We start from the raw sequence: 126,901 nt of genomic DNA on the forward strand, positions 1-126,901 counted from the left end.
TTGTTTGCGTAAATAATGATAAAATACAAAATGATAATGGCCTTAATTGATAGTTGCAGTAGTGTTAATATTATAAGCGACACCCTCTACAAGCAATTGGGGGAACCGAGCCAGATCAGAATGTGCAATAAAAAAATAATCGCTGCCAATAACGGGAAAATGCCTATAATGGGGTCAACAATATTCAAGTTCAAGTTCAGAAATTTACATGTGAAATAACAGTTAAATTTCTAGTGACCAGAATTGAGATAACGCCTTGTTTATTAGGCATGGAAATCTTGTACAATTTTGACTGTACTTTAAATCTCAGAAAGAACGAACTTTTTTGCGGGGCAATTGAGAAAACATTACAATTGTCCCCATCCCAACGAAGTAATAAAAATCTGTTTTTAATTGCTGCTGAGGAGCACGAGATACCTCGTTGCTGCGAGGGTTTCATTAAATGCAAAATTATCGATGAAGAAGGTAACATAACACAGCAAACAGAAATTATAGTCGAACCCATGAAAGGGTTTGAAGACAAATCACATTTAATAATAGCGAGATCGCTGAATGACATGGTTGATGATGTCGTTTGGGTTCGAGCTCTGAACCCTACATTAGAATCAAAGAAAGTTTACAAAAATGCGAGAATCGCATGTGTGGAAAACATTGAAAAAATTTCAAGAACACAACAAAATAACCCTGACAATAATAAAAAGCATAGGGACAATTTTGTTTTCGAGAAACACGTGAACTCAAGTTCAATGAGCTTGTCTTGTGAGGAAATGACAAAAGTGAGGTCACTTTGCACAAAATATGAAGTGATAATTTCGCGAAACTCAAATGATATGGGATTTGGCGACCGAATTTATTATAAAATAAAATTAAAAAAAGATGCTGTGCCATTCAGACGTACATACGGCAGCATGAGTTTTGAGAAAAGAAATGCCATGAAGAAAATTGTCGAAGACTTGAAACGAGATGACTTAGTCGAACCACCACACTCTGATTGGGCAGCACCATCATTACTGGTACCAAAAAAAGACGGAACCTACCGCTTAGTTGTAGACTACCGTGGTCTAAACCAACAAATAGAGAAAACATGCTGGCCTTTACCACGAATTAATGAGGTTATTGATTCACTGGAGGGAAATATGTACTTCTCAAACATTGATCTTCTGTCGGGATACTTTCAAATGGCGCTGGAAGAAGAGAGTCAAAAAGTAACAGCTTTTATTACACCTTTGGGCCTATATAAGTGGAAGAGGCTCCCTATGGGACTAGCTTCTGCACCAGGAGCTTTTCAAAAACCTAATGGAATTAATTTTTGCTGGTCTCTTTTACGAAGTAGCTTTAGTTTATCTAGACGACGTTATTGTTTTCGGAAGAAATTTCGAAGAACATCTTAAATGGTTAGAGCTGGTTTTCCAACGTTTATCGGAGAATGGATTAAAGATTAAAAGATCAAAATGCAATTTCTTCCAAAAGCGCGTCAGTTTTTTTGGACATATTATATCTGAGAGTGGTGTCGAGGTCGAACCAGAGAAAGTAAGAGCGGTAGAAAAAATGAAAGAACCATCATCCCTAAAAGACGTCAGGGCTTTTCTGGTCCTTGTGGGCTATTATCGAAAATTCATTCCGGGTTTCGGAAAAACAGCAGAACCTCCTTACAGGTTACTAAATAAATCAATTGAATTTGAATGTAGTACAGAGTGCACAAGTGCGGTAGCAGAGTTGAAGAAAAAGCTTTTGGAAGCCCCAGTTTTAGAATATCCAAACGATAGGGATCAATATAAATTATCTACCGATGCATCGTTGACAGGAAACGGAGCAATTCTTACACAAAAACAAGGAACTGAGGATAGAGATATTGCATATGCTAGCAAAACTTTGAGTAAAAGTCAACGAAACTACTCATCAACTAAGCGGGAATTATTGGCAATAGTTCATTTTAACCATTACTTTAAAAACTATTTACATGGTCAACATTTTTTAATTATAACCGAACACAGGGCTCTCGTGTGGATCTATGGTTTTAAAGAACCAGACGGTATGGTCGCAAGATGGATAGAGAAACTTGGGCCATTTAATTTTGACATCAAGCATAGAGCAGGAAAGAAAATCCCACACGCTGACTGTCTTTCGCGCATAAACACAGAAGATGAGGAACAAACAGCTTTCGTTAACGCTATTGCGCTAGACGTAGAGCAAGACGATACCAACTATATTAGTCGAGTTTGACAATTACATAAACTGCAGAGACTAAAACTGCGAGATTCGCAGCAAAATGACAATATAATCAAAGAAGTATATTCATGGGTCATAAACAAAAAAACCCGAACCACGGCAAATGAGAAACGGAGTTTCAAAGGAGTTATGGAAATACTGGGTTCAGTATAAAATCTTTTTCTCATAGAAGGGATTTTGTATCAAAAACACCAAGCAGAACCTAACTTTGAAACTGTTTAACAACTGCTGGTACCCTGGGGTAGAGTGTCCAACGTTCTTGAGCTGTTGCATGATTTGCCTAGCGCAGGACACTTTGGTATAGAGAAAACGTACAAAAGAGCTTGCGAAAGGTTTTATTGGCCGTGCATGAGAAGGGCGTAAGAAACTGGATGGAAAACTGTGACGTTTGCCTAAAAAGGAAAGGCACTAAGCAGAAACATCGGCGTTCACTCACAAAATGGAAACCTAGTCATCCATTTTGGCAAGTATCTCTTGATATAAAGGGTCCACTTCCCGAGTCTCAGGGAAACAAGTACATTTTGCTTATCGGTGTCAATTCAGTAAGTGGTACGAAGCCGTAGCGTTACCCAATCAAGAGGCAAAAACTGTGGCAAAAGCGTTTGTTGAACACCGGATAGTAAGATTCGGCTGTCCTGTCAATCTACACAATGACCAAGGGTCAAACTTTATGTCTAAATTGTTTCGTAGTCTTTGCAGTGAACTAGGAATTCAGAGGACATCAACCACATCCTACCAACCAAAAGGGAACGCGATGATTGAACAAACAAATCGAACAATAGAAGAATGCCTTTCCAAATATATAGGTCAATACCAACACGAGTGGACTAATTTCTACCTTTAGCGATGATGGCATATCGATCATCAATTCATAGTGTAACAAGATACAGCCCAGCGTTTGTGGTACTGGGTTTTCCATAGTCGCTACCTATAGACTGCATCTATAGCACACCACAGACCACAATATATGCAACACCATTGTGACTATGTTTTCACGATGAAACAGAAACTACAGGAAACGCACCAGTTGATACGAGAGTATATGGATGTTGAACAAGAACGCCAGAAGTTGTATTATGATCGCAGTAAGTATAGGCCGCGCTATAAAGTTGGCGAAGAAGTGTTAGACTTCAACCCAACGGTTAAAAAAGGAGAAACAAGAAAATTTACTTCTTTCTATGGAGGACCATACATAATTGCTGAAATTATAAACGATTTGAGTTTCATGGTAGAAGATAAAAAGACGAGGAAAGCTATCAAGGTTCATTATGACCGACTGAAAAAATATAAAACACGAGAAAAACCATTCACGCCTGAGCTTCAGGCGAAACGAAAAACAACCAGTAAGGAGCAGAAGAATAGCAATTTGAACAGCTCAGACGATGGCGATATAATTGAAATAGAATCATCAACAGACAGTGAAAGCAATCTAAACACAGAAAATCAATCCGAAGCTGAGGATGCTAACGATTCACTAAAATTTACAAATGGAACGTCTGAGAATGAAGCTAAAGAGTCAGAGCAAGAAACCTCTAAAGGGCAAGAGAAGGCAGAAAATGTTCCCGGGGGAGGAAGTTCAACTTAATCAAAAACTACCTAGTACACTGAAAAAAAAACCAGCAGAAACAAAAATTCCAAAACCAGAATAAAAGCAACAGGAATCTAGTAGTAAAGCAAAAGTACTGAAGAAAAGATCAATAGTAATCCCAAGGCACCAAAATCGGCTACAAGGTCTAGCAGTTGATTAAAATCGGTGCCTGAGAGATTAAAAAATTACTTTACTGAGCAAGATGAGGAGTACTTTGGCAGCCAGGAAACTGATGATGTTTTTGTTTCAGGAAAATCCAGAAAGAAATAATGGAATCGAAAAGAAAGACGAGTTCGTCTGGAGCATTGTGTGATGGAATATCACTATGTTTGTATCTGGCATTGCTAGCCATTTTTGCTTCTCATTCACTTTGTATTAAATTATACGGCTATGATTTTGACAATATCGTATCAACAAAAATATATTCTTTGGATCAGAGTACAAGCTGTGATAACAAAATTCGAGTATCGAAAACAATAGAAGAAAGTAGTTTGATATATGCTGAGGTTCAGCCCGAGATAATATTAAGATTTTGCATGTATGAAGCGGCTTATACTGTATCCGCACTTAAAAAGAGCAATGTATATGACGATGTTGTCTTTATTACCAAAAACTCAAGACTCTTAAAACCCATATATCCATAAAACCAAGGAACCTGTAGGAGCATTTGGCAAAACAGGCAAACTTTGCTTTACATTTGGCACATTTGGCAAACTTTGCTTTACCTGGTTTTGGAGATAAAACCTTTAAAGTCAACAGTTCAGTAACGGAAAAGATTTTACAACGAGCAAGTGAAACTACTTATGCCGAGGAGCATAGCCAGAGCTTCATGAAAAAAAAATAATCGTGAAGGTGCTATGTATGCTGAGTCTGTAGATTGGGTTTCACCTACAGGAGTAAAACTTATTGGAAATGTGATGATCAATGCAAAACTTTACATCGGAATAATTTGGGGAAAGCTGATACAAAGAAACCTCTTAAGCTTTAAGGATCCCCTAGGTTTCTCGAAAACTGTTTTTATCAAAACCACATATTTTGAAGACGATTTAGTAAACAATTGTTTTGAAAATCAAGGTAAGCAAACATGTCAAACGATCAAACACTTTAATAAGGAGGACCCTGTAAAAATTTTTGGTAACAACAAGACCACTTTTATCAGCGAAAAAATATTACACAAAAACAAATATGAAGATTTTGCATTAGAAATCTTAGAGGAAAAAGCAATTAGTTTGTTTGGACAGCAGGTGAAAACAACCGGAGTTCCAGGTGTTTTTTACTCCAAGGAAAGTTCAGAACTGAAAACTGGTAATCTTAAAATTACCATGGAAATGTTTCTTCAAGCGTTGTTGACGCCTTGAATTTCGAAATTCTCAAGGAGAGAGAAATTTTTTTAATGAAAATTAGAACGCTCCAATGCGAGATTCAACGACTAAAAATTCAAACTATGATTGAAATATCAAAAAACATTGTTAGTCCGTCGGTAACGCTCTTCGAGAAAGGAACTCACGTCGAAAGAGCAGGATCTGTGTTATATGTTCATGAATGTGTAAAGATTGTAGCAACAATAACTAAACTTCTTTTTGCACAGAAGAAGTTCCTGTGTTAGTAGAGGGTCAGAATTTTTCTTCTATTAGATATATGGACCCTATTACAAAAATTTTGTATCATAATTACACAATCGCTGCATGCAATCCGCTGTACCCAAATGTTGTGAACTTAGAAGAGGGCAGTTTTCAACAATATAAAGAACCGCTGAAGAAATTCAATCGTGAGATATATCAGTGGTCGATGAATAATAACTTAAATGTAAGTGATGAAAATCTGCATCGCAGCCTTTTCTCCACATCAGACAAAAAACAGAGTCAAATTGCACGAACAATTCGCCATAATAGTAAAGGAATTTTTAGTCGGAAAGCATTCCAAGATTCGGATGAAAAATACACTCATGAAAATTTTATTCATTGGAACGCTCAGTTGCAAAAACAATTTTTTCTAACAAATGAAATAATAACTTTTCGTAACCTAAAAACTGAAAGCGTATACGTTTGGTTAAAAGCTAAGGACATTGCTGTGTCAGTCTTAACAGTCTACCTCATATTCTAAGTTGTGAAAAATTTTCCTAAATTGTTCATCTATTTAGGATTAGTCATTAATGGAGCCTCCTGGCAACAAGTGTTGCGGAATCTCGACCCTGTAACGGGAACACGTATGTATAATCAACTTTTCAAATTAATTAATGAGCACCGAGAACAAAAGAAAATGATTGAAGAGAAAGAGTCCTTGAAAGAGTCGGTTGTGTAAAAAAAATAAAATTGAGTTGTCTAGAGTTTAAGGCCCAAAAAAATGAAAATGAGTTGTCTTGAGTTCAAGATCCCAAAAAAAGGAAAATGAGTTGTCTTGAAATCAAGACCCAAAAAAATGAAAATGATTTGTCTTGAGTTCAGGACCAAAAAAATGAATGAAAATGACTTGTCTTGAGTTCAGGACGAAAAAAAATTGAAAATGACTTGTCTTGAGTTCAAGACCAAAAAAAATTGAAAAAGAGTTGTCTTGAGGTCAAGACCATTAAAAATAAGGGAAAAGTTTTGAGATCAAGACTGAAAATATTGAGAAACTTTAGAAGCAAAAATGGTTTCTAATAAACATAGCAGGCAGTGGGACCCCACAAATTGGTGAATATGTGTACTATATGCCAGAGTTGTGGAAAGTTATTTCGGATATTTCCCCGGGAGTGTACCGAGTGGAATCTTGTCTGTCACGGACTCGGAAGGTGTCTACACTAGAACTTCTGGCAACCGCCAATATTCGGTCCCGAGCTCTGCAGACTGAAGTGGAACTGCAAAACCAGTGCGCGCAGTTAGAGGAATTGAAGAATACAAACTCTTTACTCCAAAAGGATCTTGTCGAGCTTCAACAAAAACTAGACAAACATTGCGACAAAGCCAAAGAGGCAACAAGAGAAGCATTGGGAAAACTGAGCGCCGAGTGTGAGGCGCTAAGAGATAATCTAAAGGCGGCGGCAGCTAGAAAAGCCGAACCAGGGCAGTCAATCGACTTACTTAAGCAGGAGTTGGCCGATCTAAAAGTCAATACTGATAAAAAGAGCGAAGCCATGGAGAAAATGGAGAAGGAGAATGACCAATTGACGTCAGAGCTTCAGCAGTTGGAAAACTATAACCAGTACTTGGCGAGTGAGTGCCGAAGGAAAGACACTATACTTGATAGACAAAAGCATTCTTTGAAGAACGAGAAAGCCAAAACGAAGGCCACAGAAAAGTGTTTATTCGAGATTCGGAATAAAAATGTATTGAATCGGCCTGCGACATTGTACGAGATTTTGTTGGTAAAAAGTTCTGCTTCAAAAGATCAGATCAAAAAACATTATCACAAAATGAGCTTGTTGACGCACCCTGATGCTGGTGGAGATCAGGAGTTTTTCAAGACCATTAATCGAGCATACCAAATACTGATGAACGATGGGGCGCGAGAAGCGTACAACAATTTTGGGCTGGACGAGGCAGAGAAATTCATGAATGACGAAAACTGATTCCTAAACTTTTTTTATGAAAAGTACAAACTTTTTGTATTTTAAAACGTTCATGCATCAAGAGCTATAAAATTTGCTTGATTTTATTTGAGTGGGTGGCAGACTCTATTCTTATTGAGAGGGGGGCAGTGTGAGTGTCACACGTATGTAAAAAAGGGTGTACTAAAAACCTTGGGTTTCAAGGTCAAAGATTTAGTTTAAATTTTAATTTATTACTTGATTAATGACTGACACAATCTTGAAAGGTGTCGACAGATTAAAATAGACAAAGCTCGGGCTTCGAGCAATACTAACAATTTTGACATATTAGTATTTACTTGGTTAATTTACCGCGGTGATAGAACCGATAATGGGTACGGGCAAAACTGAGGATAAAACTCATTCATTGAATAATAAACCTACTTTCAGTGTTAATCACTCAATTAGATCTTCATTTATTTGAAACCATTCTATTCTGCTTTTATCTACTTATTAATTAAACTTCAATCCTTTTATTTTAAACAAGTACCACGCTCAATTACAAAAGATAATACATATTGCGCACGGGCGGCTGCTATAACTAGAATTTCGGAGCATCAAAAGAAGGATTCCCCGGTAGGACGACCCTCGTTGATTGTTGTGGTAGTTGTGGTAATATTGAATGGGAGAATCTTGATACATATCGCGGGGTTGAAAAACTAATGAAAATAGAAGCCATCTACCTCAAAAAGCTGAAACCGCAATTAAATACGCGCGATGGGTACCGGGGGCGGGAATTGACATTGAAGTATTAGTTCAAATGCAAAAAATTTGACTTTTGAAATTCAAAAGTTATCCTGGTACATGTTAATTCGAACAGGAGAAAAATAAAAACAGATAGAGAAGAATGAAAGTAAAAATCCTTTTTCAGGAATAGAAAGCATTATACCGGGATTTCCAAAAACACCGGAATAAAAATTCAATTGATTTTAGTGTTATAGTGTAAATAAAATGTTATAAATTTGATTTTAACAGTAAATAGTTTCAAAAATTCGATGTTATTTCAACTCATTTCTTAGATTTATAGTCAAAGACAAGTTTATATACTTTGTAAATGATTTCAATGAATTTTTAAACCTGACGAAGAACGAAGTGTTCGAAAACGTTCGTTTTTTAATCAATTTCAGTTTTGATTGACAATTACTTCTTCTCTACATTTTATTACATTTGTTGTTAGAGTTCTCGCACAGAGCTGCAATTTGGGTGTAATTTTGGTTGAATAACCTCACTTATAGCTGTTCTTAACTGGTTCCCTAGTTGCATCTGTATAATAAAAAAAAGTAAGATATAGTAGTAAGGTGAAGGGGTACCTCGATGGCACCTTAAGTCCCAAAAAGGTCCAGTAGTCCAGTTCTCAAGATCTTGGTATAATGGTCCGTGGAAATCTGAAGTGGACTGGCAACTCCAAAAAAAGATCCACCAAGGCGCTCTTTCTTACTAATCAAACGGAGCCTGTCCAAAAACTGCAAAACTGTAGTCAACGAACCCCGTACCGGGAGACTATTCTACAGACGCAACAAACGTAAACCCAACAAAAAGCGTACATCAACCAATAAAATCTTCAAATTAAACTCAAACTGTTCAGAGTGAAAACCCTTGAGTAAACTCTAAACCCTATTGTACTACTCCCACCGCCTATCCACAATTTGCTTGTGGTGCCGCAACTGTTTTGCATCTAAGCCATGTTGGGTGACAAGCGCTTCCCGAGTTAGGGGGGAACAGGAGGCGCATAGAGAACATCGGGGGAAAGGGACCAGGAAGGTGCATCTTTTTGTGCAATGCTGTTGTGTTTGACTAATTGAACTATATCCAGCCAGTTAGCAAACTCTAGTAGTCTTTCCCACAAGTGAATCACCTTTCGGTCAGAGATGTTCCTACTGTAATTTAATATGGGATTTACGTCACGCGGTGTTATATGACAATTGAGACATAGGTTATCACTATTGCCACAAATCCTACTCATATAAGAGTTCAGTATGGCGGTCCGGTTTTAGGTTGTGCTAATTGGTGCAATTTGTGCAACTCGTGGAAGTGCTTGCTCTTCTAGTGCCATATTTTGTGGAGTTGTACCAAGTTTTTTGCAAGTTTTGTTCAACAGAGTAAGGACGGCTTCGGTGAACGCTTTTGGGTGCATCCTTGTGTTCATTGAGATTTTATTGCTTTTTTCCTGTGATTGTCATTTCGTCTCGGTCTCATTAGACTGGTCACAGAGGTTGTTTGGGGATTGGCACAGTGTCTCCAATAACTAGGGGCAAGAAATTGTTGTCCAAAGTTTTTCGTGTGAGCTTTAGCAGGCCGCTCTTCACGCTCATTGTGTAAGTCAATTATGTCATCTACTATACACAGTTGTTGAATGTGGGTAGAACAATGTTTCCATTTTCAGCTCAAATTTTCATATATTACTCAAAATATGCTCTAATTTTTTTTATATATATTCTACAGAAGTTTACTCCGAGTATCAAACCTGCCCTTTGATGTTAATGCAAAAAGGCGACTTCACAGCTGCAGATAAACGAGAAGCTTTCAAAACACGAAAACCCGTAGCTTTAAAATTCACCGCAAGAACGCACTTTTTTAGGCCACCGAGGCACTAGAAGCCGTGTCAAAGTGTCATATTTAAAATGTAACAATTATGTGTCTAGAGAAATTTCTCAAGTATCTACAGTAACCGCTAGGAGAGCATGGGAAAATGAAAGTCCTGGGAGTCTACATAGCAGACAAGCTAAACTGGAGTACGCGCATCGAGAAAGCAAGTAAAGTATTCTACTGCTTGAGAAGGAACGTTGCCTTCAACATCAAATTCTCGGTGAAAATAGGACTATACAAGTCAGTCATACTACCCGTTTCACTCTACGGGCTGAATTGCGCGTATCAATCTAGAACAGATCAATGGAAGCTCAAAAATTTTTAAAGGCGGGTAATGAAATAGGTGTGAGGACTCTATTGTGGTGACTACAAAGCTCAGTTGAGACTATTGAATGTCCTACCTCTACCCTTCTTCATTCAATTGAATGACCTTCTGCTCCATTTGAAACTTTACATGGACATTGAGGAGCACAAAATCAACCTGCCCATTCAATCATGGAACAAAAGAGGGCAAGTAACGCTGAAGCTAAATAAAACACAAACTGAACAAAGAAGGACTGAATTTGTTTACAGAACTGCTAGAGTAGTAAACAGAATACATGAGAAAATCGACTTCAATTGCAAAGTTGGACTAAAGAACAGAATCATCAATCTTATGTGGTTGTACGTGGAAAATCGGTTTTCCGAAAACAACGTCTGCACGTGGCAGCTACATGTCCAGTTGCAGAAACAACTGGGCATATTTCTGAACGGGCATCTCCCGGCCAACTGGGAATCCAAAACAACAACAACAACAACAGCAACAACAACAACAACAACAACAACAAGAACAGCTATAGGTGCCTGCAGTTATCCTTAAGCTCACGATTTAATACCACGACTATGGCAGCCTTTGACACAGATAATGGCACTGCGTATGAGTGTTAAACTTATCAAATTGCGATAGCATATTATTGCCTCTGAGTGTAAGTCCTCTTTATGTTTGTTCCAAGTTGCTTTATTGTGCGTGTTGTAGACATCACTTTTCCCTCATGCTGGAAAAAAAACTGTTTCTTTGATCTTCCAAAATGTGGTAATGATATTTAAGGATTTTGTTCGCCTCAATAATTTAGGCTTCTTTAGCTTCTTTTGGGCATGATCAGGCCAATTCATCAAAATTTTTCACGTGGAAGAACGTTCCGCTGAATCTATAACCCCATAAGTCATTTGTTTTAATGACAAGTCAAGAGTTTTTAGCAATTCCGGTAGATTTGTGGTAAAAGTTTTGTCTTCTAATATCTCAAGAGCTGATTCAACTTGACTTCATAGCATACGTATGCATTATTGTTTGAATTCGTCTCAAAATTTGGTGCGCCGCATGTGGATATAATTACCCTTTGCACAGTGGACAGCATAGTTTTTTGTGAATTTTCCACAATGGCAGTCGTTAATTGTTTTTTCGGTTCGTTCTCATTATAGCCGCCCCGCTGAGTAAAAATAAAACTCATAGCCCATTTTATGGTAATCATACCATAATGAGAGGCTATGAGTTCATGAGAGACTACAATAGGAACGACCCGTGGTGAACAACACAGAGGGGTGAAAAGGATTCAAACAAAAAGCGTGAGGGTCAACAAAAGAGTTTGGGTTGGCATGAGATGGTTGTAGTTGTTTCTCAAGGATAAGTTCATTTGCAGTTTTCCTATTGTGTTGTTCGGGGAGCCGATCCCTGATGAGAAATCTCGTGTTAGACACCTTATTGTTAGACAATTAACCTGTATAAATATGTTTCAGGTAATCCTGTTTTCCGCTAGGGTTCCATTTACAAATTTTCCTTGCTGAACTTTGGCTTCAAGAAATAGATCGTCGAGATGATTTTTACGTCACTGATTATGACGCTTAGTTAGCGTCTCGTTCACAGTTTCATCATTTTCAGTTTTCCAGCATGGGAGAATAAAATGTGGAAAAACGCTGAACCTTAAGCGATAAGCCTGCAATATTGCCTTTTCAGTAAAGAGCTTCAAAAATTGGTCAAACCAATAGACAGATTTCTGTGTTTTTTTGTGTTTAATCAGCACTATGAAGTTTTCTCGCCGACGCAAGAATTCTTTTTAATTTTGCTCAATCGCTTTTTTGCTGTTGGAAAAGAAATGACCGATATTATTGGATATCTTTCCGTTGCACTGCGGGATGCCGTTCTAGTTGCAGCGTGAGATTCGTCAATATGAAGTGCTTGTCGGACATTTAAAGCCGGCGAAATTTGAGGAAGGGTATGCTCACTTTCCCCGTCAGTTTCGTGATGCAGAGGTTGAGCAGCTTACGTCAAGCCATCGTCAATCGCACACCGCCGATGCGAAGCTGTTTCCCCACGCACTATGATCTGTCTGATCTCAGTATTTGTCATGTGCAGAATCAGACACATATACTGAGGAGATTGCGAGAGGGGAAGCAGAGAGATATAGTAACAGAGAGGTAAAGTAATCAATTAAAAAAGTCAACAATTGTGCAAAAGATTAGTTGCCTTTATACGTTTAACGAACACAGTCCTCAGAAATCAATTTGAAGTAATAAATATGATGATAAGATTAATATCACCAACAGAGGGGAGGAAACTAAACAGAAAGGAAGAATGATTACCGCAACACGATTATTGAACACCATCTTCAAGAAACAGTTTGAAGTCTTAAATTTGATAAAAGCTAATGTCACCAACAGACGCGAGGAAATTTAAAAGAATACAATTTAAAGCAGAAATAAGATAGATCGAAGATTGTCAAAACCTAGCTGAATTAGCTTTGTAGATTCGCCATCTCAAATAAATAATAAAAAGACAGACCTAAAACAGAAATTTCATTTTTTTTGCTGTAAGAAAATCTACCCACGAGATAGCGGGCTACGAGTCAAATTTGGATTTCTTAAATTTAACGTCGATATAATGATATGAAACTAGAGGCAATTGAAAACCAACAGAAACAGAAAAAATCTTGTAATCTCAAAACTGTGAACTATTTCATTATTAGAAGAATGAAATTCAAGACGTAATTAGTCTCAGAAAGAAACAGGACACTTTTCCGGGAGCAAACAAGTACAATGGCGGAAGATAAATTTTAAGTTCCCACAAAGCGCTTTTATCTGTCATATAGGCTGCCGCGGTCTTCAATGTGTAACTGAGTTTGATGTTACCTGTTGCGCGTTGTTATGTAAAGAATGCTGCATCTAATTAGTATATTGTTAGTTAAACGCATTGACATCGCTCCTAGAGCCTACAATATTGCTTTTCCTTTAACATGCAAGGCAATTTTTGGTAAGTTTATATACGCCGCTGCAATGTTTCATAGATGTGGCATTTTTTATTCACTTACAGAAATTGGTTACAAAATGGACTGACTTTTAACGAAGGACTTTTAGGAATATGAACAATGGGTGGGTGACAAATCATTACCCAGTAAGGTTGCTTTTAAAAATTGAGAATGAGTCTGCGACAATCAATGCGATGAGGCCACTAAACATCACTGCTAATATCTATAGTGATTTTGTAGGTGCTTTAGATTTTTTCATTTATAAAATCCTCTTTATTTTTTTTAAAAAACTTTGGAAGCTTTGAAGTGAAAGGCACATTGAGTTTCGCAAGAGTCATAATAAGATCAAAAAAGAAAATTTTGAGTGAAACAAAATTATATATGAAATGTAACAAAAAATACTTTAGAGTGCCCAAAAGAGTTGTTCTTAAATGCTTACGAAAAAATTTTCTAAGCTAAAATTTTTTTCTTACTACAAAATTTTGCTGTTAAATTTCCGTTTCGTATTCGTCGCACATTTTGCTTGCGCAGACGTATGTGCGGGGATTTTCAGGTCACTCCCGTCTCCACACAATGGCCTGTGCTTTTAAAATAATTTTCAGAGGTCACAGCAGTCAGCCAAATAAAAACCACGGGTTGACCATTTTTTTAATTGCTCTTAGATTCTCGTGGTTAGATGTCAGCAAGTTTTTTTAATACCAATGGATTCATAAATCAGCTCGGATTTTAGATCCTTATCAAAGAGAGACTAAGAATAATAAACATGAACAAGTTTTTCTTTTATCAAAGACAGAGCAATAGAATAAAACCATTGATTTAGTTTGCTTATTTTGTTGGCTAACATACATTCTCTAACGTACAAAAAAAACCTTGCCGTATAGCTCAATTGGCTGTACACTTTTTATTACCTAATATAAATGTTCTTTATTTGCGATGGCTTTACCTCCCAGGTTTAGGTGTGCGACCATAGACTGCTCTTATCAGACCATTTGGGTCGCATACTGGTGGCGTGGTGCGACCCAAAGTACATGGTCTGGGAAACGCTTGAGTCGCACGATGGTCTGGGCAATAGTCGCACTACGGACTGATCAGAGGGCAAAGTCGCACTATAGTCTGATCATAGGTCGCAGGAAAGTCTGGACAATGGTCGCACTACGGTCTGATCAGAGACCAAGGTCTGGACAAAAATTGCCCCAAAATCTGACCACAGAGCATTAACAGACCATATTTATTTGACTTCAGTTTTTTTACCATCGTTTTTGTTGCCCAAAAAAGTTGCGAGCACTTTAATATGACTTTCTAATTATATTTTTATCATTCAAGTTTGTCCTAACCTTAACAAGATATACTAATTTATTCGATTTTAAGTCGAGTAGTATACAGGTTTGCATTGAATAACTTAAACAAATAACAACGGATTATGACATATATTCAAGAATGGTCTGATCAGAGGGAGCGTCGGTCGCACTAAAGTCGCACAAGTTTTTTGGGTTGCACTATGTTCTGACCAATTCTTGGATCGCACTACGGTCTGATCGTCGCACAGTGGTCTGATCAGAGGGCTTTGGGTCGCACGATGGTCTGATCAGAGGTCATTTGGGTCGCACCATGGTCGCACGATTTCTTGGGTCGCATTACGGTCTGATCAGAGGGCCTCGGATCGCACAATGGTCTGATCAGAGGGCAAAGTCTGGGAAAGGGTCTCATCAGAGCGGTCTAGGGTCGCGCACCTAAACCTGGGCTTTCTTTCCAATTTTTCAGTGAAAAGTTTTGTGACTTTCCAAGTATAATCTCAACGCCTTAATGGTCATTCTTGTACCTCATAAATCTGAAATCACAGTGTTTGTTACCATTATGGAGCGGCTATTTTTTGTAGGAGCTATAACGGCAAATGACTCGATTTTTTGGAGCCCAAACCACAGCGTAACGACCCTATGAACAAATTTCCTGATTTTTTTCCTAAATGTCTCATTGATACAAACAGAGAGCCTCGAAGTTAACAATAATAAAGGCATGAAGCAGGCCAAAAAACAGTAGGGATTAGATGAAATTGCTTTTGTTTGAAACAATACGAATTTTTTCAGCAAAAGTAATAGTTGAGTGACTCCAATTGTCTTAACAAAACCTGTTGAAAAAAAGCAAAAAAGTTGCCAGAAATCGGAAACTCAGGTGCTAAACAGATTAAATGTAGCGGATGCAATGGCATCTATATTAGCAAAAAACGACATGTTGTTAATAGGATTTCAAAACATCTAGTATTAGAAATTGTTGTAAAGCAGCACTTAATTGAAAATGGTAGCGCAACACAAATTTTTGAATAGTACAAATTTGTTTCTTGTCGCAGTGGTGATAAAACAATGATTATTGAGGCTTTTTAGGATTATTAAAGCAGAAAAAAGAATGAAAGAGCTTTGGAAAAGCACTGATATTTATATATGAGTTCACCCTAAACCCCAAAATTTCACCCCTAAAATCCATTTTTGCTATCATTAAAATGAGAATGTATTCTCTAAAAGCAGCTACAAAATTGCGGTTACCCTTTAGTTTATAAGAGGTATGTCTACTAGAAAAGTTTCCAGCATAACAAAAAAACGGTCTCTGACGGGTTTGTTGGCATTTTTTTGCATTTTTCCATGAACAAGGTTTTTTTGCCCCCTAACGATTACGCACAGCATGCGGAATAGAAAACAACTTTGCGCATGGTCGGAGCAAAGACTCTTAGTCATTAAAGACGGCATTTTTATGTTGTAACTCAGCATGAGTTCGGCTTCTATGCACAACAGCTAAACGGACTTGTACCCATAGCAAAATTAAGTAGAAGTAAAGGTGGATGAAGGGATATGCAGTCCGAAGGAATATTCAGTTGACGGGATACAACGGATACGGGACACAGGATACAACTGATAGCAAAAATAAGAACAGCATTAAATTCAGATTTTTCCGACGAGTGATTAGATTTCTTAACAGCCTTCACAATTGTTTGTGTGGATTATCTTGATCCTTTTACAGCTGGAATTGGGCAAATGTGGTAAAATTGACGATGTTGTCTGTTCTCTTCTCTATCTGCGAAAACGGTTTATAGAGAAGTTGTTTTAGGGTTTGATAATTACAGTTGTGTCACCAAATTGATGCAATTTATTGCACAATGAGGCAAATCAAAGTTAGTAATCAGCGACAACGGGGGAAACTTTATCAAGTCTGAACAAAAATTTGCAGAGTACTTTTCGCTATGAAGCAATGAAGGGATCGATAAACCTCCAATTCAGCAAAGATATAGACGGAAGTTCAACCCGCCCGCAGCACCTCACTTCGGATGGTTATAGGGCAGAAATTGATTAGAAATTTTAAGAAAGCAGTGTATGTAGTGTTGTGGAACAGATCAAGGGCCGAGGATGTCCTCTGACTTGCAATGTGCATATTGGAACAAACATTGAACGCAAAACTGTTGACAATGGTCAGTTCAGATCTTGATGGTTTGGAAGCATTGCCTCACAGTCAGTGCCTGCCTCATAACAAAAAAAAATTGCTTACCCTACCTGCCATGCGCAGAAGTATTTGCCGTTTATAAAAGGTTCTTTTAAGAATTCAATCTTATACATACTTCATATGGGACCATTTTTGTAACAAGTATTTGCCATCATTGAATAATCAGAAAAAATGGCAATCTCCGACGAACAAGAGTCTCAAAAAAGCGAGCTCGTTCGGTTGATCGCAGATAACAATAATAATCGATAATATAATTTGGTTTAAATTTTGGAGACCATTGATAAGTTTGACGGTAGATTTGATCAAAGAGAAAGAGAGAGAGAGAGAGAGAGAGAGAGAGAGAGAGTTCGAACAACCAACGGAGTCTACAGGAGACCAGTAGCGAAGCTAACTCCTGTACTAGCAAACAGAAATAGTGTTTTAATGATGGAGAACTGGACCAGCCATGTCAAAGCCGAGCTTCACAGATGAACATACAAACGAAGTCAAGACCGATTGAAGCAGTTAATTTAGAATAACCTGAACAACTATTGTTAATGCTGGGTTCGATTGATTTGTTCAATTTGTCAACATCTGCATTTAGTGACTGTTATCACAACTTTTTTTTATCTCACAAGAAGTGAAATTAAAACTCAAGAACCAATTTCTTTGTCGTTATATTGGTGTAACGATGCATGAGCGGATCGGACAATTAATCACTAGACATTATCAGATTTTTTACGATTGGTTGGTGAAACAACTTGTTGTTCATACAGAACATTCAACAAAATTCTACCTGGTTAACAATCATCCTATGACATCATTCTTTCGCAAAAAAATGACGTTTCGAAAAAATGTTCACCTTCGGTCGACATCCGTATCTGCAAACAATTGGAGATAACTTTTTGACATGTGAAAAGCATGGGAATAAAAGAAGCTTTAAAATACCACCAAACCGTCAAAATCCGTTGATTTTGCCATATTAAACTGATATACAATAGTGCGTATTGAACCAAATATCTTGAGCGGTAAATCACTTCTTTTCGCGTCTTGTGGCTGTAAATGAACTTATTGATTGTACAGTTTAATTTGTTAATAATAGAAATACTTTTAGCTTCTCGATCTTTTCTCGGAGGATGAAAATTCCGAATTAAAGAAAAATAAGTGCGGAGCATAAAATCAGTTTATCTAACTGGCTTTAACAAAGCCTAGAATCGTTTTGATATCGGTTGCTACTGAGGCCAATCGGGCTTGTAGATTTGCAGATTTGTTTTTTTAGTAGAGTCAGATTTACAAAAGGTATGCTATTCTAGGTTTGCTGAAGTTTGCAAGAAAAACGAAGTTGTGTTCCTGAGTTTTTTTAAAGCCATGCTTATTATTTTTTAAAGCAATGCTTAATGTTCCAAGACGGGATTTTTCATAAGAAAGATGATTACAGATGTCCCAACCTCTATCTACCACGTAAACTAAAGGGGGGGTGAAAGTTAGATACCTAATAAGCCGAGGAGCCGAAACTTCATTTCAACCATTTTTTTTCAATATGGCTGCAAAATATTTCAGGTTATTAACTTTCTAATTTTCTCGAACTAATCCACTCGTACAATTTATTCTTTTAATGTCCCCGTGTTCCGCTTATTTTTGCAGCAATCAATTTCAGTCCCGTCAATTACTATTTTAATTCTGAACAGATGTGAGTAGAAAATTGAAATCTCCCTTGAAGGCCAAATTGAAATCTCCCTTGAAGGCACTATTAAACTTTGGCCTCTGATCAGACCTTAGTGGGACCATTGTCCAGACCATCGTGCGACTCCAGCGTTTCCCAGACCATGTATTTTGGGTCGCACCGCGCCACCAGTGTGCGACCCAAATGGTCTGATCAGAGCGGTCTAGGGTCGCAAACCCAAACCTAGGCATCACCCATTATGACATTTTCACATTAGTTACGGAAAGGGGTTCGCACACGGCATCCCCCCCCCCTCAACCGGGCGCGGGGATTGAGGGGAGCTATGAAGGAGAAAAATCCAAATACTCAATCAACTCGGTAACCTGTTTATGATACCTTGAAAGGCATTTTTGACGTTATTTGTATTTAACCATTATGTTGATTTCTGTGATTTTGATTTAACACAGAGAACGTGAGCAATTAATCCGCAAAAATTCAATTCATAAAAGTGTGCCGTAAATGCTAAAAACGCACGTGATGATTTTGTGTGTGAACATATACGTTTCAATTTTTATAATATATTAGAGCTTTCTCTATATTACATAAAATCCAACTATTTTATTTCGCTGTTTCGAAGAAGTCGCTTGGTATCTATTTACGGGAAAACAATTTGAAAAACAAAAATTTAAAAGACACACTTTTTTCTTGTATACATAAAAGCAAAACAAGAAACGTATCAGTGTTATGATGCGTGAAAAAAAACTTTTTCAATCATATTTTTAAATATTAAAATCCTCGAAATTTGTTATTTGAACCTTTAATTAATTTCTGTCCTGCACTGTAACATTGGGTCAACTTCAAAACAGTCGCATTTACTAATTTGCTTCCAGAATGAAATATTCGATCCAAGTTCAATCGAGCTCTGATGCAATTGCAGTGACAAATCTGGACGACTCTGGAGGGGATATTGCCTCTCTGAATGACACCAATCGAGATTATTTTGAAGGTAGTGACAAGAAGGCTATTTCATAAATCCACCGTAATTCTTCCGACCCGCAGTTTAGTGGGGGAGAAAATATACGCTCATCTGTTCTTTTGTTCAGTCAACTGTCGCCGATCGATATATATTCATCGTACAGGGTTGTGAATGGTATCATTAGAAAGCTTGTGAAGCGTAGAATTTCAAATTACATTTTTTTATTTTCGCTTTTTCCGAGGAGTTACGAGGTTCAAAATTTTGTGAATGTTAGCTTTTCGTTGTTTTTTTTTGTGAGACGTTTCGTAAATTTTTCTTAATTTTTGATCAACTTTCACTTAAAAAATGATAAAATTGTTGAAGATAGTGTCGTTGGTTTTGCGCTTAAAGACAAAGGGGATAGTTGCGAAGTATTTGAACCAGCTTTTTTATTATATTTTGCTAAATTTTTTGAAAATTCTGCATTTTTTGTCTTTTTTATTAAAAAATTTGGCATCAAATTGGCATTAAAAAATTGGCATTGCAGACCTAAAAAACAGCTGACAAAATCTTCGTTTTCTCAGGTACGGACCTACGGTACCTCCGGTTCCTCAAAAAGTTTTCTGGAAATAAAATCTATGCGGTCTTCCGTTATTCAAACTATTTTGATCTTTTATATCTTTTAACAAACTTGTCATCCACAGTGAAGAAAATTTTGGCAATAACAAACAAGTTTGCGTAAAATTGTTTTTGAAATTCTGAGTTCTATCTGTATTCGTTGTTATTTTGTAGTATTTTAACTTAGTCTAACTAAAATGTTCATTTCGCTTCCTAAGCAGTAAAACGTTAATCTATTTACCATTTTTATTTGAAATGTCACGGTTTTCATGTCTTAGGTTTTGAAAAATTTGTTTTGAAAAAATAATGTCTTTTTGAGATTATCCTCTTTATGTCTAACTAACCGAAGTGTGTTTTCTACAAATTTATAAATTCACTGAGGCAAATTATTGTCATATGCTGAAAACTTTTTTGCATGGATATTTGATTGCGAATTTAATGCGAGAATCATTTATCAAAAAACGTTCTGAAATTTTTTCGTCGCTATTTTCATGGTCACTAATAGTGACAAAACTGATTTTGTCCTCTCAATTCCCAGAAAATCAAAAAAAATATCAGAAAACGGACAAATAGTAAGTCACAATTTTCCCCAAAAAATATGAAAACATGACGTGCCATAGATATATTTCTGCTAGTCTTCCCAACGAAATCTTTAAAAATAAGAAATAATGAGAATTTTCAGCGCAAATAGAGCTAGTTGAGCTCTTTTCGGAGTTTTTCAGCGCAGATCAGTCTTTTTTTTGACTTCGTCGCCAACGACTCGGCATTTCCTACAGCTCTTTTCAGTATTATTTCACATTCCGTTATTCTGAAGATATTTTTTTGCAAAAAAGAATCAAGAATCTGAATATGTGTTAATTTGAGATTGATTTCCTATTTTTTTAGGCCAGAGGGAGCGTCTTCTACTTGAACAGGCATACGAGACTGGCTACATCCGGGATGTCTCTCGACAGTTGATTGTGGACCAGACGGGAGACGCCACCACGGATGACGTCACAGCTCTCACTCTCAATAATCTCAATCTGAGAAGCATCGGTGGGTTGTCTTTACAGGTGTTCATTTGACTGAATATTTGAATTAATTCTTTTCAATTCTTTTTCAGACATTCGTTGAGATGATTGCAACTAAATTTCGTACTTAGTTTAGAGGAAGATGGAAAAATACATAATCGCTGAATAACTAATCACAGGAATAAATCAATACCAATTCAATTTCACATTTAAAAGTGTGAAGAACTTAAAAAGTAGGTTTCTGTGATGGCTCAATAGAGTTTTCAAAAGTTTTTTAAAGAAAACAAGAAGCAAGCTGTAAAATTGAATAATGACATCTCAAAGTGGGAAACAATAAAGCATGTTTTACCCAAAGGAGCTGTGCTTAGACCTCTAATTTGTATACTAAACAACAATGATATTAAAAGGAAGGTAAGTTACCCTTAACAAAATAACACAGCCAATTTTCATAATCAATATCCAAGGAACTGCATCCATGATACTTGCTAGAGCCCAACGAGATCCCTGATTGTACTGATAGAAACTCAACCAAAGAAAGGGGAGTTTTGGGTCCAAATCTGGTTAACGATGAAATGAAAATGTAATCAGTATTTTCAATAACTTGTCTCACCCAATGAGCGGAGAGACTGAAACTAAACACCAAACTACAACATCAGGCTAGTCATGGGAATTATACTGCAGCAAATCAAACTCGAATGTGTTGGTTGCAAGGTCAAAATGTTCCGAAAAGACAATTTGATCTGCTCATAACTTGAGCTGATCATATCTTTGCGATTAAATAAGATTCATAAAGAGAAGTTTAACTAAGAGGTTAATTTTAGATCATATGATATAAAAGAAAAAACCAAGGTATCTTTGAAATAGTTCATTATGAAGATGATCGTTGCAAAATAACTGGCGGTAGAGAAACATAAAAATCTGAAAAAAAACGCCAAACAAATTGTGAGTAACTTTGACAAACACAAACAAATATTGGGATACATTATTTAATTTCAATTTGATATCAAGTTTGGGACACATTTAATCAAAGTGAAAATAAGTTATAAATATCGCTAATGAATAATATTCTGACCGTTTCAGCTCACATTATTCAATCTTTTGCCCAGTTAGATAATCAGTCCCGCTAAGCATATAAACAAAGAAAACTTTTAGAAAAAAACGCTGTTTTAAGTATCATTCAAATAGACTACATTTGTTGTCTTCTGCGTTACATGAGCAATAATTCGAAAGGCTCAACAGGCAAATAAATTGGAGAACAAAAGCTTGTCTCATTAACAAAAACAAATAATTCGAGCTGAGAATTGTTTTACATATACAGAAACACAAAGTTACCACAATACCAACATTTTAAATGATACTGACGAACGTATTTTTGACAAATTTTTAAGATATAGAGCACTGGAAAACTTTTGTTTGTCCTACTGAAATAGTGGAAAGCTGAATTACACAATCGCTTTTAAGAATAATTTTCAATTTTGTAATTAGTTACTACTAAAACTGTGAGTAATAGGCAAAAAGCAAATCAAGAAAATAATGAAATGAAGCTTTGATAGGAATATCAGAAAGAGTACCGTATCAAAAATACTGTTGTCTGTTTTAAAAATATTTTTGTAATTAATTTTGTTTTAAATTGATGTCGATCATCTCAAACTTCGAAATAATGATAGTTGTAACACTAATTATGATTCGTAACCTTTATCGAACCTGTTTAACAACTACCAATTGTTTATATTTTCATCAAATTCTGATTTTAAAAAAATTTAACATATTCAAAAAAATTACTGATAGTTTCCCACGATAACTCTCCCAAGGAAAACTCAAGCGAATACGCCAGACTCAAAATCGATCATTACGATAAAAAAGGCCGAAAGAATTTGGAACACACGAAACATTACGACACAGGGGTATGCCCAAATCGTCACGGGCAGATATGCCCGATGCGTGTATCTCGTGTTCATTTTTACTATGTTAATACATTGAAAATGGAACAATATTGCGGCAAATAGCTACTTTAGCAGAAAACGACAAAATGGAAAGAAAATTAGCAACCCATCATCGCAAAAGTGTCCTAATCTTAGCCGCGAAATACAAGTGCAAACTTTATAATCCATTTTTCGCACGGCTTGTATCATGCATCTGCTCCATTTATGTATCGATTTTTCGCATGCAATGTAGCTTAATTTTGCATATAATCCGCAATTAAGCCTAACTTAATTACTACTTATTTAATTAAGCCTAACTTCTTACTATTAGTAGTACTTTATTACTACTTTACTACTACTTATAGTGTATTACTACTTATTACTACTTATTACTACTTATTAGTACTATTTATTGCATGTATTTGAAGCACATTAATGCTTTGAAAGCTTCAATTAAATCTTCATTAAAGTGCTTATTGCATGCTCAAAATGCGCGTGAATAAAAGATACCTATATTGAGCGGAAACGTGCTACAAGACTTGTAACCTACTTTTCGTTTCGAATGTTCTTTTATTTCGCAAAATTGGCGAAACCCCTTTTGCGAAAAGTAAGATACAAAGGATGTCTCCTAATTTCGCTCACTGTATGTATCTAATTTTCGAGCCAATTTTACAAAGGCGGAAATTTTGGGGTATACCTTTGCGTCGTAATGAAGACTCAACACGAACGCACACTTAAGCTCACAAGCACACACAAACACACAATTCGGGAAATAATCACTTTCGTCTGGGACAGTCCCAACGCTCCATTCTGATTTTGAGTCTGAGACCTAACCCAGTATAGATTCGGTTTTTCACTTATAATAAAACGAACAGCAACGAGATAGTAATTTAATAATGTAAATTATTATCAGAGTAAAAATACAAATTATAGTTAGTTCACACAAGTTCATAGAGAAATTCTTAGCATAACGTATTGGGGGGGAGCATAACGTACTGGGGGGGGGGGGGCATAACGTACTGGGGGGGGGGGGCACAAACGGAAAAGATCCGATATTTGTATTGTGTTCAGGAGCAGTGCAGTTGTGTTTCCGAATGCGAGTGGTGAATTTGAGTGGAAACTTCATAGCAGACATCTCTCCTCTGGCCTCGTGTCCACATCTATCCAAAATAGACCTCAGTCACAACCACATATCACAATTTCCCTATCCAGGTTACTCTTTCGTCACCCTACAGTTGTTTAAGTTGTCGTTCACAATTACCAACGTTAAAGCACTGCTGGTTCAAAATCTACCCATTCTAATTGGAAATTTAGGGAGCAATATTTTAACTGTTCCCAAGTGAATGGGAATCTTGCACGAATATGGCAGCAAATTCTGTCACATGATACATTATCCAATCAAAATCAAGGAAAGTATTGGATCGTTCTAGTATCTCCAGGGTTCCCTAGTCGAGACCTGGAATTTATGAAATGACCTATTAACTCCAGGTGGTGGTGTTGGTGGTGGTGGTGGTGGGGAGGGGGGGGGGGGGGGTAAATATTGAATCATGTCTCCAAAACAACATGAGCTAGCAAATTCCAGAACAAGTGATATCGATCCAGCCAAATTCCAGAACACGTTTTTTTCAGAACACGAAGTCAAATTCTAGGACGGTTGTTTTAGTTCCAGCCAAAGTCCAGGACATCACATTAGGTCCAGACAAATCATTTTCATACCTTAAATCTGTCGAGGACGGTCTTTTAATAACTCTAGGTACCGACTAGGGTTATGTTTCATCGGTTCTGCGCCTTTAAATAAACGGGTTGATAAAAATTAGCACAAGCAGCAGTGCTTTGTTATAGATTTCTGGTCATCATTTATCAACCTGCAAAGTCTTCTCCTGCACGACAATGGAATTGGGAAGTTATCTTGCATCCAGTCTCTTGCAATGGCTCCTGCAATTCAATTTCTCACATTGTACGACACACCTTTGAGTTTACGACCCAGTTACAGACATCACACTGTCAATTCTATCATCACTTTGAAAGGTAGGTGCGGTGCGGTCCGAGGTGACTAGATTGACTAAACCGGGCCGAGATGTCACCCCTAATCCCTCTCCCATTACCAGGTTTGAGGGTGTATTGATCGTTCCAATCCTATTTACAAGAGAAAAGCGTGTACTTTTCCCCGTTGTTTTTGGGGGGAACATTTCCCTGTTATTTTTAGGGAAACTATTCCCCGTTATTTTTGTGGAAACTTTTCCCCGTTATTTTTGGGTGAAACTTTTCCTCGTTATTTTTGGGGGAAACTTTTCCCCGTTGTTTTTGGGGGAAAACATTTCCCCGTTATTTTTGGGAAATCTATTCCCCGTTATTTTTGTGAAAACTTTTCCCCGTTATTTTTGGGGAAACTTTTCCCCGTTGTTTTTGGGGACACTTTTCCCCATTATTTTTGGGGAAACTTTTCCCCGTTATTTTTGGGGGAAACTTTTCCCCGTTGTTCTTGGGGGAAAACATTTCCCCGTTATTTTTGGGAAATCTATTCCCCGTTATTTTTGTGAAAACTTTTACCCATTATTTTTTGGGGAAACTTTTCCCCGTTGTTTTTGGGGGGAAACATTTCCCTGTTATTTTTAGGGAAACTATTCCCCGTTATTTTTGGGTGAAACTTTTCCCCGTTATTTTTGGGAAATCTATTCCCCATTATTTTTGTGAAAACTTTTACCCATTATTTTTTGGGTGAAACTTTTCCCCGTTATTTTTGGGGAAAACTTTTCCCCGTTGTGTTTGGGGGAAAACCTTTCCCCGTTATTTTTGGGAAATCTATTCCCCGTTATTTTGTGAAAACTTTTCCCCGTTATTTTTGGGGAAACTTTCCCCCGTTGTTTTTGGGGACACTTTTCCCCATTATTTTTGGGGAAACTTTTCCCCGTTATTTTGTGAAAACTTTTCCCCGTTATTTTTGGGGAAACTTTCCCCCGTTGTTTTTGGGGACACTTTTCCCCATTATTTTTGGGGAAACTTTTCCCCGTTATTTTTGGGGGAAACTTTTCCCCGTTGTTTTTGGGGGAAAACATTTCCCCGTTATTTTTGGGAAATCTATTCCCCGTTATTTTTGTGAAAACTTTTACCCATTATTTTTTGGGTGAAACTTTTCCCCGTTATTTTTGGGGAAAACTTTTCCCCGTTGTGTTTGGGGGAAAACCTTTCCCCGTTATTTTTGGGAAATCTATTCCCCGTTATTTTGTGAAAACTTTTCCCCGTTATTTTTGGGGAAACTTTTCCCCGTTGTTTTTGGGGACACTTTTCCCCATTATTTTTGGGGAAACTTTTCCCATTGTTTTTGGGGACACTTTTCCCCGTTTTTTTGCTCTAAGATCATACCTTCGATTCTAGACGTTGCCTCTGCTCAGAAAATTTTGAAAATTCAAATTCCGAACCGGCTCTAAAGACTTTGACATTCAACAGGAAATTTTTTCTGAAAATTTGCATTCTGATAAGACTGATAATATTATTGTAATGGGTTCAAATTGACTAAATATGTCTAAAATTTAGAACACTAGAAATTTTAAATGTGTGAAATATCGTTTTGAGGGAAAAATAGGTAATTGACTTCATCACTTTCGTACTAGCCAAGGATAAAAAAGCAACCAATCAACGCGACTCGAGAGAAAAAATTTGCCGACAAACTCTTTGAAATAAAGCTTGTTCATTGTTAAGATTTTTCTTTCCGATAATTTTTTTATCGACCTTTAATTTCCAAATTTTGCTATTATATTGCAGAACAATATCATGAGCTAGACCCTTTAAGAGTTTAGCTTTCTGTAATTAATATGTTCACGTCTTTGTCTTTTTACCAGAGCTGATGCAACCAATCTGTCCAAATTTGGCCCAACAAAGTTTCAACTCATTGTTACAATTGGATTGCGTTTAATTCCAGAGAGCAAACGAAATTGGCCAGCAAAGATAGCAAAGTATAGAAAATCTATTTCAGGGCAGCACTAAATCAAATAAAAAAAGGAGAAAGAGCTATGTGCGCCCGCTCGAACTTATCATCAATTAATAAACAACTGTTATAGATTTGATAGAAAATGTTGTAAGAAAATGGATTTGAAAGAGAAGTTAAGAGTTAAACCTCACCATGATAGGCCACTAAAGGGTAAATTAGAGACGTAGAACTTTCAACACCAATTTTCGAAAAGGAGACGAAAGCAAAGCTACAATTATACTGCTGAAATTGCTCATTTTTCTTTAAATTATTGGTTCAAACATTTATTTTCCATTTTCCGACTTTGCACAGGCAATTGATTGTTAATATACGAAATTCATTAAAAAATTTTTTGCTATCTGTAAAAACACACAACAGAGGAACAATAATCATTTAAAACAATAGTTTCCTATTTAATACCACAAATGGTAAAGCTTGATAAAAATTACGATATTTGTGCGAATTCAAACATTTTTGCGGGTATATACAGTTTGATCCTGAATTTTTTTTCGCTTTTTGTTGGTTTTAAAACTAACTTATTTTGATTTATTTGAATTAGCTGATGAGCACCTATAATCATATCCTTTTTACTCGTACCTGACCGTATTTGAAAATTGAAAAGGCGATAAAAGTAAACAAGGCGGCTCGGTAATGTGCGATCGCACATAAAGTTCCGACCCCGCTCATCCACAATTTTGGCATAATTGTCTACCAAATGAGGAACAGATGGAAAAACACAAAAAATCAAGTATTTTTCGAAAAAAAATGGTGTATGAACTAGAAGATAGCTTCCAAAGCAAGTAACTCAGTGGAGTAAAAAATGATGCGTTAGATTGATGAGATATGCCGATATTAAGAGAGCGAGCGAAGACGAACGGCAAAATTAAACAACAACAACAAACATTAATTACATTAAAAAATTTAAAAAAAAAACAAAACATTTAAAAAAAACTTAATAACAAAGTCAAAATAGCGTCACAAAAAACTGAAAATAAACAAAATAACTTGTAATTCACCAGAAAAAAATGATTATTCACCAGTTCATAATAAAGCTTGGTAACAATTAGACAAAAAAGAACAGAAATTTTAAAGTTAGAAAATTCGCTGAATTTTAAAAAAAAACAATTAATTTCGAAGTAATGAAAACCATTAGGAGTCAACTAAAAAATCCCATAGGTTTACAATTACCAATGCTTCTATACAAGGGAATAAAGAACTCTTGGTATTCAATTTTTTATGCAGTTACAAAAAGAACAACAAATAGACAACAAAATAAAAATCAATTAAAACTTGCCAAAAAATGCTTTGGAAGCCGTAAAGCCATACTTTGGCCCCCAAAATATGTTCGGTTGCACCTTTTTCGAACACCGATACAGTATTGTCTGGCCCCTCATTAATGAAAATAAGCAACAATTAGACAAAAAAGAAAAAATGCAAAATTATGTAATACTTGTATGTAATACAAAATGAAAAAGTTGAATAGGTTCATCTATTCTTCCCAAGGAAGCCCTCGAGGTCTGCAATTAACCAGAACAAGTCTTACGTCTACAAAAGAACGTCAAATATGACAAAAATCAAAATTAATCTACTCTTTTTTGGTGAAAAATTCGTGTGGAAGCCAGTGAAATCATAACGAATTCTCTTAAAAAACAGATTTTGTGACACCAATCCCATTTGACACTTTCCCTTGAAATGTATCATGTGAACTCTCAATAATGAAACTAGGTAACAATTAGAGCAAAAAGAAAAAGAGCAAGTTTATGTAAAATTTGTTTTTATCGAAAAAAATTTATTTCCAAAGACATGAAAGCCATTAATTACAAAATGAAAAAAAATGATGAGAATCCTTTATTCTTCCAAAGGAAGCCCTCGAGGTCTGCAATTAACCAGAACAAGTCTTACGTCTACAAAAAGAACGTCAAATATGACAAAAATCAAAATTAATCTATTCTTTTTTGGTGAAAAACTCGTGTGGAAGCCAGTAAAATCATAACGAATTCTCTTAAAAAATAGATTTTGTGACACCAATCCCATTTAACACTTTCCCTTGAAATGTATCATGTGAACTCTCAATAATGAAACTAGGTAACAATTAGACCAAAAAGAAAAAAAGCAATTTATGTAAAATTTGTTTTTATCGAAAAAAATTTATTTCCAAAGACATGAAAGCCATTAATTACAAAATGAAAAAAATGATGAGGATCCTTTATGCTTCCAAAGGAAGCCCTCTAGACCTGCAATTAACCAGAACATGTCCTACGTCTACAAAAAGAACGTCAAATATGACAAAAATCAAAAATTAATTTACTTTTTTTTGTGAAAAACCAGTGTCAAAACCAGTAAATTCATAACGAATTCTTTAAAAACATTAGATTTTGTGACACCAATCCCATTTGACACCTTCCCTTGACAAAAAATGTCATCTTAAACCTTTAATTAACGAGACCAGGTAACAAACAGACAATAAAAGGAACAAAATTGCGAAGTTGAAGTGTTTTTTTTCTTTTTGGAAAACAATTGTTTTCAAAGTCATGAAAGCCATTATCTATCTTCCAATATCAGAAGGTCAGCTCATCCACTCTTCCAGGAAAAGCAAATCAAACTGGGTCATTGAACAAGAATTTAAATACGAATAAAAGACAAAGTAAAAACGACACTTAAAGACAAAATTAAAAAATTCAATTAAACTCTTCGAGAAAGTACTGTCGAAGCGGTAAAGAACCACTATCTATATCTTAAAGGATTTGAATATTATCAATTGTGCGTTATTTTGAGCGCGAAAATGTGATATATGAACTGAAAATAAGGTGATAATTTGACAAAATTAGAAAACATGAAAAATGGGCAAATACCTAAAAATTTTTAAAAAATTTTGTGAAAAGTTTGTGAAATCTAGTAGTATCAAAGCCAGAACATCATAATTTAAGGCGTAAAACCATAATAAAGACTAAATTTGAATTCAGCAGAAAGAAGGAGCACTCTTTGATTGCTGTCATTAAGCTACAAAGTGACCAAAGTAAGAGAAAAATGGAGGCAAAGTTCAATAAGCCATTTTTTGATTAAAAATGAAATATTTTAAAAGTCAAAACGACCACAAGCTTTCAAGCAATCAACTAGATAAAGGAATTTCAAGCTAATTAGAAAGCCAATATGACCTATCACTAGTGAGATTTGATTTCAAATGTTCTGTTATTTAATTAATATAAAAAATATAAATCGAACTGATGAAAAATTATCGAACTTATAAAAAAGCGACTGATGAAAATCCAAATTATTTTTGGATTGTAACGATCCACGATTGGTACAGAACTAGTCCTGCTAGTGTTGATTGTCCAATAGGAATTTTTAATTTTTGGAATGTCATTGATATAGATATTTTGTTTGTTAAAAAATCAAAAGTAAATGCTGCGTTTTTGATAATCAACGAATAAAGTTAGCAAAAAACAGCAAATTTTTAATTACAGAGCTTTCTCAACGGAAGTTGGAGTGGAATTAGCCCCCTTTTCAGTATACAAAAATTTGTGTTAGTGGCGTTTGGGTGTGCACTTCCTGCAAATTTAATCAGAGTGGACTAAAGAAACTTATTTCGTGCTGTTTTTGTTGAAAGTCTGAACTTTACGAAATTTTTAGCCGGAATTTGTGACAAAAAAATCAATGAAAATAGCCGACAATGTATTTTGTCTTTTAATTTAAAATCAACAACATTTTTATGAAAAATTTTATTAAATTTTATCAAAATTGGCGAAAACTTGGTCAAAAATTCCGAAAAAAGGTGAATGAAATCAACGGAATTCACTCTATTTTCTCGACAGTTTAAACCTCGATATCTCCATGTCAAAAACGAAAATCAACAAAATCTTTTTATTTCCATTTTCTACGCTGGACAAGCTTTCTAATGATACCAGTCTCAACTCTCTACGATGAATATATCGATCGGCCAAAATTGACTGAACAAAAAAAAACCCAGTTGAGTATATAGTTCCACCCCCCTCAAGAGGGGTCGGAACAAAAATGTCTCAAATTTTTTGAACGTTAAAATTGCCTCTAGAATCAGAAAAATAAAAAAAAATCTCTTCAACAATGTATTTAAATTGTTAAGAGCTTTCCAGTGACACCAATTTTGCATCTTTCCGCTAAAAATATTGGTCGTCCTAAAATGGTTTAACTCAAAAAAAAATTACGGCTGGTAAAAAATTTCTAACTAAATAAATTTGGAGCCTTATCAAAAAATTTTGGAATGGAAACCATTACATAGTGAAGCATTATGCATAAAACATGAGCGGTTTTGGGTTGCACGATATTTTCACCAAGTAATTTGAGGTCCGGAAACAGAAAATATCCAGAGTTTAATTACAGAAAAAGCTTTTATTGCTATTTTCAATCACATTTCAGTGCTCGACTTTCACGTTGTGGCCGATGAAGAAGTTATCGAAGATGCAATTTTCCCTCTCAAGTTCAAATCACTCTCTCCCAATCTCTCTCTGCCATTGTCAGAAATGCTTTCTCAGACTAGTCCTGCGTCGTGCCAGAATGACGCATCAGATGACATCCGGGAGGTTTCAACTATGAGGAGAAAGTCAACGAGAGCCAATATGACAATAGTCGAAGAGTTGGAATGTATTAATGAAGTAGTAAGACGGCAAGTGACTTTTTTACAAAAAAAATTTCATGTTTTCAAGCTTCAGTCATCTAATTGGCCAATTTTTCCAAAACTTTTTAGCTTCACACTTGGATCTTTTCTGTTTGTGACACCCCATTCCCCCCCCCCCCCCCCCCCGGTACGTTATGCGTCCCCCAGTTCCAGAGCGCGTGCCATTACATATAGTGAATCATTATGTAAAAATATGTCACGTCCGTCTGGGGGTGCAACTAATTTGCGCCCACTAAGCTTTGGGGGGGGGGGGGGGGCACAAACGGAAAAGATCCCCACACTTTCGTTCTTTTTACACCAAAAAGTTCAACTAGAATAATTATATGTTTTTGCTTCAGAACCAATCAAATCATGGCCAAATTTTCCCCCGTAATTTTGATCCAGAAAACAGTGCGAGGATTCTTCGCAAGGAAGTTCAGAAGATACTTAATAGACAACAGGATATGGATTACGAAAGAACTATTGGCTGCTGAAGATGACCAATCACAATTCAGAGAGGTATGAGTTCCTCCGTTAGGCCAATCAGAATTCTTTTTTTTTCATTACATTAAAAATCAAAAAACGTTTAAATAGTTTGACTATTTTATTAGCTATTTCGAGGGCCGTGCAATTAAATTGAGATTTACAAACAAAGTGATGATTTTCTTTCTGAGAAAGTTTATTTTTTCACATTTTTGAAGTTGGCACGGTCGATTTTTCCAAAAGACCAAATTTTCTGTAATATCCAAGAACACATACTAAATGATCTTAGTTTTAAAAATTTAGGAACTCCACCGGGACTTATTGAAGGTACTCGAGGGCGCTTACTCTGATCTGAGGCTAGTTGTATTTGTGTGGAAGCCAAGCGTTAACTTCTTAAGATAATCAAATGATTAAAATTACCCCGGGTAAACATTTAAAAGCGTATTTCTAAAAGCATTTTTTTTTATTTTTGGGTTTGGGTTTACTCCTATAACACGCAGAGCGCAATGATTTAGGCGCTAAGCTCCCACTAGCTCAAACTATTTTTTCCGTTTGTGCCCCCCCCCCCCCCCCCGCTTAGTGGGTGCATATTATTTGCACCCCCCGACGCAAGTGCCATATTTTTACATAAGGATTTACTATGTAATGACACGTGCTCTGTAACTGGGGGGGCATAACGTACTGGGGGAGGGGCACAAGCGGGAAAGATCCAAATTTCTTCTACCAACTAAGCAAAAAAATAGCCGCTAGAAAGCAGAAAATGACTCAAAGAGTTATTCAGTTTGAACACTAAACTCTTCACAAACCTTGCCTAATTGAAAACTATCGAAAATAAAGGAATAACAGATATTCAAAAATAAATTGATATATAGAAATTAATTTTAAAAATGCGAACTCATTTTTACTTTAGGGAATGTATAGGAGAGGGTGGGGATGGAGGATGGCGTTGTTGGGGCAGGTGGGGTACGGGACGTAGGTAGGTAAGTGAGAGTGGGCTAAGGGGTAGGTGGTTTTAATTGGCGGGGGCGGAAGGTAGCCGCTATGGATGGGCGTAGGTACATGGGAGGTGGGGGGGGGGGGTTAGTCTGCTAGACGGATTTAGTCGGCTAGACGGATTTAGCTAGGGAGGAGAAAATGTTATTTATAGGGATGAAACCAGCAGTTCTATTCAAAAACAGACATCGTCATAACAATCTCGTAGATAAACGTAGGGATGAACGTATAACATTTTCCAAAAGAAGAAAAAAGATTTCAGAGGAAAAAAGATTTCTTTTTTCGAACTATGTTTTAATTTCTCTGAATTAAAACTGGGCTGTCTAAAATGTTACCATGATTTATGACTTCGCATTTTATGAAAAGTCCGGCTCGAAATAGATTGACTTCGTATTTTAACGGGTCTCTTTAACCGGTCGCTACCGGAAGTCACTGGGGCTTCCTGTCACCTCTGAGTAGGGTCACAACAAAGGAACCTTTAAAGGAGCCAAACTAAAATTTACGGACCAAATAGGACTGCCTCCATTTAATTGCTGATTTCTTACAGATGGTTCTAGGCAATCCAAAATTTAACGTCATTTTAATGGTGCCACATTAAGGAAGTGTCATCAACAGTTCACCCACTGGAATTTAAAACAGATTAGGGTCTTCCAAACATGTGATTTAACATTGCTTTTTTCAGATCATCTTCTACTTTTTTCTTCACACTCTGCAGCATTATTTTGGAGGAGTCTTCTCTATGAAAATTGATTCAACTCAAACTCCGCTCTTCCAATTAATTGAGAGACAAAATTTTAGCTAAAGATGACGTGCATGCGATAGTTAAAGTTAAAATAGTCTTTTAATTTGTTCAGCTTGAAAGTTCAAAAAGTTCAAAATTTTTTAAGAAAAGTTATAATATCTTAAATTTAATCGATTAAAATGTTTAAAGACTTTTAGATTAGACTCGTGAGAAACAAGTAACCTGTTATGAAGCTTGGCAACTTCTTTTTTCATTACTATCAGCATCAATTTTAGACTCAATCATCAACCCAGCGGTCATGTCATGCAAAATTCAAAATCTGCTAAGTTTCGAGCTCTAGAAGAATTCAAAGTTAAGGCATCAAAAATTACATCTTCTAGATGTACGGAAATATTTTTCAAAATAGCAAAGGGTGCAAGAAGAATGTTGTGTTGTTCTTCAGGTTCAAATAAAATCCTGCAATATGCAAATTGTTATCTGTGAAAACGGGGCACAAATTTTAAGCAGTGGCACAAATTTGGACACTGAATGATGAAAAAACATCATAAAACGGACAATTCTTCAAAAAATGCAATTGTTATGCAATTGACTACAACAACAAATTTTCTGATTCAAATGCCCATTCTTCAATTTCAATAGTGAAAATGAAGATGGGGAGAAATGTCCGTTGACCTAAAATAAAAAATGGCCCTTTTCTTATTTTGCTAAAAACAGCAACATTTTGAAGCACATTTGAAAATATTTTAAAGAATTCATGCAATAGAGATATGAAAACTTCTGGCAACTTTGAGTTTTGCTGTCAAAATATTCCTGAAATTTTATTGCAAAATTGTTATCATCAGCATGAAAAATACTTCTGAATTCAGGAATAGTTTTCTTTGAGAGCAATTGGAAAAATGCGTAAACGCAAATAAATGAGCAGCTTTTTAAAAAACAATTATATCTAAAACACTAGAGTTTCAAGCAAACTATAGTAATAGTTTCTAGACCAGAGTGCTTTGAATTAATTCAAAATGAATTGTACAGAATGATTTGTACTTTTTCTAAAATGGGAAACATTTATCTTAGGTTAACGTAAACTTATATTTTTATAGCAATTACATTTGTCCACTCATTTCAGTTCGCTGTTTGCTCTTTCAAAAAATCAACTGATTTTAAGCATTCAAAAACAGTATTCTGTTTTGGCTAATAGCATCAAATTTATTGGCAAGCAACTCCAACTTTTATCAAAAATTTGATACTTCTATCATCAATACACTTTGACGTGTAAAAACTGTTTCATTTTCTTTAATTTATTATTTCAATATAATATCGTTAACCTTTTTGAGGAATATTTGAATAAACTATTCCATTTTTTTCCATTTATTATACCTTTTTTTATAACAAAAATTATTTTCTGACTAGGTTTCCGATGAAATTGACACTTCATCTATTGCAACGAAACCTTCAAACGAAGTAGAATTGATGGAACAACAACAAGAACAACAAAAACAACAACAATTTTCAGCAGATAGTAATAAAGATGAGTCAACATCAGTGAAATACAAACAATCACAACACGTCAGATTTCAAGATTATCAACAGCAGCATTCAAAACAACAACAGGCCGGATCAGGTTAAATAAATTGAAACGTTTGTCATGTCAACACGCCCCCCACCCCTCCTGCCCTCCTCCTCTTGTTCATAGGATAAAGTTGTTAATAGGATTCATTACAATTTATAAGTAATGATAAGAGCAGTTTTGTCCATGGAGGGGGGGGGGGGGTGTTGTTTTGAAAAATTCCACTTTTTTCAATTCCAAGAGACAAGGGAAACAGTTCCACTCGAGGAGCAATGCATCATTTCAAAAACACTTTCTGGAAACTATTAGCCGAAAGATGGAATGAAATAGACTTAAAACTTTATTCATAAAACATGGGTCATGAAAAAACTCGACAAAATCGAGTATTAATAATCGATCTTTCGGACGGCCACGTAAACAGTGATCACGTTATCTTTTGTTTTCAACACTGTTAAGTTTTGTGTTTTAATTATGAATGATTTGAAGGTTTTTTAATTGTTCTTGAACGAAGTTCATAGCAATTAATGTAAACGTGTTGGTCTTTTTTATGCAAATTTTTCGCTTGACCATTTTACGCTTTTCGTCTAGAACATTCTTTGACTTCTCAAGTGACTTTTTCACGCTTTCGTTCTTCATTTTTGAGTGATCTCTATTGCTCTCACTCCGAAGTAAAGCTTGTTGCTAATATAAAGTCGGTTACAGCAAAACAATGATAATGGCCAGATAGCCGAGTTTTCCGTTCATCTGGAAATGGATGGTGAGGTCTGTGGTTCGAATCCCGGCGGGATCAAATGTTTTTCTACCCACCTGTCGCTTTATAGCAATTCCTCCGACTTTAGTCGGTTTATGTTCGTTAAGGGTAAACAAATAAGTTGTTTTAGGTACAAAAGAAGGCAAGAAAACAAATAACAAGAAAATACCCAGAGATACCCTGCCTGCCAATAGTTCTACAACCACATTAATGGGAAAAGAGTTAAAAGGGAAAAAGTATGGTCCTGGATTTTCCCACCAAAGAGATGGAAGTCTGGTCATACCAGAGGCGCCACTGCCCACCCCAAAAATCAATGCTAAGGTTTGTGTTGGAACATATTGCCATTATCATTCAGCTGAAATCCCGGGTTGAGCCCATAATTCAAAAAGATATAAAATTACAATTTCATATTATGGCGTCTATGAAAACTTGTACTCATTAAGTTTCATTGCATGAAAATTTTAAAAATTTAAATTTAAAATTTAATCTGAAAGAGGGCAAAATCAAAACACAAAAAATGTATTACAACAAAATAGAGGAAAAAATTCGGAAAACTTTTTTAGGGATCGGGTAATTAAGAAAAATTTGCAAACAAAGAACTTCCATTTATAGACAAAAAATTAGTCGTAGAACTTTCCTATATGTCAAAGTTGTAGTTTCACTGGTCTTTTAAAACTTTTTTGATTTATGAAGTCAATGGTCCATAATATGAAAGTTCTATGGCTAATATTTTTTGTCAACCCGGGGTTCCAAATAAAAAAAAGAAATTATTTCTAGGACATGATTGAATATGTACAGCTATTAGATATATTTATCATGACACAGCTGGACTTGCACGGATTCCTGCTGATTATCTATTGCAGCAAGCCCCATAGTCCCAAACCCCACTCACCCACACCCCTAAATTAGAAGCTGTTTTGCCGATTTTCACAACATTTATTGTTGGATCTTTTCTTGTTGCGTCCCCCGCTTAGGGGGTGCATATTATTGGCACAAGCCCTACCAGACGTACGCACGTCATTTCTAACGTTATTTATTTACGATGTACTGACACGTGCTCTGTAACGGTGGGGGGGGGGGGGGGGGGGGTTGGTTGGGAGTCACAAGTGGAAAAGATCCCACTTTTTGCTCTCAAGCTTCAATGAAACGCATTTCTAGTAAGTAACCCCCCCCCCCCCCTGGTAAGGTAAGGTTCCGACAATTAAATTGTTCAGTCTCTTTTATTGGAGAGTCGGTGATTTTTCAACAGTTAAGACGAACAGTCAAGTTGCCGCTCTTTCGGCGGCTATAGTTAGTGTTACAAAAATTGCTGTCGGCCATCTTGAATTGATGTATCATCAACACTTATCAACAGTGACAAAAATATTTTTTACAGGAGATCAAATGCAGTTCTCTAAATAGATTTTTTTTTAATTTAAGTCAATACTCAAGGAAAAATTATAGGACCAATAATTGACATATTATTATTGTCTGTCCTTATTATACTAATTCGTTCTATCAAAGAAGACAGCATGTCTCTAGTACCGTTTAATTTAAAGATTTTAATTAATACGAACAATAATGGCTATCACATTTTATTAACAAAAACGAATCAAAATTAAGTTTTTTGATTTGAAGCATTTTTGTTAGACTTGCTCACTACCAATATGTTCTGATGAAATTGGTTACAAATAGGCATACCCGAGTCATCTGAAAGTTGCCTTTTGTATAATAATTTTTGGCTTTTTTGTGAGAAATTTGGAATTCTGCCAACCGAAAAAAAAACTATTACGCAATCCATTGATAGGAGTCTTTTACAAAATAATATCTACTAAAAACGTACAACATAACATTTGAAATAAAAGAGAATAAAAATTTTGATGATGTTTTCTTTAAAGAATCTGGTTTTTATAGAAATGAAACATTGGAAGAAATTAACCAATCACAGTTTTCTAATTTTTAGCTCCTATCTTTACGAAACGACTTTGTTCAAATGAATGTTTTTTGATTGGACAGAAATTTGAAAATGCGTAAGGCTTTTATAGAAGAATTATTTCTGATTACAATTTGTAATTAAAGTTACAAAGCGAAAAGTGTCATGTATACTTTTGAATAAAATTACTATTTATTACTATACATTGAATCATAGTCGATTTAGATCAAATCATATGCTCAAAACTTCGGACATTAGCGCGGTAAAAAAATGCGGGTTCTATGAACCGAAATAGAGCGTTAATAAAACAATGGATCTATTCTGTCCCCCCCCCCCTGCCTCCAGATTTTTCACGCCTCCAGTTACAATTTTTATATTGTTATATAGCACCCTACTATGTAAAAATAGCATGTGCGCGTTGTGGCGTAAAAGATATGAGCCCACTAAGATGGGGGGGGGCAAAACAGATTAGATCCCAAATGTTTTACAACGGCAACATTGTAAATCGTTTATTCTTAAATCTCTCCCCGAGGGGAGGATTTTCCCGGAAAATAACGGGGAAAAGAGTGTAAAAATAAAAAAAATTACCCCCTATTTCTCCGCTTAATTAGCGGTGTAAGACTGTAATTTTAAATAATAAGAGTGTAAATTCAAATAATAATTCCACTTTTAATTTTCTTTTACACTCTTTCTTTTACACCTTTAAATTATTTTTACACTCTTTATGGTGATCACCAGATTTTGTATTCCAGAAGCCCCTGCCCGAAATTGCTTCTCCTGACCAAACAAAACACCAATTTGCCCCTTCAGCTCCAAGTGGACCAACCAGTCTACCAATTGACGAGAAGAGTCTGGAGAGACTTCAGTTTCTGCTGAAAAACGTGAACCCTGAAGACGTCAGACCCTATCTTCTCAACAACATGAAGAAAATCACTGACCAGGTTTGATCTAGTTTCTTGGAAAACTTAGTCATTATAATTTTCGATGTCAAAAGAGGATTATTTAGTTGTATATTTAGTGTAGAATTTTGTATTTTTGTCGTTAGAAGGCTTCTAGCTGGGGACTGACTCGCGCCCAAAACCCTATCAAAATTCCGAAAGATTTATTTAGTACTTCCTCTTGTTGTAGGGAAAGTACTGTGTTGTCATCAAAAATGTTGCTCTCTCGGCTGCTTGAAAATTTCACTCTGGATAATAGAATTAATAATCAAAATATGTAATACCATCAACTAGTAATGTTATAGCCATAGACAGTTATTTAAGTAAATTCAACAATCAAAAGGAATTTGTCTATCAAAACTAATTAAAGTTCCACACTGAATCAAACCAATTCAGTCACTCTCTCCGCAAGTATCCACAAACCTGTCCCTTTGCTTCCTTTCCGAGATAACTAAAATAAGTTCTGCCTCCCAGTAGCTATAATAGTGGCCAGCAACTTATAATATTTGCAACCAACAATTTTGAATAGCTGCAGTTCACTGACTGCAACTGCGAAATTATGTTCTTTCGCAAAGAACTCATTGAACAACTACAATTTTCTCACTCTGAGAACAAACTGCTCCACTTGAGCTCTCTCTCACACATTTGGTTGACGAACCACTGTTCTTCAGCCTCATAAATCTCTTTCTCAGAATCGCTCTCTCTCTCTCTCTCTCTCTCTCCCTCTCTCTCTTCTCTCTCTCTCTCTCTCTCTCTCGCGTCTGATGGTTTCTCTTGTGCTTAAGGGTGCTCAAAATTTTCAATTTTTATCAGTAAAACGTAACATGTCGTTCCTAGAACAGTTTGACCTAACGTATGAGTGCAATCGTGTGTGTAGACGTTCAATCACAAGATGCAGTTTATCTTAGGTAAGTGTCTGCTCAAGATGACGGGAATTTCGTGAACAATTCGCTTTGATAAGTTCAGGATCCAAAAAAATTTATGTTTCATGTTCAACTGTTCTTATACAAGTACACGCATTCTGTTTTTATCCTTTTCCAATGGTTACTGATTATTCTCTGATTTAGCCCATGAATACGTTTGCTCCCCTTGTGGATCCAGCAATGTCTGTTTCAGTCAACTACTATCTATTTTCTTATAATCACAGTGACGAAAAAATCAGTGAAAACTAAGATCATGCTGCCTTTATTTTTATAGAACATTCGTTAGCGGTAATACCACGAAACTGACCTGTAACTAGTTTGCGTTCTTCTTTTTTGAATGCGGTTTTCAAGTGGATAATTGACTCTAGTAAATGTGTTGCTTCTTTCATGAAAGCGCATAAAAAATTCAGTTATCGCCTCATGTTTTGTTGGTTTTAAAAGCTAAAATGAACGGTTTCAGTTATCGGAAAAAGACCGTTGTTCTTCTCATTCCATAGAGTCATCAGTGACAATTTGAGGGAAAGGACTAGAGGAAGCATGGTTTCGGGGACTTGCGGTGGGCGTGGTGAACTTATGGACGCATGGTTTTGGAGCATTTTAACTTTTCTCTATCAGAATTTCTTTCAAACAGCCATTCTGTTCTTCTATTCGCTTCAAATTATTCTCAAAAAGACTTCAAAGCAATGTTTAGTCCTCCCTCAGACATTAAACTCACTTCATTAATCGTTTTTTCCACTAAAAACTCTCTTTTGCAATCTTTTTGACCTTTTGAACATCCAATACTTTAGTTACTGCTTTTTCTTCACAATAATGATTTCCTCCACTGGATAATTACCAAAACCATAGAAAAATTTTTATATTTTAGCTCTGATGTCAATAAAGTCTGTAAATTTCCCAAATTTTACCTTATATACTCAATTGTATGACAATTTGAAAATCAGAACACCATCAATTTTTGCCTTATCGACTCAGTATTGTTCCGCATCGGCCCCTTAATCACAAATTCACTCCACTGGATGTTCCTTAGGATTGCCTAACAAAATTTCATCTAAACTACAACTATATAAACAAACAAACAAATGTTCGATTCAATCTCTTTTTTTAGCTTCAATTCTTCAGTCATTTTCTTTTAACAGACCTTCTGGTCTATTTAATTGCGTTTCGATATCGCAGCCGTATAGTTATTCCACAAAAAATACGAAAAACCTGCCGAACTACACCATAAAAGATTTACACCATAAGAAATTACACCATTTTTAGTAATCAAAATTCTTTTTTCCTACCATTTGCAAAATAAAAACAATTGCAAAGTGTAATATTTACCATACCGTACGCTTTACTTTTTCACACAACAAAAATAGTGACAAATACTTTTATTTTTTTTGTAGTCTAATTTTTATGCTACCGGTAATCTTTATGGGCTAATAAACATCTTTTTTCTGGGAAAATTGCAATAAATTTGGCCGACAAATCCTTCCAAAACATATCTTTTGTTTTTCTCACTTTTTTAAGCTTTAGTTTTTTGTAGTTAACATATCCCTAACATCCTTCCTGAAAACACTAACCGCTAACCCCAAACCTGTAATTGCTTATAGGGAATAAAAACTCACCTTTATTACACCAAAATAGATTTTAGAGGGTGCATTTTTGGGGTTTATGGGAAATTCATAAGTAAATATCATTGCTTCTCCCAAGGTCTTTCACTATTTCTTGTTCTGTAATCAATTTTTGTTCTTTTCGTTTAATGACCTCTGAGATTCATTCTGACTTTTCTGGCAACTTGATCACTTTGCAAAGCTGGTCTCCCTTTTGTTTACTTAACAAACACTTAATCAATTCGCTACAACTTACATCGCTCAAGTTCGTTCCTTTTGATTACGTAGTCAATATGCTCACGATTAGCTCCATAACTCTGCAAACTACTTAATCAACCAAAATCGACGCTTCAATTTCAGGTAAGTTCAACGATCTGAAGTAGAAACACCACACTTAGTTCTGTATTAGTAGCGAATTTGGGAAGTAATGTGATGTCGCAATCCTTGTTGAGCCCATATTGGTATCATACAAGTTACTGTAGTGGTGTGCAGCTTTTAGGTACTACACCTAAAACTTAATTAGCATTAGCCTTGTGGTTAGCACTCGCTACGCAAATTAAATGTCAAAAGCAACAGCGGGAGTTCAACTTATATATAAAAGAAATCTTGTGTGCGTGAGTGAAGGTTAACTTATTAGGTTTAAACTACTCACAAAGCTGGACCTGCCATTGTTAGTTGGGATATTACCAGAGTACACGCCGTCCTCGTGAAATTAACAGTGTATTTGAAAATACTGACAGTTATATGAGGCAGAATATGCGAATTTTATACCGAGATAAAACAGAAAATGTGGTTTTTCAATAAAAGGTGAATCAAAAAGTAAAAAATTGCATTATAATGGAGTTTTCATAGATCCAAAAACCAGTTGTCGTCATTTAGGTACAATGATTGATAAGAATCTAACTTTTGACATACAGCTAAACAAAACGTTAACAAAAATGGCAAATGCTATTAGGTCAATTTACTTAGCAAGTCATCCTCTACCATTAAAAGCAAGAATCAGATTTTTTAAATCAATTGTTTTGTCCCATCTCAATTTCAGTGCAGTTTTTTTCCAATCGTTGTCGGTTATGTCACTTCAGAGAGTTAATCGACTAATAAACTGGGGAATAAAGGTTTGCCACCTGCGCAAAAAGTTTGACACTGCAAGAGATCTATTATTGAAAGACAAAATTTTACCAGCAGACCTTTTCATTAAAAAAAAGTTTGTCTTCTTAAATTGTTTGACCTCTTCTCACAATATAAAGAGAACAGTCGAGAAACCAAAAACTCCTCTTTCAGGATTTTTGGAAAGTACGAATTGACCAAAAACTTCAGAACTGTCCAGTTTTTTCCAAGGAATAAGTGCCAATCCAAATGGAGTGACAGGTCCCTGATCCGAAATTGTTCTAGGAAGTGGAATAATTTGTGTTTTTAACTATTTTTTTTACAGTTTAGTTGGTTTTTCAAGAGCCTTATCATTTGCCTGTGTGTAATCGAAAAAATACGATTTTTTTGTTGAAAATTGCAAATTGCGAATTTTTAGATTTATAAAATATAGTCATGTGGCCATGAGCCGCAATTGAAATCATTTTTCGCTATTTATTAATTATCCAATATTGTAATTTTAGGTCAGTATATAGTTATATTTTTTAATCAATTTTGATGAAAACTTAATTAACATCTGGGAACACAAGAACTACGATTATCAAATCAAAGTAACGTTATCCACTTAGTAAATCATGTTAGTTTTACATAAATTTTGTGTCTGCTACCAAATAACGTGTCTGGTGAACTTTACATTAATAATTCCATTTCAGGAAAATCTTATTTCTACGATTTTCCGGAATAACAAAAAACGGATCATCCACGCAACAGAAAACGGATCATCCACCCCCCCCCCCCCCGCTTAGTGGGCGTTATTTTTTACATAGCAACGAGCTCATTAAAAAAAACTGGGGGAGGGCAGGAAAGATCTCAAAAAGCTTAAAATTAAGCACTTGAAAACTTAAAAAAACTAAGTCCCGTAATTAAGCACAATTCCTTGTATAAATTTCGTATAGTGACGATCATATTTAGAAATTAATTATTTCGTGTCAGTGGTGTGTTCATTATAGTTTTAGTGGAGTTTCCTAACATTTTTTCAGGCGGGAGAGGACGTGAGCAAATTAGAGGAAGGAATTGATTGGCTTCAAATCGCATCAGGTGCTCATTTTATCAGTGTGGGAAAGAGAGAACGAGAGCTGAACAAAGTCGGCAATAGCTCAACTTTGAGTCAAGTTAAGGTATAAATTGATATTTCCTGGTTTAGTTTTCAGGGCAATAGGACGCGTGAAGTGTTCTGATTTTTCAGTATTTTGTTAAGTGATCGCTAATAACAAAAATATTATCTTCTGTTATTATTGTCTAACGCCATTTTTGACTAATTTAACCCATGGTCGACGAATTATTTTAGAAATGCTCTAAAAAGCTAAATTATTGGAAAAGGTGATCAGCATGTTTTCGTAATTACGCTGAAAAAAGCTGAAAAGCAGTGGAACTCAATTTTGTGATTATTCGGTTTTTTAAATAAAACTTAACAGAATTGGAATAAAACTTTTCAAATTTTTCTTGGAATAACACAATTAGCAATAAGCCGTTTGTTTCAGGATTCTAAACCAACAACAGACAAAGCGTCAAAACTCGGGCAAAAGGCAATATTTACTGACGAAAACAAGGAGGAAGGAGCGGACGAATCTGAGGAACTGAAAATGTCGGGATATCGAGTACCACTTGTGAAAAACGAGCCCTTGAAAGAGTATCTGCTGAGAATCATGGAATCAGTCAATGACGTCAGAGTTCAACATGAGAAGTACCACAAAGAAAATGACGACAAGACAGGAATGTTGTTGGTTAAAAAATTGAAAAATAAAACCAAAATTTACGAAAAAAAAATTGAGCGTCAAAACTTCGAATGGGTTACAATTCTATCATCGCAACTATTTTCGCAACTCACGTTCAAGCTAAATACAAAATAAAGAATTAGTTTCAACAGTGGTCAAAGTTTTTGAAATTTTTGAACAAGTTGTCGATCAAAATGACGGCTTTCACATCATGACTCAAAGACTATTTGGTATTTGGTCTTTAGCAACAAGTTTCAATATTTGCTAAATTAGTATTTAGTCTAATTGAGATGTTCCTTTGGAGTATAAGTCGTCCTCTGACCAGAAATTTGGTTACTCTGATTCTGAAGTTTACTAGTGACAATAACCGTGGAAAATAAAGACGAAATATCGTCACTAGATTTCAAGTTGTTACAAAATTTTTTAATTGTGAGGCAACTGGGCACACTTTAACTAATTCTCTCCATCAATTTACAACCCTAATCTTAAAACATATGAACAAAAAACAGTGACAAGTGAGAGTCTATAAGTTCGTTAAAAACAGATATTTGCAAAACTATGAAAGCAGCTACGTTTTTTATCATTAATTACCCGGGATTCAATTTTTTTCCACCATACTATAAACCGTAAAAGGGGCTATATATGAAAATTTACTAACCATAAAACAGACCGTATATGGAAACTTACTTACCATAAAACGGAAATATATGGCAGGGCCCGCTGTTTCATTCATATATTACCATGGTAGAAAAAAATAATGCTCTCCTAGAAAAACTTATTATTCATAAAACGGACCATATATGGAAGCTTACTAACCATAGCAAGATCATAAAACGGCAATGCCTAACATAATAGTCTATAAATCAAATAATTATCAACATTCCTGATGTGTTGACCAACTACAGTTCCGAAGGCGCCCAAATACGCCTTCACAACTCTGGATCAGTTGGTGTATGCGAAACACAAGGGGGTCATGTCACTGGCTACCTTTCTGGCAGTTGACAAAGCTTACCAGGCTAAAGAAAAGGAGGAACAACTTCAGGTCTGTTTCAATATTATTTCAGATTATCAACCATTGGAGCATAATAAAAGATAACGAAAGTCATGAGATCAAACAATTTCAGACTTTTTATCAAAACATTCTTTTAAGATTTAAACTTGAAAGAATTGATTGAATTTGTATACAACCAGGAGGCTCGGTAATGTGCGATCGCACATAAGGTTCTGACCAGGCTCATCCAACAGAAGAACAGATAAAGCCCTCTAGCTCTGTTTATTCCTCCAATCACAAGTTTTTGTTCTTACCTGACATAAAGTGGGGAGAACAAAAGCAAATCGTAATAGAGGCCTATTTCTTGTTGTGAAGAAAAGAAACGGACTGCTGATATTAGATTAATTAAACTGCTAATCTGTTATGTTGATGACTAAAGTCAAGATGACCAAGTTAATTGTTAATTCAAGAATTTTGTTGGAACATAAAAGATAACCAAAGCCTTGAAATTAAAATTTTATATCAAAACATTTTCTTAGGGTTTAACTTAATAGAATTAGGTGAATTTTTATAAAAACAAGGCGGCTCGTTAATGTGCGTTCGCACATGATGTTCCGACCCGAGCTCATCTGCAATTTTGACTTAATTGACAACCAAATGAAGAGATAATCAAAAATAGATGTTTGAGTTTAAAACAACCGTTACACAACGTACTACTAATTCTACTAATTGAATTACATAATGCCATGCCTCTTATTACAGCGCCAATGAGATCTCACCTTAAAGAGACTACGAGAAAAAACAACCAAAAAAATTAGCAAAAACAAAAACTTCACGGCAAAAACTAAATATCTAAATTTAAAAGCACATAGTAACAACGTCAAAATGCAGTCAGATAAAACTTTAACTACTCAAATTTAATTTCTCCTAACTATACAGTGGACGGAAAGCTTTCTGAATGAGACTATGTTGCAAGTCAACAAAGAGAACAACCAATGAGGCGAATTTCAAAAATTAATCAACATTTTTTATACCAAGAAATTTCAAAAGTCTTAAAATTCATTAGCTTTTAACTGAATAATCCCTGATAAATTACTAACAAGTTACTACAAAACCAAAGGCCTTGTCTTTGGGTAGTTTAAGCCAAAGAAACGAGCCAAAGAACAACCTAAAAAATTAGAAACGATTTGCGAAAACACAAACTATTGCTACCATTAAAATCATTAGCTATTATCTGGAAATTAGGTATTTTTAATTCAATTATCGTTTCTACTAATTCAGCTGCAGTAATTATTCTGAGATATATATTAAGATTATTTGGGCCACATTTGTAAACCATTGGGATCTGTTACTACGCGATTTTTCTGAAAGTAGAGAAAAAGAAGCGCAAAAAATGACCACTCAAAAATCGTCTAGAAAAACGCTTATTGTCCAACAAACAAATCATCGGTGACAACTAACATCAGAAAATATGTTTTTTAGAATACAAGAAATTCGATGTTACCTCTCATTGATGGAAAAAATTACAAATTGACGAAAAAAACAACAAAAACTAAAAAGTTTGAAAAAAGATTGAAAATGTATATCATAAACTTTAAGACTACAGGCCGTAAACTGACTAAACAATTTGAGTAGGATCATTAGTTCAATGCTAAATTACAAGCCTAAGAGACTTGTCAGCAATTTACGGCTACCTAAAGAACAAAAACAGGCAAAAACAGCAATTTCAGGAAAAAAGTGTCGAAGGCATTAAAAAATGAAATTTTCACTTAAAAATTTTCGATATTCAATTAATTTTTAAGAGCAATGGGATTTTTCCATTTTTTATCAATATAGTTTCAAAATATCAAATATGAAGAAAAAATTAGAACCACGAAATTAGTATCAATGCCATTAATTTCATTAGCTTTCAATGGAATACACTAAATATGCTAAATGACGCCTCCATGGGACAATAATTATGTTGTCCATTCATATTTGCTCAATAGGACCTTAAAATAAGTTATTGAAGATGACAACAACAACAAAGACAGGCAACAACCAAAAATTCAGTAGAAAAGTGCCAGAAGAAAGTGTCGAAGCAATTCGAATCATAAGTTCTTCTCTGAAAACTTTATATATGATCCATTGAACGTCTTCCTTAAACCAATGGGAACTATCATTATTAAGGTAAAGTGATAAGATTTCAAATCGATCCTAAATAAGAAAAAGTACCCGAAAATTTAAAAAAAATATATGAAAAAACTAGCGGCATTGAAGTTTTGAATCTAATAGGTAGAAGATAAAACCGCTAACCAGATTAATTTTGGCTGCATTAGAAATAAAAAGGGATCCTGTAAGTACTAAGACTGACAAACAGTCCACGAAAAAAAGGTTTAGGATCGGTTAATGTTCAAAAAAAAATTTCGAAATTTTTTTTAAAAGTCTTAACAGCCATTAAACTCAATAGTTTTTAACGGAGGTCATTAACTACGCTCAGAAATAACACGATGGTGGGAAACAAATGTTTGTCATGCACAGATAATCAATAAGAGATCACAACAAGTCTTATGACTATGAAAACAACAACAAAATCAGGCAAAATCCAAAAATTCAGTAGAGAAGTGCGAGAAGAAAAATTCGAAGCCATTTGAACCATTGGCTTTTCTCTGAAACTTTTATCTCTGATCAACTGAATGTCTTTTCCAAGCCAATGGGATTAGAATAATTTTGGGATAATATGTATAATATTTGGATATTGTGATAAGAGTTCAAAAGTGACCAATAATACGAAAATATCTAAAAAAAATTTTTTTAAAAAAATTTGAATTCTTGTGTTATTGAAGTCATATAATCAATAGTTAAAAGCTAAAATCGACAACGAAATTTATTTTAGTTTCAGTAGAAAGCAGTGGGTTTTATTTTTAGTTTTTAATTTTTTTGAAATCTTGTGTCATTGAAATCATATTACTAAAAGTTAGAAGATAAAACCGCCAACCAGATCAAATTTTAACATAGATTTGTTAAATTTGCCAAAAAACTGCAATTTATTGTTCCGTGTGGGTGTTTGGGGTGGTACTCTGCAATATTTCAAAAAAATTCCGACTGTTGGCTTCCCTACAAATATTTTGTGTGAAAAAACTAAGAGAAAGAAAATCAAAGTAATTTCGTCGTTTATTGAGTAAATTTAATTTAAAAAGGAAGAATTTGTGTACCCGAGAAGAAAAATGTAATTTGAATTCAAAATCTTGCAAGAAAATTGCAAAATTTGAATTTGCTCCATCACTAGCGGGTAGCTGTTTCTTCGTTGAATCCTGACTCTCTAGTCAAGATTCGATGTTAATCTTGCAAGATGAGACCCTAAGTAGTTTTCAATTTTCTTCTCAAAGTTACTAAAAAAAATCGATCTAATATTTTTGAGCTGTTTACTCTTTGATAAAATGTTTGAAATTTTTTAGGATCGTCAGGATAAAGTTTACGACATGCGAGTGCAGAAGAAGAAAGCAAAACAGAGACAGTTGATGGATTCGAAACAGAGGGCGAAACAATTTTCAAACCTACAAGACTATGACACAACAGTCACCAGGGCTGCTATTAGGGAGAGAGATGACTACTACAATCACGTCAGGGACAAATACAGGTCAGGGGTTTTCAAATTCAAAAAATATTATGTGGTCTATCCTATTATAACACCCCCCCCCCCCATTAGTAGTCATCCCTAGTAATGAGCGGATTCAAGTCTTGCAAAAAACCTGCAAGATGATTCAAACTTGCAAGATTCTTGCAAGAATCTTGCAAGATATCAATCAAGGCAAAAAAATAAATCAGGGTAGAAATGTTTTAGAAAACATCTTTGAAGCAAATTATTGATTTCTAAACAAGATACAAATGGGAAATCAATGAAAAATTTTTTGGCCGGATACAAAATCTGGCAAGAGCTTGTACTCTGGAAAACTTATTTGAGTATTGTTGGAAGTTACAACTAGCAGAAAAACAAATGAATTGGCTGTAACAAGGATTTTGATTAGCAGAACTGATTGAAATTGACTTTTTCCTAAATACCTTTTGAATGTGAAATCTTTCAAGAATTTCTAAAATTCGTATGTTTCGGTGGCTTTAATGGTGAAAAACCGAAAAGGAGCTAACTTCTGTTTCAAAAAGAGCGCTTGAAAATCGGGAACATTTTTTTTCTTACAAAAATTAAACTCTTTCCCGTACCGAACTCCAAGTGTAAATCAGAACTGGGCAAGTCTAAGTGCAAGTCTCCCATGTAACATAATTTACTCGCTTTCTCGATTGAATTTTGCTTCTTTCAAGTGTGTATTAACGGCACAAAGACAATCTTACAACAGTCATGGTCGAGCAGAAATAAGAACAAACATCTAAAGAGCGGGAGATCGTGTGTTTGATTCCATACAGAATTTATTTTGCACCTGGCCCAAGTCTGACCATTGTAAAATCAGACTGAACGTTTGAAAGTCTGACAAGTTAAAAAAGTGACATGAATCAGTCTGTGATTCAGTAATGATGAGGAATTGGATTTATACTGGCCCAGTACTGAAACACACTTGGAGTTAGGTACGGGTTATAATTCGGTTTGATTTTGTTTTCATTCTTTTGTGCTATAAGAATCTATTTTTATCGTCGCTCTGAAAAAATTAATTGTTTTCACACACCCGTTTTAGCAATGGATTGCATTATTGCTTGTGAAACTAAACAACCACAGTATTCATAAACCTTAGTGCAAAAATAAACAAAGCCGAAAGAGAAGACGAAATGAAGACGTTATAGTTGTCATGTCTGAATGCAATAGGCTTAAACATTTTTTTCTAACTTTTAACTTCTGCAAAACAAAATTTAACTTGGAAGTTAAGTCTCAAGTTTTAAGCTCCGCACATCAGAGTAGCGTAATTGCGCGTTTTTGCAGCTTAGCATTTGAAAACCATTGAAAGGGTCCCAAAATATAAGTAATGGTAAAGTGACTCTGCTTGAAGTCACTGAGAACTTCTGGCGTTTACCGAGAACCGCGAAGCGCTTCGAGATATTAAGTCAGAATTTCGAAGTGATTTCTGCAGAGTCACTTAACCATGCTTAAAACACGATACGCGCACGTTTTAAAATGACGAAAGTCAACGAATTTCAACTTCTGGCTAAGTAGCAACTTCTGGCATTTTGACTTCTGGCACTGCAGACTTTCGGCATTTTAAAATGTGCAAGTGAGTGTTTTAAGTTACAGTGAATCACAATCCACGGAGTAGACAAAACACTGGTTCTGGTTATTTTTCAGAGAACGCGGCGAGCTGCGAGAGAAACAGCACTCGAAAAAGAAAGAAGACTTCAAGTTTGCGCAGGAATTCGCTTCGCACTGTTCCTCAATTGGAAATGCGTTGAGAAAACACGATTTGAAAGTGAGGCGAGAAGACAGAGCGTTGATAATGTCCAGAAGAGTGAGGGATATGCAGGTTCGTTTCTAGACTCTGGACTCCCCTTGCATTACGATGCAGTGGTATACCCCAAAATTTCCGCCTTAGTAAAATTGACTCGGAAATGAGTTACATAAAATGAAAGAAATTAGATGACATCCTTTGTATCTTACTTTTCGCAAAAGGGGTTCCGCCAATTTTGCGAAATAAAAGAACATTCGGTGCGAAAAGTAGGTAACAAATCTTGTAGCACGTTTCCGCTCAACTTAGGTATCTATTATTCGCGCGCATTTTGAGCATGCAATAAGCACTTTAATAAAGATTTAATTTAAGCTTTCAATGCTTTAAAGGGTGCTAGGAAAATTGGCCGACAGGGCGTTAAGCCGACAAGGAAAAAATGGGAAATTTAGCCGACAGTTTTATCATAATTGGTCATAAATTTTACTTCAATTGGTCATAAAAGTCTCATTGGTCCATAAATCAGTAGTTCGGTTGTGATAGATTCATATCAAGTCCCACGGGCCGCTGAGGCATGGCATGGCCGCGAGGCAGGGCCAGATGCGGTAAAATACCTTTGCTACGCTAGTTGATAGACATTCGTTACACTAGTCGATGAAAAAACTGCGGTATATTTGTCCGCTTACGAAATAGTGTTTTAAATTGGCCAATCACAGCTTCAGAATAAGTTTTATTGCTCATTTTACTTAAATTGTCGGCTAAATTTCTCATTTTTTGGTTGTCGGCTAAACGCCCTGTCGGCCAATACGGCGGTCACCGCTTTAATGTGCTTTAAATACATGCAACTACAAAACCTGATTTTTTTCCGAAATTGTATTAACATAGTAAAAACAAACACGAGATACACGCATCGGGCAGATCTGCCCGTGACGATTTGGGTATACCTCTGCACTGTAATGTGGTAGGAGGGGGGGAGGGGGGTGGGCTCGGAAATTGAACAATTGCAGCTTTATTTCAGGTTTTTTTTTCGTTTGAGTTTAAGGCTCTGCTAAATAAATGAAACCTTTTTCACCGATCTTCCCTATTTTAAGATTTCTTGAAGGCTGCTTTTAAATTTTTTTTATTTTAGAAACGTTCTTGTCTTTGGTATTTTTACTTCTATTTTTTTTACTAATGCCAATATCATATAAATAGTTTCTGCTATATCGAACAATTTTCGCTTTTCTGCTAACTGCCCAATTTGTATTATAGGACCAGCGTGACGAGCAACGCAATGTTATACGTAACTACGTAGCTCAGAGGCAGAAAGTGCTCCAAGCAGAATCAAATGCAGAGAGAACTGAAGTGGAGTTGAAAATTATGCAGGAGAATAAAGCGCGTAGAGAACAAGTTAGTGATGAATCTCTAAATTTTCGATATCTCAAAATCAATTCGATAAAAGTTTGTTCATAAAAACGTTGGAAATTTTTCCCTTTTGCCCTTTAGATTATCATTATATCCATAATTGTTGTTTCATTTTTATAACTATATTTTTCTCATTTTGAATATTGCCCGATACAGTACATAAAACCCCAACACAAGGAAAGTTGCCATTCCGAAAGTGGCCATTCCAGATTAGTGACTACCTTCAATTGCAAACCCGCGTGTATGGATTTATGGGCACAAATTGATGACACGATTGTCTTTATTCTTCGAGAGATGAACTGTTGTTGGTTGAAACTATAACCTCATTTAATTATGAATGATAAAAGTAATTTTATCACCAAGTAATTTAAATACATTTTTTTAAAAAGTCATAATTAAATTTAATAAATGTAATGAATAGTCTCACCTCGTATTTAGCTATGAAAACTTCAATCAATGAAAAACTATTGTGAAAACAAAAATTTTGCTCACGTCCTGTTGCGAAAAAAAACCTAGAGAAATTTTTTGTCCGAAATTTTAACAAGCGGCGAAAGGAGGCAGTTACAAATACTTTTTAAATCTGACAATTTAAGTTCATCAAATTTTTTCACTTTTTTGAAAAATAAACAACAACTGAAAAGGGCCTCGGAACTAACTATAAGGTTAGTTTTCCTCATCATGGATAAATATGAATTCAAATGTTGGGTGAGTTTTAAACTTGAACTTTAAGGTCCGCGATCGAGTTGAGGAACTTCGACGAACGAAACGAGAGGTGAAAGAGCTCTACCCTGTACCCTTACACATTCACGTGGGTGTTCAACAGAACTCCGAAAACCAAGGGGGGCTTTTCAATTCGGGCCCGAACGAATCTCTATTTTCCGTTTATTCCACGAAAGGTCAGAACCCAAACAGACCTACGAGATCACCTTTGACCCGATTGGCTGAAAGAAAAATCCTTACGAACAAGTCTTATGATGTCATTCATCAAAGAGTGCGTAGCGCCGGTTCGAATCCCGGTGGGGCCACAAGTGGAGGCATCCCGTCCACAACACCCGCAGCTGTTGTTCATGTCAATATGCATTAAATTCGCCTCGCATGTGACTTTTGAAATTGATATTGACCATCAAATCATTATAGCTTAAGTGATAGCAAATTTAAACTTCGATTAAATCTTTCCAAACACTTGACAATTTGAGTAAACTAGAAGCTGAAGTTTACTAAAAAAAAATTCGGATCTTTTCTGTTTTTGTCCCCAGCTTAGTGGGTACATATTTTTGTACCCCGGGCGCACGTTTCATATCTTTACATGACGATTTACTATGTAATGACACGTGCTCTGCAACTGGGGGTACATAACGTACTGGGGGGGGGGGGGGAGGGGGGGGGGGGGGCTCAAACGGAAAGGATCCAAAGTTTTTTTTTATCCATTTATCTTTTGCAACATCCCCCATTCCCTTGTGTCGAAATCCGACTGTTATCCTAAGAGTTCTGCAGAAAAGACGTACATCTTGCAAAAGACGGCGGGTTAAATTGCAAGATGTTGCAAAAAATGATTATGTATAAACTTGCAAGAATCAGGCAACATTCTTTCAAGGTACCTGAAAAAATTGAACTAAGGTTCACCTTCGTAGCTAATCATAATCATTGTAAAATAGTTCTACCCAATAACAAAAGGGAGTTGATCCGGACCTTTAGTCCCCCCCCCATTTCCTGCTAAATAGGAATTCACAATCACAAAACAGTGAAAAATAATCTATAAATTTCTATACAATTTGAGTAATAACAATTGATTTCCTTCAGAATAATGGCATCGTATTTGTTCAACAAGCAAAACTGAATTTAAACAATTGAAGTGAAACAAAGTTATTTGAATCGTTCGAACAAATAGACAAATAATTCATCACAAACTTTAGAATAAAATGAATTGTAGCTTAAACACTGCAAACCAGAGCAAAAATACTTAAACTAACTTATAAATCTTACCAATAAACTATTCTGCTAAAAACTCTTTCTGTCTTCAAAAAATATTGTTTATTTAATTATTGAAGTTATCTTAAAACCAGTTTGTTATGTCGATATCGAGCAAAGGCTACAAGAAAAAGATCAGTGCGCCGTACAAAAAGCGATCAGGGATCTGTTAATATTTTTTTAAAAAAATAATAAATTTTGTTCTTTTGACAAACTTGATAATTTATTGTGCACTTATTTTTCTGCCTATTAATTATTTGGCCCAACATTATGCGAGCTCTTTTCACTTTAGTTTTCAAAGTGTTTGACAAGAGCTAACAGGGCGTGTTTAAACGTAAAAAGTTTTTAAGATGAATAGTTTTTATGAAAAAACTGGGGGTGCTAGATGACATACAGATAAACATTCAGGCCATTTTGGGGACAGAGTTAATATGGACTGACTAAAAATAACAAAAAGATTAATTTAAAAAAAAAGAGTTGTTTAATGAGACACTATCTTTGTGAACATCCGGTTGTGATAAATTGGTATAAAGAATTACAATCGAACAATCTCAAATTGAGGGAGTGAACCCACTCCGTATAAAAACATCAATTTCTCTTTTGATAAAAGAATATTTTCGGAAAAACAGTTACTGAAAATTGAAACAAATCTTTCTTCGTTGACGGAATTCTACGATCCACGAATTTCTCTTCTAATATTGACATGAAAAGCCATTAGAACGAAAGGCGTCTCCGAACCCGAAGAAAGTAGATGATCAGAGCTCATTAAACAAACATAACCGATTAAACGTCGGAAGAATTGCTCTTGAACGACTAGTGGCAGCTCTAATCAATTGCAGCCTGCTTCAGTCGGGGGGGTGGGGCGTAAATGGGACTAAGAATTCAATAGTGAGCTTCAAATAACCACATTAGAGGTTATTATATACCACTATTAAGATTTAAAGTGAAAAATAGCACCAGTTTCGGCGCAATTTTCATTTGACTTTTAGTATTAAACTGCCGCCAATTAAATTAAGCTGCTTGAAATTGTGATTGAGAGAGAATTTTATATCACGCGAAACGCAAAAAGTCAAGGGTGTAAAAGTCACTCGAAAAGTCAAAATTGTCAAGCGAAAATTTTGCTTAAAAAAAGACACACACGTTTACAATAATTGCTATGAACTTCGTTCAAGAGCAATTAATTATGAAAAACATACCCACTAAAACCTAAACTATCGTCTCTTAGTCTTAAATCTAGCTCCATTTTCTACATACATTTGTTTTTGGTTGTGCCTCATAAAATACGAATCAGAGAAAAATGTCTAAATTTGATTGCTTAGAAAAAACAAGTGTTTTAATTGAAAGAAGTACAGAAATGGCGTGCTTGTTTAAGAACTTGGAACCAGCTTACTTTTGTAGCCCGTTTTTTTAGAAGGCTGCTTTTAAATTTGCTCTCATTTAATCAAATAATGCATTCAGAATGTAGATGCCGAGATTCAATTGCTTTAGTTTTCTGATCCTTGCCTTATTGTTTTCGCGAGACCGGCTCGGTCGATCCTTTACAGCGCGACTTTACCCTCGTCGTCCGATAGACTGATCACTAGTCCCACGGGTTGCTGAGGCATGGCCGAACGGATGACATATTATCACAAAAATAGAGCTCGCCTTAACACTAAGAGACTGTAGGTTACAACGTAGTGGGTGGGTATGCTACTCTTATTTGTTTTATGAGATGTTATCAGATATTTTTCGGACTTGAAGAGACCATTCGTTATAATTGATTTTTATGTTATCAATATTAGAAGAGCATTTTGTAAATAGTTGTTGAATCTCTCAGTATTGAAAGTTTTGCTACAAGTTTTCGGTGACTGTCTTTTTGAAATTATGAAGTATAGATATTGAAAGGCATTTTTAATGAACCTTTAAAGTCAGTGATTTTGAATTCTAGATTAGATAACATTAAAAAAAGTTTTCAACATTACACGTGTATGTGGTTCAAACTTCAGCAAGGTGTTTTGAAATAGACCTGACATACACGCAAAAAAGTTAAGATAAATATCGGTTGCGGAAAGAAACCCCCACGGAAAAAAAATCCACTTCATTTAGGTAGGAAATAAACCCCCACGGAAATAAACCCGCACGGAAATAAACCCCCGCGGAAATAAGCCCCCACTTTACTATTAAAGAGTTGCGCATTTAGCGCGTTTGGCCATGCCTCGCGGGCCATGGCCATGCCTCAGCGGCCCGTGGCACTTGATATGAAACTATCACAACCGAACAAATTATCACAACCGAAATTCAATTTTAAAATGGGGGTTTATTTCCGTGGGGTTTATTTCTGTGGGGGTTATTTTCCGTGGGGGGTTTATTTCCTATCTAAAGTTAAATGGGTTTTTTCCGTGGTTAACGCTGTTAGACGAAATTCACCTGAGCTTAACTTAGCGTGCATTGACAAACCAAACCAAATCATTTTCAGAGACTTAATAAACTTCAGGCAACTTAATTAACAATCTGCATTTTTAGTGTAGTCTAAATTGCGCCAAATTCTGCGCAGTGAGCGTGACATACAAACTAAATAAAATCAAGCTATATTTAATTAAAAACCACCTTAACTTACATAAAGCGTTAATACAATTTTGTCTTACCTTAACTTACCTAAAAATTACCTTAAAATTAACCTAAAAGTTAAACTTTAGCTTACGTTACCTCAATTTTTACCTCAACTATTCAACTAAAGAAATTTAAGGTTGAAATTACCTTAATAGTTACGGTGTTTTTAAGGTAAACTTAAGATAACCCTAACTCAATTTACATTTCCATCAATTTGCCCAAAACTCCGTTATAGTAAAACCCTCCGTATTTGTTTAAATGTACATTGACAAAATAAATCAAATTTACGGAATCAAAATAAAAGGCACCGCGAAAAAAATGCGCGATCATTTTTTTAACAGAAAATCCAATCATTTTCAGACACTTAATAAACTTCAGGCAATTTAGTTTGTTTGAGTTGACCAAAGATTTTCCCCAAAAATAACGGGAAAGCGTGAAAAGAGTGTAAAAAAAGCGTTACACCTCTATTTCTCCGATTAATAAGGGTAGAAAGAGCAGTTTTGGAATATTTGTTATAAATCGCAACAGATCTCTGTTCATTTGTCCAAAAATATTGACAGAATTTTCGCCTGGACTTGGATCAACTTTGAAGTCTCGTAGCATCAGTTGTAGTGAGTACGCTGTTGATGGAAATTTCCAACTCAACGATAGTTACGAATCGAGTGAAAGTCAGAATTTGCTTCAAAGTGAAGACATCATCAACAACAACACTTTGACTATTTTGTGTTTGTCTTTTTCTATAATTGGTTAGTTTTTAAAACATCTGTAGCAAAACATTCTTAGAAATGATGAATCGAACAGAAAATGAGATGATAACTATTAATTGCTCAGAATCAATTTTTTTCAAATTCTGGGACAGTTATGAGATTAAAAATATTTAAGATATTATCGTTGATCTGTTAAGCACATTCGTTTACAAAGATTTCCGACCCAAGATCTTCGTTATTAGACCCTCATAAAATTCATGTATTTGTTTTGTTTATCTAGATCTCTCAAATTTTCGAAAAGATGTACTCGAAGCAACAACTGTAATATCGAAACCAAATACATCAACCAGTCCACTCTATCAATCAACAACAGCCGGGATCTCTTTTCAAAAAAAAAAAATGCTTTCAACAATTTACCCCGAAAAAATTTATTATCCCGTCAAGTTGAGTAATAACTCCAGCAGTGAACCGCATAGGTATACCCAAATCTTCACGGGCAAATCTGCCTGATCTTTGTATCTCTTGTTTGTTTTTCCTATGTTAATACATTGAAAATGGAATAATGTTGCGAGAAAGATACTTCAACAAAATCGCCCAAAATTGAAAATAAAATCGCAACCGGTGTTCGCAAAAGTGTCGTTTTAACCGCAGATTTCAGATGCAAACTTTGTGTCCTATTTTTCGCGTGCTACGTAAAAATTTCTTGCGAGATTTAGGTATCTTTTTTGTACTGAGCCTAACTCTATTCCGCACTGAATGTATCTATAATACACATTAATTCCGAATTTGATGTGCTTTTGAGCATGTAAGAGTGGTTTGAAGCTTTATTAATTGATGGCAATTAAAGTCTTATTATAAAAAGCAAAATCGCTGCTGTGGTTAATTTTCAATCCATAAAACAAAAGCTCTTCTCTGAAGCAACTTCTTATCTCCTCTTAATTGTCCATAATCACTTAGACTAAATAGAAGGATTTTTCGCTAAAAATTAAATATGAATCGATTCTGTTTTGTTCTTGCCAACTTCCTTTAATGAGTGGTTTAAAATTTAATTTAACAAAAAAAATATTTTTTCATTTGAGTTGTTTCAATTTTTCTTACGTTTATAGACAGATGTTTTTTGATATAACCCTCTATAAGCATCCATGAGATACAATAGAGGGCATTTTCGGTTGAAAAACCATATATTAATTGATTACTGTTTTGTTCTTGCTAATTTTATTTATTGAGTGGTATCCAATTAAATTTAACGCGATAAAGGTTTTTCAATTAATTTGTTTCAATAATTTTCTGCATTTATTGACAGTTAATTATTAATATGCCCTCTATAACCCCTGTCGTACATCATAATTTAGTGCAGTAAACTTATCATACGATGTACTTAATTTAATCAGTGTACCCATTCCTGAGGGGCATGTGTATAAATCATTATTACTTCACATGCATGTCTGTTGCTACCATTTTCCCACAACGGGAAAATATTGTTCATATTTTATTTGACTTCTGGAATAACAGTTGAGTTATTCTTTCATTCTCTTTATTTTGCTTCTCGCGTACAGTTGCCCAATTTAATTTATTCTTTACTAACTGTCTTGTAACCCGAGTAAAGTAAACATTAGTTCTTACGCGATTCGCCAAGCGAATTCATTTGGAAATTGTGTAAAGCGCACTCGCCGCGCAAGTAGGAGATAGAACGTAAACACAACTCGCGACTCAAGATCAAGTACGCAATATCACTCGCGTACGACATGGCGCAGTCAGCAGTTCAAAAACGAACTCCACTTGGCATTGAGCCATTTTGGGATAAACCTAGTGTAGACCCGCCACTGAAATGGGAAAAGTGGCAGATGCAGGCCAAGTTAGCGCTACTTGCAAAGGAAAATATCACAATAGACACTTTGTTGGAACTCAAACCCGAAACAGTACAACTACACTACCACTTGAACCGATCTATGAGGTTACGATAACAGGATCATCGGCACAATCGGAGCGAGAAAGATTGGCGAGAAACGCCCAATCAAAAATGAATTGGGAAAACCGATGTCAGAGACAACTGGAGATAGGAATAATGTGCGGAGACAAGCCATGGGCGCAAGCCGATCGAAAAACTGTGTCAATGCTATACCTCAGTTTGGGCACTGAAGGACGACGAATTGTCTGTAGTCAAAACCGACACCTCAAGATGGACAGTCTCTCAACAGCAGAACTTTGGACAATCATGGAAACAGCATTTATTCGTCAACGCAACATTACATTCGACAGATATATTCTTCTCACCACGAAACAGACAAGAGGAGAGTCTATCGAACATTTCTTCGGGAAATTGAAAGAACTTTCTGAAAATTGCGAGCTCGGGAGCCAGGAAGACACCCTCATTAGAGACTTATTTATTGCAAATATGTTAGATCCCGAAATTCAACGGGAATTGCTGCGAGAAACATTAGAACCAGCCCAAGCATTACGCTTGGCCATAAATATGGAATTAGGCCAAAGAAACCAGCTACAAATTGCAAACTCGCAATCTGCTCCGCAAGTTAATGCAATAATACCCCAACGAACATTTCGACCACCAAATCAGAGACCAAATACCTCAAGCTTTACTCGATCACCAAACCAACTATGCAGGAACTGTGGCCTAACTTGGTCAACTAACCATAGAGTTAAATGCATTGCGAGAGGCAAGTCTTGCAATAATTGTGGCCTTCAAAACCATTTTTCTCGAGAATGCAGAAAACCAAAATCATCACCAAACAAACCCAATCGCCCTAATGTTAACTCTGTTGAAGAAACTACAACTGACCAAAGAGTAAACGCCATACAAAATATAAACTATAACCCGCAATGCGAATTAGATTACGACAGCTCAGATGACAATATGGTCGCCAGCATTGCAAGTACCGCAATTCAGATTGAACCAAAGAACACTACTCTACAAATTGGTAACAACCATGTTGGACTTCTCATCGACTCCGGCAGTGTATGCAGTATTTTGCCTGAGTCCCTTGCTTCGGAAATCGTGGAAAATTCTCCCCTTGCTCGATGGTTGATGATAGCGCCTCCCCAGGAACTCAAAACATTTTCCAATGAACCTATAAACGTGATAGGTATGATACAGGCACCAATTGCGAGCATTGGATGGCGACTTGAAGAAGCTGAATTTGTTGTAGTTCGGGATGGACTAAAACCACTAGTGGGAAGAGACCTATTTGACGCTCTTGGAATTTCAGTAAATCAAACTCCAAAACCGGAAGGTAGTATGGTCAACACTATCACATCACAATGTCCATTCAAAACACGCATCGCACAACAATTCCCTCAACTTATAACACGTACTGGTTGCTCAAAAATACATATTGTAAATTCCAAATTCCACCGTCATTTCCAGCCAAAACATCAAAAGGGTAGAAAAGTACCCATCAACTTGCAAGAACGAGTAAATACTGAAATTAAAAAACTTCTTGCAGAGGGACATATAGAAAAATTGAATAACTGTTCTGATCAAAATTTTATTTCACCAATTGTAATCACAGTCAAACGAGATCAAACCATAAAACTAGCACTCGATTCTAAAACTCTTAACAAAGCAATACATAAGAACAAATATCAAATGCCAAATATCGAAACATTCATAGATTCGATATCACAAATAATTACAAACTACAAAACAGAACCCGCGGAGCAAATACATTTCTCTACTATTGATCTTAAATATGCTTACAGCCAACTAAATTTACACCCTGAAACTGCTAATCATTGTAATTTCAATATTATCAGTGGTGACATGACAGGCACATACCGATTCAAAACAGGATTCTGCGGTCTTACTGACATGCCTGCCGAGTTTCAGAAGGCAATGGACTACACCCTGATTGGACTTAAAAACACATTTTGTTTCTTAGATGATATTTTAATTGTTAGTAAGGGTTGAGAAGATGATCACTTCCAACTCGTACTGGATTGTCTTCGAAAGTTAGATGCAGACAACCTCCGTATCAATCTCCCGAAATGCCATTTTGCAAAACAACAAATTTCATGGTTAGGATATAATATAACTCAATCTGGAATCTCGCCACTTGAATCCAAAACATCATCCATTATATCATTACAACCTCCTAATACACTCAAAAAATTACGCTCATTTCTCGGCTCAGTCCACTATATTAGCAAATTTATTCCCAATTTAGCTCAACTCTGCCATCCTTTAAGACCTCTACTTCGTAAATCCACTAAATTTGTCTGGACTGACACTCACACATTACATTTTAATGCCATTAAAACTCGCATAGCAAATCATACCGAAAACATGCATTATAACCCCCAATTTGAAACGCGAATCAAATGTGATGCTTCACGTTCTGGTTTGGGAGCAGCACTAGAACAACTAACAGTTGATGGTTGGAAACCGATTTCTTTTGCATCCCGATTTTTAAACAGCAGTGAAGAACGTTATAGTATTAACGAATTAGAACTCCTTGGGGTAGTGTGGTCGATAGAATATTTTAAAAACTATTTATATGGAAAAGAATTTACTGTTATAACTGACCACCGCGCATTACTTTCCATTTTAAAAGAGCATCGATCAAATAAAAGTTATAATAGTAGGTTAGCACGGTGGGTTGACCGTCTATTATCTTATCAATTTTCAATAGAGCATTTGCCCGGCGCAAAAATGGGCCTAGTTGATTACATATCCCGTAACCCATATCAACCAGCAAAAATTGTTTCGAAGTATGACGAAGTATTTCTTGTTGCAACATTATCGAGTATACATGCTGATGCCCAATTACTTCAACAAAAACACAATCTCACAGCTAATTCACTTCATAAATTTTATATTGATATTGATAGAGAACACAAAAATTCCACCAACATTACAGAACAAGTTTTAAACATAGATTATGAATCTCAAAATCCCCAATCTGACATTTCTAATTCACTCGCTTTGCAAAACACTAGTTCAAAATACTATTCAAAACAATCTTCTACTCTAGATATAAAACCCGCTCAGCGGGTACGCTTAACAAATGCTAAATCAAATTTCGCTCCGCGAATTAATAGTCTAAAATCCTCATCCAAACAAACTGTCAATTTAGACATGAATCCCGCTCAGCATGTTCGCTTAACAAATAATAATTCAAATCTCGCGTCGCAAAAACACAACTATAATATTATCCCTTTCAAATCTCAACATATGTATAGCACACACGCTCCAGAAGTACATTTAGCTCATAAAAATAATTCATTCGCGGATCAAATGCCACATATATTTATCCCTTCCACTAATGGTATTAATTGTACTAGTGTACATGATCAGCGAGTACATTTGCGTCAAAACAATTTTCGTACTCTCTAACACATATTCCCCTCCAATAGTTAACACTTCTAATTTAAATGATACCACCCCTAATCTCGCATCGCGAGTACGCAAGTCTTTTAACAAATTAACACCCGCCTGGCATAATCCTTTACTAATTACTCAAAAGACTAAAATGCATTCCTTAGATGACTCTTTTGCAACGCGAGTTACTAAATACCCAAATCATTCCAAATATGCGTCACATAGTCTACCATTTACAACTACTCCAATACAGATTGAGTCTCAAAGACTAGTAAATACAAGAAAAGCGTCACTCACCCACCAAAATACATCCAAATTTAATCCTTTAAGTCATTCTCACTTGTCAATCAAAAATCAGCCTCAAATTCCTACCTTTTTTAGTAAGCCACACTCAAATACCTTAAATAACTCACGTGCCCAATTGGTAAACAAAAATCAAGTGCTTTTTGCCCAAACTCAATCTGAAATTCAGTTGCCTTCCTTTTCATCAATCAATTGTATTGAAAAATCAACAACCTCAATAACAATGAGCCAACAAGCATCTTCTCTCAAGGGAAAATCCCTCTCAACTCGACCTACTAGAGCTTCGCCCCGCGTGTCATTCACTGACAATGCGACAACGAGCACGCCTCGCAGATCTTCATCGCACTCCAACCTAAGTACCCCGCTAACGGATAGCCCACAAGTAATGTCATTCGAACGAGTGGTGGGGAAAGTTTTTAGCAAAGGCCTCATCGCGTCACTGACCAGTAAGGATGCAGTCTTAAAAGAAGTGCGAGACTGCATAATTCGGTGGGACGAAGAAAGACTGAAGGCCCTCAACCCATATCTTCACAGTTATTGGCGGGACCTTCACGTGACAGGCGGGTGCGTCTGCATGGACGAGAAGGTGGCAATCCCCAATGCACTCAAAGAGGCCCTCATTGACGACCTCCATGCTAGTCACCCGGGTAGCTGGGGGATGATATGTATGGCCCAGCACTGCTGGTGGCCATACATGAATCGCGATTTGCTAGTCAAAGCAATAGAGTGCAAATCTTGCACTGCTATCGGTAAAAATTTAAAATCTGTTATTCCCGCAAAACAATTTAAACCACATACACCATGTATAGTACCCAACCAAGAAATACAAATAGACTTTGCAGGGCCCATTAATAACGAAAAAGAACATGAAATATATATTTTAACATGCATCGATAGATTTTCAAAATATCCTTCTGCGGAATTAGTTGAGAATGCAAATGCCTCGAATGTCATAAAATTTTTGGATAATTATATACAAATTCATGGAGTCCCTCGTTCATTAAGAATAGATCAAGCCCGTTGTCTTATAGGTAACCAAGTAAAAAATTTTTGTACAAAAAACAATATCACATTAATACCAGCTCCGGCAAATGATCATCGTGCAATAGGTTTAGTAGAACGATTAATTGGTACAATTAAACAACGCTTGGCATGTATTAAAGACGCACACAAAGAACTAAATACGTTCAGCATTAAAGCAGCATTAAAATCAATTATATACCAGCTTCGCATATGCAAACATAAAACAACTAAGCTTTCGCCATTCGAATCTCACTTCGGGCGTATGGCCAATACACCACTTAGTAATATAAGTACTCAACCTAATTCATCTGACCTCAGTTATGAAAAAATTTTGAATCATTATTTAGATGAAGAAACTGTAACCCCCAACGAATTGCTGCCGGAAGAACATTGGGGAAACATCCGGAGTGATGATGAAGTTGAGCGCAATATGTGCAAGGCGACTAAGGATGCTACTAATCGCGAACGGCAAGCCACAGACAACGAATCACGCTTCCTTCGCACCACGCATGCACACCGCCCACTCCCACTGAAAGAACACGCGGTTCAACTCAATATTGCCAGAAAGAAGCACCTCCACAAGCGATCCAAGAAGAACCTGGACGGATTGTATGAGGTGTTGGCACCAGGATCGGTCGTCCAAAAGACCGACCAATACACTTCGGTCACTCGCGAGCCGGTTAAGGTAGAAGTCACTGTCCGCAATAGTGATATTGCGAAATTTGGCACTCGTGAAGAAAGAAAGACAAAATTGACGGAGTATATCAACCGCAGAGGACCCCGCACGCATGAAAAGACAACGGAAGCCAAGATACTCAGCCATACTAAAGAGTGCACCCGCATCCAGAAAGGAGACCGGAAGATGAAACATCGAAAACGGGAGACTGGTAGCGGCATATCCTCGAACAAATCGAACATTGCTCGCGCAATGCGAGTACGTATGCCGAAAGTTCCGGATAATTTCGCCCCGCAAGTACTACCCGGAATTCCAGAGGCTGCTCCCGATCAGCCAATTATAACGGAAGTGATTATTGCACCTCCCCCTACAGACACGCAGCAAGAAACAATCGAACCACCTCATCCTGCTCCAACAACATCTTTCGCCAATACTCTACCACGATCCACTAAACGAACCCGAAAAAGCCCCAAATATTATGGTTAAGATAAAGACGACTCTTCGGGTGATTCCACAAATTCGTGTCCCCCGAACTTTGCTCCACCCCGTAGGAAGCGTCGAGTGGGTGATATAGAATCGATTCAACCCTCAGTGATACAAACCATTGTGGACACTGCTACGCGAGTTGAACCGATTCGCAACGACTTTCCTTCGCCTAACATAGGACAGGTATCTCCGACGGACCCCCGTATTCGGCCTGCTGATCATAGCAATTCTAACGAACTGATTATTGATAAAGCGGATATGTAAAAACTGATATTTTATTAATTATGACTAGCTATGATAACCAGTAAATATATTGTTAATACTATTTAACCGGTGAATAAGTATTATTATTATTCATATTGTTATTAAAATTTTATTTCATGCAATTTTAATTTTGAAAGCGGGAGAAGTGTCGTACATCATAATTTAGTGCAGTAAACTTATCATACGATGTACTTAATTTAATCAGTGTACCCATTCCTGAGGGGCATGTGTATAAATCATTATTACTTCACATGCATGTCTGTTGCTACCATTTTCCCACAACGGGAAAATATTGTTCATATTTTATTTGACTTCTGGAATAACAGTTGAGTTATTCTTTCATTCTCTTTATTTTGCTTCTCGCGTACAGTTGCCCAATTTAATTTATTCTTTACTAACTGTCTTGTAACCCGAGTAAAGTAAACATTAGTTCTTACGCGATTCGCCAAGCGAATTCATTTGGAAATTGTGTAAAGCGCACTCGCCGCGCAAGTAGGAGATAGAACGTAAACACAACTCGCGACTCAAGATCAAGTACGCAATATCACTCGCGTACGACAACCCCCTATGATATAAAACAAAGTGATTTTCCGGCAAAAAAACATATATGGAATGATTAATGTTTTTTCTTGTTTATTACATATCATGAGTGATTTCCAGTGGAATTCAGCAAACAAAATTATTCAGCTGAGTAAACTCAATACTGCTTTGCGTCTATTTATAGGTGTCTATAGAGTCCATTGTCAGCTGTTTATTGAATTTTTGCCGAAAAATTCCTCCAATAATCGTTACCGATTATTAACTCGTTGACACTCTTCTGATTACTTTAAAAAAAGTTTCACTGCTAACTTGATGAACTTTTTTTAGATACTTTACGATATTTACGAAATTGAAGTACTTTTCGACTGGTGTCAGTTGATAAGTGTTTATCATTTTTTTAACTCAAAAATACCTGATAATTTTCGGAGAAAACGAAAGTGTTTGCAGCTCTTCAAAAAAATTCAATTCAGAAACTCTAAATTTATTTTCTGATTATATTAACAATAAGGAAATTGTTAGGATTAATGCAATTGTCTTCCCACAGCGAACTCTCTAAGTGTTGAAAAATATAAAATCCTCGATAAATAAAAATTTAACCAAGGGTTTCTGATTTCTCTATGATTTTATATGAATGGCAAATGTTAACTCCGTTTCTATGTGGTATCTAATTAAGACTTTACCTACTTCTGATTGCTCAATTAATAAAAATTTAAACCACCTTCTTTACGTTCTTAATTAATAAAGCATTAAACCATATTTACATGCTCAATTAAATAACTTAAAACCTAGTGTTAAAACCTAAGTATTAAAACCTAGTGAAGATTAAATCTATCAGAGGTTCTATAGAACCTCTTTCAGCTGTGAGGAAATGTTATACAGACACGAAATCAAAAATTCCACGCAATCAGGTGTCCAATTTTTTGAAAACGTATTAGCAAGTTTTGGAGAAGCATTATTCTCTTTAACTCAAAAAAACTTGTTGTAGAACTTATGGCGCGAAGGATTCATTGAAAGCGTCTTACGCAGTTGACGGTTATCTGCCAAGAATCTCACAAAACAACGGTTATATGTGTTGATACACGAGTCTTGCAAGATCTCAGCAGATAAACGTCCTCATTTGACTACTCATGTTACAGTTAGAGCGAGTGTAAGCGAAAAATTTGATAGAAGTACTTTCAAAGTTCTGAAATTATGTAAGAAACGCGCGCAATGTGCTGACAGTTTAGTTTTAGGTGCTGAATGCGCTAAAAATATTTTCAGCACTTGTAAATGCATTTCTTATGAGTTTTTTCATATTTCTGACATTATTTCAGCATACTTCTTACCAAAGTTCAGAACAATTTCAGCACATTCTTTAAAATCAACAATTCCAAAATCAGCGCATTCGATTGCGCGAATTTCAAAAACAAACGTGTAAACTACTATTGTGACTTGCATGTATTAAAGAGATCCCGTTGTAGATATTGACAAGACTGCAGCTATTAGTTTGTCAGATTGCTTTTACGAGTCTATAACTAATGATAGTGGTCTATGGAGCAACAGTTACGGACATTTGAGACGTGATCAAATTGCATCCAGAATCAGACTCAAATTCCACACTGTTGATCAGCTGGTTAACAGAATGTACGGTTAGTACAGTCGAAAGTCTTAAATAAATCTGATTTTAATTAGCAGGAGTGAGTTATAAGTTTTTTAAACCAATTATTCGGGGTTTTAGAGTTTTCTCTAAAATTGTCATTAAGGTGTCAGGAAAAAATACCCAATGCCAAAATACCCAACGTGACAAAATACCCAATATTTTATTCTAACGTTGAAACTATCAGAACGATTATTTAGCATAATATTTAGTTAGTGCGTTTGGCCATGCCTCGCGGGCCATGGCCATGCCTCAGCGGCCCGTGGGACTTGATATGAAACTATCACAAACGAACATGGGATTAAACTAGCAACTTAATTACGAGAAAACATGCTTGTAAAATTGAGTGCTAATTTGTAATCGGATTATTGAACGAAAAGATTAAAGGGAATAAATTGGGTATAATGGCATTGGGTATTTTGGCAAGAAGAAGAAGAAGTATTCCCTGGACGAGATGGTAACAACAGAGTAGTTAAAGTGAAAACGGCTTACGGCACTTTCGTCCGCCCCGTGTCCGGTCTCGCCCGTGTTTTCGCTGATTAGCTTTTTTGTTGATATTTTTGCGCTCCGGTTTTAGGCAAAGGGGGTTGCATATAGTTTTATTCAATTTAATTTGGGTTTATGGATTCTAACTGGAATTAGAAACAATATTTATTTGGTGGATTTATTCGTGTTTTACCCTCTTATTCCTGTTGCCCCCGTGGAGCATGTTGCGGATGCAACTTCAAGATGGCTAAATACGGAAGTTAAGATGATTTGCCGCAAAAAACTTGACTTTATTTCCCACATTGGTAACTGTCAGTTACCAAAAAACATGGAAACAAAACATCTGAATTTGACTTTTTCAATGCTAGAAATATGTTTTTCACTACATATTAATGGTAACTAACCGACATTCAACCTTCTGATGTTACAAATACAGACGCTAACGATTACTTGGTTGTGACAAGAGCAGACAATGATCTCCTGCATGGATTTTTTACTGGAATCAGATGTCACCAAGGACAATTTTTTTTGCAAGTTGGGTTTCAGACGTCACCCCTACAAGAGGTTCTAGTTTTTTACTGGTTTCAGACGTCACCAGCAGAAGTCCGCCCGAGGTCTCAGACGCCACCTCTGATGTCCTGTTCCCCGGTTAGATCGAGCCAAAAATCTCTAATTTTTTCGACAAAAAGCCACCAAAAAATCGAAATTTGTCCCCCAAAAAACCTGTTTTCTGTTACCATAACACCTCAATTGATAAACTTTGACTAATTTTCTTATTCTAATAGCAAGTAAAAGCAATTTAACTACTTTAAAAGAAAAATTTGGTGAGAAAAAGGCCAAAAGTCAGAAAAACGGTCGCAAAATCAGAAAAATCAAAAAATCCATTTTGATTTTCTGGTTGCATATTCTAATGAAATACCAAAAAAGCCTTCGAACTATTTTTTTGAGCTAATTTTCAAATAGCGAGAAGGCCATTCTAGTCGATATATTATACTGGAGTCTTAAAAACAAGAAATGTTAGAAAATTTTTTCTAAAATCAGAAAATTCAAAAAGTCCATTCTGATTTTCTGACCACATATCCAGTTGATTCACAGTAAAAACGGTTAATCTAGTTAGTTTGTTTAGACTGTGAGTTTGTTTTGAAGTAGTCAGAAACCCATTTTAGTCAATGTATTGCACAGGGATCTCAAAAACAAGAAATGTTAGAAAAATTTTTCTGAAATCAGAAAATTCAAAAAACTCATCTTGATTTTCTGACCCCATATCTTTTCGATTCACAAATAAACTCTTGAACTATCTTTGTGAGTTAGTTTTGCAGCAGCCAGAAAGCTATTTTGGGTCGATATAGTATACTGAGTAATCAAAAACGAGAATTGTCAGAAAAATTTTTCTGAAATCAGAAAAATCAAAAAACCCATTTTGATTTTCTGACCCCATATCTTTTTGATTCACAATATAAACTCTTAAACTATCTTTATGAGTTAGTTTTGCAGTAGCCAGAAAGCTATTTTGGTCGATTTAGTATACTGAGTCATCAAACACAAGAATGGTCAGAAAATTTTTCTGAAGTCAGAAAAATCAGAAAACCCATTTTGATTTTCTGACCCCATATCTTATTGATTCACAAAATAAACTCTTAAATTATCTTTGTGAGTTAGTTTTGCAGTAGCCAGAAAGCTATTTTGGGTCGATATAGTATACTGAGTAATCAAAAACGAGAATTGTCAGAAAATTTTTTCTGAAATCAGAAAAATCAAAAAACCCATTTTGATTTTCTGACCCCATATCTTTTTGATTCCCAATATAAACTCTTAAACTATCTTTATGAGTTAGTTCTGCAGTAGCCAGAAAGCTATTTTGGTCGATATAGTATACTGAGTCATCAAAAACGAGAATTGTCAGAAACTTTTTTCTGAAATCAGAAAAATCAAAAAACCCATATTGATTTTCAGACCCCATATCTTATTGATTCACAAAATAAACTCTTAAACTATCTTTGTGAGTTAGTTCTGCAGTAGCCAGAAAGCTTTTTTGGGTCGATATAGTATACTGAGTCATCAAAAACGAGAATGGTCAGAAAATTTTTTTGAAATCAGAAAAATCAGAAAACCCATTTTGATTTTCTGACCCCATATCTTATTGATTCAGAAAATAAACTCTTAAATTATCTTTGTGAGTTAGTTTTGCAGTAGCCAGAAAGCTATTTTGGTCGATTTAGTATACTGAGTCATCAAACACGAGAAATGTCAGAGTTTTTTCTGAAATCAGAAAAATAAAAAAACCCATTTCGATTTTCTGACCCCCATACCTTATTAATTCACAAAATAAGCTCTTAAACTATCTTTGTGAGTTAGTTTTGCAGTAGCCAGAAAGTTGTTTTAGACAATATAGTACACTGGGATCTCAAAAACAAGAAAAATCAGGAATTTTTTAAAATTTTTTCTGAAGCCAGAAAAATAAAAAAAACTCCTTTTGATTTCCTGACCTTACATCCTGTCTATTTGCAGTTTTGAACTCTTATGCTATTCCTGTGATTTTACACTGGAGAGAAAGCTATATAGGTCAATACATTGAATTGTGATCTCAATAACGCGAATAGCCAAGAAAACTTTTTTGAAATCAGAAAATTCAGAAAAATAGTTTATTTTTCTGACTACACATCGCCTTGAAAAGCAAACCAAGTTGTCAAACTAGCCCTCTGATTTACCATGCAATTGACGAAAGTTGATATTAGTCAGCCTCAAAAAAAGTGAAGTTAGAAAGGCCTTTCGAAAAAAAAAGAAAAACGATTTCGATTTTCGGACTGCACAAAAAAAACCTAAATTATAAATCAAACAGTCTAACTCATTTTTTGAGTAAGATTTTAAAATCGTCTCAAAATTTTTCTTTTCGAATATATTATATTCGGAGTCGGGAATCAATAAGAGTTACAGAAAAAAGTTCGAAACAGGTTTCTTTAAAAATAGAAAACTCTTATTACAAAATCCCAAGAACACCTCCGATAAAGAAAGCAAAACACATAAAACAACTTCCCAGCTAGCACAAAGATCTGATTTTTCGAAAGATTTGCAAAACGATATATATAAAATATAGCCTTCAGCAAAAAAAAACAAACGCAAAAAGTTTTCCTCTGTTAACTTTAAGAACCGTTTATTTTTTTCCTTGTCCGCGGTCACAAACGTCACCGAGAAGAAGTCCCTATTCCACTGCTGGTCTCAATAGTCACCAATCAGAAGAACAAATTTTCAAATTTTGCACGGTTCCAGTAGTTACCGAGAAGAAATCGATAATTTTTACTGGTTTCAGAAGTCACCATTGTAAAATGAGAAGCCTTTTTTTTTGGTATCAGTAGTCACCCCATTTAGAAGATTTCAATTATTTCAAGAAGAGCAAAACATCTCTCAACCACCTCAAACAGTTCTACACAGAGAAGTCCTTAGTGGGTTTTCCTAAATCAATACAGAGACAACTCAACAACCAACGTTTTTTCTTGTAACCCTCGTTGCCTAGTCGCTCCGAAAAAAATTTTTATTATATAATTTGTTTTCAGCAACCTCCTTTTGGGCTTCTCGTAAAAGTAAAACGGTAGAACTAATTGTTTTTTGCTTACATTCAGGGAGAAAGCACAAACTAAAGTTTACAGTCATTGTCCGAAAAAAAATTATTTGAAAACAAAAAAGAAAATCTATTCGTAGCAGTTATTTGGTCCTGTTAAAAAAAAGACGACAGGTTCGAACGAGTTTTTTTCTTTTTTAGCAAATAAAATCTACAATAATTAGCACCATCACAACCTTAGGATTCTTGTTTTCGAAAAAATTTGCGTCGCTGAACTTTTATAGGAAATTTGGCTGATTAGCCAAATTAGATTTTGACATCAAAAGTTCGTCGCTCCGGTTTTTAGCCGTTTTCATTTTAACCTGAAAGACAAGCATAACAACAACAACAACAACAACAACAACAACAACAACAACAGAGATCAAAGATGTCGCAAAGGAACAACGACGAGTGTCAGTTTGCAGTAAACATGTTTAAATCAACGGAAAGTTCTTTGAAAAGCCAGCCTGATTTGTTACAGAAGGCAATAGACAATAGAAAGAGCTTCCGACCATTAAATCTACTGATAAGCAGAGCCAAAACGCTGCAAACAGAATTGGACAAGAAGACAGAAGTAGTGTTGAGGGCGAAGCCTCACCAGAGTACAGCAACTTCGATTCTCGACAGACAGAGAGCCTTAACATCCAGACTGCAGCAATCCGAACTGGAAGTTGACACATTGGAAGATGATGGTCTATTAAGCCAGTCCTCAACAAGATTTCGCGATGAAGTCACAACTCCCTCTCGCACAAGCAGCCGACGACTGGATTCAGAACGATCAACACCAACACGTAATGTTATCACTGAACATTTGTCGAGCAAGCAGCCACTTCACAACCGAACGACACAACAGTATTCATTAATCCACCAGAGAGGCTTCCGAAACGTCAACGAACCTTGTCCAACCCTTCAAGATGAATGTGGAAACCCATTCCTTGGCAAAGCAATTATTGACAAGCCTCTTAATCATCGACCTGAATACTTGACAATAGATCAAATCCCTCAGTCATCTAAACAAAACTACGTTCAGCCTATGCATTATTGTTTCACAAACAATCTACAACCAACAACAGCTGCAAACGTAGTTTCGGACGTCCAGAGCTATTGTTTTTCAAAAGAACAAGATGTTCAACTCAAACCTCAAAAGCCTGAAAACAGTTTTGTGCAACGTGTCAGTTCTTTCAACATCGGTCTCAATGATCCCGTAAAAAACAAAACCTTGACAAACAGCTTGCCAATTCAGGGTTTAGCAGTTCAAAGGCCTCCTGTTTACCCATCTACTACCCCAGCGCAAGCAAACATCCAGTCAGTGCAGAGCGATCTACAACTTCTTACAACGCATTCCACAACCGCTCAAGAAGCGAACAAACCAGTCCATAGCTTCAATCCGGCTACTCAAACCAGTATGGTGGATAACGGTCAGAACAACACAAACGCTTATTTATCATATCCTTTACCCATCAAGAACATGGCAGCTGAACCCGCTGTGAATCGAAAACATTCAAACGACGAAATTTCGCACTTGCGACCTCCCCCTCTACCTAATCTTTATCCAACTAACATCTTGCTAACTTCAAGCGTAAGGCAGCATCAGGCTCCAGTGTTTGCTACAGCTGGACAATTTGTCCCCTTAATGACCAATAGTGAACTTCAGCCAACATCCGTCGACCTAAAATGATCAATCGAATTGTCGCCATTAAAATTGCAAAATTTTAATGGTAACCCCATGCACTACCACGAGTGGATAATTTTTTCTCAATGGTTCACAAAAACATTTCACTTACTGACACACACACAGAATAACCTACCTAGAGAGTTCAGTGTCGGGTAAGGCGAAGGATCTGATACATGCTTACTCTTGTGATCCATCCTATTATAATACAGCCCTCAACGAGATAATGAGCCGCTTTGGCGACCCTTCAGTTGTTGTCAACGCTTTTATCAACCAATTAGAGAGCTGGAAATGTAATAGTTCTTACAATAAGCAATCCTTCATAGCATTCTCTTCACTTCTAAAGAGACTTGTCCAGGTTTTTCAGAACCTAGGTTTTCAAGCCGACCTTCAATCGTCTACTTTATTGAGGAAAGCGAAGGAAAAAATTCCCCACAAATTGCTTCTTAAATGAAATGAATACACCCTGACAGAGAATGTTACAACAACTACCCTTGTTGAGTTTCAAAAATGGCTTGATGTTCAAGCAAGGGTTTATGACAAAGTAAACCAGGAAAATAGAACCAGTACCTTCACTCACAACAAAAACGGTAATTATCCTGCTGTGACAGCACAACAATCGGTTCAAGAACAGTTTAAGCTAACAACTGCCAGACAGTCTCAAAGGAACGATTTAGATCAACGAAAGGTTAATCATAACGGCTCGAAAAATGAGCAACAGTTTGCAAACAAGCACACAAATTGTGTTCAATGTCACAAACCGCATTTTGTTGCAACTTGTTCCGACTACCATAAATTGTCCCCTGAAAGTCGATTCCAAACTATCCAGAAAATAGCTTGTGTACGAACTGTTTAAGTAATCAACATCGCAGACACACTTGTCCCTCCTCGAAGCGTTGTCAGGTGTGTAATGGTTTTCACCAAAAGACACTACATAATCCAGCTAAACAATTCAGCAGAACACATGCCGCTTTTACTACCAGCAACGTCCAACAGCAAACTAAAACCTCAGGTCAACAAAATTGGTCATCGAAAGACGACAACAACTCACAAACGCAAAAAAGTAATGAAGAAACTCAGAATAAAATAACACAATTCAAACCCAAAAGCAATCTCAGGTACGGAAAAAATTTTGGAAATAAGTTTAATCAACAGTCATCGAAACGTGCCAATTTGAATGGACCTTCTACCAGCCAAAATTTCAATGTCAACCAAATATCCAGTACAACGAAAGATTGGTTTGAGCAGTTACAGCTGCTGCCAGTATCCTATATCAAAGAAGATAAAGTATTCGACACGTATGCTCTCATTGACCCCGGCAGTCAGTTTACGGTTTTATTAGATGCTGTTTCTGACTACCTGGAACTCCCACGCAAATATCAATCTTCAACTACTGTTCAATATCTAAGCGTTGATTACGAAATGCCCCTATCAAAAATAAAGCAACCAATAACAGTTTGCCCTTTTAATCAGTTTGATGAAAAGTTCCAAATATCCAGAGCCTACAGCACCCCTACACTAAACGTTAATGCAGCCAATGTCACTGAGCTAAACTATGTTTGCGATGCTTTCAATGAACTTCGACACATATATTTCCCAGACATTGCCGAAGGTAAGATTGGAGCACTCCTTGGTGTCAATGCTTTTGCCTTTACGCATCCTACTGAAGTAATTCAAGGCACCGAAATCCGTCCCTTTGGAGTAAAGACAAAGCTTGGATGGACACTTGCAGGAGAGTACCTGAACACACTAGGAAACTGCTCTTCAAAATCTTCTAACAAATCGAAAGTATCTGTATACCATGTCTGTCGGAAAAGTCCAGAACAACCCTTGGACGATTTGATACAAGAATTTTGGTCAATAGAGAACGATGGTACCAGAAAAGAAGATAATACTATCACTGAAGATGAAAAGTCTGCCATTCGAATACTTGAGAGTACTATCAACCACACAGGCGAAAGGTATGAAATAGGTGTTCCATGGAAAGTACCTGCCAATCTTCAAAATAACTATTTTTCTGCCCTCAATCAGCTAAACAGTTTGAACAAACGACTTAATAGTGATCCAAAACTAAGTGATATGTACCAACAGACTCTTGTTACAGATCTCGAGAAAAATTACGTTAAGCCAGTGGAAATGACAGACCCACCCCCTGAGAAAATTTGGTACTTGCCGCATCACCCTGTTCAAAGCGCAAACAAACCAAACAAAGTGCGTCGTGTCGCCAATGCAGCGTCAAAAATCAAAGGCGAGTCACTAAATTCCAATCCTCTAACAGGACCAGACCTCTTAAACAGTCTAATAGGAATTTTGGTCAGATTTCGTGAAAAACCTATTGCTATTTTGGTAGACAGTGAAGGAATGTTCATGCAAATCGGCATCCGAAATGAAGATCAATCTGCACTACGTTTCCTATGGTCTATTGACAATGATGTGCGACAGTTTCAATTCACCGGATTGATTTTCGGTGCAACTTGCTCACCATCTTGTGCAATTTTTCTCTTAAACAGATGCGCAGAGGACAACGTCGAGACATATCCAAAAGCACAGAGCGCTATAGTCTTATTTTTATATGGATGACTACATCCAGTCCTTCGACTCTCCTGAAAATGCCAACGCGACTGCATTTGAAGTAAAGAACTGCCTGAGAGCCGGTGGTTTCCGCCTTACAAAATTCCTGTCAAACCATCAACAGGCTCTTCAGTGTAATACTCCAGAAGACCTCGAGGAGCCCAAGAGTGAAACAAGAGTCCTCGGACAAAAATGGAACCTTGAAAAAGATACATTTTTTTATGAAATCCCTCGGAGAATTCCCTAAAGAAGCTGAACAATACACTCAACGGAAACTTTTCAGTCTTGTGTCATCGATTTTTGACACAATTGGGTTTCTTGGCCCAATGACAATAAAGTTCAAAATTCTTCTTCAGCAATTTTGGAAGTTAGGTAGAAAATGGGACGAGCCACTCCCAATTGAACTTCTACATCCCTTACAAAAGCTCCTTAACAGTTATCACTCTATGCCTCAACTTGAAATTGCACGACAGATGACAACACAGAATCTACTGGAGACAGAGAACCAGTTGCATGTTTTTGTTGATGCATCAATTGTTGCAACGTGCTGTTGTCTACCTCAGGAGCTTGAATAAGACCAGCAACGAAGTACAAACTGCATTCGTGATCGGGAAATGCAAAGTAGCGCCCGTAAAACAGTTGAGCGTTCCAAAGTTGGAACTAGAGGCATCTGTCACAGGTGTTCAACTCCTTAATTTTGTTAGACATGAACTCTCTGTTGAAATCAGCAATGTTTTTTATTGGACGGATAGTCAAGTTGTCCTTGACTGGATTGGTTCTTCCAAGAAGCAAACAGTTTTTGTTGCTAATCGCATTGCAGAAATAAAAGTAAAAAGCAAACCTGACAATTGGAATCATATTGCGACAAACTTAAACCCAGCTGATCATGGTACTCGTGGTTTAGAACCCAAGGAAATTGAAGCAAATTGGTTTAAGCCACCAAATTTTCTCTCCACAAATGATGTCTTTTGTAGACCTACAAAGCAAATGCCGATTTGTGCTGCAACAACACGATCTGCCTTAAGAACCAAGACACCAGTACTCGACCCTAAACAGTTTTCAACATGGACAAAGATTTTGCTAACGATAGCTACTGTTTTCAATCTGATCTACAGAGCGAAAAAACAGCGTGACAATCATCATCAAAACACTGTTGAAGACATTGAATTATCAAAATCTTACTTGATACAAATGTCGCAAGTCAATAGCTTCCCAATCGTCATCGAGTTGCTAAAAGGTAGCCGTAAACTGGACCCGAAATTCAAACACAGGTCGTTAAACCCAATGCTTGATAAGAGCGGTATATTACGCGTCTGTGGAAAGCTAATTTTTGCTCCCAGTGAACTCGTTTCGGCCAAGCGGCCAATACTACTTCATGCAAAAGATCACATTTGTTGTTTATACCCCGAACATGCCCATCGCATGTGTGTGCATCAGGGAACAGAAAGCTTTTGTACAGCAAAGGTACTACGTAATTGGTCTCCGCAGAACACTGTAGAGCATTAGATACAAATGCTTCCTTTGTCGACGTTTCGAACGGCAAAGCATAGAGACATTTATGGCACCGCTACCTGATTGCCGCTTCCCGACTGAAAACAAACAATTTACATTTGCCAACTGCGGATTAGACTTTTTCGGCCCATTTTACATTGAGGAAGAAAAAGATAAGCTTCAGAAACACTACGGCCTCATCTTTACTTGTCTGGTAACGCGAGCTGTTCACTTGGAAACATTTCCAGATTTGAATACAGACACTTTTCTGAACGCCTACCGCCGCTTCACTTCGCGAAGATGTCAGCCCGCTGATTTGTACAGTGACAACGGTAAGACTTTTGTTGGTGACAAAAAGGAACTCAAAAGGTGTCTGAATGATCTCGACAAGGACGAAATTCACAAAGCACTCGCAGCACAGAACACCAAGTGGCACTTCAACCCATCTTATGGCCCTCATTTTGGCGGCGCTTGGGAGCGGCTGATCCAGAGTATCAAGCGGACGCTCCTGATCATTCTAGGGTCAAGAAAGTTTACTCCTGACGTTTTCCGCACAATCATGGTTGAAGCAGAAGCTATGATGAACTCCAGACCACTTGCAAACGTGTCGGACGCCATGGAAAACGAAGAACCATTGACGCCAAACCATTTTCTACTTCAGCGTCCATACAACTCTCTTGCCCCTGGTATCTTCCCGTCAACCAAGCCAGCTAACATGAAGTCTTGGAAGAATGTTCAACAATTCCTCAACCACATCTGGAGGAGACTGGTCCGGGAATACCTACCGACCTTGATAAAGCGACCAAAATGGACCGAAAACGACGGGAATTCACTCAAAGTCAACGATGTGGTGTGGATCTTGAAAGACTCCACCCCACGTGGTATTTGGCCTCTGGGAAGAGCAGAAGAAGTGTTCCCTGGACGAGATGGTAACAACAGAGTAGTTAAAGTGAAAACGGCTTACGGCACCTTCGTCCGCCCCGTGTCCGGTCTCGTCCGTGTTTTCGCTGATTAGCTTTTTTGTTGATATTTTTGCGCTCCGGTTTTAGGCAAAGGGGGTTGCATATAGTTTTATTCAATTTAATTTGGGTTTATGGATTCTAACTGGAATTAGAAACAATATTTATTTGGTGGATTTATTCGTGTTTTACCCTCTTATTCCTGTTGCCCCCGTGGAGCATGTTGCGGATGCAACTTCAAGATGGCTAAATACGGAAGTTAAGATGATTTGCCGCAAAAAACTTGACTTTATTTCCCACATTGGTAACTGTCAGTTACCAAAAAACATGGAAACAAAACATCTGAATTTGACTTTTTCAATGCTAGAAATATGTTTTTCACTAAATACTGAAAAAGAGTTATGACCAAAATGTATTGACACCCCCCCCCCCCCAAAAAAAATGAACTTTAAATGTGTTCTCATAAGTCGAGGCCTGTACTTTATCAGTAAGTACTGAAAAAGAGTTGCGACCAAAACTCACAATTTTGCACCTCCATTTTAGAAGTTGATTTTGAGTTCCATGGAATAATTCTTCTCGTGAACTACCTTCACCCGTTTCTAAAGGCCCAACTGAACTCGGCTATTGGACAGTTTCTAGACGGCGGCTTCTTCGATCTCTCAATCCCACTGGTGCTACTGTCCCTCGACCCACAACAAGGTAAATTTTGTTGTTCCTCGTGCATTTGTTGTTCCTAGTTAATATCTTCGTTTAACTCTATTAAGAACAGTGGGTCAGTGTCAGTTCGTGGCAACAGCTGACGAGTGGAAAATAAGTTATATAAACAAGCTCTTATCAAGGCGTGCGTCTCAACAAGATGTGTTATTAACACATCCCAAATTTTGTCCAGAAAATCAAGATCTTGCAAGCCCTGGCAATGTACAACTTGCTTCGTTTCACTGGAGCAAAATTGCTGCTACGAATTTATAAACCTTCAAACTGAATTAGAAGAGAATTAGCATATTATTCGTTACTTAAACATTTAAATAATCGTTTATCTGTTTAAAACGAGATGCCGAGTTCAAATACACTGCGTGGAACTGTAGCTAAGACTGTAGTTATTGAAAATTTATTGCCTGCCTATTTTTAGTATCAAAAAAACCAAAGACGTAAATTTTATCAAATTTGGCTTGGCTCTTACAGATCACACAATACGGGATCTCTTTATGTATGCCAGTCAAATTTGACAAAAGATATAACAAATCGAAGGCAAAGATATATGCCTAAGACCTGTCTGTGCTATAAGTCTCAATTTAAAATAGTTGGGGGGCTGAAAGTATTTAATTTATAAAAGAGTAAATATAAAATTACAGCTTACTAATTACCAGTTGTGTAGTGGTGAAATGGAGGTGAGCTGCTGGGCGATCGTTCACTTGGGTGTTTCTTCAGTTATGTTATTTGTCGAAAAAGAAAGTTATAAAATTAAATCTGGAATTATTTGTCTAAGTTATTAAACAATTTTGTTCGACTATTTTATTGTTAAAGTGAAGTTAAATTTTGAGAAAAATGAAAGCAGTTGTCTGCTGCTTGCTTCTGGGAGTGATTTCTGTCTCTCTAATTTTATTCCGTCCCACTTCGCTGAGAGAAACAATTAATTCCTCTCAGCTCCGTTTGGGCCGATAGGGAGCGAATCACAAACTCACGTTCATAGTGAGGTGCTTCTTAATTTTCCTATTGGCCGAGAAGGCAAGAGAATTAATCTTTTTTATCTCACGGAGAAATTATTGAAACTCCAAAAAATAATAAAAATCTAAAAAGCTGAGAGCATCAATTATTGATTTCGTAGGCGCCTGTTTTCTGCTTTTCCCCTCTTCTAAAACCGCAACAATTATGGTTTTCTTGGGGGCTTTTTATGAGACGCTATTGTCTTTTCCCCTGAAGCAATCTGCTTCATCTTTATTGAACTTGGGGGGAAAGATCTGCATTGCAACTGTCAAAAGCAGAAGTAATTTAAATCAAAAGAAACTGTGGTTTTACAGGCCGCCTACGTTCAACAACGTACATTTTCTATCCTGGATATAAGCGAGGAGATCCAGGCCTAAAGTTGTGTTATTTAAATAAGTCGAACCGAGTTGTTTAAATACTTGTGTACTGGTAGTCTTAACAAGCCTTAGTTTGTTTAGCGCCCGGCAAAAGAATGGTTAATTAGCGCCTAAATACGTTCGCTCTAATGCGGGATTAGTTATCCGTTCATTTGTAACGGCTCTCGTAATACTACAGCTCACCCCGATTTTTAAGATAGAAAAGAAAATGATTAAAAAAAAGAAATATATTGCATCGTATATAATTTTATTGCGCTTGAGACATATAAATGAGTTACAACAAGTTCAGACAGTTATGAAATTAATCACAAAGGGTGACAATTGTATGCTATAAAATTAATCGCAAAGGGCGATAATGTTGTGCTGTATTATTCAAAAAATTCTGGGGGCAAAATGACTGGGCTTGGTACTGGACTGTTTCCGTCGTCCATGATATCAACAACTTCCACTACTTCATCTCCATCTTCATGCTTTTCTGTATTTGATAGTTCCTTGATTATCCTTTTTTGTTTTCGGTTCTTCTTCTTGAGTTTCGTCAATTCAGAGTTGAGTTGCTGTACTTTTTCAACCAGTTTTTTGTTCTCCACTCCTGAATTCTGATTGGCTGTAGTGATTTCTAAATGCTTTCTTGCATACACTTTGTTAATTTCTTTAACATTACTTTCCTCCGTTTTTTTTTGCTTGCTGGGAGACGATGTACTGCCTCCGCCAATAGTCATCGCTTGTTACTTTCTCTATTTCACTGTTCTGCATTTGTAATCTTTCAAATCTAATTTGTAGCTCCTGCAATTCGGTTTCTTTAACAAATAACTCCTGTCGGAACTTGGACTTCTCCGGAATTAGTGAAGCTTGGGTGACTTCTTCGATGGCGTCCGCAGGCGTCGGGAAGGCAGTTAAGTGGGCATAGGGGAAGTTGACATACGAGTCCAGCTGATTGTTTCTGGCGAGGTAAGTGTTCTTTTGGGTATCTCTGTCTTTTATTCTCCAGACGTTTGTTGTTTCTGGTAATGAGAACTCTTTCAAAAAAGGCAGATTTTCAGTTTTCGCAAGAAATTCTTCGCCGGTTGAAATGTTCTGAACCTTAACTTTGTCAGAGATTCCGAACGTATTGGCTTGCATTTTCAAAGTATACTTCAAGTTCGTCACAAATCTGGGGTTCATGGGATTTACAACGTTTTCCCTAATTTTCTGAATTTTCAAGCAATAGGGGATGTCCTTTCGCTCGTTGTCACTAATGAGGTCATCTATATTTGCCATTTTTCTTATCTTCTCTGCGTGACTGCTTTGTTGATTTCCTGGTGCTGGTCTCTTTCGATCGACTATCCAATTGTTTTGTGGATCATATTGACTCGAATTTGATGGAGGTGCAATGGTTGTAGTAAATGGAGGCTTTGAGAAAATAGGAGGCTGGGAAGAATGGGTTTGTGTTTGTTCTTGTTGTGTTGTTACTTGTTGATGTTGATTGGGGATTACTACGCTTGCGAGTGTGGGTCTGGTAGTCATTGTGTTTCCTTGTGGGTGATCTAAAATATTTTGATTTTGGTTAGCCTGTGTCATCGATATCACACATTATGGCTTCTTTTCAAGTTTGCAATTGTATTGCTAATATAAAATGTATTCTATTGTAAAAATGTTTTTGTAAGGTTTTGTTGCTAACTGCTTTACCTAAAAATTATAATGCTAAATGTATTTGTTATTAAAGTTTGGTATAAAAGTTTTTGTTTTGCTAAATGCAAAGTTAACTTTAATAAAGGAGGGGGGGCAATAATGAAAAAATATTTATACTTATGCCAGGCGGGCAGCCCTGGCACAAGTACGTCTTTCTCCGCTGCCCGGAGGTGTGAGTCTTGGGGCGTGCGTCACACTAACACGGCTGCAACGACCCGTGCAGCTGGGGGGACAACCTTGCTGAGTTGAAAGAAAGAAATTTTCCGGGTCATTTTTGGAATTTTCAGTTATCGTGTTAGTGTTCTGAATTATTTAGATTCAAAAGGCAGGGGGGCAGGCTGGAGAAAGCTGAGATAACCCCTTCCCGAGGAAAAGTTAAAAGAGAGAAAAAAAGATCGTTTGTACTTGAGTTGTTTTGGTTTATCAGACAACGTTGTCTAAAGAAAATTTTTGCAAATGGGACATCTTGTCAGCTTATTTATGCACACTCGACAGAATCGGTGTTTGTCATGTTGGGAAAAATGTGGGTGTTTTGTTATTCCTAATTCTGTTTTCATTTTTTGCATAAATTGCAATGAAAGTAGGATGTGATCATGACGGGAAGACAAGGTCGAAGAAAAATGGGACATTTAGGGTTTGGGTATCTTTTAAAAAGTGCCTTTCTGCAAGGAATACATACATAGTGAGGATTTTCTCTGGGAAATTGTTTATGCAGTTTTTCTACAATAACGGGTTTCCGTGAACATATGGGGCAGATAATGTCCTTATGGGGATAGAACCAACGGAAACCGTCGAATAGGGATTGTGAAAGACCCATCGAGTGACTGTTCTCTTATTTTCCTTAGATAGAAACAGGAAAACCTTTGAGAAACTGTAGTAGGACGAGATTAATGAGGAGCGATATGGCAAGCAAGGTAATTAGGATTAGGATAAATATTTTTGTGGATAGGTCTAGATTGGTCATTTTTAGTATCTGGAGAAAATTTGGCGAATTGCGGAAAGGAGGTAGCTATTAATAAAAAAGGATATTGCCAATGCGCATAAGAGAACAAATAGAAGAATAAACAATGTTATGGGTTGCATTTTGTCAATTCAATGAGTAGTGCAGAACTAGGGTGAAGGAGGTGACTTGCTCCTGGTAAAAACTGAGTTGAATTAGGGATATCGATTGGATAAAAAATAAAACTAGGGAAAGAAGTAAAATTTTGGATGTTCTTGGACGCATTTTAGATTATGTGGTTGTTTTTTTCGCAACGAGGGCATAATGTATAATCTTCTACGCAAAATTTACAAAAGTTGACGGGCTTATGATCACTGTGATGAAACGCTTTTGCAACAGAGTATTGATATCTTGTTTGTTTGCAAATATCACATTGAAACCAGTTAAAGATTGAAAAGATAACATTAAATTTAGAGCATTTTGGACAAAAATCATAGCCCATATCTTTTATAACATATTGGTAACAGAGCAGACACATTACGTGGGGTAGTTCGTTAGGGGGGTTTTCGTGTAATTTCTTGAAAACAATTGTTTCGCGTCTGCAGCATAAACAAATTAATGAGACCGGTTTGGATTCTATAGTATTGGTTTCTTTGTCAATTGTATTCATTTTTGGAAGATTGTTATTGGAGGGGATTATGGGACTGGTATGGTTGGAGGATTTGGTTGTTGATTATTTTGGGATTTTATTGTTTGCTCTATTACTAATATAACTATTAACATCAAAAAATTGAAAGGGATACTTACAACAACGAGGAAAACGGTTAAAACGAAGGAGAAGGCTGCTGCAATAATCATGAGGGCCATTAATGAAAAATCAAGTACTTTGGGGATAAACATTTTGGATAATTTGTGAAGGTAGTTTTGAATCAAGGATTTTAGCGCGGGTTGTTTGGGTCAATTGTTTGTTTGCATAAGGGGCATTTAGTAGTTGTGAAGGTCATACACTGCAAACAAATTGATTGTTTTGGGTGAAAATCCCTGAAGTGACTGTGGCAGGTGGATAACTTTTGACTTCTTGACAGGAATCACACTGGAAATAATGGCAATGACTGATTGTATAAATGGGAGTAACGCAAATGGGGCGTTTAGGTTGGTTCCAATATTTAAATAATTCATTTCTACAAGGAATGCAAGCAAAATGGGGGGGCTGACCATTTGGGTTTTTGTGCAATTTTTTGAATTGACGGCAAGGGAGATAACAAACAGGGCATTCAATTTTAGGGGTTGTATCAATTTGAGGTTGCTGAGACGATATTTTCAGAATGTTTCCCATTATAAGGACAAATCAGAAACATCCGGGTATACGAGTTCTAATCCATGGTGTTCAAGTTCGTTGGGGATAGTTACATTTAAATCTGCAATAGCAAAAAAGAAATTCCAGTGTTTCTCGTTTGGATAAATGTAATAATGATTAATTGTACCGGTGCTTAAAAACATATAAGTTATCTTGATACATGCTTTATACTGTGTGAAACAACTATTGAACCATCTTTCTACTTTAACAATTTTAATTTTTTCCTTACCAATAAACAAAATCATTTTAGTTTTAACAATTTGGAAAGAAATGAAGGGAAAAGAACAAATTGATCAGAAAAAAAAGGATAGAAAAAAATGAAGAAGAGGAAAGGAGAAAAAAAAATTTTTTTGTGGAGAGCAAGTTATGTAAAACAAATTACTTTACTGAAGAGCGCCCAAGTTGACTGGGAAGTGCTCTTCGATATCGATGAGTGCGAGAAAAAATTCCCAGTGCATCATTCCCATGGTGACTCGAGTAGAACCCTCACATCCACGTTCGTAGTCAGTATAATGTATGATTATACAGGGCTTTATTTCTGCAGTGGGAGTTTCAATGAATGATCTCTCGAGGGATTCTACTTTGACTAGTCGCTCACCAAAGTGGAACAGCATTATAGGAGATCTAAATTAAAAGGGATTTTGGAACCATTTAAAGCTTGGGATATATTTATGAAGAATGTCCAATAGGGGGAAGATGGTGTTAAGATGATGGTTCCATCAGTCCAAGTGTTTAAATATTCGAAATGGAGTATTAGTTGTGGTATAGCTCTGTTACTTTTTGTTGTCACAAATGATTTTTCAAAAAATTGAATTTGTATAAGGCAATTTTGGTATGAGAATATCATTGCTGTTTTTCAATTGTTAATTGTTTCCAATTCTTTAGTAATGAAATCGTTTTGAGAAGAATCACTTTTTGGCAATTCAAACTAAAGATTGTGAGGTACACAGTTTGGGTTTTCTAGAATAAAGAGGAAGAATTTCCAATGAACTGAAAGAGGATTAATACTTATTAAACAAATTTTTTCACTTTGGATTTCTTGGAGCGTTACTAGCATAGTAGGTACAGGAGTTGGGTATGCATCAAAAGATCGTTCAATTTTTTGTAACTCTACAAATTTATTGTTAACTGCAAATATCATAGTTTAAAATGATACCTAAGCAATGTAGATTGCATGTTGTACTTGAAATACCGAGTTCTCTTTGAATGCTAGAAAAATGGTGAATTCGGCGAACTGAGGATGAGTGATGAAAATAGTTAAAAGTCTGTAAATATTTGTCATGGGTTTTTTGCGAAAGTCATTATACTTATAGCGGAAACATAGTATACGGCTAATAGCTCAAAATTTTGGTTTCTGATTCTGATTTGTAAGTTTCTATTAGTTAAATGAATCATGTTGCTGATCTAGCTCATTTGGCAGACTATTAGGGTCGAATTGTGCTAAATACACGAAATAATTCCAATACAACGAATGAGGGGTTGAAATCACAGTATCGTTTTCCCAAGTGTCCCAAAACTTATAATTTATAACGATTTGAGGGAAAATGTCTCCGTGATTTTCTTCAAAAGTTTTTTTTATTTGATAAATTATAACGAGTCTATTTTGAAACAAAAAGTACATTAATGGAAGCGTTTTAGTTGTTAATTAACTTATTGTTCTTCATTTCAAAACTATGTATAAAAGTATGTAAATGTTAAAAAAAGGATAAAAAAGGGTGTGTCAATTATTTCTGAAAAGAGGATTATTGACAACGATTGATATTTATAGATAATATATCAATCGGATTCACTGAAGCAAAATCGGAGTAGGGGAAGAGTGCAGGCAATAGTTAGATAGACATAGTTGCGATTACATAGTTGAAAATGGATTATAAGAAATAAAAAGCAAGAAAGGAATCCACACATGTCTCTTACAGGAAAAGTCAAAGTCTAATAATATTTTTCTTCAGACGCTTTGAAACAATTTTGTATTCGACTCCAATGTTTACAAAAGTAATTGTGTCATCAATCAGGGCTCTTAACAATGAGAAGTATTGAAAATTTGAATGCGGTACGTCCAGGTCTATAATGTCACTGAAGTTGAAAGATGCAACTCTAATAGTTACAGTAGTTTTTAAATCGGAAATACTTGATGATAATATTTGTCCGGTGTAATGTCCAAATCGAATGAAAAAAGCGTTAGGCTGTTTTATGAATTTGGGTTGCACAGCATAGCATCCTTGAGGTGTATCTAAACAAGATATTGATTAACTTATAGAGTCTAATACGAATAAATTTTTTTTTATTTTTGAGACAAATTATTTTTTTATGAAAAAGATGATTTTTTTATTAACAGCTTTAAGGAGGTGCCCCACACTTCAAATGGTTGCATCATTTTGTGGTTGTGGTTGATGTGACGCCAGAATTGGGTATTCTACTTTATTATTTTCTGTATGACAATGCTCATCAATTTTATTTTCTCGAGGTTGATCCTCAACGCATTTGTAAGTTTTTTCTATTGTGCTGTAAGGTTGATAATTACTAAGCGGTAAAAAATGATTGTTGTTCTGCGGGGCCGACGGTTTGGTTTCGTTAGAGAATACCGGTGTAAAGAACGATAAGATACAAAGATTATATGTTGCTCCTAATAGAATTTTCCAAAAACCCATTGTTTTGTTGGATATTTTGTGGATTTCGAATGCTTTTATGATTGTTACGATTACATCAGTTAAGAATTTTATGCACAAGAAACAAGCAAAATAAACTCCAATTTTTTCCAGATAAAAAGTGATGATTCCAAAAGTGCCTTTGAACTGGTCTGTAAAAAATGTAGGTGAAAGAAGAGAATCTAGATAAATTTGTCTGTTAATTCCCATTGCCGACGCATAGATATCTTTTTGAGAATAGTCTATGCTTCTTCCTTCTAGAACTTCTCTTGAAATTTTTGTCAAAACAGATTTTGAAGCTTCCGAATGCAAGATATTGTCCCAAAAAGATTTAAGTTGATTTGGTGTGTAAATTCCGGCACGTTGCGATTCGTAACCGGTAAATTTTGGAATAGAACTAATAACTCTTGAAGAGAATATTTTTGGCGGTTGTAAAGGAACAGGTGCTGGCATCAAATGGTACCATGAATTTTCATTATTAATATCTAATTGGTAGGCATTTTTGTAGCCTCCAACACAATCTACTTCGTTTGCAAAAGGGTAGGTTTGTCGAGTAATTGGGTCGACGAACATTGTCCTACCATCATAATGAATAGGAATCCTATCATAACACTGTTCAAGAACCTGAAGTGGTGAGTTTCGTTTTGGACAGTGGTACAGCCAACCTATGCTACCATCTGTGTCTAAGAACATCGAGCGGTTGCCGGTTAACATATATCCAGCTAAACGATTGTTTTGGATAGCCTGCATTAGTATCATTTGTTTTTGAGTTCGGTCAAGTTCGCATTGTTCTATGACCAAACCTTTCCATGCTTGTTTTATTTGCATGTAATTATGATATATGACAAAATCCATTTTTACCGCAAGGTTAAGATCATAGTCTAACTTGTCTTTGTCTAAGTGTTCCCATGCAACAAAACCATTGTCGGATGTTCGGATCTGTTTATCTGAAGGCTTCCTATTAAACCCATTTACACTTAGGCTATTGTCAGGTTCAACACGAAGTTGATGAAAAATTGTTGAGTTTTTGTTTTATAAGGTTTGCCAGTCTTCATATTAAATCCGCCTTTAAAAGAAACATTTAAAGAATCTAAATTTGTTCTGTAAATAAATTCTGGTTTTCCACACACCTTTTCTTTTTCATCAATTACTCTAATTTTTATGTCCATTTCAGCAGGAGAATACGTTCCTTGTCCTTCATAGGGCGTCTCCGGTTTTTCATCACTCACTATGAAATACTGTACGTTACCAAGTTCGTTTTCTTGTTTTAGCATTTTTGCGTTTTGTGAAAATCTTTTAGTAACTATACAATTTTAAAGTGCCTCCCAATTGTATGCAAAGGGGTCGAGTGATGACGAATGACAACCTCCTTCTGAGAGGGCACAAGGAAGTTTTAGTCCTTGACTGTTATAGACAGATCTGTCATTAAGATCAATATCGAGTACAGTTTCTTGCATCAGGGTTTCAAAAGAGAAGTGTTTAATTTGACCACGATTATCACAAGATGTTGATGATTCACCTTCAAGATCAACTCCCTGGTTTTTATAGGAGACAGTTTTTATTCCATGTTTTATGTCAATTTCCATGTCATCATCGTCAAATTCGGTAACAGTAATTTTTCCAGTTTTATTAGCATTTAGGCATTGTTCGGGTGAAACAATAATATCGTATGTTTTTATTGGAGCGTTGTGTACAATTGATGAATGGGAGAACATACCACAATTATAACGAATGAGCATTGCAGTGACTTTGCACATAAGAGCTTTAACAAAGGTCCGATAAGACCGTTGATAAAGTGTTACATGTGTATCAACCATCTGAATGTTTTTTCGGGTGTAATTTTGCAAGGAGAAACTTGTGTTAAAGCATACATTTTATTTTCTTTCATTTTAGAACAGTCATAATGAATGACCCTAAGTTTGTTAGATACGTCATTAACATCCTCAAAAGGAGGTCCAGTAGCGTTAATAACTATGGAAAAAGTACAAAAGTAGAAAAGACTTATAAGTAAATAAAAATAGAGTTTTTCAAAACAAGGATATCTTTTCATCCTGTCTTTTTAGCGCTTCAAGTCGGGAATTAAGGCTATGAGTTGTAGTAATAGGCACTGCCAGTAAATGTTGACTGGATTTATTGCTACCTAAAACAAAGTTAAGTAAATCCGGCTTGATAGCGTGATGGCGGCTTGGCCGAGCGACTAGAAGTTCGCCTATTATTATTATTTTCTAAAGTTTGTAAATTAGAAGGTCCTTGTTCCGATGTATTAGGGCGGAGAGGACTTAAATTAGGGTCTAGAGGTATTCTAGAATTGTGCTGTGGGCAAGGAGTTGAACTTCTTGTTCGACTGCCGCTAGGCAGGTGTATTTGGACTGGAGGTGGGTTGTCACGACCACCTGAACTTGCTTCGTTGAATCCAGAATCGAAATTGGTAGGTGTTCGGTCAGAGTCGAAGTTCTGCACAGGGGAGTTCTCTTCGTATGAAATTATCCACGGGGAAATATTCGGTGTTAGTGGGGCTTTGGAAGGAGAATTTAGTCAAGGGACTGTTGAGTTTAATCATCTGACTTGTCATTAGATTATTATAAAATGTGTTACAATTATTTTTATCTATACCATACTCTAGGGTTAACTCTGGTATAGTTTCAGTAGCTGGATAGTACTCGACTAGGTGATTTCTATGAGCGACCTTCCTGGTGGCCGGGTTGCTATCTAAAATTAATTCATAGTTAACATTGGTTAGTTTTTTTTCTACAGTATAATGTCCTGATCTTAGTTCATGTAGTTTTTTTGACTTTCCTAACTCAATTTGATGGTTTTCCATTAGAACTTTTTGTCCAACCTCAAGTGGCTTGCCTAATTTGTGTTTGTTTCTATGTTTATGTGCGCGGTTTTTGTTTTCTAAGCTCTTTTTATAAGCGTTATTGTATATTTGTTTGAATTGGTTTTCGCATAAGCATTCGAATTGTTAATAGTCGGTTTTAGAAGTTTGTCAATTTCGGCGTTTTTTGAAGTTTGCAAGGTATGCCTGTGAAGAGGCAGGTCTTTGCAATACTCGGAAGAGCATAAGAGTTGTGAATTTCGTAGGAGTCCTAACTTAAGTGACAGAGGTATCTGTGGTTTTTGTCAAATTACAATTTCATAAGGTGAGATTCCAGTACTAGCATTTGGAACCGTGTTATGAGAAAAAGCAAATTTTGGTGCCAGTTCGTCCCATTTACCTCGAGCTTGTTCTAGAAAAATTCGGAAATGTGCTCCTAGATGTTTGTTTTGGACCTCGACTTTACCATTAGTCCAAGGCGCATAAGCAGTTCGAGGTGCGGGTGTTATACCTAATTCATGAATGTAACTCGCAAAATCTTGGTTCATGAATGCCGAACCTTTATCATAAACAAGTTTTTGTGGTATTCCAAAGGACAAGATGAACTTTAATAAAGCTTTTATGGTGTCTACTGCGTCTGTGGAACGTACAGGGTATACTTGAACGAAACGCGAAAATGAATCGACAATAACTAAACAATGGTGTTTACCGTTCGATGGAGGATTTAAAGGTCCTTTGTGATCAATATGGACCGTATGAAAGGGGAATGGGACTGTATCAGTCCACTTTTCGAGAGGTGCTTCGTGGATCTCTCCGTTTTTGTTTATTTTTTTGGCATTCAAGGCAATCAGCAATTAGGTTTTCAATCCATTTATACAATCCGGGCCAATAAAAAAATCGTTTTACATTAGCAAGTGTTTTATCTAAACCTACATGACCTGACAGTTCACAAAGAGCTAGCTGAAATACTTTAAAGAACAATGACAGTGGTACACAATATTTTAAGTATTCAATATCTGGTTCGTCTGTTTGTTGTTGAATACATAAGATGTTGCCTACAAAACTCAGTTTTTCAAAGTTATTAATGTATGACATTATGGCTTTAGATTGTCGGAATTCAATTTTCTTTTCATCTTTGTTATTGTTCGTTCTTGATTGACGAATTTGTTGTATTACTGGATCTTTTAATTGTTCTTGACAAATTACTGATGTATTTAAATCAACTTCTTTAGAGAAGGCTGTCAGTTTATCAATGAGTTCTCTTGCATCTTGTATTTTTGTATTTTCGGGAAATTTTTTTGCTAATTCGGTTTTGTCTATGCAAGTGCTATTTTTCACGAGAAAAACTTTACCATATTCTTGAGGGAATCTGTACTCCGAGTCTGTGGTATTAGTTTGATCAATGTAGAGTTTGTCAAACTCTAATTCCGGTGACTGGTTCTCATTGAACAATTCAAATTCCGAAATTGGGTCAAAAATTTGTTCGGTTATCCCTTCATCAGGGTAGGAATCAATTTCTGTATAATGATCAGAAGTTTCGTCTTCCTCCTGTTCTGATACAGGGGTTATTTCATGTTTGCGGTGACGCCTATAGGGGTTAATTGATGAACCATACGAGAAATCTTCCGAAATATTGTTTATTGAGCAAAGTCTGTTTTGATTTTTGTCGTACTTTTGCTTTACCATTTTGTCATTTTTGAAAATGAATTCGATACCCAATATGCTTTGTTTTAGGATTGGAAAAAAGTCATCTGCTGGTCCCTTTTCATTATCACGCAAAATGAAGTATTTTTCCTCGTTACCATGCTCGTCGAGAAACTAATGTCTTTTGGTATCTTTTTGTGTTTAAGTTGATACTTGTCCAGATCTTTAAGTTTTACATTGCGACTTAGGATGTCTGGAAAAGCTAAGTTTTTTCCTTCAGTCCAAATAATTTTCAAGTTCTGGAATTGAGAAATTACTAACTGGTATCTAAAAAAGCTGTTATAGAGTTTTCCTCTTCTACCCCATAGATACATTAAAGGCTTATGGTCTGAGTACATGTATACAGGATGGGGAGAACCAATTAGGTAATGCTCATAAGTTTGTAATGCCGATATTACACCGCAAAGTTCGCGTGCTGTGGTACTCATTTTTTGTTCCTCTTTAGTGTAAATTCTAGAATTAAAAGACACTATTCGTTTCCCTTCTGGAAATTCTTGAAGGAGAATAGAGCCTACTCCTATAGAAGAAGCGTCTACATGCACGTGGAAAGGGTATTTAGTATCCGGTATTGTTAAGATAGCATCTTCGCTAATTCTGTTTTTAATGTCGTTAAACAGTTTTTCGTGTTCCGTTGTCCAAACAAATTTAGTTTCTGTGCGGGTTAAGTTATAGAATGATTTGCAGTCAACATGCAAATTTTGATGTACATGCTGTAGAATCCTAAGCAACCTAGAACTCTCGTGACATCACGTTTCTTTTCAGGCGACTTAATTGCTTTTAAATCTGCTACTCGCTTCTTGACTGGTTGTATCCCATCTTTACCTACTACATGTCCCAAGAACTGTACTTTCCTAAGGAAAAATTTAGTCTTTTCAGGTTGAGCTTTCAATCCTGATATCCTTTAAAGTTCATGGTACTTGTCAATTATTTCAAACATTTCGGTTTCATCTTGCGCTTGCATGATGGTGTCATCAATGTAGGTTATAGCTTGTTTTTTCTAATTAATGGTGCAAAATGGATAGTCATTATACGACTGAAGAAATAAGGTAGACCGCATAGGCCGTAAAATCCGCGTTCAAATGTGTATTGCTTTGGACCAATTACAAAACTTACCAGCTGTTTGGTTTCCTCAGTTAGAGGGACTTGGTTATAGGCTGAACAAAGATCACTGGTTGTGAAGAAATTACCTTTTAATCTAGTTAATAGACTTCCGATTGGTTCGAGTGGCCATGAATATCGACTAAGGTCTGTTATTGAATTCAGATATCGGGCATCTATAACCAGTTTTACTGTGTTCCCCTTGGGTAGGATTATGATTGGATTAATAAATTCAGATCCCATTTCTTTATCATTACCCATTTCCCGGATTATACCTGTTTTACACAGTTGTTCCAAAAGGTTTTCTAGTTTTTCCTGATAATGTAATGGTACTTTGGATGGTCTTTGTTTTGTCAATGTTGAATTAGGTAAAAGTTTAACATGAAACTTTTGTTTTATCTTTCCAACATCGTATTTGTGTTGAGAGTAAACGTCTTTATTTTTAGTTAAAGTCCTCAGTAACTTGTCTAAGTTTTCGTCATTGATATCAGCTTGACTGAAATCAAATTTTTTGAGAAACGCTTGATCGGTTTTGTCAAATCTGTTAAGTTTTTCTTTGGGAAGTTCAACGGGTCTGATGTTCTCATCAGTTGTTTCTAATTGTGGCTTAAGATCCTTGAGGTCGTCGCTAAAGTCTGTTTCTAATTCGTAGTTGTTGGTAAAATCTTGTTGCCTTTTTCGCTTTTCTGTTTTCTTTTGTTTTTCAGGAGTTTTGCCTGCAAAGAAATTTTGAATTTTTGAAATTTTTGGACCTTGTTTTTTACTAACATGGAATATTTGATCCCAATTAGTGTCACTATTCATTAGGTGGTTTATGAATGTAACGTTGTCAACTACAGAAAATTCTGGGTCTTGTCTAATTACAATGTCTTCTAAAGTGTGCCCAATAGGACCCTTTTGGATGACAACCTTATTGTTTCGAGGATTGTTTAGCATTATTGGTAATTCCTTTTCTTTTCTAAAACACTGAACGTTGTAAGTATAAATTCCTTGAGCTTGCAGTTCACTTCCAATTACGAAGGAGGTTCCCTTTCTGAAGAATTCATTCGGAGGTCTAATTGATATTACTCGAGTTGATTTTGGTGCTAATGGTAGTTGCTGGTCAAGAGTTACAATTTTGTAAGAGCTAATGTATGGATAGCTTTTCGTTTGGTATCTAGATAATGTGACGGCTACTTCAGGGTAAGTTTTTAAATCAATTTTTGGAGTGGTAAGGTCAATAGATTTTACTGTAGATTCAAGGAAATCCATTCCCAACAAATTCGGCTTGCAACCATCTTTTGCTGAAACCCATGTGGTAACTTCCACTTGATACTTTCCTTCAATGTCGAAAGAAGTTTTGAAAGTAATTTGACCTAGAAGTTTTAGTTTCTCACCATTAACCGCTAAAGTATGATTTTTTGAAGCTTTCATCTCAATGTGTTGTAATTTAAATAGTTCAAGATAAGTGTGGTAATTAATTATAGAGCTTGATGCTCCTGTGTCCAATAAAAACTGTATTTCTAAGCCCTTATTTTTATTTTTGTCTCCGACGGATTGGTATAAATTAATATAGATATGTGAGTAACTTGCTTTGTTATCAGTAGTGTTTATGAACGGAGACCTGTCTAGTTTAAATACTCGTCGTTATGATTCTCATTATTGTAATAGTCTCTGGAAGATTAACTGGTAAAGTGAACTCGAGGGCTTCGCCCTTCACTGTTATCTCTTGAATGAGTATTATTGTTTTGTCTAGTAGGTGTCCTATCCCGGTCATGGTCTCTATTCCTATCACGATATCGATTATCTGATCTTGGAGGACCGTTGCTTTGTCTATCCCTACTATTTTGCCCATTGTTATCTCTGTAAGCGTTGTTTCGATGGTTATTGTCTCGTTCCTGTGATCGGTTAACGTAAGAAGATGATCGGTAATTGTTTGAAGAGTTTGATGGGTACGGTGATCGATGTCGGTAGTCTGATCTAGAGTTGTTTTGATAATTGGATTGATTTTGGTTATAACTATTTCTTTGTCTGTCCCTAGAATTCCGATTGTCATAATTGTTTGATTTGTAATTTTGTTGACCTGGTGAATGGCTCCTACTACGTTTATAATTATCTGAACTTTTCTCGTTGTTGAGGTGGGTTTCGGCTTTCGTTTTTAAAGTCCTTGTACTTAAAGCAGAAAGCTATTGTGTGACCTGAACTTTTGCAGAACTTGCAGAATCTAGTCTGGTTTTGTTTGAATCTGGGATTGTCGTTGTTGTATGTGGCGTTTATTTTATGATCTTTCATTAAATTTGCAATTTCTGTGAGTTGGTTTTTTAACCCTTCTATTTCTATTTTATTGTCGATACTACTTGAGGCAGTACCCGTGAACTCACTGCTAACAGAAAAACTTAAGTCTTTAGTTGCTACATGATCCTGTAATTGTTGCCAAGTTGTAGCTGGGTTTTCTATTAACCGCTGATGTGCCTTTTGCTTGAGTGTAGGTGGCGTTAATCCTCTTACAAAGTACTCCATACACTTAGCGTTACGCTGGTCGTTGTTAAATTCTGGATCTGGCCATCCTTTTTCAACTGCTTTTGTTACTCGGTGTGTATAGCTTTTTATCAAGTTATCTGGTTGCCTTTTAATACTCTCGACTCCAATTCTTTTCCTATACTTGTCTTTTGCATCAGTAAAACGGGTAATGAACTGATTTCTAACTTCGTTCCATGCTGAGGTTTCAAACCATTGGGCTGCGGGCCCACGCAAAACCGAACCAAACAATGCTTTTTGTCTAGCGTCGTATGCTGCTTGCAAATCAACATCCGCAGGATCTCTTGTTCCTAGTGAGAATTGGATTTTTCTTTGTATTAAACTAAAGAATTCCTGTGCATCTTCAGATGGGTCTAAACCTGTAAATTTCTCTAACGCTATGTCGGGGTACGCAACAACGTTCGCTGCCATGTTTTGTTTTAGTGTATGAAAAGAACATTTTATACGAAAGTACTATTAGTTTGGGTAATTAGTGTAGAAAATATTTTTGTTATAACAATTAAGTAATAAAACACTAATACTAAAGTAGAAAGTTGAACTGTTTGTTTTGTGTTATGAATTTTATTTGTTTAGGACCGTTTAATGATTGTATTTTAAATTCAAAGTTCTTGCCGTTATCAGTGCTAAAAACTTCAAACCAAGAGTAAATATCGGTTTGCTCAACGGTAAAATTTAATAACCAAGGATAAGTGCTTTCAGAGTGTTTAAATTCAACAGAGTATTGGTGAAATCTGTTTATTTTTAAAATCTAATTTGTGTGACAAATTCTGTTTTTAAAAGTAATTTAACTCTATCTGGTAAACTCGGATCGTCAGGAGAAACGTTGATGTATTTGGGTTTAATGATTTTTAAGATTTGTAAACCAAACTATTTTGGTGGCTCATCCACACACAAGATGATAACGTTTATGCTAATTCTATCACACTGTTCTGATTTCTTAGAGCACATAAAAGTTCATTAAAGTTTGGGTTGGTCCACTTGTAAGTTATGTAGATTTCAGTCTCTGTTTCGCTAGAAGAGTGATGGTAAATGCACAAAAAGTTTCTGTTCTGATCAGTTAAATAATATGAAACTTTGCCTATTTCGTTATGTACTTTAATACTTATATTTAAATCTTGAACGTTTACTTTAATATATGACATATAAATAACATAGAACAATTGTTTTTGTTGTTTTATTGTAGTTTTGTATGAAACACACAGAAGACAGTATAAAAACGTTTAGTACGGGATGTTAAGTACAACAGTAGTAGTATTTTTGTAGCTATTTTTGTGTTTAAATATTGTTTCTAAAGTGCTTGAGTCTGTTAATGACCGTATTTTAACATGAGACAACAACTTTTCTATGATAAATTTGTGTACAAATTGGGTTAAAAAGGCTAGTTTACGCTCTTTTAATTAATTAACGGCTAAATTTTCTGCGTGAATCTCGATCACACTGTTTTTAGTTTTTAACAAAGTTAGTAAATTCTGAAAATTTGGGTTCTCAGATGCTTAAGTTATACAACAGTCAGCGGGAGAATTATGTTCAAACACGTAGAAAATAGCTAAGAAAGTAATTCCGTCAGTAATAAACCGTGTTATTTTACCCCTTCTAGTGTTTTCTATTGCTGTCAGATTAAGATGTTCTACAATAACTATTCCAGTTTGGTCCATGCACTGTTTAAAACCTCTATTGGTGAAATTGTACTTGTGAAACCGGTTAAAATGGGGGAATTCTCATCAATTTATGTTATTTTCAGGCTAAAAATCTATGTTGGGGGGATAAAATTTAGTTTAAAACCCGTTATTCTTTGTTAAATTTGAGCCTTATTGAGATTTATGTGGTCAAAACTTGGTTAATATTTACTAATTTTGTGTAAAAATGACGTTAATATGGCTATTTTCTTGAGTAATATTGGTTAAAATTGGATAAGAATGATGTTTTTAAGGCTTAAATGTGATTAGTAACCGTTAAATTATGATAAAAGTGACGTTAATTTTGTTAAAATCTGGTTAATATTTGAGAATTTAGGTCAAAATGATGTTTATTTGGTTAAAATTTGATTAATATTACCCCACCCGAGTCAAGGAATTGATAAAACAGAGTGAATATTCAACTAAGGAAGGCTTAAATTTAACCAAAATTGGGTTAGTTAATGTGAAAATGCAACAACGTGTGCTTAAATGTGTAGAAAATTAGATATAAATTACACTAAACACGTATTGGGGGGATGAATTCTGGTTAAATTTACGTTAAATTGTTTGAAAATGCTATATTTTGGTCAAAAATTCAGTAGAAATTAGACATATGTTACTCTAAATATGATTTGGGGGGATGATTTTTGGTTAAAAATCGGCTATTTAGTGTGAAAATGCTAAAATTCTGCTGTTAATTTGGTGAAAATCGGCTAAGGTTTAGTTTAATTAGGTGTTGGGGCGGTGAAATTTGGATAATTTTTGGTTATTTGGAGTGTATATGCTACAATTTAATCATAAATTTGGTCCAAATCGGGTCAGAAATAGTCTAAACAAGTTTTGTGGGGATAAATTCTGTACAAATTCCGATTATTTAGAGTGAAAATACTAAAATTTAACGATAAATTTGGTCAAAATCGGGTTAGAAATAGACTAAACAGGTTATGGGGGGATGAATTTTGGTTAAATTTTGACTATAAAATGTAAAAGTACTTCAATTGTTATATAAATAAACTAAAAATTGGACATAGATTACCCCCACCCGGGTCAGAACAATTTTACAAGAGCAAAGAATCAGTTGCCTGTTACTATTTTAATGTAAATTTACTGTATTTCGGCCGTAAATTTGATATAAGTTACTCTATTTGTTTGTCTATTAGTGTACTTTCACTTCTGTGGTAGTGGTTATTTTACTATTTTAATCCGATCGGATAGAAAAACAAAAATTCAGGCGTGATTCTTTCCTCTGGGCGCACCAGTTATCAAATTTGGCTGGGCTCTTACAGATCACACAATACGGGATCTCTTTATGTATGCCAGTCAAATTTGACAAAAGATATAACAAATCGAAGGCAAAGATATATGCCTAAGACCTGTCTGTGCTATAAGTCTCAATTTAAAATAGTTGGGGGGCTGAAAGTATTTAATTTATAAAAGAGTAAATATAAAATTACAGCTTACTAATTACCAGTTGTGTAGTGGTGAAATGGAGGTGAGCTGCTGGGCAATCGTTCACTTGGGTGTTTTTTCAGTTATGTTATTTGTCGAAAAAGAAAGTTATAAAATTAAATCTGGAATTATTTGTCTAAGTTATTAAACAATTTTGTTCGACTATTTTATTGTTAAAGTGAAGTTAAATTTTGAGAAAAATGAATGCAGTTGTCTGCTGCTTGCTTCTGGGAGTAATTTCTGTCTCTCTAATTTTATTCCGTCCCACTTCGCTGAGAGAAACAATTAATTCCTCTCAGCTCCGTTTGGGCCGATAGGGAGCGAATCACAAACTCATTTTTATAGTGAGGTGCTTCTTAATTTTCCTATTGGCCGAGAAGGCAAGAGAATTAACTCTTTTTTATCTCACGGAGAAATTATTGAAACTCCAAAAAATAATAAAAATCTAAAAAGCTGAGAGCATCAATTATTGATTTCGTAGGCGCCTGTTTTCTGCTTTTCCCCTCTTCTAAAACCGCAACAATTATGGTTTTCTTGGGGGCTTTTTATGAGACGCTATTGTCTTTTCCCCTGAAGCAATCTGCTTCATCTTTATTGAACTTGGGGGGAAAGATCTGCATTGCAACTGTCAAAAGCAGAAGTAATTTAAATCAAAAGAAACTGTGGTTTTACAGGCCGCCTACGTTCAACAACGTACATTTTCTATCATGGATATAAGCGAGGAGATCCAGGTCTAAAGTTGTGTTATTTAAATAAGTCGAACCGAGTTGTTGAAATACTTGTGTACTGGTAGTCTTAACAAGCGTTAGTTTGTTTAGCGCGCGGCGAAAGAATGGTTAATTAGCGCCTAAATACGTTCGCTCTAATGCGGGGTTAATCATCCGTTCATTTGTAACGGCTCTCGTAATACTACAATTTAGCCCTAAACACTTTCTGGTTATTTGATTACTACTGACTTGAAGCCGCTTTTGCCGGTTCTGTCTTAGCCTCTGAAGGCATGCTTGGTGTCAAAAATAACCCAAGAAAGTCTAAAGGGCGAAACTGTTTTCCACAAATTTCACAACAAAGTACATTAGTTCATATTTGCACACTGCATTCAGAAGAAAGTCCAAGAGACACTAGATAGAAAAAGATTTCAACACCCTACCGAAAGTCAACCGTCCGTGAGAGAAAATTCTTTCTCTTTGAAACACTCAGGGTCAGGGTCATGGCCGTCCGGGCAACCCATGCCTGCGATTAAGCTTCATCTCAGATCTAATCAGTTCAGAATCAGCGCTAAGTATAGATTGGTGGCCGCCGTATTGGCCGACAGGGCGTTTAGCCGACAACCAAAAAATGAGAAATTTAACCGACAATTTCAGTAAAATGTTCAATAAAACTTATTCTAAAGCTGTGATTGGCCAATTTAAAACACTATTTTATAAGCGGACAAATATACCGCAGTTTTTTCATCAACTAGTGTAACGAAGGTCTATCCGTGGTTGGGCCGTATTTTAACGCATCGGGCCATGCCTCAGCGGCCCGTGGGACTTGATATGGATCTATCGCAAACGAACTACTGATTTATAGACTTTTGTTACCAATTATGTTAACACGGTCGGCTAAATTTCTCATTTTTTCCTTGTCGGCTAAACGCCCTGTCGGCCAATTTTCCTAGCACCGTATAGATGAGATCATTTTTCTATTGAAGCGAGCAAATTTCCCTTGTGTAAATCTGGGCTTCAGGACATTTATGGAGACCACGCAGTTGCGTGACCTGGAAGAGCACCATTTTGAGGATTATATCAATCTAAGGTTTTGCCTTACAAAAGGGGACCAACTTTACGACTGTCTGAACAATAAATTTCTCAAATGGAAGTGGATCTGCAGCACTGAGGACCTGAATTTGAACGCTGTCATGAAAAGAATAAAATCCATTCTTTGTTCTGATTGTAACTTATCAGCTGCGCATGATTAAACAAGGTTTTGCTTGATGGGCAAAAAAGTGATCAATTCACGTTTCACGGAGAAAAGTTGCATACAGTTTTGAATTAAGTTAGTTAAAAATTAGTTAAATAAGCAAAACCTAAAACATCAGAAAACTTCCATTTTACCCCCAATGCTGCTTAAGATTTGTTCTGTTGTTTGATAAAACTCCTTTTCTGAGTATATTAACTTAATTTGACCATATCTATTCCTCGTAAAATATTTTGGAGCTATATGAGGCTAGTTTGCCATTTTTTTTTAAAAAAATACATTGCCGTTTAGAACTCCTGGCCCTCATTAAATGCTATCAAACGTTTCTGGGGGAAAAAAATTGTCAAGCGGTCTTTCTCTACACAATTTCACGGTTTGCCGGGCGGTTCTTAAATTAAAAGTTTGACCCGTCTTAGTCACCCCCACCCCCATCCAAAACTGGGTGCTACGGAAGCCAAACGCTCACCGATCGCCCTACGTTGTCTGTTGTATTTATTCTTTTTACATTAGGAGGCTTTCACTCTTTATTTCTCTCTTTATGACAACAGAAAGCATTTTGATACGCTTCTAGGTTTTTTCTTGCCCCTTGCCCTTTTTTCTTCCTAACCTTTTTATTAACAGCAATAAGAGTCCATAAGCGAACACATAGAAAAACAATGAAAAAATTTGAAAACTTGTCCTTGGAAAAGTGTCAAAGTTCTTCTGACTCAAAATACTTTCCAAAAATGATTTTTCAGAAACATTATTAATTTTTATAGAAGACAGAGTTGAAATGGATACGCTTAAGATTTCTGTTCTGTTATAGAGTTACCAAACAGAAAGTTTATTCTATTGTGTCTTTGGATCAAAGGTTCAAAATGGATAATCAGAATGTCCGCGATGTTTTGGATAATTTGGATGTAGAATAGATGCGAACTGTTCTCAATTCACATATATATGCTTCAAAAATCATTTATATATAATCCAAAAAGCATTTTAACAGCTGCAGTTTATTTCATTCGGTAAAATTTACTTCCTGCAAGCACTTCAATGAAATATGTTCCTTTCCCATTACAGCACCCCCCCCCCCCCGGTGTCGCCGCTTATTGGGCATCTAACGTATACCTCATGTAAAACTAATTGACAGTGTTTTCAGATTGCACCCCTTTCTGCAAGAGCATTCGAAGTGAATTCAGTTTTGGAGAGGACAACTTGTGTTACTACAGATACTCGTCTCCTACTGCTCAATTGAGACAAAAACAGAGAAATATGAGTGAAAGTGATCAAAACGAGGTACAACTTAACATATTTCGATTTTTGTACATGAAATGTGAATCAATAATTTTGGTTACACCGCACATAGAAATCAATTACAGAAAACTGATAATAAAATACATCAATCTGAGACATTTTTAGATTTGATGTTGATTAATCGATTAAGTCACGTTATTATCGCTGCTGCTCTAAGGTGTAACAAATTCATCTCGCAACAAATTCAAGGGTAATATTACGCAAGTAAAAAAATCTGCAAAATTTAAAAAAATGCTGATAATAAGCTTGTGACTAAATTAATCCTAAGCTCATAAAGCACGCACTGCCAAACTTTTTCCATTACAAATTATTCATTTTTGTCCGTTTAATAAATAAAAGCTGTTTTCTCAAAACCCTGGAAAACGTTATTTCTTCTGTTCACAGCACGAGAGGCAACAAATTAGACATTCCCGTTAAATTAAAAACGCGTTGTTATGCTTAGTTCTTTACGTCATGGTTGAAAGATTGGTAAATCTTTGAAAATTACAACATTGGTCGTGGAACAAAACACTTAACGGTAAGGTATTTACTCGATTGAGTTGAGAGCCTTGTCGAACTCAACACAATTCTAACACAATTTGGTTTTCATTCCCGCCAAAAACGTGAATTATTCAACTTGGTTAAAAAAAACTTCTTGATTAAATACTTCTTGTTTAAAAAAATACTCTATTTCTCCTTATATCGGTAAAATTTCGGGCCTCGCACAATTTTATAGAGGCAAGCAGTGTAGAAAACTAATTAATAATAAAAATGAAAAGAGTAATAATAAGTGCATTGATTCACACGATTAGAGGCAGCAGCACAGTTAAGACAATTACACAAAAAATTGGATCATGAAATGATTGAATGAGACATTTTTTGAATTTGATGCCGATTAACTCCCATTATCATCACTGCTCCGTTTTAGAGGGCAATAAATTTAACTCTTCAACGTTTCAAATAATACTAAGTAAAAAATATGCAAAATTCCAAAAAAGAATCCTGACAACAAGTTGTTGACTAAATCAATCTTGAGCTCATAAAGCGTGCATTGTCTAATTTTTGCCATTGCATTTTAGGCCGTTCATTAACAAAAGCTGGTTTCTAAAACTTGGAAGAACTTATTGGCTGTTCACATCACGAGGTGTAGCAAATTAGATATTCCAAATTAAAGACTCGTTTTAAAGCTTAATTCTTTATCTCTTGGTTGAAAGATTGGTCTATAAACAGTTTCAATTACATCTATAGAGAAATTTTTGAAAATTAAATTGGTCGAGGAACACAACACACAACGGTCACTCCATGAAGTTAATAGCATTGTCAAAGCTATAGGGATAAATATCGCAGGTATCGTTTACCTCGATTTCACAAAAAATTTTTGACATAAAAATTCAACGGTCACGCATTTACTCAACGGTCACGCATTTACTCGATTAAGTTAGTAGCATTGTCAAAGCTATAGGGATAAATATCGCAGGTATCGTTTACCTCAATTTAACCAAAAATTTTTGACATAAAAATTCAGCATAACTCTAACAACCTTATTCCAGATTCGTTGTGACTATTTCCTGACAACTTTCCTCCTGATTTGATAGAATACAGCGAAGTAGTAGTATACCTGAGATCTTTGTTTTAGAGTGTTTCGGTATGTTTACAGCACAAAAAGTCTTGGCTATCTCGATGACAAAGCAGAGAGTTTAAAGTCGTGATCAGAAGAGTGGTCGAGTGAGGAAAGAAAACCTCTTAAATTTAATTGTGATACATTCAATTGCCTGTAATTCTCCATGAGAAAATATGCAATGAAATTGAACTATTGACATCAAAATTGAGAAAAAAAGAAGAGAAAGAACATATGAAAGACGCAGAAAACTTTTTTCTGGCATTTTTTTGCGGGATTACCTTGTAGACCAGCTAATTTTTTTTAAAAAAATGGAAGTTGACACATCCCAGAAACGAACACCTTATTTGTATCAGCTCATTTAAATGCAAATTAAAAAATTATTAAGTGATGTCAGTATTTTACTGTGGATCTGAAATCTAATTAGCTAGTGCGCATTGAGAATACTGGTCAGCGAGAATTTGTATAAGCTTGGTCTGTTCAACAAAAAATCTAACTGAAAACAAGAAGACTCCAGATATAATTCTTTTCGTAAAAATATAGGACATGTCAAAATATTTTCACTAGAGTAGCAGGCTATGATAATTTGTCATCGGTGATTCAAGACTTACAAACTTTTAACCCTCTAGCCATTGCAGCCAAATTTAAGATAGTTAGGAGCTTTTCTATTTAGTGAACAAAAAGTTAAAATTCAGATTATAAATGGATGCGTATGAATGGTGTTTGATTGATTACCCTTAAGGCTACACCTTTTACTTTGACCCCATAGATGGTTTACCAAAAAGTGTGTGAAAACCATGCTTGGTTAAATTTATTGTTGTTTTTATTGTTATTATTTTGCTATATAATAAATCGGTTTTCACTGCTCCAAAGTTTTATCCTTAGCTCTAAAAAAATAGCAAGCTAAGAATAAAAAACGAAGAATTCTATAGCCTGGATTCAGTTATCAGCAAAGATCAATTCCGATAAACACGCATTTTGTTTCTGCGCTTCCCCATTTCATGATAATTTAAAACATCAAAATTTTGAGCTTTCTACAGTGGACAAATCGGGCGTTCTCTGCATTCAAAATCCGATCAAGTTTGTCTTCGCCTGTCCTCAAGCTGGCCACAGTTAATAACAGATTAACTTTGATCTCGTCATAATTAATTGCTCTCAAACGAAGTTTGTAACAATTAAATTGCTCCTTTGTTCTTTTATGCGAATTTTCTCGTGACCGATTTTTCGTCCGACTCTTTTAACACGACCCGGGATTATCAGTTAAAGCCCGGAGGTCATTAAGTGGCTGAGCAGCTCACTTAGATTGATACGGCTTACTACATTCATAAAGTCTTTCGTGTAAGTTTTGACAAACATTTTCTGAAAGACTGCTAAAAGTACCGAGTATCATGCATTTATAATAATAATTACCATCACAGTTTACTAAAGAAAAAATACTGACAGGAAAAATTAATTTTGCGAAACTCTTAAAAATTTTGAAAGTTTGACACAGTTAGTAATCATAACCGATTTCTGTTCACTTTTAGGAAGATGAGAAGGAAAAAGAGCCGAAACAAACAACTCTCCCCACTCAGAACTCCATGTCTAAACAGTACAAAGTTATTCACGATGTATTCAACTGTCTGGAAAGGAGGGCAGTCGATAATCTCGATCTCAGCAACTGGCATCTACTCAAGTATTAAACAAAGTGGATATCAACTGATGAAAACTACCCAGTCTAGAACTCAATCAAATTATTCTCAATATCGTAACAGAATTCGTAAGCAAATTTAAATTCAAATTTTAAAACCTCTCGTCTTTTTTGATTGAACAAAAATGAAGTTGATTAGAGGTACTGTAATTACCGCTTTAAAGTACATAACCACACTTATTGTCGAAAAACAGCTGTGATGGGTTTTGCAATCCTGTCACATCAAAATCTCAGCATGAAAACAACTTAATAATGAACTGATTTAAAGAGTTCAGAGGTCATTAAACTGAATAATTTTGACGTTTTGCAATATTATGTCCATTTTAGAATGGCAAAGCTACGAGGATAACATTCCATTATACTGAACATTATACGTCAACTGTTGACCGAAAGATTTGTGAATTACGCCACATGCCAAATTATAGTAACTAGAGCCGGTTTCGGAAAAACCCTTAATTTTAGATAGGAAACGAGGAGGTTCGGTGATGTGCGTTCGCACATGAAGTTCCGACCCCGCTCATTTACACTTTTAGCTTAATTGTCTACCAAATGAGGAACAGAATGACAAAACTCAAAACTTCACATATTCTTCCAATAAAATAACTGGTGTAAATAAAAGCTTTAAACTCAAATCACTAAATAAATACAATAATTTATCTATTAGAGGACCTACGGGAACTGTCATTAAAAAGACAACGAGAGAAGACAAATAACAAAATCAAATATAAACAACAATCATTAATTACAACCAAAATTCAATGAATTCTTTAAAAAAAACCTAATAACAAAGTCCAACAAACATCTGATAAAACTAACAAAGAAACTTGGTCTTTTTTAGATAAGATACAGAATCTGCCCTTAATTTACACTGGGAAACAATTAGAAGAAAATGGCAAAATTAAAAAATAATCTTCAATTTTCTGAATAGAATTGGTTACAAAGTCAGGTAATGTATTAGCTATTAACTGAAATCACTCAACTGCCTAATTTATACATCAATAAGAAGCCATTGAGCACTGTAATTATCCTTAATAAGACATCGACTACAAAAAAAACGACAAATATAGCAAAAAATTAACAATATAATTAATTTTTTCGAGAAAACGGTTTCGAAGCCGTGTAGAGCAAAATTTATTCACTGAAAACATTAGATAGTTTCAATTGCGTCTTTTCAACACCAGCAGTATGATATCTCACTTCAAATTGTAAGACTACTTAACAATTAGACAAAAAGAACCAAAAGGGGCAAAGTTACAAAAAAAAAATTAACTTTTCGAAAACAATTAATTTTAAAATCATGAAAACCAACATCTATCAACTTAAATCGTCCAATATTCTCACTTAAACATCCACAACATAGGAAGACCTTGATGCTTGTAAATAACTATAATAAGTCTACGACAAACACACCAAAAAAATAAACAATTTAAATGAATTTTCCGAGAAAACTGTTTCGGGGCCCTGTAGAGCATAATCTGTTCGATAGAAGAACTCGATGTTCATTGAAAAAACGTTCAAATGCATTTGTCTTCAACACCAACAATAAGATACGTCGCATGCTATTAATAAGACTACTTAACAATTACACAAAAAAAAACAAAAGGGGCAAAGTTACAAAAAAGTGAATATTTTGAAAACAATTAATTTTATACTAATGAAAACCATCAGCTGTCAACTTAGGCCGTCACTGTCCCATATCCTCCCTGAATTCCCCACTTTAAGTTTTTGAGACCACTGTCAGTATTCAGAATACGTCATAGGTGTACAAAAAGAACGGCAAATACAGACAAAAATGAAAAACTCAATTTACTGTTCCGAGAAATTGATATCGAACCTATTAAAACTACATTTTTTTCACTATAAGTATTAGACATAAACCAATGCTTTTTTTGAACACAAAAAAATTTGTTAGACGTGACTTTCCACTAACAAGATTAGGGAACAAAGAGACAAAAAAGAAAGAATGGTAAATTTAAAAGTGATGTACAAATTGCTAGAAAACAAGCAATATTAGTCTTGAAAATCATTAGCAATGGACTGAAATATTTAAATATTTCCATATTACCACCAAAGTAATGGACCAAAATTTAACCACAACACTAGGCAAAGATCTAAAAATCAAAGAAAAAACTTAATAAAACTTGTAATACCAAAGCAAAAAACCATTTCATAATACACACAGCCACAATTATGACTACCATATAGGTCAAAAGAAACGTAACAGGACTTGTCACTGCTGAAATTGAGCTGTAAGCTGGTTAAAAAAACGATAAAGAAAAAGTTCAACACAAATTTTTTTTCAACAAAAAAAATTTAATGATTAGAGCAGCCTTAAGATCTCAACTGAATCATTCTAGATAGAATAATCAACTCCCTATAAAGCCTCTCAAAAGAACTATAATTCCTTATAGCGCCAAGTGGACCTATAGTGAAAGAGAATAAGTCATAAGACTACAAAATACGCATTAATGCAGACGTAACTCGAACAATTTGACCAACCAATTTACGTGTAAACTGTGGTAAAGCCAAGGAAACAAGGAGATTTTATTTCAAGGAGATGGTAAAATGTGCTACTTTGGCCCCTAATTGGCAAAAAAGAAAAATTCTGGTCGATAATTAACATAGAAGAACAAGAAAACCAAAAATCAAAAATATTTTCAAAAAGACAGCGCCCAAAAGCAATCCGAATAAAATTTGGTTTGTAAGAATCCTCAATTAGCTCAAAACCAGCCATGCAATGCTGCCCCTATTATTCCAAACACGTCATTGGTCCTATTCTTATAGATGTGAATAATTTGACAAACAAAATTTAAAAATAAATGATATTGGTTAATTATCGTGTTAAATTAGCAAAACCGCAAATTTTTAATTATAGAAAACCCTCCGAGTAAGCGGAAGTCGACAAAAATCTCTTTGGAGTTTCAACAGATTGCGAGAGCAGTTTTTATGTCTTTACGTAAATTTAAAACAGAGGTCTAGATTTGCAAATTTGGTGCAATTTTTGTTGAAAAATTTGCTTATTTTAAAAAACTCCACAATTTTTGTCGAAAGGTATAATCAGATGGTTCAGAAATACTTGTTTATCTTAAAAGCTCAAAACAATTATTTTTAACAACATTATTTTCTTACTCATATTTAACAAAATTGACAAAAAATTTTAGTAAAAATCCGGTAAATGTGAACCGAAACAAAGGAATTTAGTGAAATGTTCACGAAAACTTAAGCCTCGATAACTCCTCGAAAAAAATAATTTTGAAAACTAACTCCAAATTCTACATTGGACGAGCTTTTCAATGATACCACTGAAAACTCTCTACGATGAATATATCGATCGACCAAATTTGACTGAACAAAAGAAACCCATTTGAGTATATAGTTCCTCCCCCCCCCCCCACTAAAAGTGGGGTCGCAACAATAAAACCCCAAGGAAATGAACCCTCTTGACTGTTTAAGAGGTGCGCCTTTAGAGCGTTTGGCTATGCCTAGCGGCCATGGGACTTGATATAAAACTCTACAAACAAAACATTACAATCAAAATTCAATATTAAAATTCAATTTCAAAAACTAGCTGGTTTTTATTCCGCGGGGGTTTGTCTCCTAGACCAGACATGACCAATTGTTTAGAATTCAATCTTTGTCTAGTCTTTCGTATAATTTATAGCTATTCCTTGCATAACATTTCCAACATTTCCAAGAGAATACTCATTTAGAAAAAACTTCGCTCAAAAAGATTGAGATTCAAAGCAAGTTTCAGTCATTACTGCACAAGGAGAAGGCTCTAAGAGGCCTGCTCAATTACTAACTGCAATCAAGCTTTTCCAGTTTATCCAATTTCTCAAGACAAATGATTAAATTGTCAGACAAGAATAAAATACGATGAACTTGTATCCATTTAGAAAAATGTAGACTCCCTCTGTTCAAACAAAGAATCAGTTATGTACGTTAGTAGAACTAAAAATAGTTTCAATAAAACAAGGTGAACATAGTTTTTAAAAAAACGAATGCAAAACTTGATGTTATGTGCAAATACCCCACTAAAAAAAACTAATTTAAAAAAAAAACAGCATACAAACAAAGCAAACTCTAAAAACGGAATCGACAACTAGAAGTTGCTTATTGCAACCGATGAAACAACGGAAATACAAAATCGAAAGCTGATTAAGAAATACTGCAAATCAAGCATAACGCGTTAAGCTGAAAAACCAATTTCCAATACAAAGCAACGGCAGGAAGAGCAAGAACCCAATTATTTGGTTTAGAAAAACTGAAATGGGACGACATTCCAGGTAAATGCAAATCGATCAAAAACTTCTAAGCAACTGAAGCAAATGTCAAAAAATCAGTGCTCTAAATGCAGGTGACCCATCGGAGAAAATTGAACCGATATTCTCGTTGACCAATCGAATCGTAGCTTAAACAATAGATACATTTCGTTTCAATTACAATTCTTGCATTTTCTTAGTTCCCATTCATAAATCTTGCTTTCCTTCTTTGCTTTACACAAAAAGGCGATCATAACGTTTAATTAAACATCAACACGGACGATATATAAAGTTTATTTAAACGCAGCCAAGGATTGAAAAGAGAAACAGGTCAACTAAAAAATATTAAACGAACATAAAAAATCAGAGACAACAAGTTTCATTGCGCTTTTCGTCCACCAAATCCAACATCGATTCAAACCAATAAGAGGTCACAAGTTTGTTCACATGTAATTGCATTGAGGACATTCGACATAGGCGATGATGGCTGTTACGCCTGCTGAATTAGGGTTATATTGTCACCCTTCAGCAGAATTCTTCCTACTCGTCTCCGAGTGTTTTTCTTGATGTGAACCTGAAACGACAGTAACACTCAATACTTGATCTGTTGCTCTTGTAGTATGTCATTATTTAGAGCTGTGTCATTAGTTAATTAGATCAGTGTCATTAGTTAGAGCTTTATAATTGTAACTTGACAAATTTCTTGGTTATGAAGTCATGGTTATGTTGAGAACTAAGTCAGAAATACATCTCGAAAAACGATTCATTAATTCAGATGTCATTATACACAATCGTATGTCGCTTTTTCAGTTGAAGTTAATTTCAACGTTCACAGAAAAACAGCTAATAATTAGCTATGAATGAACAACGCGCTAATCATGATCGTATTCTCTCTTTTAACATTTACTGGCATTTGTGATACTGATAAATTCACCAACCGGAGCTATAAAATGAATAATAGATTTCAAAAATTCCAAGAGCAGTACTGGCCTAATACAAGTGCAAACCCTAATTTTAACTTGAATAATCATTACCGTTACCAACCATATTAGTAATGATAAATTTATAAAATGCCGAATCAATTGTAATTTTCTGTCGTACTGAATGATTTGGGTCTCAACTGTTTGATAAGCATAATGTTTTCTAACAAGATATGTTTAATAATTTTAGGATTAATGTTGTTGAGTTCTCAAGTGACTTCCTCTTTTCCCACGTCACTTAACTCAATAGCAGTTCCAACTCGAATTTGGTCGGAGACCAAGTCCAGGAGCAAGCTTTAATATAACTAGAATCTTCTTTTGTCTCAATTTATTTTTTTGGTTATACATTAATAGTATCTGGCTATTACTTTTGAGGTCCGGAGATACTGAAACCAACCCTGGGCCAATTAAATCGATGAAAGACGTTTTTCTTGATTGCGAAACTTATTCAGACAATTTAAAATTTCTTCATTTAAATGTACGGAGCAAACAAGAAAACAACTTCAGTGAAAAAGCCGAATGAACGATGTTGGCGCTAACTGCATCTATGGTCTATCTGAAACATGGCTAGATACAAAGATTGACACTGATTTGGTAAACCTGAACAAAACAAACTGTCTTGTTTTTCGCAATGATCGGGTGAGTTCAAAAGGGGGAGGTGTATTGTTGTTCCTAGGAAACTTAACCCAAAATTACGCGTTGATCTAGCTTCCAAAAGTACTCTTTTTGATACTCTGTGGGTCGAAAAATCTTGCCCAAAGATTTTAAAAATTTACCTAATAAACATTTCTTATAACCCAAAAAAGCTTCTTTACAAATAATTTCTAGAGCAGTCTCCTAGACCAATCGATAGAGCAATTACTGAGAACAAAACAATAATTATGATGGGAGACTATAATATCAATTATTTGAAAAACAAAGAAACGCAGAATTTAGAAACATTCATTCATTCAACCGTATGACCTAAATGTGACTAATAAGCATCAAGCATCTAGAATTAAGGATGAATCGAACTCACTTATAGATTACATTATTATTGATGGAAACGAACCCCTTCTTTGTAGTAAAATTTTTGACTCATCAATACAAACAGATCATTTTGCTCAATTGATTATTCTTGCCACAAAACTTAGCAAGAACAAAGTAATTAAAAACAAATTTATGATAAAACGAATTACAGCACAAAAGATTTTAAACATTCTATCAAGCAATTAAACAGGGAAAATTTTTACTGCTCTACAGTTCCAAGTGAAATGCTACGCACATTTGAGCGAAATCTTGAACAGCAAATACTCCTTCATGCGCCAATCAAAACAATTTTTATAAGAAACAATAAATCAGTTTTCCCTTGCCAAACGGTTAATTTCAAAAAATACACGTAACAAAAATCTGCTTACAGAGCAAAACCTCAATTCAGAATCTTTCCACGAGTTTTTCAAATTGAAAGCCGAAGTGTGCGCCGGCTATGAAAAAGATTTTGAGAAACTTACTTATCAGTCAACTGAAAGCTCAATTTCAGAGCGCAAGAAATGGAATTTGATCAAAAGTAAGAACCTCCGTGAAAACGACAACTACGGTATAATCTTTAAAAAAACTCTGTCAATGAAATTATTACAGAACAAACTAAACTAGCCAACTTACTTAATTTAAAATTCAGTAAATTAGATTTTTTTGAAAGTAGGAACTATAATGTAGACCTGCCTATGGTGAGGCAAAAAAACGCCATTTCTTTTAGATTTGCTACTAAGTTTGAAACGCTTCTTGCTCTTGGAAAATTCAAACCATTGGGTCCTTCTACCATTTCCTCATTGGCATTGCGAGACGCAGCTAGTGAACTAGCTGAGCCTATTTATTTTCTATTGAATAAATTTATAAAACAGAAACATTCCCTGCTGAACTCAAAAGAGCCGACATCACTCCACTTTTTAAAAAAGAAGACCCTGGTGAACCTCTAAACTATCGACCAATTTCATTAACACCAGCATTAGCAAAAGTTTTTGAATATCTTATTAAACAACAAATAGATGAATATGTTCATAAGAATGCCCTGCTTTCTAAAACACAAAGAGTCATAATCAATAATGTTAAATCAGGGTGGATTGAAGTGGCTCAAGGAGTTCGGTAAGGAACAGTCTTAGGTCCTCTCTTGTTCAATCTATATGTTAACGATCTTAGCAACTTTTTGTCATGTGAAACAAAACAATATGCAGATGGCACAGTCCTATTAAGCTCTCATGATGAAGTTCTCAAATGCAAAGACGAGCTTGAGAAGGCCATAGAAAAAAGCATACAATTCTTTTAAATTACATCGCCTCAAGATCAATCCGGATAAAACAGAGTATTATTTTTGGTAGCTATAATCCTCAAGACGAAACGACATTAAAAGTTGGAGACAAATTAATAAGTTCGAAAGCGGAAATCAAATATCTCGGTGTTTATATTGACAAAAACCTTAAATATCAAAAACAAGTAAAAATTCAAAAATGGCCCAAGGCATTAAATGCATATATGCACTCAGGAACATAATTCCTACTGGATACAAAAAAAATTATTTTGAACTCTTTTGTTCTTAGTCATGTTCAATATTCTTCTGTATCACTTGCAACCATCAATCAAAATCTCATAACAACACTAGAAAAGCAGCAGGGCCATCAAAGCTTGTTTTCACAGACAAAAGTTTGACTCATCCTCAGATCTTAAAATGAACCTTGGTATACAACCTATTTCGCTGCTTTTTGATTACAGGGCTGCCACTTACTGTCATAGCATCATGAATAAAAAGAAGCATGCCTGCTCAAGCTCAGCTTTGAAAATACCAACCGCAAGTTTTTATATACACGATCGAACAAAAAATTTTACCCAGACAATTTCAAAATGCAATTTGCAAAAAAGTATTATTAAAAAAGGTATTCTGCAGCACAATTCTTTCCCAAGAAATTATTTGTCAATGTCATAAAGTCTTGCAAAGAAGAAATATAAGCAGTTTTTTCTTAATGAATACAAGAAGAACCCGAAGAAAACCCAACATGGTTTGATTACTTGGAAACATTTTAAGTTCAATTAAATTTCTTTCTGTTTTGTATTGAATTTATGTTACTGTCGTCCCTCCCCGCCAATACAAGTGACTTCTCTATTCGGTCGATATTTTAGTTATTATAAATTATTAGTTTCTCTGTTGTAATTATCAATATTCTACACTGCCTATCTCTGTAAATTTTACTTTGACTGAAACATTTACAGATATTAGGAGAAATACAGTGCTCCTTTTTTTATTAAGTTTATTTGTTGGTTTCTACGTATTGGTTCCAATTTACATTTAATTATCGTTCTATTACATGCGTTTTACATAATGACTTCGTGAACGTAAAAGACGTTTGAAAGTAAACAATATAGTACAAACAAACCAATAAAAAGGTACTAACAACTTCCGTTAGTTAAAAAAAAAACCAAAATTAACCTCTTCTGCATCGTCCAACACAAGATTCATGTATTCATCGAAGCCAATGATCTGACCCTCCAGTCTCAAATTGACCTGTTCATACACCCACACTTGTATGCGGCTCTTGTTCTGTAAATATCTGAACAGCAGGTTGATAGGCTGCACCATCACTTTGGCCACTTTTCCAGACATGATTATAATGGAACAGATGAGATCACTTTGGTAGGTAGTAGAATATTCGTCAAGACACAATCAGCCAATCACTTATCTGAAAACAGGACCCATTATCTGCTCAAGGTCGAAAGAACGGATCTATTCTGTCCCCCCCCCCCCCCCCCCTGTGTTTTTCATGACCCCCAGTTACAAATTATATGTTGTTATATAGCACGTTACTATGTAAGAAAATAACGCGTGTGTCTGGGGGTCAAACGATTTATACTCACTAAGCCTGGGGGGGGGGGGGACGGAATAAATCCACTAAGAGAATATTAAACATTAAACTAGTTTGGTTTAACTAATGGATTGAGGAATGAGTATAGAAATGTACTTTCGAATGAGACGCCCTAGTGACCAAAGAACTCAAAATCTGGCAAGATTATTTATCGTTCTTCCATTTATCTTGCAAGATTCTTGCAAGAATCGAATCCGCCTATCAGTTCGGATGAACTTCACACTCACTCTTTACATTCAAAATTTGCTCCAAAAATTGATCTGAATAGCAGCAATTGTAGCATGTTAGAACATTATAGCTTGCCACAGTTAAGTTAGAAAAAAAGCTGGCTCTGCGGATCAAATAATTTCATCAACTGATTCTATATCACTGTTCAGAATAAAGAGATACACTGAATCATGTTCAATGCCAGAAAAAAACCTGTGGAAAAAGCATTACAAGTAAAGTACCTAAACGGAGGTTACAAGATTCAAACATCGGCGGATTTTAAATCAAAAATCAGAATGAACGAGTAGATTATTAGATAAATTACGACTCAAAAATTTAAACGAATATTGCAAGGAAGCCATATCAAAGAATAAACACACGAAAGAAACGAAAAAAAAACAAGGAAGCAATTAGGAAAGAGATAAAACACGATAGAAAGGAGATTTATAAAAGGCAGAATTTGTAAGAAAAATTACGAAATGGGCACTAAACGTCAGCTCAGTTGACATCACAATTAAGAATGAACAAGTAGATTACTTCACACAGTCACTTTCAAAACTAAGTTAAAAACAGATGGTCACTAATGGAGAGCGATAACAGGAAACACCCCTATGGAGGAACAAAATATCAACTGACAATATAAAGCACAAGTACGTCTTTCGAGGGCGAGATCAAACACCACGGAAAAAATGAGATTTACATGAGAAAGAGTGTGCAAACAAAACAAAAAAAAACAAAGATGCGATGTAATCAACTCAGTAGACATCAACACTCAAAAAAACTAACGAGAACATTGCATCACACAAAATATGTATTTTTCAAATTCAGTCATAAACAGAAGCTCATTAGGGAAAGAGACACCAGATATACATGCGTGGTTAAACACGTTGTATGATAAGGGAGAAACGGGATTTATAAAATGCAAGGTTTTCAAACAAAACAAGGATATTGACGCTAAACTTCAGCTCATTTGACATCATGATTCAGAATGAACGAGTAGGTTACATCACACAAAAAGAGAAAAACAATCACTTTCGAAATGAAATTAACATCAAATTAACATAAATCAAACCGCATAATAACAGAAAAACACAAAGCCACTAAATAAGCATGCAGACACCTAAATCACTAGTCTTTTTCATAACAGGAACAAAAACAGTGAAAATTATCGGCTAATTTGACGTCACAAATCGGAACAAAAGAACAGATTACACCATAAATAAAAAAAATTACACATCAAAAGAGCGAGACAAAACTATTAACACAGGAAAACACAACAAACTGAAAATCACTAAATGCGTATTCCGAGGCGCATATCAGTTACTCTAAAAACAGGATCAAAAACAAAAAAACATTATAAGTTGATTTCACATCAGAAATCAGAATGAACGAGTAGAATACATCATTAATAAAGAAAATGCGAGACCAAAAGCAATAACACAGGAAAAATAGATACAGCTGAGGCAACATCACAATTCAGAATGAACGAGTAAATTACATCATAAATCAAGAGAATTTACACATCAAAAAAGCAAGACATCAAAACAATATATTGGCACAGGAAAACTAAAAAAAAACACTTATGTATCCCGAGCCATAAATCGGTTTTATTTTCATTAACCGCAACAGAAAAAGAAGATTATCAGCTGATTCAGAATAAACGATTTGATTACATCAAAAATGGGGAAAATTTACACATTAAGAAAGCAGGAAAAAATACATTAAAAGGAAAGCCGAAAAAAACTTGCAACCACTAAATAAGTATCCCAAGACCTGAATGAGTTTTATTTTCACTGGACCAAAAAACCGAAAAAAAAATCAGCAGCTGATTTGACATCACAATTCAGAATGAACGAGTAATTACATCACAAATGGTGAAAATTTACACATTAAGAAAGCTGGAAAAAATATTATATTAACAAAGGAGAACCGAAAAAACTTGCAATCACTAAATAAGTATCCCAAGAACTAAATCAGTTTTAATGTCATTAATCAAGAAACGGAGAACATTATCAGCTGAGCCGACATCACAATTCAGAATGAACCAGTAGATTACATCATAAATCAAGAAAACTTTCACATCAAAAAGCAAAGCAACAAACCAATATATTAGCTCAGGAAAACTAAAAAACCACTTAAGTATCCCGAGACATGAATCAGTTTTATTTTTAATAACAGCAACAGAAAAAGATTATCAGCTGAGTGGACATCAAATTTCAAAATGAACGAGTACATTACATCACAAATGGAGACAATTTACACATTAAGAAAGCTGGAAAAAATATTATATTAACAAAGGAGAACCGAAAAAACTTGCAATCACTAAATAAGTATCCCAAGAACTAAATCAGTTTTAATGTCATTAATCAAGAAACGGAGAACATTATCAGCTGAGCCGACATCACAATTCAGAATGAACCAGTAGATTACATCATAAATCGAGAAAACTTTCACATCAAAAAGCAAAGCAACAAACCAATATATTAGCTCAGGAAAACTAAAAAACCACTTAAGTATCCCGAGACATGAATCAGTTTTAATTTTAATAACAGCAACAGAAAAAGATTATCAGCTGAGTGGACATCAAATTTCAAAATGAACGAGTTCATTACATCACAAATGGAGACAATTTACACATTATGAAAGCTGGAAAAAATATTACACTAACAAAGGAGAACCGAAAAAACTTGCAATCATTAAATAAGTATCCCGAGAACTAAATCAAATTTATTGTCATTAATAAAAAAACGGAGAACATTATCAGCTGAGCCGACATCACAATTCAGAATGAACGAGTAGATTACATCATAAATCAAGAAAATTTTCACATCGAAAAAGCAAAACAACAAACCAATATATTAGCAGGGGAAAACTAAAAAAAACCACTTAAGTATCCCGACACCTATATCAGTTTTATTTTTAATAACAGCAACAGAAAAAGATTATCAGCTGAGTCGACATCAAAATTCAGAATGAACGAGTACATTATATCACAAATGAAGAAAATTTACACATTAAGAAAGCTGGAAAAAAATTACATTAACAAAGGAGAACCGAAAAAACTTGCAATCATTAAATAAGTATCCCAAGAACTAAATCAGTTTTATTGTCATTAATCAAAAAACGGAGAACATTATCGGCTGAGCCGACATCACAATTCAGAATGAACGAGTAGATTACATCATAAATCAAGAAAACTTTCACATGAAAAAAGCAAAACAACAAACCAATATAATAGCAGGGGAAAACTAAAAAAAACCAATTAAGTATCCCCAGACCTAAATCAGTTTTATATTTAATAACAGCAAAAGAAAAAGATTATCAGCTGATTTGACATCACAATTCAGAATAAACGATTTCATTACATCATAAATGGAGAAAATTTACACATTAAGAAAGCTGGAAAAAATATTACATTAACAAAGGAGAACCGAAAAAACTTGCAATCACTAAATAAGTATCCCAAGAACTAAATCAGTTTTAATGTCATTAATCAGGAAACGGAGAACATTATCAGCTGAGCCGGCATCACAATTCAGAATGAACGAGTAGATTACATCATAAATCAAGAAAATTTTCACATCAAAAAAGCAAAACAACAAACCAATATATTAGCACAGGAAAACTAAAAAAACCACTTAATTATCCCGAGACCTAAATCAGTTTTATTTTCAATAACAGCAACAGAAAAAGATTATCAGCTGAGTCGACACCACAATTCAGAATGAACGAGTAGATTACATCATAAATCAAGAAAATTTTCACATCAAAAAAGCAAAACAACAAATCAATATATTAGCACAGGAAAACTAAAAAAAACCACTTAAGTATCCCGAGACCTAAATCAGTTTTATTTTCAATAACAGCAACAGAAAAAGATTATCAGCTGAGTCGACACCACAATTCAGAATGAACGAGTACATAAAATCACAAATGGAGAAAATTTACACATTAAGAAAGCAGGAAAAAAACATTAAAAGGAAAGCCGAAAAAAAACTTGCAACCACTAAATAAGTATCCCAAGACCTGAATGAGTTTTATTTTGACTGGACGAAAAAAACCGAGAAAATCATAAACTGATTTGACATCACAATTCAGAATGAACGAGTAATTACATCACAATTGGAGAAAATTTACACATTAAGAAAGCTGGAAGAAAAATTACATTAACAAGGGAGAACCAAAAAAACTTGCAATCACTAAATAAGTATCCCAAGAACTAAATCAGTTTTATTTTCATGAATCAAGAAACGGAGAACATTATCAGCTGAGCCGACATCACAATTCAGAACGAACGAGTAGATTCAATCATTAATCATGAACACTTTCACATCAGAAAAGCAAAACAACAAACCAATATATTAGCACAGGAAAACTAAAAAAACACTTAAGTAACCCGAGACCTAAATCCAATTTATTTTCAATAACAGCAACAGGAAAAGATTATCAGCTGAGTCGACATCACAATTCAGAATGAACGAGTACATTACATCACAAATGTTGAAAATTTAAACATTAAGAAAGCTGGAAAAAATTTTACATTAACAAAGGAGAACCGAATTAACTTGCAATCGTTAAATAAGTGTCCCAAGAACTAAATCAGTTTTATTGTCATTAATCAAAAAACGGAGAACATTATCACCAGACCCGACATCACAATTCAGAATGAACAAGTAGATTACATCATAAATCAAGAAAACTTTCAAATCAAAAACGCAAAACAACAAACCAATATATTAGCACAGGAAAACTAAAAAAACACATAAGTATCCCGAGACCTAAATCCAATTTATTTTCAATAACAGCAACATGAAAAGATTATCAGCTGAGTCGACATCACAATTCAGAATGAACGAGTACATTACATCATAAATGGGAAAATTTCCACATTACGAAAGCCTGAAAAAAATTACATGAACAAAGGAAAACCGAAAAAAACTTGTAACCACTAAATAAGTATCCCAAGACCATGAGTTTTATTTTCATTAATTGAAAATCGATGAAGATTATCAGCTGAGGCAACAGCACAATTCAGAATGAACGAGTAGATTACATCATAAATCAAGAAACTTTACACATCAAAAAAGCAAGACATCAAAACAATATATTGGCACAGGAAAACTAACAAAATACTTGTATCCCGAGACATAAATCAGTTTTACTTTCATAAACAGCGACAGAAAAAGAAGATTATCAGCTGATTTGACATCACAATTCAGAATAAACAATTACTTTAAATCATAAATGGGCAAATATTACACATTAACAAAGCAGGAAAAAAATACATTAACAAAGGAAAATCAAAAAAACTTGCAAACACTAAATAATTATCCCCAGACTTTCATGAGTTTTATTTTCACTGCACAAAAAAACCGAGAAGATCATCAGCTGATTTGACATCACAATTCAGCATGACGAGTACATTACATCACAAATGAAGAAAATTTACACATTAAGAAAGCTGGAAAAAATTTTGCATTAACAATGGAGAACCGAAAAAACTTGCAATCACTAAAAAAGTATCCCAAGAACTAAATCAATTTTATTGTCATTAATCAAAGAACGGAGAACATTATCAGCTGAGTCGACATCACAATTCAGAATGAACGAGTACATTACATCATAAATGGGAAAATTTCCACATTACGAAAGCCTGAAAAAAATTACATGAACAAAGGAAAACCGAAAAAAACTTGTAACCACTAAATAAGTATCCCAAGACCATGAGTTTTATTTTCATTAATTGAAAATCGATGAAGATTATCAGCTGAGGCAACAGCACAATTCAGAATGAACGAGTAGATTACATCATAAATCAAGAAACTTTACACATCAAAAAAGCAAGACATCAAAACAATATATTGGCACAGGAAAACTAACAAAATACTTGTATCCCGAGACATAAATCAGTTTTACTTTCATAAACAGCGACAGAAAAAGAAGATTATCAGCTGATTTGACATCACAATTCAGAATAAACAATTACTTTACATCATAAATGGGCAAATATTACACATTAACAAAGCAGGAAAAAAATACATTAACAAAGGAAAATCAAAAAAACTTGCAAACACTAAATAATTATCCCCAGACTTTCATGAGTTTTATTTTCACTGCACAAAAAAACCGAGAAGATCATCAGCTGATTTGACATCACAATTCAGCATGACGAGTACATTACATCACAAATGAAGAAAAATTACACATTAAGAAAGCTGGAAAAAATTTTGCATTAACAATGGAGAACCGAAAAAACTTGCAATCACTAAAAAAGTATCCCAAGAACTAAATCAATTTTATTGTCATTAATCAAAGAACAGAGAACATTATCAGCTGAGTCGACATCACAATTCAGAATGAACGAGTAGATTACATCATAAATCAAGAAAACTTCCACATCAAAAAAGCAAGACAAAACAATATATTAGCACAGAAAAACTAAAAAAACCACTTAAGTATCCCGAGACGTAAATCAGTTTTATTTTTAATAACAGCAACAGAAAAAGATTATCAACTGAGTCGAAATCACAATTCAGAATGAACGAGTAAATTACATCATAAATCAAGAAAATATACACAAAAAAGCAAGACAAAACAATATATTAGCACAGGAAAACTAAAAAACCACTGAAGTATCCCGAGACATATATCACTTTTATTTTTATTAGCAGCAACAGAAAAAGAAGACTATAAGCTGATTTGACATCACAGTTCAGAATGAACGAGTACATTACATCATAAATGGGGAAAATTTACACATTAGGAAAGCAGGAAAAAAATACATTAACGAAGAAAAACCGAAAAAGAATTTGCAAACACCAAATAAGTATCCCAAGACCTGAAGGAGTTCTATTTTCACTGGACCTGAATGCAATTTATTTTCACTAGTCGAAAAACGAAGATTATCAGCTGAGGCAACATCACAATTCAGAATGAACGAGTAAATTACATCATAAATCAAGATAACTTTCAAATCAAAAAAGCAAAACAACAAACCAATATATTAGCACAGGAAAACTGAAAAACCACTCAAGTATCCCAAGAGTTACATCAGTTTTATTTTTAATAAGAGCAACAGAAAAATATCATCAACTGAGTCGACATAACAATTCAGAATGAACGAGTAAATTACATCATAAATCAAGAAATTTTACACATCAAAAATGCAAGACAACAAAACAATATATTAGCACAGGAAAACCAAAAAAGCCACTTAAGTATCACTAGACTTAAATCAGTTTTATTTTCAATAACAGCAACAGAAAAAGATTATCAGCTGAGTCGACATCACAATTCAAAATGAACGAGTACATTACATCACAAATGGAGAAAATTTACATATTAAGAAAGCTGGAAAAAACATTACATTAACAAAGGAGAACCGAAAAAACTTGCAATCACTAAATAAGTATCCCAAGACCTAAATCAGTTTTTTTGTCATTAATCAAAAAACGGAGAACATTATCAGTTGAGTCGACATCACAATTGAGGATGAACGAGTAAATTACATTATAAATGGGGAAAATTTACACATTAAGAAAGCAAGAAAATACATTAACAAAGGAAAACCGAAAAAAACTTGCAACCACTAAATAAGTATCCACTAAGTATCGACTTGCAACGACTAAACCATTTTTATTGTCAATAATCGAAAAGCGAAAAAGATATCTGCTGAGGCAACATCACAACTCAGAATGAACGAGTAAATTACATCATAAATCAAGAAAATTTACACATCAAAAAAGCAAGACATCAAAACAATATATTGGCACAGGAAAACTAACAACATACTTATGTATCCCGAGACATAAATCAGTTTTATTTTCATAAACAGCGACAGAAAAAGAAGATTATCAGCTGATTTGACATCACAATTCAGAATAAACGATTACTTTACATCATAAATGGGCAAAATTCACACATTAGGAAAGCAGGAAAAAAATACATTAACGAAGAAAAACCGAAAAAGAATTTGCAAACACCAAATAAGAATCCCAAGACCTGAAGGAGTTCTATTTTCACTGGACCTGAATGGAATTTATTTTCACTAGTCGAAAAACGAAGATTATCAGCTGAGGCAACATCACAATTCAGAATGAACGAGTAAATTACATCATAAATCAAGAAAACTTTCGAATCAAAAAAGCAAAACAACAAACCAATATATTAGCACAGGAAAGCTGAAAAACCACTCAAGTATCCCAAGACTTACATCAGTTTTATTTTTAATAAGAGCAACAGAAAAAGATCATCAACTGAGTCGACATCACAATTCAGAATGAACGAGTAAATTACATCATAAATCAAGAAATTTTACACCAAAAATGCAAGACAAAATAATATATTAGCACAGGAAAAACCAAAAAAGCCACTTAAGTATCACTAGACTTAAATCAGTTTTATTTTCAATAACAGCAACAGAAAAAGATTATCGGCTGAGCCGACATCACAATTCAGAATGAACGAGTACATTACATCACAAATGGAGAAAATTTACACATTAAGAAAGCTGGAAAAAACATTACATTAACAAAGGAGAACCGAAAAAACTTGCAATCACTAAATAAGTATCCCAAGACCTAAATCAATTTTATTGTCATTAATCAAAGAACGGAGAACATTATCAGCTGAGTCGACATCACAATTCAGAATGAACGAGTACATTACATCACAAATGGAGAAAATTTACACATTAAGAAAGCTGGAAAAAACATTACATTAACAAAGTAGAACCGAAAAAACTTGCAATCACTAAATAAGTATCTCAAGACCTAAATCAGTTTTAATGTCATTAATCAAAAAACGGAGAACATTATCAGTTGAGTCGACATCACAATTCAGGATGAACGAGTAAATTAAATTATAAATGGGGAAAATTTACACATTAAGAAAGCAAGAAAATACATTAACAAAGGAAAACCGAAAAAAACTTGCAACCACTAAATAAGTATCCACTAAATCCACTAAGTATCCACTTGCAACGACTAAATCATTTTTATTGCCAAAAATCGAAAAGCGAAGAAGATATCTGCTGAGGCAACATCACAACTCAGAATGAACGAGTAAATTACATCATAAATCAAGAAAATTTACACATCAAAAAGCAAGACATCAAAACAATATATTGGCACAGGAAAACTAACAAAATACTTATGTATCCCGAGACATCAATCAGTTTTATTTTCATAAACAGCGACAGAAAAAGAAGATTATCAGCTGATTTGACATCACAATTCAGAATAAACGATTACTTTACATCATAAATGGGCAAAATTTACACATTAAGAAAGCAGGAAAAAAATACATTAACAAAGGAAAATAAAAAAAAACTTGCAAACACTAAATAAGTATCCCAAGAACTATATCAATTTTATTGTCATTAATCAAAAAAGCGAGACAACAAAACAATATATTAGCACAGAAAAACTAAAAAAAAACACTTAAGTATCCTGAGACCTAAATCAGTTTTATTTTTAATAACAGCAACAGAAGAAGATTATCAATTGAGTCGACATCACAATTCAGAATGAACGAGTAATTTACATCATATAGCAAGAAAATATACACAAAAAAGCAAGACAAAACAATATATTAGCACAGGAAAACTAAAAAAACCACTTAAGTATCCCGAGACATATATTAGTTTTGTTTTTATTAGCAGCAACAGAAAAAGAAGACTATAAGCTGATTTGACATCACAGTTCAGAATAAACGAGTACATTACATCATAAATGGGGAAAATTTACACATTAGGAAAGCAGGAAAAAAATTACCTTGACAAAGGAAAACCGAAAAAAAATTGTAACCACTAAATAAGTATCCCAAGACCTGAATGGAATTTATTTTCACTAGTCGAAAAACGAAGATTATCAGCTGAGGCAACATCACAATTCAGAATGAACGAGTAAATTACATCATAAATCAAGAAAACTTTCAAATCAAAAAAGCAAAACAACAAACCAATATATTAGCACAGGAAAACTGAAAAACCACTCAAGTATCCCGAGACTTACATCCGTTTTATTTTTAAAAACAGCAACAGAAAAAGATTATCAGCTGAGTCGACATCACAATTCAGAATAAACGATTTCATTACATCATAAATGGAGAAAATTTACACATTAAGAAAGCTGGAAAAAACATTACATTAACAAAGGAGAACCGAAAAAACTTGCAATCACTAAATAAATATCCCAAGACTTAAAATAAATCAGTTTTATTGTCATTAATCAAAAAACGGAGAACATTATCAGCTGAGTCGACATCACAATTCAGGATGAACGAGTAAATTACATTATGAATGGGGAAAATTTACACATTAAGAAAGCAGGAAAATACATTAACAAAGGGAAACCGAAAAAAACTTGCAACCACTAAATAAGTATCCACTAAATCCACTAAGTATCCACTTGCAACGACAATCATGTTTATTGTCAATAATCGAAAAGCGAAGAAGATATCTGCTGAGGCAACATCACAATTCAGAATGAACGAGTAGATTAAATCATAAATTTGCTATGAACTTCGTTCAAGAGCAATTAATAAATTCTTTATAAATAGATGACTGGCAGACAACAGAAAATAAACAAAACGCACTCTGGCAAAAAACAAAAGAAGAGAAGTTGACAAACACAATTCAGACATCTATCACTTATCAACAATTCCGGAGAATCATTCAAACGGCTCTTCGCAGTCATCACAGCTCATAGATAATAGGCTCCAAATAGAGTTATCTGGAATCGTAAAGATTTCACTTGTCAACAAATTCGAAAGTAAACTGAATGAATATTCCATCAGTGCATTTACAAAAGAGAACATAATAAGACAAAAATTCAATGTTTCATTCATTTATAAAGACAACAGTTTTCAGACAAAGAGAGGCAACTCCCAATCAGCTGAATTGCCACAAAAGCCTTCTAAACTGTTTTGCGCAGACTTACAAAAGAAAAGTAAACCAAGAGATTAAAACGCTAGAAAATTAATCAAGTACTGCATCAATTATTATAAGATATAATTGAAACGCGATTTCACTTACCGAATAAAAAGAGCAAAACCAAAGATACGAAGGTTATTTATCACGAGTCTCGAAGAATTGGACAAAACGCAATGACCTCCAACATAAATCGACTAACGTCGGACGAATTGCTCTCGAATGACAGGCAGGGCAATTTAAATCAGATTGGCTTTAGCCTAGAGAAGTTTTATGCTTAAAGTACCGACCATTGAGGGGTTCGAACCCGCGATCTCCAGTCTGCGAAAATAACCACTAAGATATTCGGGCTTTGCCGCGTCCTCTCTTAAAAATGCTTTTATGTTAGCAGCAGACTTAAATTCTGAACTGGAGCAAGCAAACGTCAATAGTGAAAAAGTGTCCCGAGAAGTGAAATCGAACGAATGTTCTAGAATAAATCAGTCACTCAAAAACTCTGCATTGAAAAAGACAAGCGTTTTCAATAATTACTTCAAACTTCGTTTGAGAGCAATTAAACAGACTTATCCCATGCAAATTGCCTCGAAACAGGCGGTGGTTCAATTTAGTTTTAGCCAGATGAAATGTATGAGTTGCACGTAGCTTGCTTTAACGGAGGGATCGAAACTTAATCAATGCGCTCCATACATGTCATCGACTTTAGTTAAGTTTCGTTATTTCAGAATACATCTAACTCTCACAAGGTTGAAACTGGTTATAACCGAATCGAGCCAACCGACTCTTGTCTAGAAGCAGTTTTTCCGCCGCTAATCTGTTTCTGTGTTCATTACTGTCACTAACATGACTTCTTTTTGTCGAAAACGAACGGAAGTGACTTTCTACAAGAGCCTCAGAACACAAAACATAATCATACAAAACACTCGCAATCAAAGGATATTAATACATTTAATCTAAATCAAAATAACAAACAACATTTTTTAATAGCACATTCGAACGATAACCCCCACCCAAATTGAGTGTTTTTTTTTTCATAACAAGAGCCGATTACTCAATTTCGTAACCTCATAAGATGTTACTTTGAGAGTAACTTTGGTATTTTTCATCTATTTTTTTAAACTCAAATTGGAAATCCATTCCAATTATATTCTGTCAACGTTGATGCACGATTTGATTGAAATTCTACAGTTTGTTTTTATTCTGTCTGTTAGCTTTCAATTATCTTGAAATCGGTAAATTATCACATACTAAACCCAGCTGCTTAACAATGTGTGAATGAGAGACTATTTTAGATCACAAGAAGTCAGGGAGCAACAATGACAATCAAAACGTCCACTCCGCCAAGAAAAACAACTCCATTCATTTCACACTATGAAATAACACCATTTCACAAACTTCAAGATAAAAAACATCAGTTGAAAATCTTCAGTTAGCCAATAAAATGAACACAGCCGGCAGATTGCCGGAATAGCTGCGAAAGAATAGACCTGTGTGCCATATAATAGAGATAAAAACAGATACAGATCAAAATTGAAAAAAAAATCGACGCCGCTAAAAAAAACTAGGTAAAAAAACATTCAGCGATAAATTAATAAAGCTTGTTAAAATTCATTCTGCAGAAGCCTCTTATTAGGGACCTTTACTGCACATATGAGTTCCTTTGACCTCAAACAAATTCAAATTAAACTTACGTTTTTAAAGTGCAAATCATTTTATTGAGTGCGGTAAGTCATGTATGATCAAAATCTAAACACGCAAATAACCTAAAAACTTTTGGTAAAGCGAGTGAGAAATGACGTCACGCGCGCAAATGCCGTTAGTGAGAGGAAGAAGTCATTCAGAAATTTAAACTTTTTCA

At 35.3% G+C, this 126,901-nt stretch overlaps 3 protein-coding genes across 3 annotated transcripts; 2 read left to right on the forward strand and 1 right to left on the reverse strand.

Annotated features, from left to right (window-relative positions):
• The first annotated feature begins 18,894 nt into the window (after positions 1 to 18,894).
• On the forward strand, positions 18,895 to 53,160 carry LOC142350603 (uncharacterized). The gene is made up of 16 exons (XM_075402493.1): positions 18,895 to 19,380; positions 20,833 to 20,982; positions 23,951 to 24,091; positions 24,722 to 24,907; positions 31,239 to 31,485; positions 31,836 to 31,995; positions 35,099 to 35,309; positions 36,137 to 36,327; positions 38,671 to 38,859; positions 43,501 to 43,638; positions 44,002 to 44,229; positions 45,137 to 45,277; positions 48,664 to 48,845; positions 50,493 to 50,667; positions 51,838 to 51,975; positions 52,721 to 53,160. The coding sequence occupies exons 1-16, from the start codon at positions 19,266 to 19,268 to the stop codon at positions 53,072 to 53,074; spliced, it is 2,946 nt and encodes a 981-aa protein (XP_075258608.1). The 5' UTR covers positions 18,895 to 19,265; the 3' UTR covers positions 53,075 to 53,160.
• Positions 53,161 to 53,551: 391 nt separating this feature from the next.
• LOC142351174 (uncharacterized) lies at positions 53,552 to 104,894 on the forward strand. Its single transcript, XM_075403295.1, has 7 exons — positions 53,552 to 54,117; positions 57,105 to 57,293; positions 57,535 to 57,629; positions 67,341 to 67,509; positions 78,835 to 78,990; positions 101,336 to 101,472; positions 104,614 to 104,894. Exons 1-7 carry the CDS (start codon positions 54,060 to 54,062, stop codon positions 104,767 to 104,769), a joined length of 960 nt encoding a protein of 319 aa, XP_075259410.1. The 5' UTR covers positions 53,552 to 54,059; the 3' UTR covers positions 104,770 to 104,894.
• Positions 104,895 to 109,285: 4,391 nt separating this feature from the next.
• Positions 109,286 to 113,722, reverse strand: LOC142351163 (small nuclear ribonucleoprotein E-like). The gene is made up of 2 exons (XM_075403278.1): positions 113,477 to 113,722; positions 109,286 to 109,613 (listed from the first exon to the last, which is right to left on the reverse strand). The coding sequence occupies exons 1-2, from the start codon at positions 113,648 to 113,650 to the stop codon at positions 109,530 to 109,532; spliced, it is 258 nt and encodes an 85-aa protein (XP_075259393.1). The 5' UTR covers positions 113,651 to 113,722; the 3' UTR covers positions 109,286 to 109,529.
• Between the last annotated feature and the right edge of the window lie 13,179 nt (positions 113,723 to 126,901).

This window comes from Convolutriloba macropyga, chromosome 12, assembly GCF_964194025.1.
Source record: "Convolutriloba macropyga chromosome 12, txConMacr16.3, whole genome shotgun sequence".
Classification (NCBI taxonomy): domain Eukaryota; kingdom Metazoa; phylum Xenacoelomorpha; order Acoela; family Convolutidae; genus Convolutriloba; species Convolutriloba macropyga.

Coding starts and splice junctions, on each gene's coding strand:
- LOC142350603 (XM_075402493.1), top strand. CDS start 19,266: ATGAAATATTCGATCCAAGTTCAATCGAGCTCTGATGCAATTGCAGTG. Junction 35,310..36,136: donor ACAACAACAGGCCGGATCAG/GTTAAATAAATT, acceptor AAGTTGTTTTAG/GTACAAAAGAAGGCAAGAAA. Junction 45,278..48,663: donor AAAAGGAGGAACAACTTCAG/GTCTGTTTCAAT, acceptor GAAATTTTTTAG/GATCGTCAGGATAAAGTTTA.
- LOC142351174 (XM_075403295.1), top strand. CDS start 54,060: ATGTCGATATCGAGCAAAGGCTACAAGAAAAAGATCAGTGCGCCGTAC. Junction 54,118..57,104: donor TGCGCCGTACAAAAAGCGAT/CAGGGATCTGTT, acceptor CAAAAATATTGA/CAGAATTTTCGCCTGGACTT. Junction 101,473..104,613: donor GTGAAAGTGATCAAAACGAG/GTACAACTTAAC, acceptor GTTCACTTTTAG/GAAGATGAGAAGGAAAAAGA.
- LOC142351163 (XM_075403278.1), bottom strand. CDS start 113,650: ATGTCTGGAAAAGTGGCCAAAGTGATGGTGCAGCCTATCAACCTGCTG. Junction 109,614..113,476: donor TGTTGGACGATGCAGAAGAG/GTTAATTTTGGT, acceptor CTGTCGTTTCAG/GTTCACATCAAGAAAAACAC.